This window comes from Phalacrocorax carbo, chromosome 3, assembly GCF_963921805.1.
Source record: "Phalacrocorax carbo chromosome 3, bPhaCar2.1, whole genome shotgun sequence".
NCBI lineage: Eukaryota > Metazoa > Chordata > Aves > Suliformes > Phalacrocoracidae > Phalacrocorax > Phalacrocorax carbo.
Genome location: NC_087515.1, coordinates 128631937 through 128749423, shown reverse-complemented (window position 1 = coordinate 128749423; position 117487 = coordinate 128631937). Strand labels below are relative to the sequence as shown.

At 55.9% G+C, this 117487-nt stretch overlaps 6 protein-coding genes across 10 annotated transcripts; 5 read left to right on the top strand and 1 right to left on the bottom strand.

Moving 5' to 3' along the window:
* Positions 1-2876: 2876 nt before the first annotated feature.
* Positions 2877-10252, top strand: GAREM2 (GRB2 associated regulator of MAPK1 subtype 2). Its single transcript, XM_064448398.1, has 6 exons — positions 2877-3083; positions 4992-5132; positions 6594-6724; positions 7071-8186; positions 8842-9005; positions 9146-10252. The coding sequence occupies exons 1-6, from the start codon at positions 2972-2974 to the stop codon at positions 9969-9971; spliced, it is 2490 nt and encodes an 829-aa protein (XP_064304468.1). The 5' UTR covers positions 2877-2971; the 3' UTR covers positions 9972-10252.
* Positions 10253-11256: 1004 nt separating this feature from the next.
* HADHA (hydroxyacyl-CoA dehydrogenase trifunctional multienzyme complex subunit alpha) lies at positions 11257-39687 on the bottom strand. Its single transcript, XM_064448397.1, has 20 exons — positions 39537-39687; positions 35226-35267; positions 35071-35141; positions 34160-34293; positions 32305-32443; positions 31147-31266; positions 30959-31061; positions 27464-27586; positions 26658-26776; positions 25759-25815; positions 22015-22124; positions 21061-21195; positions 20228-20399; positions 19447-19533; positions 16617-16757; positions 15331-15399; positions 14747-14942; positions 13728-13842; positions 13014-13159; positions 11257-11880 (listed from the first exon to the last, which is right to left on the bottom strand). The coding sequence occupies exons 1-20, from the start codon at positions 39622-39624 to the stop codon at positions 11735-11737; spliced, it is 2313 nt and encodes a 770-aa protein (XP_064304467.1). The 5' UTR covers positions 39625-39687; the 3' UTR covers positions 11257-11734.
* A 218-nt stretch (positions 39688-39905) lies between these two features.
* HADHB (hydroxyacyl-CoA dehydrogenase trifunctional multienzyme complex subunit beta) lies at positions 39906-55920 on the top strand. Of its 2 annotated transcripts, none has more exons than XM_064448396.1 (16): positions 39906-39991; positions 42177-42251; positions 42631-42672; positions 44185-44281; positions 44905-44949; positions 46576-46675; positions 47870-47957; positions 48546-48733; positions 50050-50230; positions 51110-51231; positions 52527-52606; positions 52695-52742; positions 53156-53243; positions 54128-54202; positions 54686-54850; positions 55673-55920. In XM_064448396.1, the coding sequence occupies exons 2-16, from the start codon at positions 42185-42187 to the stop codon at positions 55706-55708; spliced, it is 1422 nt and encodes a 473-aa protein (XP_064304466.1). In that variant the 5' UTR covers positions 39906-39991; positions 42177-42184; the 3' UTR covers positions 55709-55920. The 2 variants fall into 2 exon arrangements, with proteins under 2 accessions (XP_064304466.1, XP_064304465.1); XM_064448395.1 differs by having other exon boundaries at positions 39907-39991; positions 44182-44281.
* Positions 55921-57684: 1764 nt separating this feature from the next.
* LOC135312720 (sterile alpha motif domain-containing protein 12-like) lies at positions 57685-61945 on the top strand. Of its 2 annotated transcripts, XM_064448394.1 has the most exons (5): positions 57685-58084; positions 58559-58598; positions 59228-59319; positions 59711-59984; positions 60097-61945. In XM_064448394.1, exons 3-5 carry the CDS (start codon positions 59260-59262, stop codon positions 60099-60101), a joined length of 339 nt encoding a protein of 112 aa, XP_064304464.1. In that variant the 5' UTR covers positions 57685-58084; positions 58559-58598; positions 59228-59259; the 3' UTR covers positions 60102-61945. The 2 variants fall into 2 exon arrangements, with proteins under 2 accessions (XP_064304464.1, XP_064304463.1); XM_064448393.1 differs by lacking the exons at positions 57685-58084; positions 58559-58598; positions 59228-59319 and having other exon boundaries at positions 59533-59984.
* Positions 61946-66765: 4820 nt separating this feature from the next.
* Positions 66766-81178, top strand: LOC104052012 (interferon-induced very large GTPase 1-like). Of its 2 annotated transcripts, none has more exons than XM_064448391.1 (3): positions 66766-67148; positions 70515-70707; positions 72617-81178. In XM_064448391.1, the coding sequence occupies exon 3, from the start codon at positions 72619-72621 to the stop codon at positions 79933-79935; it is 7317 nt and encodes a 2438-aa protein (XP_064304461.1). In that variant the 5' UTR covers positions 66766-67148; positions 70515-70707; positions 72617-72618; the 3' UTR covers positions 79936-81178. The 2 variants fall into 2 exon arrangements, with proteins under 2 accessions (XP_064304461.1, XP_064304462.1); XM_064448392.1 differs by lacking the exon at positions 66766-67148 and adding an exon at positions 67753-69595.
* Positions 81179-84415: 3237 nt separating this feature from the next.
* SELENOI (selenoprotein I) lies at positions 84416-117274 on the top strand. Of its 2 annotated transcripts, none has more exons than XM_064448407.1 (10): positions 84416-84567; positions 102518-102586; positions 102904-103012; positions 106201-106275; positions 106735-106997; positions 108111-108219; positions 109950-109998; positions 110464-110644; positions 112265-112447; positions 114529-114594. In XM_064448407.1, exons 1-10 carry the CDS (start codon positions 84520-84522, stop codon positions 114592-114594), a joined length of 1152 nt encoding a protein of 383 aa, XP_064304477.1. In that variant the 5' UTR covers positions 84416-84519. The 2 variants fall into 2 exon arrangements, with proteins under 2 accessions (XP_064304477.1, XP_064304476.1); XM_064448406.1 differs by having other exon boundaries at positions 84418-84567; positions 114529-117274.
* Positions 117275-117487: the final 213 nt, after the last annotated feature.

Here is a 117487-nt window from a genome sequence, read left to right as displayed (position 1 = left end):
CTGCCCGCTTCCGCGGCCCCGCGAAGCCTGGAAGGCGCAAGCGGGTCTCTGCCCGTAAGCGGCTCTTTGGCTGCGGGTAGAGCTGGTGCTTTCTCTCTTCTCAGCATTTTCCAGGGCAGGACGTGGGGTGTCCGAGGCTGCCGGTGTCCGCCCGCCCCAAACGCGGACCGCCGTGGGTGGGGGTACACCCGGCCCTTGGGTGCGTGGCCGCAGCACCCCAGGAGTCCCCGGCTCCTTGGAGAGGACCTTTGCGAACACATTTAAGCGGCCGTTTCAGCCCTTTCTTGCTCTTCCCCGCTTCCCTTTCCGGCCGTCTGTATTTACAGCCGAGCCAAAGTCCTTCCCCACCGGGCAGGATCCATTCGCGCTTGCCAGCCCCCTCTCCGCAAGCTCTCACGGGGAGTGGGTGCCCCGGGGTCTCCCGCAGCGAGGGGTCTGTCCCCGTCCAGCGTGGCGTGGGACAGCGGAGCGGAGACGTGCTTCTCCTTCCCTCCCGCTGCCATGGTGCCGGGAGAGGGTGGCTTTGTGCTGTTGTTGGTAATAAAGCCGCCGCCGAGGCTGCGAGTGTGTGACGGCCGCGGCTGCAGCCCGGGGGTCCCCCTTGCTGGGCGACGAGGCCGAGGGGAGCAGCTCAGCGATCCCGGATCCTCCCCGTGCCTGGGGAGGGAAGCGTTCATCGCCGGCTGAGCCACCTTGGCTCAGAGCCGGGGCCTCGAGGACCACGGCAGGGCCCCGGGGGCTGGCGGCGAGGCATCTCTGCGCAGCCATCGCGGCCGTGTTTGTGCGAGGGGGTCCCGGGGGGGGGGCTCGGGGACCCAGCAGGGACCTTCCCCCACGGGCACTGTCCGGCAGCTCTCAGCATCCCACTTGTCGGTGTCATCCCCGTCAGAGCCTTGAGTCCTTCCTTGTCCTCCTGCTGTGTCGTCCCTGCCCATCCCCATCTCCCCATCCCTCCTCCTTCCCCGTCCCTGCCCCATCCCCATCCCCGCTGCTTCCAGCAAGGTTTTGTGTGTCCCAACACGTTTGGGCTTTGCCCCACAGGGCCCCGCTGCTGCCCCGATGGCACTTCGAGTCCCCCCCATCCCCTCAAACCCGCACCAGGACCCCACCCTGTACCGAGTCGGGCCCTGGAGGAGGGGTTGGGGTCTCCAGCACCCGCTGCCGGGGGACTCCGGTAGCAGCCCCCCCTGCCCCGCTTTCCCTGGGGGTGCTGCCGGGGGGGGTCCCTGCTCCGTGTGTCGGGGCCACTTGTGTCTCGGGGCTGCGCTGGGTCCGGGGCGGGGGGGCTCCTGGTCACCCCTCGGCCCCTTCCCGTGGTGGCCGAAGGAAGCTGAGCCCCCCGGTACCCCGGAGGGACCCGGGCCGGTTGGGGCTGAGCCCCCCGGTACCCCGGAGGGACCCGGGCCGGTTGGGGCTGAGCCCCCCGGTCTCCCCGGAGGGACCCGGGCCGGTTGGGGCTGAGCCCCCCGGTACCCCGGAGGGACCCGGGCCGGTTGGGGCTGAGCCCCCCGGTCTCCCCGGAGGGACCCGGGCCGGTTGGGGCTGAGCCCCCCGGTACCCCGGAGGGACCCGGGCCGGTTGGGGCTGAGCCCCCCGGTACCCCGGAGGGACCCGGGCCGGTTGGGGCTGAGCCCCCCGGTCTCCCCGGAGGGACCCGGGCCGGTTGGGGCTGAGCCCCCCGGTCCCACCGGAGGGACCCGGGCCGGTTGGGGCTGAGCCCCCCGGTCTCCCCGGAGGGACCCGGGCCGGTTGGGGCTGAGCCCCCCGGTACCCCGGAGGGACCCGGGCCGGTTGGGGCTGAGCCCCCCGGTACCCCGGAGGGACCCGGGCCGGTTGGGGCTGAGCCCCCCGGTACCCCGGAGGGACCCGGGCCGGTTGGGGCTGAGCCCCCCGCTCTCCCCGGAGGGACCCGGGCCGGTTGGGGCTGAGCCCCCCGGTACCCCGGAGGGACCCGGGCCGGTTGGGGCTGAGCCCCCCGCTCTCCCCGGAGGGACCCGGGCCGGTTGGGGCTGAGCCCCCCGGTACCCCGGAGGGACCCGGGCCGGTTGGGGCTGAGCCCCCCGGTACCCCGGAGGGACCCGGGCCGGTTGGGGCTGAGCCCCCCGCTCTCCCCGGAGGGACCCGGGCCGGTTGGGGCTGAGCCCCCCGGTACCCCGGAGGGACCCGGGCCGGTTGGGGCTGAGCCCCCCGCTCTCCCCGGAGGGACCCGGGCCGGTTGGGGCTGAGCCCCCCGGTCTCCCCGGAGGGACCCGGGCCGGTTGGGGCTGAGCCCCCCGGTACCCCGGAGGGACCCGGGCCGGTTGGGGCTGAGCCCCCCGGTACCCCGGAGGGACCCGGGCCGGTTGGGGCTGAGCCCCCCGGTACCCCGGAGGGACCCGGGCCGGTTGGGGCTGAGCCCCCCGGTCTCCCCGGAGGGACCCGGGCCGGTTGGGGCTGAGCCCCCCGGTACCCCGGAGGGACCCGGGCCGGTTGGGGCTGAGCCCCCCGGTCTCCCCGGAGGGACCCGGGCCGGTTGGGGCTGAGCCCCCCGGTCTCCCCGGAGGGACCCGGGCCGGTTGGGGCTGAGCCCCCCGGTCTCCCCGGAGGGACCCGGGCCGGTTGGGGCTGAGCCCCCCGGTCCCACCGGGCGCGCAGCAGTTCCCGCAGGCGGAGCCCCCCCTCACCCCCGGGGGCCGCCCCCCCTCCCCGGGGCACCCCCGGGAGCGCCCCCCCGCCTCGGGGGTCCCCGCGGGAGAGGGGGGTCCCCGCCCGCCGCCGCCTCCCCCCGCCCCCGCCGCAGAGGGGGGGGTCCCCCCGCCCGTCGGGGCGGGCGGGCAGGAGGGGCCGGGGGCGGGCGGGGGGCGGCTCCCGCTGCCCCGCTGCCCGCCGCCCCCCGCCCCCGGCCCCGCCGCTGCCCCGGCCCGGCGGCGGCGATGGAGGCGGCGGCGGCCGCCCCCCCCCGCGGCCCGGGGCCGGCCTGAGCCGCGATGCGATGGAGAAGCTGGCGGCGGGGCTGGCCCGGCTCCGCTGGAGCCCCGCGGCGCTGCCCCTCGACGCCATCGTCAGCCAGTGCCGGCTGCCCACCCTCGTCTGCCTGGGGCAGGGTGAGCGGGCGGGGGGAGGAGGGAGGGGTGGGGGGAGGAGGAGGAGGGAGGAAGGCCGGGGGGACCAGCGGGAGGGAGGGAGGGAGGCTGGAGTGATGGGGACGAGGAGGAGGAGGAGGGAGGAAGGATGGAGGGACGAGGAGGAGGGAGGAAGGCTGGGGGGACCAGCGGGAGGGAGGGAGGGAGGCTGGAGTAATAGGGAGGAGGAGGAGGGAGGTAGGAAGGCTATGGGGACGAGGAGGGAGGAACGGGTTAAGTACACAAGGGGAGCTGAAGGCTGGAGGGACGAGGAGGAGGAGGAGGGAGGAAGGCTGCGGGGTACCAGGAGGAGGAGGGAGGGAGGCTGGAGGGTCCAGGAGGGAGGGACAGGTTAAGTACTCAAGGGGAGATGAAGGCTGGAGGGACGAGGAGGAGGAGGGAGGAAGGCTGCAGGGACAAGCAGGAGGGAGGGAGGGAGGCTGGAGTGATGGGGAGGAGGAGGAGGGAGGGAAGAAGGATTGAGGGACGAGGAGGAGGAGGAGGGAGGAAGTCTGGAGTGATGGAGATGAGGAGGAAGAGGGAGGAAGACTGGGGGGACCAGCAGAGAGGGAGGAAGGCTGGAGAGGTGAGGAGGAGGAATGAAGGCTGAAGGGATGGAGAGGAGGGAGAAAGGGTAGAGGAAGGAAGGCTAGACAGATGAGGAAGAGGAAGGAAGAAGGCTAACGGGACAAGGAGGAGGGAGAGGGGAAGACTGGAGGAGTGAGGAGGAGGAATGAAGGCTGGAGGAGTGAAGAGGAGGAAGGAAGGCGTGATGGGTGAGGAGGAGGAAGGCTAGAGAGATCAGAAGGGAGGGAGCTGGAGTGATGAGGAGGACAGAGGAAGGAAGCTGGAGGGAGGGAGGAAGGCTGGAGGCGCAGGTGAGACAGGACCAAGCTGCTGTCCCAGGTCCAGGGCTCCTCTCCGGGGGGGGGGGGTCCTGGCTGTGACACACACCCCACACCCCACCCCACCCCCGCACAGGCTGGGTGGGGTGCAGGGGGTACAGAAGGGGGGTGGGGGGTGTGTGTGCAGGGGTGCAGGGGAGCAGGGAATCAGAGGGGTGCAGGGGGGTTGGAGGGGAGCAGGGGATCAGAGGGGTGCGGGGGGAGTGGAGGGGAGTGGGGGGCAATGTGGGGGGGTGCAGGGGATCGGGGGTGCAGGGGAGCAGGGGTTGTGGCGGGGTGCAAGGGTATCAAGGGTTGCAGGGGGCAAAGGGGATCAGTGGGTGCAGGGGATCGGGGGTGCAGGGGAGGGTGGGGGGGGTGCAAGGGGCACAGGGGTTGCTGGGGGTCAGGGGGTGTAAGGGATCAGAGGGTGCAGGGGAGCAGGTGGGTTCAGGGGGTGCAGGGGAGCCAGGGGCAGTGCAGGGGTTTGCAGGGGGTGCAGGGGATTGGGGGGGGTGCAGGGGTTGGGGGTGGGTGTGTGTGCAGGGGAGCGGGGTGCTCCGTGGGGTGCACAGGCCTCAGCACAGGGTGACCCCGGCGTGGCTGTGCAGGGTCCCTCCAGCGCAGCGAGCCCCCGCCCCAGGTCACGGCGCTCCCCTCCAGAGCAGGACCCAGCCCCTCCGCAGCCGGGTGCTCCTGGGGGTCGGGTGGGTGCCGGGGGAGGGGGGCCATGCTGGGGGTGGGTGCCGGGGCCATGGGGTGCAGTGGCAGCGGGGACCCCCGTGACGGCCCCGTCTCAATAAACTTGTTGTTTGTGGCGGCTGCAGCTTTTCAGGGGGGACAAAGAAATTGTTTCCTGGGCAACTGGCGGCTCTTGGCAGCGGGCACCTGCTCATCCCGCCGGCTGTCTGTCTGTCCGTCCATCCGTCTGTCCAGCGGCCGGCCGGCCACCCCCGGGGCGGGTGGGGGGTGTCCTGGGGATGGTGACAGCCCCGTCCCCCAGCAGGTGAGCGCGTGGAGGGGGTGAGCGCCCAGGACGTGCTGCTGGTCCACTCGTGCCGGCAGTGGACGACGGTGACGGCCCACAGCCTGGAGGAGGGACACTACGTCATCGGCCCCAAAATCGACATCCCGCTCCAGTACCCAGGTGGGGGCCATGGGGACAAGGGTGTCGGTGTCCCCTGGGGCGTGAGGGCTGGGACCCCACCCCCCACCCCGCCTCCGGCGGCCAAACTGGGGGTGCTCCAGTATGGCCCAGTCTGGGGGAGGAGGGAGATGTACTGGTTTGGGGGCTGCTCTCTGCCTCTCCCACCCTGCTGGCGCCCAGCCCGAAGGTGGGGTGCTGCGGGGGGGGGATGGCAGGGGTGGGGTGTGGTGGGGATGGGATGGGGACAGGGGTGGGCTGAGGAGGAAGATGAGGATGGGAGAGGGCTGGGGACAGGGATGGGATGGGGACAGGGATGGGCTGAGGAGGAAGATGAGGATGGGAGAGGGCTGGGGACAGGGATGGGATGGGGACAGGGATGGGATAAGGAGGAAGAGGGGGACAGGAGAGGGATGGTGCTGGGGCTGGGATAAGGAAGAAGATGAGGATGGAAGAGGAATGGGGCCAGGGAGGAGAGGGGATGGGGATGAGGAGAGGGCTGGGGACAGGGATGGGATGGGGATAGGGGTTGGGGCTGGCGATGCAGACGAAGGTGCTGAGCTGCCGCCGCCGTAGCAGGAGCCTTAATGGCCACTCTAAGTGCTCGTCATGTCGGTAATGAGTCCTGCTAATAAATAAATAATGGGAAGTGGAGCGGGGGAGGGGTTACTCGCCCGTCCCGAGGGGGGAGCCGAGGAGGGGAGGGCCAGGCAATGTGTTAACCGGCTTTGGGGGGGCTCGGCCGTGCCCCAGCCGGTGCGTGGGGCTGCCCCGGGCTCAGGCACCGTGGCTCCAGCCTCGACCGACTCCCGCGCCCCCCAGCACCGCTGGGCCCCGGGCTGGCAGCAGCAGAGCCGGCTGGCGCGGCTGCGCCGGGGGATTAATATTCCCCTCAGGTCTGTCCCCGCCAAGGCGATGCCAGTGGCGGCAGTTTTGCTGTCGGCTGCAGCTCGCCGTGGCCCCCCCGCTCCTGCCATAGCCCCTGCCGCTGGCTCTGCTGCTGAGCCCCCCGCCCCCTCCCCAGTGGCTCTCCTGGCCGAGGCGTGGGGCGAAGGTGGGGGGTCATGGCGAGGCAACGGGGCTTCCTGCGATTCTGGCTGCTCCCCTGGCCCTGCTCCAGGAGGGTTCCTCTATCCATGGGGCATCTCTGCGACCGCTTTGGGGTGTTCCTGCAGCTCCGGGGGGGTGCTGTGCCAGCACTCTGGGGCCTCACAAAAGCCCCCACCCTTGATGCTCTGTGTGTGTGGGTGCTCTGGTGCCCCCTTGCAGACCTTGGCCACACCACGTGAACCCCTCTACCCACAGAGGTGCCCCCCACCTCTCCCCCCAAAGAAAATTGTGATGGGGACCCCAGGCATCTGGGGTGGCTGCCCCCTCCCCTCCCCCCCGCCGAGGTGGGCGACAGCAGCCGGGTGCTGGAGGTGGGCTCACATCCCTGCCGCGGCTCTGGGCTGTCCCATGCAGGGAAGTTCAAGCTGCTGGACCAGGACCGGGACATCCGCGAGCCCGTGCAGTACTTCAACAGCGTGGAGGAGGTGGCCAGCATCTTCCCGGACCGCGTCTTCGTCATGGAGGCCATCACCTTCAGCGTGAAGGTTGGTATGGGGACAGTGGTGGGACAGCAGGTGAATGTCAGGGAGGGGTGGCGAGGCAGCAGGGGACGGTGGTGGGACACCAGGAGAGGACAGTGGGCCATCAAGGGATGGTGGCTGGACATCAGTCAAGGGTTGATGGGGGGACTTCGGGGGTAGGTGGTGGGACAGCAGGGTATGGTGGTGGCACATCAGAAGAGGACAGTGGGACATCAGGAGATAGTGGTGGGACACCAAGAGGTGGTGGTGGGACCTCAGGGGATGGTGGTGGGACCTCAGGGGATGGTGGTGGGACCTCAGGGGATGGTGACAGGGCAGCGGGTCCTATGGTGGGCCTGTCCCGGGGCAGGTGGTGTCGGGGGAGTTCAGCGAGGACAGCGAGGTGTACAACTTCACGCTGCACGCGGGGGACGAGCTGACGCTGATGGGCCAAGCGGAGATCCTCTGCGCCAAGACGGTGAAGGAGAAGTCGCGCTTCAACACCATCCTGCGGAAGCTGGGCAAGGCGGCGCCGGCGGCGGGGGCCAGGCAGGTGAAGGGCAAGATGCCGTGCCTGATCTGCATGAACCACCGCACCAACGAGAGCCTCAGCCTGCCCTTCCAGTGCAAGGGCCGCTTCAGCACCCGCAGCCCCCTCGAGCTGCGGCTGCAGGAGGGCGAGCACACCATCCGCAGCATCATCGAGAAGGTGCGGCTGCCCGTCAACGTGGCCGTGCCCAGCCGCCCCGCGCGCAACCCCTACGACCTGCACGCCATCCGCGAGGGTCACTGCTACAAGCTGGTCAGCATCATCTCCAAGACGGTGGTGCTCTGCTGCATCCTCCGCCGGGACGAGCTGGTCCCCTTCCACTTCCTCCTGCTCACCGACATGCCCCGCTTCCAGCTGCCCGAGGGGCTGCTCGCCGGGGACCCCCAGCTGGAGAAGCTGCTGCGGGACAGCGCCGCGTACTGCCACGACCGATTCAACCCCGACGAGTACTCGCGGGCGGTGCGGGAGGCCAAGCCGGACTTCTCGGAGGAGTGCGCCAGCCCCCGGCGCCTGCGGCTCTGCCTGCCTGCCTGCGCCCGTGAGGAGCTCAGCCAGCCCCTCCAGCGCCTCTCCCTCTGCGCCTGCGGCACGGGGGCCCCCCGGGAGCCTGCCGCCCGCTGCCAGGGACCGCGGGGTGTCGGGGGAGGTACCCCGCGCCCGCCGCTACCCGAATTCCCTGACCCCGACCGGGAATACATGACGCCCGACTGGGCCGAGCCCGAGTTCAGGACTCAGGAGCCGCTGGAGATCCCCTACGAGGAGCTCTGGAGCAACCCCAGCCCGGAGGGCTGCTGCGAGCCCGGCAGCGGCGCCGGCCGGCAGGACCTCGTCTCCTTCGGGGCTGTCACCCCGCTGGGCTCCCCGCACCGCCCCGGCGTGCCTGGGGACGAGCCCCGTGGGGACACCCCACCCCCTGTGCCACCCAAGTCGGAGGCGGTAAGAGCCGCGGTCCTGTCCCCAGGGATGGGGAGTGACACCCCTGGGGTCCCGCCTGCCGCTAGCTGCCCTGGCCAGGGGTGATGCGCCGGGGTAGCGGGGGCGACGAGCCCCGGCGTGGGCCTGCCGGACCCTGCACCCTGGGCAGGGGGTGCACAGACCCGGGCCGTGATGTCAGCCCCACGGCACGGCCAGCCCGACCCTCCCCGGTGCTCGGGAGCTCTGAGCTGGCAGCCCCTGTCCACCAGCTCCGGGGTCCCTCCCTGGCTATGTTCGGTCACCCAAATCCTCAGGACAGCCTTGTCTCATGGGTTACCCAGTTCCCCAGGGCTCTCTGCATCATGGGGTACCCAAATCTCTCAGGCTTCCCAGCACCATGGAGGTACCCAAATCCCCTGGGCTCCCCCACACTGTGGCTTGTGGGGTCCTTCAGGCTCTCCTTTACCACAGGGTACCTAAATCTTTGGAGCCTCCTGCACCATGGGGTACCCAGTTCTCCGGGGCCTCCCCGCCCCATTGGTACCCTGAGCCTTGTGGCTCGATGGGGGCTGCCTGCCCCCGAGCCCCCCCAGATGGCCCCCCTCCATCCGCGGGGGTCCTCGGGGGCAGATCCCTGCCGCAACCGGGGGCCTGACGGCGCTCGCCCCCCTTCCAGGTGAAGGAGGAGTGCCGGCTGCTGAACGCGCCCCCCGTGCCGCCCCGGGGCAGCCGCCCCCCGGCGCCCTGCAGCCCCCCAGCACCCCTGCACTGCCCGAAGCTGACACCCGCTCCCTCGCCCAGCCCCAGCCTCTCCTACTACTCCTCGGGGCTCCACGATGGGTGAGTGGCTCCGGTGCGGCCGCGGGCGTCGGGGTGCTGTGGTGGGGACAGGGTGGTGGGTTGGCACCCCAGGGTGGGATGGCCCCGGGGCTAAGCGGGGGGGACACAGCCCTGGGGTGATGCTCCCCTTCCTCCCGCAGGTCCGTCCCCCGGAGCGGCAGCGGCTCGCCCTCGCCCGACGCCTACTCCCTGTACTGCTACCCCTGCACCTGGGGTGACTGCAAAGCCGGGGAGGCCCCCGGGCGCCCGCTGCCCCCCACCGTGCTGCCCCCCGCCGCCCAGCCCACTCCCACCTCCTGGTCGGACCCCTGGGCCTATGCCGAGGCGGGCGCCGGGGTGGGCAGTGGCTGCTCGACCCCGCTGCCGGGGGCTGAGCCCCCCCTGAAGCCCTACCGCAGCTGCCCCCGCCTCAAGCCCCCGCATCCCCAAAAACGCTTTGCCCCCTTCGGGGCGCTCAACCCCTTTGCTGGCCCGGCCACCCCCTCCTCCTCTTCCTCGCCAGAGCCCTTCGCCCCCGTCGAGGAGCTGGCACCCCCTCCTCGCCCACCCAAGGGCTTCGAGGGGGACAGCATCGTCATCCGTGGGGCGGCCCCGCTCTCGCCCGCCGTCCTGCACGGGGCCGAGGGCGGCGTCACCCGCGTCTACCTGGCGCAGGGCGTCATCGAGGTGCCGCCGGCGGCGCGGGGCGATGGGGGGGCCCCGCCGGCCGCCCCCCGTCCCAGCAGGGACGGTTCGCCCTGGCTGCCCCCCGCCGACCTCTCGGCCCTCTCGCTGGAGGAGGTCTCCAAGTGCCTGCGCTTCATCGGCCTCTCCGAGGACGTGGTCAGCTTCTTCGCCCGCGAGCGCATCGACGGCAGCATCTTCGTGCAGCTCAGCGAGGAGATCCTGGCCGACGACTTCCGCCTCACCAAGCTCCAGGTGAAGAAGATCATGCAGTTCATCAAGGGCTGGCGCCCCAAGATCTAGCCGGGGACCCCCTGGACCATGGGGGGTCCCCCAACCATCTGCACCACAGACATGGCTCTCCCTGCTCCCGTCCCCCGCTCCGGAGCACCCCGAGGTGGCAGTGCCTCTGCCCCACCGGCCGTGGGGTTTCCTCCTCCCTGGCAGCTCACCCCTATTGCCCAGCCCTCCCTTCCTTTCCGTTTTAACACTGGACGGTAATTTTGGCCCAAAGGGGCTGGAAAATACTGGAGTTTGCGTTGACTGGTTTAACTTAATCCTTGTGGATTAGCGTAATAAATGTATGGGAGAAAAACGAGCCACTGGAGAAGCTCTGTGCTCAGGGAGGAGGGGGAAAGGGGCTCTCAGTGGGGAAGCAGGCTCTGGGGCTCGCGCCGCCCCTCGCACACCCTGCCTCGCCAGGGTGGTGGGTCACAGTGGTGCGGAGGTGCCCCATTGTGGGGCAGGAGCCCAGGGGCCTCCACACAAGGACCACCCTGCTCTCGGACCCACTCCCAGCACCCTAGGGTGATTTCGGGAGCCTGGAAGGAAGCTGCCCTGCCTGACAGATGTGGCCGACCCTGGGAAAAGGAGACCCCAAGGCTGCATCCACCACCCGGAGCACCCCACTCCCAGCCCCCCGACGCCACGGCCATGGGAGGCTCTGGGACCAGGCCTCCCCAGCCCCAGCTCCCAAGCTGGGGGGAAGCAGGGCTGCCCCATACAAGGCTCACATCCCGTGAGCACAGCCCCTGCACAGCCCTCCAGCACAGGGGGCAGGTCCTGGGGGCTGCTGCCTCCCCCCCGGGGAGGGCTGAAGGCTGGTTACCAGCTCCGCAGGGCGCAGGGGCAGGGTGAGATGATGCCTCAGCCTAATTGCGTACCGCTGGCTTTGAGAAACGAGCACAAAAATGAAACGAAAAGAGCAGCATCACACCAGCTCCCAGCCCGAGGCCTAGCAGAGGCAGGAGGCAGAGGCTAGGCCAGCTCTGAAATTAGTGACAGGTGCACAGATTTAAAGGCTTTTAGTTTAAACGGAGCTCTCCCCACAGGGGACCCTTCTGGCCTTTGGCTGCTTGATTTGCAATTAGAGGCGGGTCCATCTGCCAGGATAACCCCAGCGGCAGCACTCGGGGCCAGACAAAAGAGCCAGAGGCTCCTCACAGACCCTGATTGATGGCAGAGGTGACAGAGCTGGTCTTTGTTCTGCACTGCCGCCCTCCCCTGCCTTTTTCCCCCACCCTCCCGCAACTCCCAGCCCCCCGCTTTGTGGGTCTCTCAGCCAGCAAGCACGGAGAGGACCCCAGAGGATTGCCTGAACGCTTTATTTCCGACTCGAGCGGTTCCCTTCCTTGGTGGCGAGAGGCTGCTGCCCCAGGGAGACAGGAGGAGAAGCAGGCATGGAGTCCAACCCCAGGAGACAGGGATCGATTGTTGGAGGCTTACGGAACGGCAGGGCCTCGGCGCCAGATGGGTGCTGGATGGTGCCTGCCAGACTGGGAGCGCTGGAGGTCGTAGCATGGAGGCAAATGCAGAAGAAATTCTCTCCCCCAGCAAGGAGCCACCAGGCCCAGGCTGGCACGGGACGGACATGCCCACCACAGAGTAGCTGATAAGGCACTTGAAATGACTACAAGCCACGAGGCAATCCGCTGCCCCCCTCCTTCCTTCCCTGCCTCCCCTGGGTGCTTTGCAGATTAACCTACAGAGAATGGGGTGTTGCTGGAGAGCCGGCGGTCCCGGCTCGAGCTGTCGGCGCGTCACGGGCGGGTGGTGTCCTGCCACGCTCACTGGTGGAATTTCTTGCTTGGGCTGTTGGCGTAGTCCAGCAGCAGCTGGCACGGCGTGAACTGGCTGCCGTAGACGGCCTCGTACTTCCGCAGCTTGTCCACCAGCTGCTTGGCTCCGTAGGAGTCTGCGTACCTGAAGGGACCTGCCGAGGACAGGGGGACACATCTGGGCCAAGGAAGCGAGAAGCACCAAGGTGCCTGGAAGGGTGAGAGCGCTGGATTCGGCCGATCCGTCCTTCTCCAAAAGGAGAGTCTCGGAGCAGGGCCGCGCAGGACCCTGCTCTGAGCAGAGGCAGACTGGATTGCTGGGGACAAGCTGGGCACAGCTAACTGGGACTGCTCCCTTGGTCTGAGCTTGCCTCAAGGAGGGGATGTGCTAGGTACTCAGCAGAAACACCACCTCATGCCCAACAGCCGTTAGTATCCCTCAGCTGTGAGCCAAACCTCAGCTCATGCTTTGTCCACTGCTCAGGCCCCGGCCGAGCCACAACGCAGGCGGTTCCAGGAGACCCTTGCCCACGGCTCTTGGCGAGTACCTTGGCCTGAAAAGTGCTGTGCACCATGGCTGAGGTTGTTGGCTCAGCTTTATCTGTGCCACATGGGGGGAACGGTGCATCTTGGGCACCATTTCTCAGCTCTGCATGCAGCACAAGACCAGGTTTGCAGAAGTGCTGCCAGACTGCTGCCTGCCCGGCCAGGCACGTAGCAGTGGCAAGAGATGAGATGCCAGAGCCTTGTTTTTCACCAAGCACCACACAGCTGCACAACAGCAAGCCAGGGGTTTCTTAAAAATGTAGGGCCTTTGCAAGTCTCGCATCCCACCCGCATCCCCATGACTATCAGGCATGGTAAAAGCTCTTCCTCTGAAGTTCTGACAGAAAGCACTCATGAGGCGCGGGCCAGCATAGCTCTGCCTTCTTATTCAAGCCCAGAGACACAGCAAACGGCCTGGTTAGACTCCCTCTCCCTTGATCCTCACCAGCCACAGCTCTGTCAAACAGCTGTACCAGCAGAGGAACTCCACAGGGTCCTGGCAGAAACGTCTCACAGCAGCTCTCAGGCTCACTGCCACCTCTCGTGGGGTGGGAATGCTGGAGCAACCTCCCTGGCTCAGGCTTTACGTGGGAGAAGGACACTCAGGCTTGTCAGATTGCAGCTCAAACCTGGCCTTAACAGCTGACTTGCCTCTGGTGGCTAGAGCCCGCTAGGCAAGCCCACTACAAAGCTTTCAGCCAAGCCATGCAGCCTAGCCCAAACCCTGGCTGAAAACACCTACCTCCCAGGCACGGCGGGAAGCCCAGGCCAAACACAGCACCAATATCTCCCTCCACGGGGTTGCTGAGGATCCCTTCCTGCAGGCACATGGCTGCTTCATTCACAAACCTCGTCACCAAGCGCATCTGGATGTCCTCATCGGTACAGCTGCAAGGAAGGAGTCGGTAAGGGCTGTGCTGGTAACACGGCAGCTGGATGGGGGAGCACGTGAAGCCAGCACAGACTGCGGACAGAGCCAGGCCTGGGGTAGGCGACAGAACGGTTTCTCACTGAAACTGTCCCTATCCTCATGAGGATAGGGACTAGGTCCTGTGACGTGTCCCAAAGCAGGCATGTAAGAATGGCAAAGGCTCGATCGGGCCAGATGGGAACCGCTCCAGGAGCTGTTTCCGTGCCAGGCTGTACAACAGGTCTGATGCCAGGGTGGTCACGGCAGGGCCTGCACCAACCTGCCTGCCCGGGCAGAGCTCCACCGCAGAAAAGCTTTCTGCAAAGGTGCCTGAGCAAATGCTGGTGAATTTGAGGATGCCCCATTCCTGCTAGCAGGGGTTTTCCAGAACCAGGAGCCTGCCCCGCTACACTCCAGGTGGGAACAGCCAAATGCCATTGGAGTGGCTGCACGCTCAGCGCTGCCCGGTACAGCCCTCGTGCTGCTGTTCCGAGGCAGAAGGAGCTGGGGTGACACACCACCGCTCAGGCAGGCACAGCTACTTACACTTCAGGTTTGGCTGACACTTTGAACCGCGCCAAGATCTCATCCATGCCAGAATTCACGCTCCTGTTCTTCACCCCCTCCTGGTAAACGTAAAAGCCTTTCCCTGCCTTGCGACCTGCCGGGGATAAAAAGAGACAGTCACACCCTGCCACGTGTCCCGTTTGCTCATGACACCTTCATGACCTGATCCTCTTGTGACTCCTGCTTCTGTTAGCACGAGTACATCCTCCCAGCACAGGCAGCATCTCGGCACTTCAGAGCGAGCCTGTTCGCTGCCTCACCGAGGACAGAGCCAAGGGGGCCCGTGCCCAGCTGGCTCCTTGGCAAGACGTTGCCACTGTGCCAGACCCTAATGCCTCCACTAAGGCCAGAGGACAGTCAAATAACCCCACTGTTTCTGTGGCTACAGCAGAAAAATGACATGGTCCTTGTCTGCCCTTGGGAGCAAAGCACAGAGGTGACAAGATCTCCTGAGTAACCCTCAATACCAGGGGTCTGGTCACAGTAAGGGTCACTGGAAGGTGAGAGCTCTTACAGTCCACGTGCAGATCCCACTGATGGCCCCTGCTCTGCCCTGGTGTGCTCGGAGGCACAGCTGGCACCCAGGGCCGCCACAGCACAGCTTCTGCCCTGCGGAGCCATCAGCTTTCCTTGCACAGAGCTTCTAAACCTCAGCTCAGGGCTTGTTTCACTCGAGCACATTTATTTCCAGCCATTTGCTCCCCACGTCCCAGAGCACTTGTGCAGGTTTCACAAAGGGGCCAGACAGAGGTTCAGGAGATCTTGTCTGCTGCCTTTGCTCTGGGCAGCATCTTTGGCTGCAGCCAGACCTTCCTCTGCAGAAATGGTGGCAGCAGCAGGCAAAGGCCTACCCAGGGTACAGCTGGGAGGGCTTCCTGACCCATTCCCAGGGCTGTTCTCTGACTGCTCTCACCTGAGGCAGAAGAGGGTGATGGATACTAGTGCTTTTGTTAGAACAAGGGGGAAACGTGTTTGATTAAAACAGCCTAGAGTCTCACCTAAGAAGCCTTTTTCTACCATGAGCTTGAACAACTCCACGTTGCCTCCTCCAAAGCGCTCGCCAAAGGCCTTGCCAAGGTCCTCGGCCACGTGTGCGGCCACATCCACCCCCACCTCATCGATCAGCGTGGCAGCACCCACAGGGAAGCCGAAGGCCGTAGAGATGGCATCTATTTTCTTTGGGTCAGTGCCCTCCTGCAGGAATAGAAGGGGAAGCAATGGTATCTCTGGGTGAGGGTCCTGGAAAACCAGCGTGGGGGCAGAAAGCCCTCGCTCACCTGGGGCCACAGACCACAGCCAGCCCCATTAGCCATTTGATTACGGACAGGAGCAGTGTAATCATGCTTGCACCACTCTTGCCTCTCCCCTGGTGCCATGTGGGGGGGAAAAGAGCCTCATCACTGCCTGCCCCAGGCCTCATCAGACCACAGCCAAAAGCAGGCTGGGGACAACCACAGACACCAGAGCTGGTTACCCACCTCCCTTCTTGGCCAGGGCTGGGGTCGGCCTGATCGGGGGGCAAGGGAGAAGCAGAGTTTACAGGACTATTGGGCAGACACTTGGTAGCCAACAGGATACACACCTGGAGAACTCGGACCACTTCTGCCAGCATTGGCCCCAGGCACCTGGTGGTGTAGAAGCCAGGCCCATCCTAGGGAAGAGGAGTGGAGGATGAAGGCAGGAACACAGCCCCTCCCAGCAGCACAAGAACTGTGTTTCACAGCCCAGGCACTGACATGCAGGGCAGACACACTGAACTCCGTTTTTAACAGTATGTTATCGACTGCTAGAACAGTTTTTTCCTGTAGGGCTCAGCAGCATTTGAAGTTCCCCCTCTGAAGTTTTTATTTGCAATAGCGCCTGGAGGCCCCAAGCAGGCTGCAGAGGTCCCCTTGCTACACCAAGTCTGACCGGGGGAAAAGGGTGCTCAGCGCAAGTGAAACAGGCATAAACCAGTTGTTTCATCTCTGATACTGCTCACAAAGCCAGGAAGCAACAGATGAGCTGCAAACTGCCATTCAGGGAAGTATCTTATGTGGGATGAGGGTTAGAGAAGCAGCACTGTATCCCCACTGGCCTTTAGAGGTGCCTGGAGCACTTTTAGTCAAGCCAGTTTTCCCAGCACCACACGAGACCTGCTCAGCATCGCTGGCAACCTCACACATCAGCGAAAAGACCGATCCAAAAATAGACTCACCAAACAGCCCTGAGCCTTCTGCTGCACCTCCCACGCAGCTGAAACAGCACCACTGATGCTTTCTACCATGGAGCAGGAGACCAGCTCCATTTGGAGGGCCGCGTGTTCAACAGCAGCCTTCAGCCTAACAAGCCACGCAAAGCCCGTGGCTTTTCTGAGGCTCTGCTGCCTTTTCTTACAGATCACAGCAGTTTGTTCTAGACTCCAGTCTCCCTGTGCTGTGCTCAGTCTTCTCTCTCTGCTCGGTATAGCTCTTGCCCTACACTCACTCGGGTATTTGTGCCCCCTCTCACACAAGATTTAAATCCAGAAAGAGGAGGGTTACTGCTCACAGGCCCCTCTGCCCTTGCAGCTTGCCGGGGAGAAGAGGTGGCGAGAGTCCTGCCCAGACTCTGCTCCATCTCGGATGCCACTAGGGATTTCAGCCTCCTGGAAGCTGTGCGGATCAGGACTGCCAGCTCCTCGTGCTGGCCCATCAGACTGTAGCCTTCCACGGCCACTCCAAAGGCAGAGATCACCTGGGCACCTGCCGCCTTCTAACCTCCGTTTTTACTTCTCAGAGTGAGAAGTGTATTCGGTGTATTCGCAGCTACGTTTCAGCCTCCTAGCAGTGTACAAGCCTGCCCCTTTATTTATCATCCCGGCTCAGATTTTGTGCAGTGTTCCCTCACCTTTACCACGATGACAACTTTGCCCTGTTTGAGGCCAACAGCAACAGCTGAAGCAGCCGTGTCCTGGGATGTTTTGTCTGTGGTGATTATTTCCAGCAGCTGCATTTTGTCAACAGGGGAGAAGTAGTGCATCCCGATCACCTAGGGAGAAGGAAGAGCCCAGGGTTAAGCACGGTTAAGGCAGGCTTTGGCTCCCAGAGTCATCTGCTGGGCCAGCCAAGTGCCCAGCTGCAGAGGGAAGCAGGCCAGCACGGGCTGCAGGACCCACCAGCACCGTGTGCTATCCGTTCAGCCACACGCTGCGCCGTATCCCCCTCTGATGAAAGTGCTCTCCAACTCCCTTTCTCCCCTTGGCTTTCCCAAGGACGCAGCACGTGCGCCACAGCCCTCGCCTCAGTGAGGATAATGCTTACTGGGCCGAGTGTGCTGCTCCGCGCTCTCTGTGCTTGTTAATAGTCCGGCAGCAAAACCTGTCTGGGAATCTTAGTCGAGCTCAGTCCCCAGGCAAATTACAGGCGCTGTGTGATCTGCAGGTACGATCTGAGCTGGCAGAGGAGCCTCACGCCTGGGTGGTGCTTCTCCTGGACATTGAGAGGGGAACCACAGCCGCAGAGAGAGCAGAGTCCCTGTGTTCTGCTTGTGAAGGTTTTGCTTTGGGGTTTTGTTTTTTTCTTTTGGGTGATGAAGTGAATTTAAGGATGAGAAGGCAAGTTTCCAGACACTAATTACAGAGGTAAGTGCAGCCTTCCTCTGGGAAAGCATTCAAGTGGAGATTATTCGGCTGTGTGCCTCACTTTCTTAACACGACCATGTAATCAGCATGTCACCTTCATGCTTCCTGGAAGCTACACTTGGCACTAAGATATGTACAAGTCAGAGGCACCTCGCAGGAGAATTGCAGACTGCAAAACTAATTAAAGAAAATACCCTAATTAGTTAACCGATTTCCTATTAGTTTCCCCATAAAGAGCCATTACCCGGGCAATTTGTAGAGCAAGAGGATGTTATTTTCAAATATGAACAACTAAGACTCAGTTTGCATTTCCGATGCAACTAAGGTCCAACAGCAAACCAGGAAGAGGCTCACGAAGGTCACAGGAACCTCCAACAGAATCCCAGACTGGTGGGGGCTGGAAGGGCCCTCTGGAGCTCATCCCGTCCCACCCCTGCGTGAGCAGGCACCCCCAGAGCAGGGGCACAGGGCCGCGTCCAGGCGGGGGGTGAATGTCTCCAGGGAAGGGACCCCACAGCCTCTCTGGGCAGCCTGTGCCCCTGCTCTGGCACCCGCACAGGGAAGGGGTTTGGCCTCATGTTCAGGTGGAGCTTCCCGTGTTCCAGCTTGTGCCCGTGGCCCCTTGGCCTGGCGTTGGGCACCGCTGAAAAGAGCCCAGCCCCGTCCTCCTGACACCCACCCTTCAGATATTTATAGGCACTGATGAGATCCCCCTCAGCCTTCTCTTCCCCAGGCTTCTCCACTGTTCCCCAACAGTGCAGACACACGCTGTTACTCTACAACCTTTGCAGGTGTCCACAAAACTTCTGCAGGAAGACAAGCAGCAGAGGCAACGTACTGACCAATGCAGTACTTGAGACCCTTGTAGGAGTTCAGGGAACCAGTCAAGGGTACCTGTGCTTTAGCATTTGTGCAATACTTTCCAACTGAGCTCCAGAGCTTCTCCCTCCTTCTGGCCAAGCTGCTACTGCCTCCCCATCCCACTTGTTTTAGAGAGGGACATGGGATTATCTCACAGGAGAACTGCTTGCCCTTCCCTTCATTTTCTGCAGCCCCAGGTAGGCAAAGCAGATTCCTCAAAAGAGGGGAAAGTATTTCCCCTTTTTATACCAAGGCTGCCCCAGACTGGCGCTTAGCCCTCAGGAGGCGACACCACCTAGTCACGCAGTTCCCTCACTACTTCGGGCACTGCAGCATCATGTCTGGTCTCCTGAAGGGTGCGGGTCTCCTGCATCCCCGGTCAGGTCTGCCAGCCTCACGCTAGCAGGTATCACAGGTACGCTTACCAGTCGGATGGCAATGAAAACCAGCACGCGGCTGACTGCTCCCAATCCAGCACGTTCACACCCCTCAGGCAGTAACTCCACCAAGCACATCCCTCAGGGCAGGCTGCTCCACATGAAGCAGCGTTCCTACTCAGCTGGGCTTGCCTGGGCTAAGGGATGAGGGTGCAGCTATTTCATATGCATTTCAGACTTCAAGGAAAGGGATGAAGAAGTCCTACACTTCAAACCACTGCCACAAGCTGCAATGTTGCTCTTGGTATCCCACTCACATGGATTATTTGGAGGCAGAGAGAAAACCCTACCACCCTCTCAGGAGCTGATCCCATGGCTGACCAAGTCTTCAGTTTCGGCACCTCCAAATTCAGCTTCCAGCCACTGACTTTTCTTCCCTTTTTGCTGCTTTTTCTCCTTGAGAAGGCATTTTCCCATCGTGGCAAGTCACTCCTATGTCTAGGCAGTTTATCAAAATGACTGAAGTCTTCCTGGCTGAAATTCTCTCAGCTTGAGTCCATCCACAGCTTCTCTGCCCCCCATGTGCATCAACGCTTCCTGAAGCATCCTGACCTTCCTACTGCACCCTGCCTCGCCAACATCCCGCTGGGGGCGAGTCCACCTTCATCCCCTTCCTACCTGTCCAAGGACCACAAGCTCTTTGTTCAAAGCCTGCACTGGGGGTGAAGGATGAGCTGTTTCATGTTCTGAGGAGGAAGCAGAAGATCCCAGCGCTCATCTACAGCAGAGCCAGTTTGCTGCTAACAGGCAGCCGAGCGCAGAGCAGGCTCACAGCAGGCTCATGGCACGATGTACTCACCTTCTCTGGCCTCTTGCTAACAGCAGCAATTTGGCTGATTGGGAGGGCAGATGTGTTGCTGGCAAAGATACAGTGAGCAGGGATCACCTGTGGCAGGGGGTGGAAGAGACAGTGTAAATGCACAGGCTCCAGAGCACGACGTGCAGAGCCCCGAGAGAACAGTACTGGCACCTGGTAACCCTGACAGACAAGGCAAACTTGATTCTCTGTCTGGGCAGACAGCATTAGAAACTAATTCTAAAACAGCAGCCCAACTCAGCCAGACCCAACTTCCCCTGAACTCCCTGCTAGGTCTGCAATATTAGTCTGAGAGTCCCCATGTTTCTGCTGCACCATCACGACTACGTTAGACACTGCAGGAAGGGACTTCAGAAAGGTGCACGCACCAGCTCCTGCACCATACAGTTATTTCCCCCAAGTGGGCTCTTGAACGGAGACTAGCAGTGGCAGCAAGCTAGAGATAGTAAGTGAAGAACTGTAAGTTGTAGAGATACCAAAAGACATTACTGTCATATCAATGTTTCTTTGGAGCAGCTCCCAGAGTCAGGGAACGTCAGAACTGCCCCAATCAGCTCAGAACGAGCGACTCCTTATTGCACAGTGAATATCCTTAGCGAACACGAAGGCTGCCCTCGACAATCACCCAGGTACTGGCATAAACAGCTTGCACAGAGCACCAAACCGCAGCACAAAAGGAGATGTGACAAACCCAGCAGCACAGGACAAGACACCACCATACGGGGGCCGCATCTAGCACAAGCTGCTCAGAACTGATACTCACAGCCTCCACTTCCTTCAGCACCTTGTGCTTGATGTTAATGTCCTCGAACACAGCCTCGATCACCATGTCTGCCTTCTCAAAGCCCTTGTAGTCCAGCTGGCCCATCAGGTTGCTGAGAATGGAGTCCCTCTCAAACGATGTCAGACTCTTCTTCTTCACCTTGCTGTTCAGCCTAGGGAAGGACAGCTCTGTCACAGCTCCTGCGCAGGCCAGCCCAGACTGCTAGAGGTGCTCCACAACACCAAGGGCAACCCTCCTGGAGCTGGGACCCAAACCACCATCTCCAATCCAGCAGGGCTGTCACTCTGCCTACTGGCCCCTCCTTCCATCTGGGAAAAGGGGAGCCATGCTCACACAACTCAGCTGGTGCATTAGTCTGAAGGTCAGTCGCTGACATTCCTGACAATGCACAGCTGAGCACTGTAACTGCTCAGCTTACAGTGGAAGAGAGCCAAGAGGACAGGGGAGAGAAATCCAGCTTTTCAGAAGTCTGACCCAATGCCTCCCCTGACATGGGCTTCTAGGCAGCCAGGATTACTCCCTCCCCCCTTAGCTCTATAAGCTGCTGCTAAATCTAAAAGCTAAAGCAATCATCTGTTAGGTTGTCTACCTACCTAAGGGGCTAAGGCTGAATACACTGGGCCTATTTCGTAGCAATATCCCAGCACAGTGCATAGGGCAACCTTAAAAGAAAGCATTTCTGTGACATCTGATGGTAGAAGACTCCAGAGGAACAGAGGTGTCAGGAGGTGCTGACTGCTGGGAAGCAGAGGAGTATTTCAGCTAAAGGCAGCCCCACCCCATCCCAAGCAATTTCCTTTTAACTCACGCACCCCTTGAAGACCTGCTGCTGTCCTCTGTCCAAGCCTTGCTGTGCTGTGTCCTTCAGGATGGTCTTCAGTCCCTTATCCACTGAAACCTGTGCGATCCCAGCTCCCATGAGCCCTGCTCCCAGCACAGCCAGAGTCCTGCACAGAAAAGCACCAGGGGACACATTCAGAGCTAGAAATAGCTGAACTTCCATTGTACCATTGGATGTGCACGGAGGTGACAGTGCCCCTGTGCTCAGCACTGGTGAGGCTGCACCTCGAGTACCATGTTCAGGTTTGGGCCCCTCACTACAAGGAGAACATCGAGGTGCTGGAGCGAGTCCAGAGAAGGGTAACAAAGTTGATGAAGGGTCGAGAAAACAAGTCTTATGAGGAGCGGCTGAGGGAGCTGGGGTTGTTTAGTCTGGAAGAGGCTGAGAGGAGACTTTATCGCTCTCTACAACTGCCTGAAAGGAGGTTGTAGCAAGGTGGGGGTTGGTCTCTTCTCCCTAGTACAGGCGATAGGACGAGAGGAAATGGCCTCAAGCTGCGCCGGGGGAAGTTTAGGTTGGATATTAGGAAAAACTTCTTCACCGAAAGGGTTTTCAGGCACTGGAACAGGCTGCCCAGGGAGGTGGTGGAATCTCCAACCCTGGAGGTATTTAAAAGAAGGGTAGATGTGGTGCTTGAGGATATGGTTTAGTGGTGGGCTTGGCAGTGACAGGTTAGCGGTTGGACTCGATGATCTGAAGGGTCTTTTCCAACCTTAACAATTCTATGATTCTATTTTTAGAGAGGTCATGCAAGAAGATTTCACTCATGGGTGAGACCTCCAATCTGCAGATGATTAGCCATCTGGAGGCTGGAAATCCCTCTGCTCTGCTACACTGCTTTTCAGGACTCTAGGCCACTCAGTCCCGAGAGCCTTTTAGCAGAGGTCCTCCAACTGCTCCTCAGGCACCCCACGCTCGCACTTACTTGACCTCTCTTTGAGGTGTTCCAAACTTGTTCTTCTTGCAGCGCACCTGCCCATGGTAAAGCCCAATCAGTGCCTTGGACTCGTTAGTCACCGCAAGCTGGCCAAAGCTCTGGAAGAAAGGGAAGAGGGAAGCAAAGAGTTTGGCATTTAACAGCTGTCTCCCTTCCAGCACACACACACAATAACGTGGCAAGGGGAGAGCACAGCCACCTGTGCATCTGCATAACCAGGTGGGAGTGTTGTGGGCCTTCTGGGGAGTCAGTAACCTGGTAGAAAAGGAAGAACGGACAGGGCATACGTATCCGCTGCTGTATCTTCTGTGCTAAGCACAGCCTGCTTTGCACCACTCCCTCCCATACGGGCTGCCAGAAAGCAGGAGCAAAGTTCTTGTTCAGTGTCCTTTCCCATAAACAGTATAACTTAAGGCACCTGAAAGAGCACATACCTCTAACACTGGTGTCTGGGAGGGCAGGGGTTCTGCCAGGGAATGAGAGCAGCCGCAGTATTTCTATGTCCATCTCCTTCCTATCCACTGACTCACTCACAGCCCATTTCCACCCTCCCAGCACAGCTCTGGCAGGAGCATTCCCTGCTAGCTCACTGGTGTGATGGTACGCCAGCAGTGATCTGGCTGCCTGGGCCAGCCAGCAGCTGCGGAGTCCTACGGGATCCATACTTCCCCAGCGGCAGGGCTGTATTTCGCTGACATGGAACCCTTTCTCCCCCATGTGCATCCTGCTGGGGTCATTGCCCCAGTGGCTTGCAGATGAAAGGGCCCTGCCCTCCGGCTTTGAGAATAAATATTTAAACAGGCCAATTCTCACTGACAGCAGTAGCCTGATACTATTTTCAGAGGATCATGGACAGGCAACAAAAATCAAAGGCCTGCGTAACCTCCGAGCACTCAGCATGAAACGGGAAGACAAGAGACAGCATAAGGCAACAGAAAACTAAAGTTGCCCGAGCCAAGTCAGCCAGGGAAAGCCGCCAACGCAGCCTGGTTTAGAGCAGGCTGTATCCTCCTTCACCACTGTCCTGCGAGTTAGAGGCTTGCTAAAGTATCAGACACACAAAGCCTGGAAGAGAATCTGCAAGTCTCCTATCCCAGGGGAAGGAGGGAGGCATTAAAAAAGACATGACACTGACACTTATTATTCTTTAGAGGGTTCTGGGAAGATCTCCATCCTGCTGCTATTCTCTGGAAAAAAAAACATTCTTTTCTGTAGGAACAGAGTATCCCAGGCCTTTTATTGAGCACCAGAGCAAACGTGGGTAGAATGAGTAACCAGAACAGACGGGGTATGCCCAAGAGGTCACTGTTAAGGTAGGAGGCACACAGCTACGTCTCAGACCAGGACCTTGTCACCAGACAACAACAAAAAGAGCTACTAAGCACAGCAGGAAAGACTGCGGGGTGTGACAGATCGCAGCGTGAGAAGCCCGTGGAAGCTACAGACAGTACTGTGGGGGACGGATGGATTTCACCAGCAGTTAACGGGCAGCGACGTGAGAGATGACCCGCACACAGAGGTAACCAGATGGGAGTGTTGTGGGTCTTCTGGGGATGCAGGCCTCGGGTAACCACAGCAGTGACGCTGCAGGAGGCCAGCATCACCTCATCAGCATCAGAAATGGCAAATTTGGGTACAGACGTAGCAAAACGGGGACCAATGAGGAAAAACTAATTAGGGGCAGATAGTTTATCAAGGCAGTTTACAAGGTCAGAGAAAGGGAGGGATCAAGATGGCTGAGGATGAAAAAGCATGGGAAAACAAAGACACTGTGTGTATGTGGAATAAAAGGGTCACACAAAAGCAAGCCACCGGTGAATACATTTGCCTGCTCAAGCCCTGGACCTGCCCACCACAGCCCGTCCTCCCTTCATATTAAACTTTACTCCTGTTTTCCCAAGTGTGTCACTAGCAAACCTCAAGCAGGATGGGATGGCGTTTAGGACACGAGGCCCACTTGCCAGCAGCTAGTCAGACTGGGCCCTGTGGCCAACTATTGACAGACAAAACACCTACAGCCAGCTACTGAAGGGGTGTGCGTGTGCACATGTGCACTCAGTGCCGCACATGAACTTCAGTTCTGGTCAGCCAACCAAGAGGAACAGTGTCAATCCTCCACATCGGCCATGCCTGTGTCACCAGTAAAGGCACTGCACTGTCTGTGCAGCCAGCCGTGCCTGTACTCTGAACATACGTGTGCGTGTACCTACACCCCTGCAATAGGATGTATCTTCTGTGATTCTAATAGCTGCTCAGCCTCGCCACTGGCTGGACCTACGAAGGGGAAAAGCAGCAAGCAGAACAGGAGGTGAAGTCGTCTGGGCTTTAAAGTGCAAAAGACTCGACTTCCCTTAACAGTTATTGGTGTTAAAACCGATGGATCAGGGCACTACAGAACTGGAGGAAAAGGAGGAATGAAAATAGAGGCTCCTTTCACAGGATCACAGAACCACTGAACAGTTGAGGCTGGAAGGGACCTGTGGAAATTTTCTTGTCCTACCCCACCACTTAGAGCAGGCTGCTTCGGGCTGTCCCCACTTGGGTTTTGAGTATTGCCACAGACGGAGGCTCCACAGCCTCTCTGGGCAGCCTGTTCCAGTGTCCAATCACCTCCACAGCAAAACCGTTGTTTTGCATCCTTAAGTGGACTTTCCTGTTTCATTTGTGCACATTACCTCTTATTCTGCCACTGGATACCAATGAGAAGAGTGTAGCTACGCCTTCTTTACTGTTTACTGGAATTTATACACCTAAGATCCCCCCGAGCCTTCTCTTCTCCATGCTGAACAGCCTCCCAGCCTCCCCTTGTGTCCCAGCTGCTCCAGGCCTTTAATCATCCTTGCAGCCCTTCGCTGGACTCTCTCTGGTCAGCTGGCCCCCAGTCTGTACCAATGCACGGGGTTATTCCTCCCCAGGGGCAGCACTTGGCATTTCCCTTTGCTGCACTTCATGAGGTCCCTGCCTCCCCAGTTCTCCAGCCTGCTGAGGTGCCCCTGAACGGCCAGAACCAGCCAGCACAGTCATCAGAGCGGCTACTGAATAGGCAAGTTTGACCAAGGAATAAGGAGCGAGAAGTCCTGTTCTGGGTGAGAAATCCCTACTGAAAAAACCCACCTAATTGTCAAAAGTACCTGAAGTTATCAGTGGATGGAAAAGGACCAGCACAAAGTATCTGGGCTAGAAAACAGGACAAAGAGAAAAACAAGAGTAATGGAGAATCAACACCCTGAACAACGATGGTGGTGAAGAAAAGGTGACAGAGAAGAGAGAACATTGGTATGGAAAAAAATGGAAGCTAATTCTTGGAAGAATTTAGTTGTTTGCACCAAATTGCCAGGGAAAATTGATGCAACAGAGCGCGCTCTGCGCACACCTTGGGTTACCCGTCCCGTGTGACAATCGGGAAAAACAAAGTGCTCAGACACACAGAGAAATCAAAGTCCTGTTATGTGAAACCTCCATCGGTGAACTCCGTCTGGTTATTCCCCACTCGAAAAGACAACACAGGCAGGAGTGAGAAGAGGCACAAACTGTTTGCACAGATGAAGAACCTTGACAAAGAGTTCCGTTGTTCAAGACGGGCCTTTTTCACAGCCCCACTGCCAGAAGAGGGGGCAGGGAGCAGGACACCAGCCTGAGCAGCCTGGGACAAGCGTTACCCTTTGTGCGTGGTTAAACACAAATCCCCCCAACTACCCAACTTACCAATTACCACCAGGGATCTAATCTCACCTGGGATTCAGTGAGGTATCCAGCTTCACGCCCCTGATCAAGACCAGTCTTTACAACCTAGTCAAGGGAGAATAAAGATATACTGCTGTTAAGTCATGTCTGCCAACAGCTGCACTTCAGTGACGTTACTTGTTTAGCTGCACCTCCCGTTTTCACAAGTGACCCCTCCCCAATATTCAAGGCTCACTTCAGACTCCCTGGGTCCTGTCCATGCTGCTCAGAGCAGAGCTATGAAGCACCTTGCCCTTCTAGCACGGAAGAGCTACGATGGCAAGGAATTTATCAGGTTAATTTTTTTTTCCCCTCACACACCTTGCGGTTTCAGGAATTGTTTTCAGAAAGACCATGCTCCTGCAATGTCGCTGCTCTCGGAGTCAGAGGGGGGCACTCACAGGTTTTCGAGAAGTCTTGGCAATAACTTAATTAGTGAAAAGTAGTTTTAAAATAAGGATTCAACCATGGACAGTGTCTAAGTAACACAATGCCTGCCGAATTCAGGGGACTAGCTTTTAAGGTACTGTGTGGTTAGTGCTATGAAAAACAACAATTTGTATTTTCCTGGCTTCACACAGGTTAACCCATCTCTTTGGAGACAGTGTAGGAAACCTGGAAAAACTGCAGCTGAAAGCTTCATGGACAAAGTATTCCAGCTAAGCCTTTCCTCGATTGGGATTCTTGATCTTCCCCTTACTGGTACCAGTACCACATAAATCGGGGATCATACTCTGGGAAGCTAGTCTGAATTTTACCATGTGTGCCTGATATACCACACAGCTATCTCTCATCAAGATCAGGATGTGTGGCTTGACTCAGAGGAGGGAACCACCTTCCCTCTGTTGCTATGTTATCCCACAGATCCACCTTCACCATAGTTTCTCTGGCCTTGCAGTGGGAGTTACCTCAATGATCTTTAGTGGAGCGGGGTAGAGTCCTTTGGTTTGCTTCTGAACTTTGCTCTCCACCGTTTTGTAGACTTGCTGCCTCACAAATGGAAGAGCCATAGCATAGTCCGTTATCTCTGCAAGATGGGACAAAACACGTCTCAGCACAGCGCTATATGCACATCCAGCCCTTAAATGATTAGCCTGAAAGCTAACGGAGTACAGATGTGAATGCTGCACATCTGCAATACAAACATGCACCTGGAACTCTGCCACAGGTAGCACTGCCTGCTCAGAAGGGTTTCTATGGCTCGTTCCACAGACAAGTCTCACTGAGGGCTAAAGTATCCTCCTAACACAACTGGTGACAGACGGAGCTCTGCAGAGTAGAGCTCTCAGAGATGCCATCACTTCTGGGCTCTAACTGCATAAGGGTGCTGCTAAAGAGGATTAGTGCAGAGCAGACCCACGTGCTGCTTCCCACTTGATTACACAAGCTTGGGACAGAACTTGCTACTAGAACTTCGAAGATGGAGAGGCCTCTGGAGGTAGCTGCTGCTCTCTCCCCAAAGCCTGGCTCCCTTCTAGTACACTTCAGGAGCCACCGTGTGCAGCTCTGGCAACGCCACTTGATCACATCTGCAGGGGAACGTTTACTCTACTGACCCACCTGAGGGTCAGTCTTGTCAAGAGACAGTTACAAGACAAAACAACACTGTTTTGAAAATGGAATGAAGTAGGAGCACGACCACGTCCCTGAGAAGCAAAGCTGGATGACGCTCGCTACAGGCCCTTGGGTTTGGCTGTGATGCCCACAGACTTACTCTGCATTAGCCCTTTTGATCTTTTGGCAGACACAGTCCTGTTGGCCAGTCCTCGGGCAAAGCCAATTGCTACCTCCTCCAAGTACTCAATCGTCCGTGCTTCTGGCGCCTTCACACCTGGCCCTGTGAACAACAGGGAAGTCTTGAGGAAATGCAGCAAGTTATCAGTGACAGATACGATGCAGGAAAGAAAGGATGAGACAGCAATGTGATATTCCTTTGAATTGCTACCGCTCTATTACCACCTGCCCGTTTTGTCTTTTCTTGATTATGAACAATGATGGAAAGGCTCAACAGGCAACTATATGAAGGCCCCAAGGCATTTAATATCCACGGCATTACACAGGAATGCCAAAATGCCAGCTCCCAATGGGAGCAGACAGCAGTATGCCACTTAAACATCAACACTACTTTCACAGAGCCATGCAAAGGCTTTGGTTGGAAGGGGACATGGGAGGCGACCCGGTCTGACCCACTGCTCAAAGCAGGGTCAAGTTCAGAGTTAAATCCAACTCTGGAATTAGATTAGGTTGCTCTGGGCCCTGTTCTGCCAGTCTCTGAACACCTCCAAGGATGGAGGTCCCATCGCCTCCTTGGACCCCTGACCATCTTGTTGCAAATTGTGCCCTTTATTCCTCAACGTTTTACTTTGCATAAACCCTGAGGTACAGGGGTGCCTGCAGTTAAGTGTTCTGCCTCCCATCCCTCCTGTTGCACCTCTCCTTTCTTATGCAGTACAGTAAGTCTGCACAACTAAGTTGTAGCAACACTGCTGTTATTAAACATACAGACTGCATTTATTAAGCACTGTGTCCCTGAGAATGACCTGTGCTGGAACTGATGTCAAAGGTTGAGGTTTCATTGGACCTCAGGTGCAGCAAACCTCTCCCTCGCTTTAGCTCATGCCACAGACAGCAATATCTAGCCAGGCTCCAGGTGATGTGCCATCCACCTTGTGGCCCAGCTCTGCTAACTTAGAGCTGTCCCACAATGAAACAAGCTATCACAAAACGAGTTTTAGCGATCTTCGAGGGTGGGCGGCAAAATTTGCGAGCACAGGACTTGTATCATCAGTACGGGAGGATAGAGTGCAGGGCTGAAAAGGCAGTTGTGTGAAGTTGCTGGAGGCAAATACGACGAGTCATTAATGAAAGCAACGCCCAGCGATTCTGCACAGGGCCGGCAGCTAAACGTGCAGCCTTGGGCTGCCTCTGAACTAGCAGAACAAACCTGAGGAGGTTACAACTCTGTGTGATTACAGCTGGACAACTCATGAACTTTCACCAGAAGCTGCTCCAAACACACCCAGCTGCTGCACAGAGCCTTCAGATCTACGAAAACGCCACAGAAGAGAACTCCTCCCTGACACAAGAGACAGCTAAAGAACAAAAACAAAACAGAAAACCCCTCCTCTTTCACCTCCCACTACTCTTGCCCTCCACCAAAAGCCGAGGTCTTCAACTTTAAGGTTTCAGCCTCTCTGCTCAGGAAGACCTGAGAGAACACACTCCACAGAGCCTGGATGCTGCTGCTGCCTGCTGGAGGGTCCCTCAGCAAGAGGCACGTGAAGGAGCATGTACATTTAACCACATCATGAAAGCTCACAGTTAAGAAACCTCACTCATACCCTGGCAGTATGTCAGAGCCAGTCTAGAAGAAAGCAGTCCAAACAAAACACCATATTATACAAGCAGCTCAGAAAACTTGACCCAGAGCTGCTGCATAATCTACATTTCAGCAACATCCAGTGGATTTTAGAAAAATTACTGGAGGTTTGAGAGCATTTGGGAATTCTGAGCTCAAACCTTACCAGCTTCCAAATTCTCTTCCCACCACGTCAAGGCAACATGTCTGAGACCTTCAGCTTTAGTAACTTGATGCGCTACAAGGTGTGAATACCTGATTTCCCCTTTTCCACACCAACAAGTTCTGGACTTTGATACTACAGCTGAAGAAAAGAGCTGTTTATTTGTAAGCCTGGGCTATAAGAACTATTCAGGCAAGGTGGTCAAAGCCACGTACGTGGGTTTACTTTACTTGCAGTTACCTCTCAACATTTTGTAGTGTCCTAACCCAGGAGGAGCTCCAAGCTGTCGATTCACATCTGCTTTCTCATATAAAAGGCACACACCAGAATTAGATCTGGGCATAGTAGTAAATAGATCAAGAGAATGCTGTAGAGCTCCCTACTGAAGGAGGGCTGATTGCACCCCATGAAATTGTCTCCTGATTAATGCTGTCTCTCCCCTTCAAAGCTTTCTATAATCAGTTAAAACATCACCCCAGTTAAAGCTGCTTTTGCCCAGACATTGAGAACACTCAGCAGAAAGCCTTCTGGCACTGGCTGCTATTTGAATGAACAAGGAATGCCTCCAATGCTTGCATATAATTTGTGGTTTTTTGTGTTCCTCCTACGTGCTTATCTGGTCTGAGCTAGGATTCCAAGCAGCTCTTCAAAAAGTTCAGGTTTCCTTTAAGCGAGCCAGTGGAACCACTAGTGTGAAAAGCCACATTTCCTGGCTCTTAAAAGGCAATTCACATTTAAGCCAGTGTACAGTGGGAATGTTTACTCAGCCAATTTTAACTCGAGCCTGGGTACCAGTGGTTCATTTTGCAAGCAATAATACAGCTCAGGAGGTCTCATCCAGCTGAACACCGGCGTGCGAGACAACAGACACAGTGCCTTCCCTTGCATTTCTCAGGGTAGGCAGCAGCACCTTTTCTTTTTGTTTATTTTCTTCAGCCTCAGGAGCTAAGGGCCACTGGGGTACTCTGGCCATGCTCTGCCTGGGGAAACGAAGCTCAGCACAGTGCAACTGCGTAGCAGCACCAGCTGGTACAGCGGTTTCCCTTCTGACTCCTGGCTGCAGCTCCTCAGACCTCTCAGGGGCAGCTGCGGAGGGTTTGCTCCTCCATTTAGTCACCTTCCAAGAAAGCCCCCCTAGCGAAGGAACAGCAGAAGCAAGAAACTATTCCCTAGCCCACTCAGTGCTGGGAAGTGCAACTTGGTCTGCAGCTCGCAAGGAATTTCTGCATCCAGCTTAAAGTCAGTTGGCAATTCAGAGTGCCCAAGCCAAGCAGTTGGCTTCTTCTCAAGATCTTGTCACAGAGATTAACATCTGCAGGCTGCATAAATGTAGGCATCAGTCATCTATTCTCCTTTCGTTACGGGTTGCAATCTGTCCCTCCGACATGATAAATGAGGAATGCAGGTTCTTATCTGTATAATTAGCTTGCACAAGAGAGCCAGCAGGCCTGCCCTCTACGTTAACCTTTCCCCATTCACTCGGCTTTAGCAGGAGCCTGACATTTCAAGGTCCCCGTGCGCACGCCTCTGTGGAGGGGATGGCGACTGCACTGCAGAGCATGGCACGGACATTGCAGTCCCTATGCTTTGCCCCCACTAGACGGATGGCTGCACTGATGGCTTCTCCACCCATTTCAGTGAGGTGGAGAGGTTAACTGTCAGGCAGCAGATCAAGCACCGTGTCTGACCTAGTGGGTCCACCAGCTGGTCAACCAGACCCATCTTCTTTGCTCTGTCAGCACGGATGTTCCTGCCGGTCAGCATCATATCAAAGGCAGCAGGAAGTCCCACCTGGAAGGGCACAAAGGGGATTTCAGAATGGGAACACGCCGTGTGGCAGAAGGGGCTAGCGGGTAAAGATTTTCCTCCTACTCACCATCTTTGGCAGCCTCTGAGTAGCCCCTGCCCCTGGCAGGAGACCCAGTAACACTTCAGGTGTTCCCAAGATTGTTTTCTTGTCCTTTGTTGCTATTCTGTAGTGACAGGCAATGGCAACCTTAAGAAAGGAAGAGAAAACTAAAGGTTTCCCTGTGACAGACCACAGAAGAACTGGCCATCCATCACAAAGGTCTTGTCTACACACTGCCTCAACTTTCTCCTGACCCTACCCCAATTCCCCACTTCAGCTGCCCAAATTCCCTCTGTGCTCGCTGATTGCTTCGTCCAGGAAGAGAAGGGCACACAGGGCAGATGACAGTTTCATGCTCATCTCATAGCTGCTTGCTACCAAACTGAGCCAAGCTATTTTAAAATCTCATCTAGACTGTCAAGGGCTAAACCCCTTCACCACACTGAGTGCAGGGTCCCGCTTACACTTACATGGTCCCACGATCAGCCATGACACTTGGTTTATCACTGGATCACCAAGTCCAGGTTTGTCACCACAGTGCTTGTAAAAAGCTGCGACTGCCTGAGCAATCAGCACGCAGCTGAAGAGACTCCATTCCCACAAGGTTATTCTGTTTTAGTAACAACTTTGCTCTGGGAATTACTAAAGAGTCTTTCCGTTTACAAAATCCTAAAGGGAGATTACGAAGCAAATACTGCACCCAGCTGAAATGGCAAGTGATGATGCAAAGGACGCAGGCCAGGGTGGAGCCTGGCCAGGCTCCCCACACTCATCCCTCTCACCACAACCTTTAAAAGAACAGAAGTTGCTGGGATACAAGACTCAGTTCATCTGAAAAGCAGCAATTTCCAGCCTGGACTCTGCCAGCAGCATTTATGCAGATCCCACGCCTGCTGGAAACAGCCAGTTTTCCCCGGGACACTCATCTCAATATTAGCCTGGCCCACACAAATTCATATTTGATTAACTGTCTTCACCAGGAGCAGAAAAATGAGCACGGCAGAGCCCTGAAGCACAACCAAGCCATTAACTTGCCACAAACTCATTTGAATGGATGCAACGCACCCACGTTAGGTCTCAAATCCCTCTCACGCTAAGTAGTCCTGCAGGCATCGTTTGGATAGTTTAGAGAACCAGCGCTACCAACTCCCACTGCTGCTTGTCAGACGCGGAGTTGTTCAGTACCTCCAGTCCTCCTCCCAAGCAGGAGCCGCTGATGGCAGCAACTATGGGCTTTGGAGACTGCTCAATTTTTTCTAGCATCTTCTGTCCTTCCTGAGAGAGCTGAGTCACTTCCTGAGAAGTCTTGCAGGCTTCAATCATGCTGCAGTGAGGCAGAAAGGCTGATCAGAATTGGAAAAGCACTGAGAAAACAGCAGTAAAACGGAGACTGCTTCAAGCAGTTTGTTCCCCTTTTCCCACAAAGCTCCCATGACTGGCAGGCAGGCGGGCAAGAGCTATTTAGTTCCCCAGTCTTAGATTAACAGGCAACGCAGGAAGACTACTAAATTCAGTGGGTTAAGTCACGGCATGCTGACACTGGGCTGCGCCTGCAGGCGGTGAATGAGTTTCCTTGTTTCAGAGCTTTGAAAGCCTCTGGGGGAGAAGAGGAAGGGTCATAGGAAGCCTCAAAGCGCTTGCCAGGAAGGGCGGAGGGGAGAGCCCAGGATCACTTTTTAGAGGAGCAGATGGCCAGTGCTCTGATGTTGCACTCCGCCAATGAGAGACTCCCTGTGCCAATTACTCTCACGGAGGCTAGAGGCGTTTGCCAGGCCAGCGCAATTCAGGAGGCTCGTAGTCTTGAGACCAGCAGATACCTCTTAAACACAGCCTGTCCTTTTGCTCTGCTTACCAGCTCTAGCTACCACCTCCGTCCCACCACAACATACATCAAGTCTCTACCCCTGAATAAAGCCAGCCGAAAAGGTAATAAGGTTTGGAAGGGCCTATTTGTAATTCACCATCTTTCACCAGAGCTTTCTGGCTTTTGATGCCTTTAAACAGCTATCCTGTCCAGCCTGATGTCAGGACTAGGAGCCAACGGCACTCCATGTCCCAGTGAGAGCGTGCACACGGGTCGTCCCACACCCCGCAGACGTTACCCACGCTGAATCGCCTGGGAGGCTGCTCAGATGCTCCATGTGGCAGAGCACCAAGTCCTGCCTAATCAAGGGGCCACGATGGCAGACTGCCAGGCACTCAAACCCAGCTTAAATGAAGTCCTGCATGTAAATTATCTGCTCTTGTTGTGTCCCAAACCAAAGGACAATGCTCACCCCAGAGCCAGGAAGGGTTATTTGGCTGCACCCCAGCACGCAGGAAGGAGCGACCAAGTGTTACAGCCAAATGGGGTTTAATGACTGGCCATGTTCCTCTTCATCAAGGTCCTAATTTCACTTGAGCAAGTTAGGCATCCTGTTCTCCTGGATTTCATTCCCAGCCTCTGCCTCACCCCTGGGAAGATGTCAGTGACAAACTGCTTGGGCTTCACAGTACACCAGACGGCTGGCTCCTCAGGACAAGAAGGGCCTTGAGGGGCTGGAGTGTGTCCAGAGAAGGGCAGCGGGGCTGGGGCAGGGTCTGGAGCACAAGTGTGCTGGGGGGGTTTAGCCTGGAGAAGAGGGGGCTGAGGGGAGCCCTTCTCACTCTCTGCAGCTGCCTGAGAGGGGCTGGAGTGAGGGGGGGGCTGGTCTCTGCTCCCAAGGCACCAGTGATGGGACGAGAGGAACCGGCCCCAGGCTGCGTCAGGGGAGGTTTAGGTTGGGTGTGAGGGAAAATGCCTTCCCTGCCAGAGGGGTCAGGCCCTGGCACAGGCTGCCCAGAGAGGTGGGGGTGTCACCGTCCCTGGGGGGGTTCAAACACCGTGCAGCCGTGGCACCTGGGGCCATGGTTTGGGAGGCCTGGGGGTGTTGGGTTGGGGGTTGGACCTGATGATCCTGGAGCTCTTTTCTAACCTTAACGATTCCATGATTCTATAGCCCTGGATGCTGGACTTCAGAGAAAGTTCCAGCAGCACAACTTCTAAGGCCCCCATACTTACTCGATATCTGCTCCAGCAATGAAAGAGCCTGGCTTTGAAGAGATGAGGACGGCACTTTTGACAGCTTCATTGGCCCAGATCTCATTCATTACATCGGTAAACTCTGAGTTCAGCTGCCTGGATAGAGTATTCACCTGAAGGCAGCAAGTGAGCATTGTCAATAGGGAACCCAGCAGACAGCGAAGTTTAACCTCTGATTAAGCACTGGACTCAATCACCATATCATCAGAAAACTTGCACAGAAGACAGACTGACAACAAAAAGCCAAAACCAACAGCAGGTCTAAATAGATTTTCCAAGCAGCAGCTCTACGGCCTTTCACGATTTGCCTCCTGAAACGCAAAGGACTCGACCATTCAGGAATTTGCCTGACAGCCAGACCGTTGCTTGGCACAACTGTAACACTTCTGGGACGCTCAAATTGAGCCCAGATTTGCTACAAAAATTAGTTCGTCTTCTGTCATAATACAGCAAGACAAAAACCTCCAAGATAAAACCCTGCAGCAGGTCATCAAGTAATCTGTTATTAAGAAGTTCCTCCTTAATCTCAGCAACAGTGGGTTTGTGACTTCAAACAGAGGTTTTATGAGCTTCTACGCTGTTTTCTCCTGTATAACGGACACTCCCCTTAACCATCTTGGATCCAAGACTTCATAAGATTTAGTGGTATCTTGTGTCAGCAAGAGAAACAAGTTAACAAATACAAAATATTTCTACGAGGCATTTTCAGATGTCTCCTTAAACACCCAAATGCTTGTTCTCCTATTTCTACTTGGCCGGCAACTTCGAAAGGCTGCGGGTTAAGAAAGTTCTTAGTCTTAAATTAGACTTTTCAGTGCCTTCTCCATACAACTGCTATTGCTGCCATTTCCACTGCCACGCCTATTAACCACAGCCAGCTAAAACAGTACCTTTGAATTTGGTGTGTTGAAGCGTACAACAGCGACGTCTCCTTTGATATCATAGCTAACGTGGGTTCTGGCTGGAAGCAAACAGAAACGTGTTATCAGCTTATGCTCAGCGGATTTTAAGAAAATGAACTCGCATGGAAAAGCTTTACACTTACTCTGAAGAGCACTGGAGGTGGAGATGTTACGGCAAGCATAACCTAAAGAAAAGACATTGCAGATGTTAAAGGAATTCTCAGTAGTCTCGGCCTAACTCTCCTTTATTTACGCATCCTCCCACCTCGCCTCATCTGCCAAGGATGGCATTTCGGAAAATCCTGAGTATGAGCCAGTTCCTTCTCTTACTGCTTGACCTGTGCCGCCACCAGAGTTCAGCAGACTCCACGCTACTGAAGTGACCTTCACAGTGCAGATTCCAACACCAGCAATGCCAAACTGAGGGCAAAAAAACCCACCCCAAAAACGTCAAAGCCTCTTTCCCCAGGAGCTGACGAGAGACGAAGCGGGTGGCACACAGGATTGTTTTGCCTTTAGTATGCACAGTTCAACGCTTCTTCATATGCTAAACCAGAGACCTTGCTGTACTTTGGGGCATTTCAGACCTGCAAGTTAAACTTTCCTGCAAATCAAACATAACTTCCCTAGTATATTTCTGTAAAAACACACTCTTGTGCCAGTGAATGGTGCCACCCCAAGTATTACTTCACAGATATCAGGGTATATATCTGGTGAGCCACAAAAAGCGCACACAAAATACTTATTCTTGCCTCCATCTATCAACAAAATACTTGATCCATCTCTACTAATTACACGTGGAAGCACCTGGACAAACTTGTTATGATGCAAAGCACTCAGAAAACTCAGACCATGGTACGAACAAGTTCTGCCCACAAGTGAAATGCCACTTTTCTGACTCATACATCCCAGATCTCTTTTTCTGCTGAGAAATTGCATTTGGCCTGATGATCCCTCTACACCCACAAATCTCAGTCCTATTCAATTGTCCTTGATCTTGACCGAGAGTATCCTCTAACACAGATCTAGGCTGAGTCCCTGCCAAAGTTGCTTTAAGTCTGAAATCTAGCAGAAGCTTTACTTCTTAAGCACCATATGCACATCTATGCACTGGAACTCAGCCATGTAGCTAGGGGAGGTTCACTGCTCAACGCTGGTGAAGCATTCAGGAATGAAACATTCCCATTCCCATCAGAAAGAAGGCAGAAAATCCAGTACAGGGAGAACAAACTCAAAGCCTCAGCCTGCACCTCGCCGACAGGCGCTTCCCCCTCCCCACAGCCCCGTGACATGGGCTCAGGGCTGGAGCTCCGCTGCACTTTGTCCCTCTTCCCACTTCATCCCCTGTGCTGGCAGCAGGGACTGACCTTTGTGCTCCATTCCCCAAGCCCAGGATACACGGTGCGACACTGTGGGGATGGAAATTCAGTGTCAGAGTGTCCCGGCAGATGGGTTTGTGTCTGCGTGAGTGTGTCATGTGCCCACAACACTATTTTATAAATAAAGAGCAAACTGGTTTGTACTCCAAAGCTACTTTAAAGTATTTTTGGACTATGACAATGGCCAGATCATGACTGCTGCAGCCAACATTCATTTCTTTAAACTTTTTGTGCGCTGAAGTCAGGTACTCCTGAAACTAAGTGCCGATGCTCATTCCCCACAAATCTGAGCATGGTCTGAGAACAATTCTTCTGCTGACAGATGCTCCTCAGCTGAATATGATGCATTTTCGACAGCAGTATTTTAACTCAATATAGGCCACGCAGCCCTGAAGGCTGGGATGCGGGAAGGTAAGCAGCACCTCGCTCTCCAATGCCCACTGAGAGTGGAGTACATCACATGCAAAACACACAGTCTCAGTTAAAAATAAAAAGTGAAGGGATTCATTAACTTGTTTCTCCTTCTATGGTCTAACATGCTTTCCTCTTTTGTATCGGTTTCTGAACAGACTGCTTCCACGAAAACCTTAAGCCTTGAATTCCACTTTGCCTTTCAGTTCTAGCAAAACAAAAGATATGAAGCGGGGAAAAAAAATATCAAGGGCACGACTGAACACATCTCACTACATTTTAATACAAACTCTTTTGGGGAAGGTACTGTCATTAGAGTAACAGCTGCTTAATGCTTGAGTGAGGTTTCTTTAGCCTGACAATATTCTGTTTTAGAGCCCAGAACACTTGTGGAAAACGTGTCGAAAACTAGAAGCACATTTACTTGGTCACAGTCACAGCACGTCTGCTTGAGGCGTTGATTCATTCAGCAGTACAACAGTAACATGCCAAGATTGGAGCCAGAAAAATCCTCCTTCAGAGTACTGAAGGAAGCAGCAGCCGGCCAGATGTACGCTTCTGCCATTTCACTAACATTCACTCTAAAATTAAAAGCCTTGAATATTGATTCCATTTTCACTATTTCACTCTCACTAAAAGACCGCCTAGAGACGGGGACACCAACGCTTCAGACAGTCGCTCTCAGGACTTTGCTGAGAGCTCAGACGCAGCAGAGGAGGAAGAACACCCCTTTCACACAGCCTAGCCAGGACCTGTTTCTTCCCCACTTTCTCTTTTCTCTGCTGTTTCCTCGCCTGCTTCCCTGTCCAGCACTTCCCCGTCCCGCCCTTCCACTCACCCAGCCGTGGCATGCCCCTTGAAGTGGGAACAGCATCCATGGGTAGTTCAGGAGAAAAGCCTTCTTGCGCTCCTGGACCAAGCCGAGCACCAGCAGAGCGAAACAGCCAAAGCTCAGCACAACTGCCCACACTCTCAGCCTGCACCTGCGAGCTGCCAGCACAGAGAGCTGAACTGCGAGACGGGAAACTTTTGGGAAGCTGAGCTTTCCTTTCCCCTCTGGGAACCTGCTAGCACACGGCAGGTGGCTCAGCAGGTACGGCCAGCTCTCGAGCTCACACTGGTTGCCTTCTGCACGCTTCTTGGCCTGCCTCGGCGAGGCCTGCATCCAATTTAACACACGCTTTGTTAGGGCAGAGCAATGCTATTAATTATAGCAAGCGGCAGCATCCTCACAGCCGCTCCAGGACTGTTTGCGATGAAGAATATTGCCAGTTATAACAAGTCCAACCAACAATAGCCTGAGCACCCACTGGAGTTACCACAGTTCTGCTTGTCACGGATCGCAGCGCCCTGCTCCTGCAGCGACCAGCTCATGCACACACTCGCTCCAACGCTGCACATAAGACAGGTATTAGGTTTAAACGAAACATTGCTAGACTTCAGCTCAACCTTAATACCAGACCCTGAGGCCCCTCAACGCACAGGAATATGAACCTGTTTCCAACACCTCTGAGCCTTGCCCTCCGGTCTTCCAAGGGCACCTGGTGACTCCTTGATTTGGTGGCTCTGCAAGGAGCCACGACCCACCTCGCCACAGGCGCCACGGACACGCAGGAGCGCGCTGAGGCCCTGCCTGGGTTGGCAGATTGGAAGGGAGCATTAAGCGACAGCTGAAGCTGCTTGCATACCGAAGTAAAGACAGATGGCAGGCACCTGGAGACACAGACATGCCTGGGGGAGTTCTCCCCACCTACCCGGGGACACTGGGGTACCCCATCCCACAGACGCACCTGTGTGCCTGGAGGAGAGCTCCAGGATCCAGACATCCAAGGACATCAGGACACCCACCCCAGGCATACACACACAGACACTGGGGACAGACACACACACATAAGGACAGAAGGACACACTCTTCCTGCGGATCAGCTTATGTGCAGAGGGCAGGGTCAACCGGACGGTCCCCCCAGCCCACGCAGGGTCACAGAGACCCCTCCCCAATGACTCCCAAAACGTGTCCATGTGCAAGGACATGGGTGCCGTGGCCGGGCACACGAAGGCCAGCCTGCCTCGGGGACTAGTGCCGGAGCATCTCCCCCGTGGGGGCACAAACACCCCCACGCAGGATTCCCCCCCGTAGCCCCCCAGGACACGGAGACACAGCCCCCTGCTCTGGGGAAATCTTTTTTTTGGGGGGGCTGGAGGGTGTAGGGACATGCCAGGGATCCCCCACGCGGTTCACAGGCCGTGGGGACAACACTCTGGCACAGGACACAAAGACACGCGGGGACACTTCCACGGCAGCCCCCGCTGACAGACACACTGGGAACACCTCCCCGTCCCGTTCCTCACAGGCCTTTCCCCGGCAACACCCCATTTCCGCACAGTCCCCACGCTGACACGTACGCCTGAGCATATACCACCCGGTAACACCCCCCTCAACACCACCTTCACGCGTGGGCACACCGCCCCTCACAGCTCCACAGCAGCGCCACCCTCACAGGTGCCCCCCTCCCCACATCACCTCAGCGACACCCCGTCCCTCACCGCTCACGCGTGGGCACACCGCCCAGGACACGCTCACGAGTGGATCCCCCCACCCAACCCCGACCACTCCGCCACCGCTGAGCGGGAAGCAACAGCCGCCGCCCCGGGGCTCGGGCTCACCCGCGGGCGGCGGGCGGCGGGCCGGGCCGTACTTGGCGGCGGCCGTGAAGCGCCCCAGGCTGCCGATGGCGCGGACCGCAGCCGCCATCTTTGCTGCGCGGGAGGTCGAGTGAGGGAGAAGCAGCCTAGGGGGCTTAACCCCGCCATCTCCTCCTCCTGCCCCGCCCCGCCCGCGGCTGCCCGCAACACTGCCTGTCCGTTCCGCCACAGCTAGCTGCTACCTCTATCCCTTTTCTCCCCTCGTCGTGAGATGTCGGATATTTCTAGCCCTTGCCGAGCGGGAGAGGCGGGTGGGGGAGCGGGAGTACGCGGGTAGGGATGGCGGGACGGGCGGCGTCCCACAGGCTTAACGATGGGCAGCCCGGCGGGCGATAGCCGTAGCGGGGCCCTTCCTGAGGGGCGGCGCGGTGGGGCGGTGGCGGTGGCGGTGGTGGTGATCCGGGGTCCGAGCGGAGGTTCGCGGCTGGTCTGCGGGGGCGGCGGGGGCCGACGGGGAGGAGGGGGCTGCTGGGGTGGGTGGTCGGTCCGTCCCGGATGGCGGAGGGGCGGCGGGTTGTGTACATGAGGAGTGCGGGGGCTGCTTAATTTTGGGGGGGGTCTCATGGGGTTCGTGGGGAATACTGAGTAATTTTGGGGGCTCTGGTGGGGGACGTGCGGCCCCTGAGTGTGTGCGTGAAGAGAGGGGGAGGTTGTGTGCGGCTGAGTGCGTGCGTAGTGGGTCTGAGCTGTGTGTGGGGTTGGGGTGTGTGTGTGTGGAGTGTGGGTATGGGGCGGGGGGGCTGTAGCGTGGATCGGAAAGGTGGTGTGGTGTGCGCAAGAGTTACGGAATCATCGCAGACTGGTGGGGGCTGGAAGGGCCCTCTGGAGCTCACCCCGTCCCACCCCTGCTGGAGCAGGCACCCCCAGAGCAGGGGCACAGGGCCGCGTCCAGGTGGGGGGTGAATGTCTCCAGGGAAGGGACCCCACAGCCTCTCTGGGCAGCCTGTGCCCCTGCTCTGGCACCCGCACAGGGAAGGGGTTTGTCCTCATGTTCAGGGGGAGCTTCCCGTGTTCCAGCTTGTGCCCGTGGCCCCTTGGCCTGGCGTTGGGCACCGCTGAAAAGAGCCCGGCCCCATCCTCCTGACAGCCACCCTTCAGATATTTATAGGCACTGATGAGATCCCCCCTCAGCCTTCTCTTCTCCAGGGTGAACAGACCCAGGTCTCTCAGCCTTTCCTCACCAGGGAGATGCTCCAGTCCCGAGATTACCCTTGTAGCCTCTGCTGGACTCTCTCCAGTAGTTCCAGGGTCAGGGGTGTTGTGTGTGTGGGGTTGGGGCTGATGTGGAAGCAGGGCAGATGCTGCAGGCTCTGGAAGGAGCTTCACCCAGATTGATTTGCATGTGTAGGGGTGTTTTTGTGTGTAGGGGTGTCTTTCTGGGGTGCCGGGGGAGCAGCTGGGATAGCGCGTGTTGTGAGGGGCGAGGCCGGTTTGGTCTGTGGCTGCGCTGTGGGGAGAGCGGCTGTGCAGCGTGCCAGGCGTGGGGCTGGCGTGGGTACTTATTTTGTCAGTTGGGCAGGGAAGATTTGGAGCAAAGCTTCAGTCAGGCACAGGAAGGGAGCTCAGCACAGATGGAGGAAAAGCACTGTTTCAGAGAGGCGATACAGAGAAAGATGCTGGCGAGGAGGAGGTCTGTTTTCTGGACCTTTCCTGACATGAGGAGCCTAGGTTTGGTTTGTGGGGTGCTGGAATAGCCGGAGTGGGCTGGGGAACGAGGCACGCTGCGTGGCATGTTGGAGGTACGGAGCTGTAGGGCACGAGATGTAAACCTGGCAGGGGCTGGCTGGCAGCTTACGCTGGGTTTTGGGAAGCTGTAGGGAGCTGCAGTACCCAAGTGGGCTCAGCTTGGGTCTGCAAGTGTTTCTCTCACGCTCTAGGGAAAATTGTGTGTATTTGGGAGAGAGAGAGCTGTTAGCCTGAATGCTAAAATCATGGTAGGATAAGGTGAACGGTGCTGTGAAGAGCCAAAAAGCTGGAGCTGCAAGGACCATGTTTTTGCCCTAGGCAATAAAAAACTATAGATGAGGATTTATTTGTAGGGAAACCCTGTTTTGGAACAAGCTTTGGGGAAGCTACAGAGGAAGGTTTTGGGGAAGCTACAGAGGAAGGTTTTGGGGTAGCGGGTGCCATCTTGTTCTGCTACCCGTGGGGATAAGCCACGGAAGTTACTGTGGTTAGCATCGACAGTTAAAACGAGGAGTAGTGGCATGAAATTGTGCCAAGGAGAGTGCATCAGGAGAGTCACACTGGCAGCGAGATTGGCTGGGCGCTGGGACAATTTTCCAGTGGGGAAGCGGTGGAGCAGTTTTTGGAAGGGGAATCGAAAACTGCACTGGCTGGTGTTTGTACAGTGCTGGGTCACTGGGGAGATGGGTATTTATTTACAGGAACGTTTGCAGGCCACAGTCAGAAGCCAGGCTCCTCGTGTGTTAGATGCTGTTTGGAAAGTGTAATAGGAAGTGATTCTCTGTGCTGCTGCCCTCGGAGTGTCTTCTGTTTCTTTGCTTTCTTGGCTCTCTGTGAAGTAGGCAGATCGCTTACCTGGAAATTGTTCCGACTAGACCAGATTGGACTAATACCAGGCTTTCTCCACCTCTCTAGGTATCAAAATGAGTTCCATGCTGACCCATGCCATCAGAAACCTCCCTGCTTCCTCAGCATGGGCTACCAGGGTCTGTAAGTATCTTTACATTTATTAAAAGCTTGAATTGGTGGGTTGTAAAGTTCAGGTTTAAGTGCTGGGTTTGGAGTGAATGCTCGTATCTGAATCTCTGTTCGGTTGTCATTTAAAAAAGATGATATTTTTTTAAAAATAAACAATTCCACTGCTGCCGTATTTGTTTCTTCCCACATCAGATGTAGGAGGAATCTCAACGGGGAATAAGAACTGTGTCGTTTTTATGAAGAGAGTAAAGTAAAATATATCTCGCAGGTGTTCAGGTGCAGTTGTCTTACCATGGCATTATCTTACTTTTTAAACAGTTCTTACAGCAACTATAAATGTTTTCAACGTTTCAGGTTTCACAGACGCTATTTTTCCATTTCTTGTTTTCAGTTGCTCGATCGCTCAGCTGCTCTTCACACGTACAAGCTGCAGGTAAAGAGAAAACACCAGGAATCTCAGCGGGTCTGTGCTATTGACGACTGTTTTTGAAGCTGCCTCCCTTTTCCAGAGCCTCATTTGACACAAATCTCAGAAACGTGGTGCAGACAGCTTTAGAGTGCCCCGCAAAGGTTGCAGACCAGAGAAACTACAGGCAAACCACTGTCGGCAGCAGAGCCCTCCCCACCTCCGTGTGCCCCTCGCTCCCAGCAGCTGTGCCCAGTCCAGAGCTCACGCCCCATCGTCACCTGATAGATTGCTATTTCTAGAACCTAAACGGGGACGCTAAGCTCGGGGTTTATAAGCTGTCCGGGCATAACCAGGTCGCTTGCCCAGAGGGGAGGGGGTTGTCCCTGATAAGGAGAAGCTTGTGGAATTAGCTCTGAAGTCCAGTGAGACCAGTAAGAGGTTCAGGTCTCGGTAGAGCTGCTAAGCGCGCACGGTTACGTGGGTTTTTAGCTGTGGCCCTTAGTGAGTGGTCGGGGCAATCCAGTGTTCTGGGATTCATGTGGGGGGGTTGCTCGGGTGACTAATGCTTCGAGCTGCGTGGATTTTGGAAGCTGGCCTTGGCAGCAGCTCCCCCTCATCCCCTTGGCTTTGCACAGAGAGCCTTGTATAACTCAAGAACAGTGCTGGAGTTTCATACTGGTGCTCGTGCTTGCTTGAGCACGGTGTTTAGTTGGCCTTAATCTGCTTTTATGTGTCTTTGTCCTTTTCCTGCTTGTAAAAGGAGCTGCTCCATGCCACCATAAACGCTCATGAAGATTTGCAGGCCTGGTAGCATTAGGATATTCTCATTGAACTCTCTGTTAATCATCACTCTGGAAGAGCTCTGACAATGGCCTGTCGAACGATACTGTATTGTGACGTGCTTTGTCTTGAACCTGGGGTGCTCGGACACCTTACAGAGAAGCAGCGAGTTACCCACAGCAACCATACGTGCTCTTCTCACTACTGCTTTCCTGCGGGGGTGAAAGTTAGGTGACTTATTGAACTGTATTTTGATTTACCTTGAGTTATCTCGCCTTTTCTGTGCAGTGAGAGCACATACGCAGGCAGTTACTGTGGAAGGCAGGTTGCTGTTTGCAGTCCTTGCTGCTCCCCAAGTAAGAGACCATATGAGATCCTACTCAGGCTTTTGAGTTTGCTCCACCTTATCCCTATTCTAAGCTGCACAGCAGTTTTAGAGGTGTCTCTTCCTGTAACATTCTTGTCAGTGGTGACGGAGGCTGGGAATTATGTGCCTTTATTCTCAGCTGTGCTGTTGCCTCAGTGGAGCTGTAGATGAAGCTCTGCTGGTGGGGGAAGTACTGAGTTGTTAAAGCATTTTTCACAGGTCACATAATTAACCAGGCAGAGACAAGAATACAGCCCAGGTGTCCTGCCTACTCTGGTCTTCACTTCGGCACCAAAAGGGAACAATGTCCCTAGTTTTCTAGTAGTTTTAACAGAATCTTGCTTTATGCTTGCTGGTATTCTTGTTAATAGTCACTTCTCTCTTAGCAGTCCAGCCTAAGAGTAAGAAGACCTTAGCCAAAAGTGGTGTGAAGAATATCGTTGTGGTGGAGGGCGTCCGTATTCCATTTTTGCAGTCTGGCACCTCGTAAGTATAAAATAACAAGAAAATATATGCTGGCTTGGTTAATGGTAGAATCTTTCTGAGAAAAAAATTGGCTCGCTTGTTCGTTTTAATGTAGTTATTCTAATGCCTGAAAGTACTGGCATGGCAGTGAGCGAGTCTGCTGCAGTTATTCCAGCTTACCTCATGAAAAAATGTGGTTTGAAGAAGATGGCCCTCGTACACGAGTTCTGAGAAGAACGAGGATTTGTGCTGCACGTCTAGAGGAAGCTGTTGGTGAAACTATAGCAAATAAAGCAAAGAGCTTCACAAAACTAGCAGGACAGGTGCAGAGAATCTGCTGCAGACTCTTCTTGCTAGCAGCAAATTCATGGCTGAATTAGGACCAGACCTAACTCTTAGGATGGGTAGGGGATTTCTTTATTCTGTTACTGCTGCTTTTCAGCATTTTTAGTACAGTGATTGCGTGCTGACCGATGCACGGATGGTCTCCACACGCAGGGTTATGAAACGTTTGATTATAAACGCGGTGGAGCATTTGTGGTATGTCACCAGTTCTGTGCTGCTGACATGCACTTACAGAGTGAGGTAGACATCTGTATTGGGTTCTGACGCTCCTAAGTTTCTGCCTCTTCTTTAAATTCCAGGTATGCGGATCTTATGCCCCATGACTTAGCAAGAGCAGCGCTGCAGTAAGTAAATCGAATACTAGAAGGGCCAGAAAACTTTCTCTTGTTGAACTGTTGGGGTCCCAGTGTTGGGGTGTTGTGGCTTCAATGGGTTTGGAAGCCAAGGCTCTAGCTTTGTCTCTGAACGATACGATCCAGCTGCTTCATTTTTAATGGTCCGCCACTGCCTTAGGAGGTGGCTTAAGCAGTAGGGTTTATAATAGGCTTGTGTTAAAGTGCGTTGTTATACAGAGGTTGCGTCGTTGTCCTGCTTGACAAATTCTGAATGTAGTTGCCTAAATACAGAGATTGTAGCTAAAGCTGAGGTGTTCTTACAGTGCATGGGAAAAACGGTCTGGGCACTGAGGAGAGAACTAAGTGGCAACAAGAATAACAAGCTAATTCTGTCATCTTGCCTGTCCCTTCCATTCCCTTCCATTCCTTCCATTATCGCTCTCTGCAACTGCCTAAAAGGAGGCTGTAGTGACGGGGGTTTGTCTCTTCTCCCAAATAAATAGCGACAGGATGAGAGGAACCGGCCCCAGGCTGCGTCAGGGGAGGTTTAGGTTGGGTGTGAGGGAAAATGCCTTCCCTGCCAGAGGGGTCAGGCCCTGGCACAGGCTGCCCAGAGAGGTGGGGGAGTCACCGTCCCTGGGGGGGTTCAAACACCGTGCAGCCGTGGCACCTGGGGCCATGGTTTGGGAGGCCTGGGGGTGTTGGGTTGGGGGTTGGACTTGGTGATCCCGGAGGTCTTTTCTAACCTTCATGATTCTGTGATTGTGTGATCCTGCAGCAATTTGACAAAAGCCGTAGGTCATTGGCAGGGGGTTTGTTTTGTTGAGAAGCAGGGCAAAGTGCTGTTGAAAAGCGAGCGGGCTTTACCAGTGGGGAACGGAGCTTTCCAAGGCCCAAGGAAAGATTGCGAGGTTGGGTGCTGTCGCGCCAAATCTGAATGCCACGTTTAGCCAAGGCAGGCTCACTTGCTCGACAGGCAGTGTTAGTCATGTGTGAGGGCTGCGTCCTGGACATCGAGGGGGTTTTAGGGTGCTGCGGAAGAGAAGTTCGTGATAGAGGTGCCTTTAGTTTCATTTCTTTTGGTGCTTTGTAGTGTATGAAACTACATTTCAATCCCGGTGGCCTTAAACCAGTGCCTGGAATGGGATTTTCTGCGGTGGCCATTTGTCGAGGCTTTCTGGCAAATTGTGCAGTATGTTTTCTAATGAACTGTGAAAACGCACCGCTCGTGTTCTGCGTGTCTTTATTGAAGTTTTACATGTTCCTACACCGGAGGTGATTGGCTTTGTTATCTCTTAAGGCCCTCTTCCTTTAATTTTGATGTCCGAGTACTCCAGATTGGGGAAGACACCAACAGCCGTGTTGGGGGCGGGCGTGGTGCAGAGTAGTTGCTTTTGTGAAATTATGTAACCGTTTATAGTGATATTATCACCACAAATATTTGCAGTCCGTAGTCAGTTATGCTTTTTGTCAAGCACATATGCACACAAGAGGCGTTCTGAACCAGGGGCGGAAGATGTGGCTCTGTTGTTGCCTTGTTCTCCAGCCAAGCTGGTGCAAAGAGGATGTTTGAGGACTGTGACAAGGTTATTGCTTACATGGTGTAAATTCTGTTTGTTTTGATCTTCTCCTCAGGGGGTTGCTGAACCGGACCAGTGTCCCGAGGGACGTTGTCGATTACATTGTTTATGGCACAGTTATCCAGGAGGTGAAAACAAGTAATGTTGCCAGAGAGGTGGGTTACGTGCGGCATTTCCCCTGCGACTCTGATTTCTGCAGCTACTAGGAGGGTGACAAACACTTGCAAAAGAAGATATTTCCAGTATTATCGTGTATTGAAACATGATTTGAGAGTATGACCTAGTTGTGCAGTATTGCCTGTCAAATAACTGTATGAGAATCTGCTGTAGATCAAGTGCATTGTAATTCTGCAAAGCCTTTCCTTGATTCTTCCCTGAAAGGGAAGCTTTTGTTAACGATTGCTGATCACTCAGCTCTAACTACTGGTTGGATTCAAATGCTGGTTTCTCCAAAGTACTTGAGAGGACCAGAGCGTGCTGCGATAGACTGTGTTACTGTGGTATTTATTTATTTTAGTTGGCCGATCAGGTGCAGCTTTTGAATGGTTTGAAGCAGAGTAGCTTAGCGGCCCTTTTTTCTGGCAGTCAGAAAACACACTTGGTGTATTATACGCAGAAAGAAGCTGCCCCACCGAAGTAACGTTGCAGAGGCAGCATGTGATTTTCTGTAACCTGGAGCTTCTGCTGCTGTTCTCTGCAACTGGGCAAAGCCATGACATAACGTGGGCTGGAAGGACTTAGCAGGTTACGAGGCTCTCCAGTTTCATCGGCCGTTTTAGCCGTGTGTACGCAAATACTTGCTTTGGTCACCTGCCAGTCATATGAGGCTGCGGCATAATTTTAACTTGGGAACAACTGCTGAACTTTAAACTAGTTGGCCGCGTCTCAAGTAGGGAAGGTCTTGCTGTGAGCAATTCTCCCATGTCAGATGAGGCGCTGCATTCTGAACTGTGGGAAATGGTTTCTGTGTAAAGGAAGTCACTGTGCCTCCTACTGAGGGGTCTAAATAACTCCTTTCGCCTACTGCCTTTGCGAATAAGGTGAAGCAAAGGTGATGTCAAGCAGTTGGAAGCTCTTTTGAAATTGTGAGCTGTGTGGTTAGTTTGTCCCTTTATTAATGGGGGACCAGAGATAGTCAGCGTGATGTGACTGAGAGCCCTGGCAGCCGCCGTTTCCTCCTGTTCCCCGAGCCCGGGGAGGGGAAGAGCTGTTGCAGTAATCGGCCGAACGAAAACTCGATGTACTTGTTTTCAGCTTAGTCTGCAAAGGCGTGTTGCTGGGCAGAAGGTAGCTTTGACCCTGTGGAGCAAAAGGTGTAGGTTTTAACAGTCATTTGTTGTTGCTCATAGGCTGCCTTGGGAGCGGGTTTCTCTGACAAAACTCCAGCTCACACCGTCACCATGGCTTGCATTTCTTCAAACCAGGCTATGACCACAGGTATGTTGGCTGGAAGAACGAGCTGTGGGTTTGAGAAGGAGCTTAGCAATTCCTCTACATCCCTCATCTAACTCACGCTGCTTAGTGAATATAAGTAAGCATCTTAAGAAATTCTGGAGTGGAAGGAAAGTTTTCGAACCAATGAAATATAATATTAAACCAGTGTCCGCTGTAGATCTGCCAGCAGCTGGACACCCTTTGCATTCAGTAATAGTCTCTGCTCCATGTCCATGTTAGCTTGGGAGGTAAAGGCTGCATCTTGCTAAGGAAGTTGCTGCCTTTCAGGCTACTTTCATCTTTGACTTAGCCTAAACAGAGAGAAAAAAAAATTGAGACCCCGTTGCTGTCCTGAATCACTGGGGGTATTCTTCTCCCAACTGCTGTGGGTGACAGAAGTGGAAGCAAAGTTACAAAACTAGTATGATTCAGAAAATGTCTGTTCAGCCTGCTCCCTCCCTGTTAAGCGTGTGTTAACTCGGCCAAAGCCAGAGGCTGGAGAAGGAAATCAAATGTAGTCGTACCCAGGCACTGATGGGGTAAGTGGTGCTTCTCCCCACAGTTCTCATGGGAAACTCTTTCGTTCCACAGGCGTGGGGATGATCGCAGCTGGGCAGTGCGATGTTGTCGTAGCGGGAGGCGTGGAGTTGATGTCAGACGTTCCCATTCGTCACAGTAGGAAGATGAGGAAGACTATGCTCACTCTTAACCGAGCCAAGACCTTGGGCCAAAAGCTCTCCCTGATTTCCAAAATTCGCCCTGACTACTTTACTCCTGAGGTAATTTTTTTTTTTTCAGGTGTTTAGATGCTTAAGGTAGACTGTTGTATAAGAAGGTGTAAAACAAGTTGGCTTAGGTAATTTTTTTAGCCTCGATGGAGAGGATTTAAAAAGGGTAAGGTTGCTGCCTGCGGCTCACCTTTATCGGGTCTTTCTCCTGTGCTTTAGGTTAAAACTGCAGTTGACTCATGCACCTCACAGTGTTCTTGTCTCTCTGCTTTGTCTTCTTACGTGTTGGCCTTCGGTAAACCTAACTTATTTCAAAACTTCCCTCCCCTGCAACTCCTAGGCAAACTGTGCTGAAGACTACAAAAATAGAAGCTTTTTCCCATAAATGTAGAAATTATGCAAGAGTCCTAAAGGGCCAGAAGAATTTTTGTTTCCTTGATAATATAAGTAACATGCTTAATATCAGAAAGCAATATCCTCAGTTTATTAATATAATGGTTGTTTGATTACCCTGTCTTAAATTTGCCTCATGATGACTGCTCCGGCTGCATCCTGCCAGGCACCGAACATGTTCAGCTCCCACGTCTGGGCCCTGACAAGAATCAGCGCTCTGCTGGTTACTGTCAGGCGTCTGCTGTAGGGAGAGCCACTTTTTGCCTTGGAGGTCGTGAGAGAGGTGAATTATGGGTGGTGGAGGTGGGAAGGCAAAAGCACTTCCCTCCTTACCACCGCCGAGCTCTTCCCGAGAAAACTTGTGTGCGTCTGTCCCGCTGCTGGCCGCCTTCAGCGTGAGCGCAGCGAAGGACAGCGTACGTACAGCAGAGGTGAGACCCAAAGTCCAAATAAGGTGTGAAAATTGCAGGCTTAAATGCACGCAGGGATTTCCTGTGTGCTGCTGAAAGAATAAAAGCCGAGCTGAACTCACTTGCTGGCTCCGGTTTTGCTTGCGGAGGGGATTGACAAGGAGTTTTAAGGTCTCAGGATGTGCTGTTTCACCTTGGACCAAAAAGTCCGGTCCCCCTTCGTAGGAGAGTCCTTGTTAAATGGACAAGGCAGCCTCTCTCTATCTGCAGGTGCAAATCCAACACGGTTCTTGAGGCCCTGGCGTAAGCAGCAGTCTGGGTCTCATTTTTTGTATCCACTTTTTTTCCAAAATCTTTGAAAGTGATGGTTCCACTAATACATTTGATCAAGTCACTTCTGCTTTCGTTACCATGTGTTGGTTGTATAGCTCTAATATTAAGTGCTTTGCGTAACGGATGGAAGGGCCTCGCTGGCTGACTGCAGGGTTAATCAGCTTCTGGACTGCACGTGACTGCCCAGGGACAGGGGTTTATGTGCGCTGACTGTATTTTCCTGTTTTGTAGCTCCCAGCTGTGGCAGAGTTCTCCACCAGCGAGACTATGGGGCACTCAGCCGATCGTTTGGCTGCTGCCTTTGCCGTTTCCCGTTTGGAGCAAGATGAGTACGCCCTCCGTTCACACACGCTAGCCAAGAAAGCCCAGGACGGAGGCTTGCTACTTGATGTGGTACCCTTCAAAGTGCCAGGTAACAGCACATGTTTCATTGCTAGCGTGCACTGGTTCAATAAAATACTTTATTTAGAAAACCAGGGGAAGTCTGGGGTCAGATTCGTAATGTTCTGCCTATGTGATACGGATTTTAACTCTGATATGCTCTGTTTCTCCCTGGAAAACTACTCACGTAGGAGCGTGTTTCTGAACACACGTGTCTAAATACATAAACATATCCTTCCATATCTAAATGTTGTCATGCCCACCTCGTGTCCGTGCTAAGGTGGCGATAGAGCAAGGAAAATCGGAATGGTTGGACCAAGAATCCCACCTGCTCTTTGGTCAGGCGAGAGCGCCTGTTTTTATACCCCAAGCTATTAACAACAAATAGAAAGCCTAATAAAATCCCAGTCTGATAAATCAGGTGCAGGACAGGAAGGGTTGCATATAGTCTTTATACTAAAATTGGTACCTTTTGTTAACTGGCTTATTTAAGGAGCCAGAAGATAGATATATCTGGTTCTTCCCAGCGCTCTTACTTCCTCAGACTTGGCACACAAGCGTGTACTGATGTAGGCTCAGTTGTACAATTTAGGCTTTGTAATCAGAATTTAAATTCTTTTATCAACTGGGTTTTCCATGCGGTAGTTTTTTCTTACAATAAATAGATTGCAGCTCTTTGTTTTTGCAGTCTTCAGAGAGAAAGTAATGTAACTTCAATTAATAAGTGCTATTTTTTAGCCAAGTTAAATATCCTGGTACCATGAATGATTTTCCCTTTTCTTCTCCTCCCACTTGTCATAAAAAGCACAGTTTTCTCTTTTTTTTTTTTTTTCCCCTCTGGACATCTGAGGTGTAAATTCATGTATGTTGCTGACTTTCTTAGTTTAAACATGCTTTTTTTCATCAACAGGCAAAGACACTGTTACGAAAGATAACGGGATCCGTCCTTCCTCCATGGAGCAGATGGGCAAGCTGAAGCCGGCTTTTGTCAAGCCGTACGGGACGGTCACAGCTGCCAACTCCTCCTTCCTGGTAAGGTGTGCTCCCATGGCTCTGCGGGCCAGAGGGGAACGTCCCGTTTACCCTCTGCCTCCCTTCAGCACGTAGATCAAGCTGGTTAATCCATGGGAATCAGTTGTCTCCTTGGTAACATCACCCGCTTTCAGGTTTTTCAAGGGTGACTTTGAACCATGTTACAATTGGTGAACTTGGGTACCGGATTGTTTCGTTTTAAAATCACTAACTAAACCCCTGAAGTTTTGGTCTGTCTCCCCTGCTTGCTTTTCTGTAGCTGCCTCGTGAGGGCTGATCATTCAAAGGCATGTGTAGAAATTCTGTCCTAGGATGGGATTCATCACACTGTAGATGTTAGTAGTTTTAGTCTCAGCTTTTCACTTTAAGGCTTGCCCTGTAACGCGCAGAGGGGAAGGAGCGATTTCTCTAGCACATCTACGATGGCCTCTCTTCTGCATATGCTCCTTTGTCTCTCTCTAGTGCTTTTCAAGGAAGCTTTCATAGATGCTGAAGTCTAATGTAGTTGTGTAAATTAGGCGAGGTTTATCCGAGCCCCAGTTCCTGAGACTCGGTAGACGGTGATTTTCCCTGAAATTCTCCCGCGGAGGGCTCGAGGTGTCTGCCTTGTTCCTGCAGGCAGCCCTGGCAGAGTCTTGTCTGTTTAAAAGGCCGTTCCATGGGTTGTGAGGAGCACTTCAAAGGAAGCAAGTAACTACTGCTGGGGCTCTTTCAGCAGCGATGCTGTTTACTCCTTGGCATTCTTGGGGACTTACAAAAGCCCGGTAGTGCCACAGCCTCGGTGTTAGGACCAGCTGAAGCACTGTTGGTGTGCTCTAGGCCGCGGGTCTGTAGGCCAGCTTAGACTATTACCCCAGAAATGAGTGGTGATGTGCCAAAGCCATGATGTTCATTTTGGCAAGGTGGTGAACCTGTGCCTTGTGTCATCCCAGGATGATTCCCCCCAGGTTTTGGGATGGAGCTGAGCGGACAGGTGAGCGTTTGGGGAAACCAGCTTGTCCTCAGGACTGGCAGGACACTCGGGCACCCCTGCCCTGTTTGAAACCAGGGGGAGCTGTGGGTCTGGACCGTAAGGAAGCGCTTCGGCGGCATGTGTGCTAACATCGTTCAGAGATCATCCATCCCTTGGCTCAGTCGTGCAGGCTTGTTCTTTGTCCCATAGCACAGGGGGGTGTCGTGGAAGCTCTGGCTCTGTTGGGGTCCTCCTTGCCAGCTGCTCTGCAGAAGGGCTGTCAGGCTCGGTCTGTGCTCGCTCTTCAGGCAGCGACCTCACTGCGTGTGTCTGCCTGTTTCAGACAGATGGTGCTTCGGCAATTCTGCTCATGTCTGAGGAGAAGGCTCTGGCGATGGGGTACAAACCGAAGGCCTACCTAAGGTAAAAAGAGACCGCTCTACGTGGCCTCTGAAGTCTGCTCTCACTTCCTTCTCCTCTTCCTGGTACTAATAGCCTTTCTCCTGTGCAGGGACTTTGTGTATGTGTCGCAGGATCCGAAGGACCAGCTGCTACTGGGGTAGGTGGCGATGACCAAAAGCATCCCTGACCATCCGTACTGGCACAACAGCCCTGACTTGCCATTACATGTTTGTTTTTTTTGGGAAGTGTCTCATGAGATGTTACATCTCCTCAGGCCTTCTCGCGAAGGTGCGAGAGCCGGTGTGCGAGGTGTGACTCAGCAGGGGGCGGTGGCTGACGTGGGAGAGCAGCTGTGGCAGAAATACTCACCCCGATTTGCCGGGGGGGATCTCGGCGTGTTGGTACTAGCGGGAGTTACTTGGGGTTGTGTTTCAGTCGGAGTGGGACAGGCAGAGACCTGTGCCTTGAGCCCTAGAGAGGAGGACTGTAGCGTGGGTCGCTGTGGAAAAAGGGGATGATGATGGGAGGAAACATATTCATGCCAGACTCTGTTTCTTAACCCTTCCTCAGTCCAACATATGCTACTCCCAAAGTGCTAGAGAAGGCTGGTCTGACCATGGCTGATATCGATGTGTTTGAATTCCACGAAGCTTTTGCTGTAAGTACTCTGAACACCGAGGATGCCTCTGACTGTAAAAGACCATTCTGTAGGCATCTGGTGTTGGTGAAAGCTCTTAAGACCTTCACTACCTCCTCTCTACAACTACCTGAAAGGAGGCTGTACTGAGGAGGGGGGCTGGTCTCTTCTCCCAAATAAATAGTGACAGGACGAGAGGAACCGGCCCCAGGCTGCGTCAGGGGAGGGTTAGGTTGGGTGTGAGGGAAAATGCCTTCCCTGCCAGAGGGGTCAGGCCCTGGCACAGGCTGCCCAGAGAGGTGGGGGAGTCACCGTCCCTGGGGGGGTTCAAACACCGTGCAGCCGTGGCACCTGGGGCCATGGTTTGGGAGGCCTGGGGGTGTTGGGTTGGCGGTTGGCCTTGGTGATCCTGGAGGTCTTTTCCAACCTGAATGATTCGATATTTCTATAAATGTAGATAGCTGTAATTCTACATCTATGTCTAAATGTAAGTGCTGCGTCTATTTTAACCAGAAAACATCTTTATGTTGACACAGTCCATGCTAAGAGTGGCTTTTGTTGACTGAAGTCACCAAAGGAATGCAGATTCTTTTAAAATAATAATAATAATAATAAATCTTACTTTCCCAAGACCCTTGTATGAAAGAAGCCACTTCCGCACATCGCCTGCTAATACGTGTTACGGTGCAGAGGTCGCCTGTTATTTGGACAGCCTCTTTTTCTCGCTGGGGTCGAGCTAACGTGGATCAACAGGGCTGATCCCATAAAGTGCTTTTTCCGGTTGGCTGTGTTGGCGTTGTGGCTGTAGCCAGTCTCAGGGCATCTCCTGTTTGCTAGCGCTGTCCATAGGCTTGCATCGAAGTCTGCCGTCGTCCTCGCTGACATTGCCCTCCCCTCCTTTTCAGGGGCAGATACTGGCTAACCTGAAAGCGATGGATTCAGACTGGTTTGCGCAAAACTACATGGGCAGAAAGTCAAAGGTAAGGCGCGGTCAGGGTGCTTTTATCTTCAGTTTAACTTCGGGATTGACCGGATTCCACGTTGCAGCGGGGCATGCTAGTGCTGGAAAGCAGGGCTTTTGTTAGGTCCTGCGAGGAGAAGCAACGTTGAACTCTGGGTTAGCAAATGCCCATCTGAGCAGTTTCTTTGGGAGCAATGGCATTCCCGTTGTGAGCGGGAGGTGGAGAGCTAGAGCCATAGTTGTAACTGTTGGAGAGGAGGGAATTAAAAACAATGGGAGGGGCTCAGTCCTTCTGCATGCCTCCTGCCAGCACGGGGCGTACCTGGCTGGCTGCGGGGGAAGCAGCAGAGCCTTTGGCGCGGTTTTGTGCTGTCAGCAGGCACTCGTACGGCCCAGAGAGCTCCTCCAGCGGCCCCGGCTGGCTGTGTAGGTTTAGTGTTGTGGTGAGGCCACCCTCCTTCCAGACAGGTGACTGTGTGCGTCCCTCTGTGTGTTCTTGCAGGTCGGAGCCCCCCCTCTGGAGAAGTTCAATAACTGGGGCGGCTCCCTCTCGCTGGGACACCCTTTCGGTGCCACTGGCTGCCGACTAGTAATTACTGCTGCCCACAGATTGAAGAAGGAGGGAGGGCAGTACGGCCTGATTGCTGCCTGTGCTGCAGGAGGGCAGGTAACGATGCTGCATGGCTGGCGCTCTTCCCTCTGGAGGGGGAGAGAAATTGCATTTCTGCTCCTGTTGGCGCTACACAAAACCCTGTCCAGCGACACCAGGTGCGGGGGCACCTCCGCAGTCCCGTGGCACCGGGGGTTCCTGACGCCCGCCGGCTCGGCTGGCTGCCTCCTTAGCACAGCTCGGTTCAGCGAGCCCCCTCCGCCTCGACCGCTTTCGAGACTCTCCAGCCCGCCTCAGGATCGCCCCTGGGCAGTGGCGACGGCAGCCCGTCGCTGCCCGTGTGCCACGAAAGGGAAGGGGAGATTTCTGCCACGTTCTGAGGGTTTCGCTTGGTGGCTCTCAAAGACTTCCCGGGTTGTGGTTTGTGAGCATCGTTCTAATCTTGGGGAGAGCGACCTTGGCAGGGAAAGTGGGGGGGTGAGACTCTCCCTACAGCCCCTGCAGCTGCGGATGGGAGCCCTGGTTCGGGCTGCGGCGACTGGTGGCACTTCTGAGGGCACCTGGCATGGCTGGCCCTCCGTAACCTGGGGGAGCAGGTCCCGCCGCCGCCTCCTCCCTGAGTTCCTGGTTTGGCCCTCAGGAGAGCCTGATGCTCGGGTCAGGGTGGGCTCTGCTGCTTTGGCCAGCCTGAAGCCCATCTGTGCTCTCCTGAAGCCGTCAAAGCCCTGCCTGCAGAATCCTCTTAGTGAATCGCCTCTGGATTTTCATCTCCCCTTTTATTTTAAGACAGTCGGGAGATGGGCGCCCCCCGTTAGGTGCGTGTCTGCAACAATTAGTCCTTGCGGTGACCGTTTGCTCCCTCTTTCTCTCTCTTTTCAGGGGCACGCGATGATAGTGGAGCTTTACCCTCAGTAACGGGACAAGGGACTGCTGAGTGGGTATTCACATCTCCTGTGCCTGGCAACGCCATTTCAATGCACTAATAAAAGCGTATTTACAGTCCTTCTCGGAAAGGATTTTTGGTGGCCTTTGTAAATACCTTTTAGCTACTCAGCTGGTAATTTTCAACCAATGAACACGCTCTAGGAAATATTCCAGGAGACTAAAAGTTAACGTGGCTCTTGTTCTCTCCGGTGTCCTTGTAACCTATCTGATTTCTGTTGTAACTCTTCAGTAAGCAAGGTTTCTCCCCCTGGAGAAGAAGAATGATTCCAAAGCTGCGTACAAGAGAATTAAGTTTGGAGATGAGGAGAACGCGAGGTACTGGCAGTCGGTGGGCTGAGATGGGAGTTAATGAGTCCTTGTAGGGAGTAACAGCCGTTGTTGGAAGCGGGTTCAGGCTGAGTTGGCTGGTTTGTACGGAGGGAGTTTGCTGCACAATGTCCAAACAGCATTGGAAGTAGCAAATTGCTGCTGGCAAATGAGTGTCACCGTGGTAGCCACAATAAATCGGGAAAATAAAAAAATAGTCTGGCTTTTTCCTTTCCCTCCCCTCGCCTGAAATACGCTGGGGAGGGTTTCCACGGTGTTTGTCGTGGGGGCTGTGCGCTCCGGGGCGGTACTGGGTGTCTGCCCTCTGACAGGGGCGGCAGCTGCTCCGAAACTTGCCCGGAGCCCACCTTGAGCTCCAGAGCCCCAGTGCATCACCCAGAGCCACGCTTTTGCGGCTGTTTTGGTAACTCCTGCTTCTCTGTGGCTCCTTGGTTACGCACTTTCAGCATCCGGCATTTTGGAAATGCAGGAACAGGGGCAGCGTAGTGCTTACGCCGCATCAGGTCGTTGATGAACTTCAGGTGTGCAGACTCGCGATCTTTCTCCCAAGGTTTTGGGAAGATGAGATGGCTGTCCTTGCCCTTTGGGTTCGTGTTCTGGGTGATTTTCTTCACTCGGCTCTCTGGTTTTGTTACGCTGAGGACGGCTGGTGTTATTTGCCAGGGAACAGAGATTGTTCTGAAACGCCCTGCAAAAACCTTTGAGTCCTTTGTATAAAGCAACAGCTTCTGCGACCCAGTGGCTGCTGTACAGCCCCGCGACTCGGGAGACACACCTGAGGTAAGGGACGGGCGCGACAGTGGGTGGCTCTTGTTTATTCCTGGTTGGAAATGCTGTGGGTGGGAATGCGGCGCAGGGAGGCGGGTGCGGGTGGGAGCCGCCTGGGCGAGGGGAGAAGGGCCCTGCTTGACTTTGTGCAAACAACCCCTGTGTTCCCTGCTCAAACACGGTGCTTGGTGTCCCACTTCCCCAGAGCAGGACACCGAGGCTGCACAGGGGCGCTGGGCAGGCTGGATCGATGGGCTGAGGCCAGTTGTGTGAGGTTTAACAAGGCCCAGTGCCGGGCCCTGCCCTTGGGTCACCCCAACCCCAGGCAGCGCCCCAGGCCCGGGGCAGAGGGGCTGGGAAGTGCCCGGCGGAGAAGGCCCTGGGGGTGCTGGCTGACAGCCGGCTGGGCATGAGCCAGCAGTGCCCGGGTGGCCAAGGAGGCCACCAGTCCCCGGGCTTGTGTCAGCACTGGTGTGGCCAGCAGGAGCCGGGCAGGGATGGGGCCCCTGTGCTCGGCCCTGGGGAGGCCCCACCTCGAGTGCTGGGCTCAGGTTTGGGCCCCTCGGGACAAGAAGGGCCTGGAGGGGCTGGAGCGTGTCCAGAGAAGGGCAGCGGGGCTGGGGCAGGGTCTGGAGCACAAGTGTGCTGGGGGGCGGCTGAGGGGGCTGGGGGGGTTTAGCCTGGAGAAGAGGGGGCTGAGGGGAGCCCTTCTCGCTCTCTGCAGCTGCCTGAGAGGGGCTGGAGTGAGGGGGGGGCTGGTCTCTGCTCCCAAGTCACCAGTGACAGGACGGGAGGAACCGGCCCCAGGCTGCGTCAGGGGAGGGTTAGGTTGGGTGTGAGGGAAAATGCCTTCCCTGCCAGAGGGGTCAGGCCCTGGCACAGGCTGCCCAGAGAGGTGGGGGCGTCACCGTCCCTGGGGGGGTTCAAACACCGTGCAGCCGTGGCACCTGGGGCCATGGTTTGGGAGGCCTGGGGGTGTTGGGTTGGGGTTGGCCTTGTTGATCCTGGAGGTCTTTTCCAAGCTCAGTAATTCCATGTTTCTGTGATTGCTGGCAGAGGGAAGTCCTGGAGAGCTCATCCAACTTCTAAGTGGCACCGCTGCAATTCCCAGCGTTCCAACGTGTGCGAGAGCCCGTTCCCACGGCCCGGCCAGCCTGGAGGCTTGGTGCGATCCTCCTTTGCAGGACGTGTGGAGTTCAACAGTCTCTAATGTAGCACCACAACAAAAATGCGTAGCTGCTTGCTCTGTTGGTGAGGATCCTCATCCATACCCTCAGTGCAGGATGGTGGGGGCACAGGCACCCTGCTGCGAGCCCCCGGGCTGTTGGGGCTGTGCTGGGGCTTGCTGCCGGGACCGGAGGGAGCTGAAGCATGTACGCTGCTCGGGGCTGGCGTGCTTGCGGCTGGGAAGGTGCTGTTTGTGCCCTGGCCGGGAGGTGAGCTGTTCCACGGCTCAGGCGCAAGCGTGCTGCCGGTGTCCTGGGGCAGCCCTTGCAGCCCCGTGGCTCCGCTGGGCCGTTCTGGCCTGTCTGTTCCACGGTGGATGATTTTCAATGTTATTTGGGGGATTTAATCGCCCGCCAGGGTGTCGGGGGAGCCGAGCAGCGCCGTGGGCTGGTGCAGGCGGTGGCTGGGTCCCTACATGCTCAGTGGGGCTGGGCTGCAGCCCTTCAGGATGTGACTCATCCTTGAGGCTCATCCCGCTCCTCCCACCTGCTCTGCCAGTGCCTCTCTCTGCCGGGACCCTCGCCGGGACGTCGTCGTGGTGGGTGAAGCTGCTCCGGTGCCGGTCTGTGCGGGGAACGTGCTGGGGGCAACGGGGTGGGCTGGCCGCAGCGAACCGGGCGGGAAGACAGAGGAGGCTTTGCAGAGCTCCTTCGCCGGCTCTCGGTACGGACAGAGCCCGGCTCTGCTCTCCTCCGCCCCGGCCTGGCTCTGACCCTCGGCTCCCCGAGATGGCCGGGGTCCCCTCGCAGCCTGGTGGTGCCGTTTGCGGGGGCAAGGCGGGCTGTCGGGGCTGTGCCCGCGGTGGCGGGCCTGGGGCAAAGGTTTCTTCCGCGCTCCTGGCGTTGGGCGCTGAGCCGAGGTGGAGGGCGGGGAGGAAGAGGGGGTCACACAGGGAAGGGGTCCTGGCTGGGCTGGTGGAGCTGTGCCGTGCCGGTGTCTCCCTGTAGGCTCACGGGACCCCCTCCTACTGAGGGGCTTGGGGGGCACAGACCGGGTGGCACTGGGGAGGAGAGCCAACCCTGCCTGCGTCCCACGTGCAGGGACCACGGGATGGGGTGCTTTGCTGTGCGGGGGGGCTGGGGGGGTTATTTTGGCTGGCAGGATATGAGGGGGCTGGTCTGGGGGGGCAAGGCGTGGGACCCCCGGCTGACGAAGCCCCATTTGCAGGGCGCCTGAGCCACCGCCGTGCCTTGCCCCACATGGACACCCATGTGCAGGACGGGGCCGAGGTGCCGCCAGAGGGACGCCCGACGGCCGAGGTGAGCGCGGGCAGGGGCTCATGGGCTGGAGACACCCCACAGACAACCGGGGCTGGGGGATCTCCATCCCTGGAGGTATTTAAAAGACATGTAGACGTGGCACTTGGGGCCATGGTTTAGGAGGCCTGGGGGTGTTGGGTTGGCGGTTGGGCTTGGTGATCCTGGAGGTCTTTTCCAACCTTAATGATTCTGTGATCCCCACAGGTGGAGGATGGGGGTGCGGGTGCAAGCACCAGCATCAGTGCGGGGGTGGGACCGAGGGTCCCGTGGAGGCTGGGGAGGGGGGACTGTGGCCGGGAGGAGCCAGCCTGACCCTACAGCTTCCATGGAGCTGGAGGGACAGGCTGGGGCACGAGGGGACATCCCAGCTCGCCCTCTCCTCCCGGCGCAGGCGTCGGAGGGGTGCTGCCGGCGGGAGCGGCGCCCGGCGGGGCAGTGGACGGTGGCGGAGGTGGGCGCGTGGCTGGCCGCACGGAGCGGGAGCGCGGAGCTGGCGGAGCTGGCGCGTGAGCACGACGTCTCGGGCCGGGCCCTGCTGCGGCTGACGGAGGGGACCCTGCGCCGTATGGGGGTGGCCCCGCGGAACCGACGCCGGGAGCTGCTGCGGGAGCTGCTGCGCCTGCGGCTGCAGCAGGAGCTCGAGGAGCTGCTGAGCATCGTTGGGGGTGAGCGTTGCCCACGCTGGGGCCGTGGGTTGAGGGCGGGCACCGGCCATGATGATGCTGGGGGGTGCGTGGGCTGGTCCCCCAGGGTGGTCACCATCACCTCTCTCCCCAGAGTGACGATGACGTCCCTGCGGATGTCCCGGAGCCCGCTGACAGAGGACGAAGCAGCAGCTGGAATTGAGCACCTGAAGCAGGAGTGCTGCCGGGGGGATCCCCGAGGTCACGTGTGCCCCCCCAAAAAGCCCAGACCTGGCAGGGAGAAACGGTCACGGGGCCCGTGGCGGCACAAGCTGAGGGTGGCTGCCCCTGGCCCCACTGCCAGCTCCCACGGAGTCCCGCGGGCTCCGGCAAGCTGGGGGAGCCCCCCCTGGCCCCGCAGCCCCCCAGGATCCTGCTGGAATCCAGGGGCAGCCCAGCCCCAGGAGCGACCCTCCAGTGAGAAGGCACAGCAGTGTCTGTCTGTCTGTCCATCCACGGGGCAGGGGGGCTGGCGTGGGGAGGGGGCGCATTCCCCAATTGCTACGCTGGGGAAATCCATCGCCTCGGTGCGTGGGGCTGGCAGGAGGGGCACAGCACTGTGCAGAGCCGGCGCCCTCAATAAATACCTTCCTGGGAACGGCAGAGGGGTCCCCGCTCCCCAGTTTCAGTGAGGCTGAAGGCCCTCGCGCCGGTGCTGCCAGCACCCTGCAGCCTTCCCGGGCAGCTGAGCTGCAGGCGCCGGGTCCGTCCCCAGGACCCAGTTCCTCATGGAGAAAGGGAGGGGGGCGAGTGCTCCCTGCCCCTGCAATACCCTCCCGTGGCACCCCGAGTCTTGCGTGGTCTGAGGGGTGCAGGGGCTCTGGGCAGATCCTGTGCCCCCCCAAAAGAGGGAGGGGGTTCAGGAGGTGGGGGAGACCCTGGACAGGTGCCATCGGCTGGGCTGTGCAGAGGCAGGTTTGGGAGGCGCAGGTTCGGGGGGACCCTGGGTGCAGGGCTGTGGTTTGGGGGTGTGTGTGTGATGCCCCTGGGGTGTCTTTGGGATCCCCGTGAGGCAGCCCCAGATCGGCTCCCTGGGGTGACTCGCGGGGGTGTGGAATAATCGCCGGAGGTGACTTAGATTAAACATGTCTTTAGGAAAGGTAGAGCATGGAAGAAGCTGTCAGGGTGGGGTGCAGCTGGCATGTGAGGAACCCGTTCCACGGAAGGTCCCCTGTAACCACAGATGTCGGCAGTGCCAGGAGCCCTTGGCGCACTGACTCTGAGAGGAGTTGTCCGGAGGGTGGAGCGGTGCGGGGGCATCGCAGCCAGGCTCTGATAAATGGGGACTCACTGTACCCTGGAGCTGCACGTTTGCTACCCTGGGCCAACAGGCCCTCATGCTTTCGGCAAAATGATGTCCTTCTGGTGAGCTTTGCTCATTATAATATCATTATAATACCAAAGCACCCCTCCATCCCAAAAGCTACCCGCCTCTCAGGTGCGGCCACCCCTCACTGGGCACGCGTTTGGAATTCCTTCTAGTCTATGCTCTTAAAAGTAAAGCGAGGAAATTTTACACCCATCATAATAAAGGTACAAATGACCGGAGTCACTCAAGCTCCACCTGAAAGGTAAAAAATAGTACAAAATACGTGAAGAGGAGGAGGGTGTTGGGGAAGATCCCATCGCGTACCACTGTGACCTCTGGGAGCAGTCGACGGGCTGAGCCTCCCCCCCTCCCCCCACGCACTGGGACACCTTTGGGTAAGATTTAAACATTTGGTTACACCAAGTGTTTCCCTGGGAAAACTCAGAGATTTAAAGCTTCACTTTAAATCTTCACTTTAAATCTCCAATGCATTAGAGTCGCTTCATATTTGCGTAACGCACTTGTAGCCTCGCAGTGTTACTCGTTTCCTTAGTATTTGTGTGTGTCTTGTAACCAGCAGTTTTATCACCGGTAACGCACAGAACCTGTGCATCTGTTGCTTTAATAAATCACGTCCCGGGGCCGTTTGCATGGAGGCGTTTGTTATTCTGGGTGATTTGTGTGTTAGCTGTGGGCATACCTGGGTTGTGCTGATGTAGTTGAGGACAATGAGGGGGGAGTCGGGCTGAGACCTGGGCTGCAGCCTCATCTCGGCCTCCGGGGTGCTGGATGGAGACGGTGTTTTGGGAAGCAGAGGGTCAATAGCCCGTGTCGGTCCTGGGGCCAAAGGCTGGTGCTTTGGTGATGTGAAAGCACGACACGCTGTCCCCTTGGCAAGCGGGGGCCGGCGGAGAGGGAGGGACGTCGCAGAGGAGGCGCCTCGGTGGGCAGCCATGCTGTCCTGCCGCGCTGGCCTTCTGGGTGCCATCCGTCCCCCCGGAGAGCCCGAACCCCCCCAGGTCTGCCCATCCCCAGGGGAGATCAAAGGAGCACCTGTAAGGAGCAAACGAAGACCGCGGAGCTGGGAGACCGTAATTTACACATCTGCTTTTCTTGGGCTCCGTGCAGGACTCCATTAAAACCAGTCGCTTCTCTCCTGGCCCCGTCCCAGCCGCCCGGGGCAGGGGCAGGACGGGCCCGGCCGCGGGGTGCAGCGTCACGCGTGGCCGGGGGCACGGCGCGGCGCGGGGCTCCATCTCCCGGTGCGGGATGGCGGCGGGGAGGCGATCGGCCCCAGCTCAACGAGAGCCACCGTAACCAGGGGCTGGAAGCAACATCCTCTGGGCCACGAAATCCCTGAGGAGATTGGGGACAAGCGTCTGTGCCTTGTCCTGGCTCGCAGGAGCCTTCCCCCTTCTCCCCGGGCTGCAGACGGGACCCTCCCAGCAGCCGCCGTGACATTGTCAGCCCCGGACCCCCCTTGGCACCCCGTGGTCCCAGAAGGGAAGCAGCCCGTCCCCAGGCGCGGGGGGGAACCGCGCCCCGGTGCAGCCCCCTGCGCTGCTCATCTCACCTCCGGGCTGCCCCGAAAAGCTCCTGCCCTGGCGGTGTTTGGTCCCCAAGCCGGGGCTGGACCCCTGGCCCCCTGCTCTGGGGTGCTGCGGGGGGAGCTGCTGCGGTGCTGGGCAAGGTGGGGGGTGCAGCTCCCACCCCCCCCAAAAGCATCCGGGAGCAGAGCCCGGCTGCAGCCCACGCTGTGCTGGTGGGGGGCCCAGCCAGGGCTTTGCAGGGGTGCGTGCGTACACACGTGTGTGCCTCCGGGCGGGTGTGTATGCGTGCGCGTGCGTGTACGCGTGTGCCCGTGTACGTATGCACGTGTATGGGTATGCCTCTGTGTGTGTGTGCATGTATGCACGGGGGGGCGTGTACATGCGTGTGTGTGCCTGCGCGTGCATGTCGGTGGGCGTTCGCGTGCACGCAGGCGTGTGCGCGTGCATTTGTGTGTACGCACGCACCTGTGGGTGCATATACACGCCCGTGTGCGCGCGTGCGCATACGTGCATGCGCATCTGCGGGTCTGGGCACGCATGCGTGTGCGCTTGCAGGTGTGTGCCTGTGCACACGTGTGCGTACGTGTGCACGTCTGTGCGTGTGTGTGCACACATATGCAGGTGTTCGTGTGCGTGTGCGTGCTTGTGTGTGTGCACGTGTGTGCACTGCCCTGTTGTGGGCTCTGTGCTGGGCCCTCCAACCGCTCTGTGCGAGCACCCATTCCTGGGGGGATGTGAGGCACCCTCCGCCTTCCCCCTCTCTGCCCCCCTCCCCAGAACCCCTGGGGGTTTCCCTCCCGCCCCACAGCTCCCCATGGCAGGGTGGGTCCCACAGCCGTGTGGGTCCTGAGCAGAGCAGGACGGCCCCTTCCTCAGTGCACCACCCTCACTCTTCTAGCCCAAAACAAGAGGCAGCTTTTCGGGAGCAGCCTTGCACCGTGGCCTGGCACCCGTGATCTGGGGTGCCGGGACCGTCCGTGCCTGCTTCCCGTGCTGGAAAAGCTGCGGGAGCCGAGGCTGGCAGCCCCGCCGAGCCGAGGGACAGGACACCCACCGCCGCTTGCCCACCCACACGGCCCACGAACCTCTCGGGGAAAGAAGTGAGGTTGGCGTGACTGCATTTGGCCTTGGCCAAGCTCCCTGCCTGCTTTGTCTCACCTCATTAACCCCTGGGTGCTACAAATCGAGCAGTGGAGGTTGATATCAGTCGAGGATCATCGGACGATTTGGTCGGGTGCCTCTGGCTGTGGAAGCTGCACCGGGGGCACTGCGAGTCCCCAGTTCCCTTCTTCCTTCTTTTTGCCCTGCTGCAGCCCAGGGGCTTTCGCCGCCCTGCATGAGCTCTCGGGGGTGATGGCTAGTGGTTTTGGAGATGGCCTCCGATGCCCCTGCCTTGAGCACAGGCGATGAGCCGCCATCCCCATCCCTTCCCTCCCCGGCTCCATCCCCTATACCTGGGCTATAGGGCTGCCCTATACCCTTCCCCTCCAGACCCGGGAGGAGGCACCAAGACCTGCTGTCTGCTCCCTTCCCGCTCCTCGCTGCGGCCCCCAGCCCTCCTGCGTCCGCCGCCCGCCTCGGGGTGCTGACAGGGCTCCGCTCGTGCAATTGCTGCCAAATAACAAGGAGCTGGCCGGCCTCCCCCGGGCCAGAGAAAAGGGTGACGCACGTTTGCAGGCAGGCTTTGAGAGCCCCCGTCGTGATGTTAATGACCCCCCCTCGCCGCTATGTGCCCACGGGGGAGCCCATATATTTGCAGCTGCGACCCTGGGGGCAGGTAAACAGCAGTTTTCCCTCTGCTCTCCCCTGGCTGCCAGTCCTTGCGCAGACTCCGAGGAGGTTCAAAGCTCATATTGCTCTTCCCCCCTTGCTTGTGCTTGGCCCGGCTGCCTCTGTTTCTCAGCAATCACAGCCCTTTCTGGAGGGGACGCAGGCAGCCTGTGAAACTGAAACTGCTCTTCGGGCTCATGTGGTTTCAGGCAAACTCCCTCGTTTCTCTCTTCTCAGATCAGGAATTTAATCTGCAAACCTCTCTCGAGGATGGAGGATGCCAAGGGGTGCCCCCAGTGCTCTGGCAGCCCCCGGGGACCGGCGCCTGCGGGGCTGGAGCATCTCCCGCGGGGCAGCCAGAGGGGTGCGGCGGATCAGCGGCTGCCCCTGGGCATGACCCGTGCTTGGTAAGGCTGGAGCAGGCGCACCTTGCCGCGGGGCAGCCGGCCAGAGCCACTCTGCTGCAGGGGCACAGGGACCCCTTGCCGGGCGCCGCTCCCGGGTTGTTGCCCGCAGCGAGACAGATTCTGTCTGAACGCGCTTCCCTGACGGGGCGCCAGGAGGTTCACATATAGCACAAGGTTATTGTACTTTCCACTGTCCTTAAGCAAGTTATTTTAACCTATATAGTAAGCCCAATACATAATAAGACAGAAATTGGCGAAGCAAAATGCATGAAGTTGGGGGAGGGGGAGCATGCCCTGCTCGGTGGTCCTGCAGTCCGCGGCAAGGTCAAAGGCGATGGGGGTCTGAGGCCGGCTGAGAGGGAGCTCCACCGAGCTACTCCCACGCTCTGATTTTACAGCCGGCATGAAGCCCCCGGTCCCCACATGTCTTCGTGCAAGGCTTAATCTCCGCAGCACGCCCCGCTACGCCTCTCGGAGCCGAACAGGGGCTGTTGTGGTGGGTAAATGAGGGGCGAGGAGGGAGGAAGACCTTGTGGGTCAACAAAAGTGTTCATGTTTCTGTAATTTAAGGAGCCACACAACTAAACCCTCCAGCAGTTGTGCTGGCGATCAGTGTTTAGCTGCGAGAGGGTGGCAGCTGCTTGATTTGGTTTAAACACTTCCCCCAGGGGGGGTTGTTAGAAGCTGTCGACATAAGTTTAGGCCTAATTTTCGGGCAGCTGATGAGCGGTGCAGGGAGTGGCAGAGGCGCGGTATCGGGGTCTGCACAGCTGGGGCTGGGGGCTGAGCAAGGGGCGACCACCAAGTCTTCACCTAGTTCCGCCCCTCACCGCGGTGCCATCGTGGCATTCCCTCCTTCAGCGGACCCCCGGCATCAGCCCGGCCCCAGGGTCGGGACCCCACACCCGTCTCTGCTGCAGAGCCCTCGCCCTGCGGGAGCCGAGCCCCCCGGGCTGCCCCGAGCGGCTGCGGTGCAAAGCCGGCACAGGACGCGTGGGGTGGAGGGGACGTGGGCTGGGGGGGATGAGCATCAATAAATCCTGCAGGCGTCCGGAGCGGTGGATGCAAAGGGGGCCTCTGAGGAGAGGGATGAGGAAAGGAGGCTTCAGGGTGGATTTGATGGGTGGGCTGGTCGGTGGATGAGGAACTGGCTGGATGGTTGCATCCAGAGGGTCGTGGTCAATGGCTCGAGGTCTGGATGGAGACCGGTGATGAGTGGTGTCCCTCAGGGGTCTGTACTGGGACCAGTGCCCTTTGATATCTTCATCAATGACACAGACAGTGGGCTCGAGTGTACCGTCAGCAAGGTTGCAGGTGACATGGAGCTGAGCGGTGCAGGTGACACGCCAGAAGGACAGGATGTCATCCAGAGGGACCTGGACATGCTGGAGAGGTGGGCCTGGGAGAGCCTCCTGAGGCTCAAAAAGGCCAAGTGCAGGGTCCTGCACCTGGATCGGGGCAGCCCTTGGGATCAATCCAGGCTGGGGGATGGAGGGACGGAGAGAAACACCCAAGGCCAGGCTGGACGGGGCTCTGAGCAACCTGCTGTGGCTGAAGGTGTCCCTGCTCACGGCAGGGGGTTGGGCTGGGTGGCCTTTAGCGGTCCCTGCCAACCCAAACCCTTCTGTGATTCGATGATTCAGGGGTAAGAGGAGCAGGCTGGGGAGGTTTCCAGCCAAGAACTCCAAGCGCTGCCCCAGCGCCTGCTGCCTTTCGCCCAGATTTCAGGCAGCAGCTTCCCCAGCACTCCACAGGCGCTGGACGGGAGCACCGGGCATCCCTGCGCAGAGCCCAGGGCAGGATTTGGGAGCCTGGTGTGTGTGCCTACACCTGCTGCTGCCTTCTGACTTGCCAGGCTCAGCTGCAGCAGCTCCTGTGTTTCACTTTCATATTCTGCTACAGACAATGGCCTGATTTCCAGGAAGGCAGAAGTCCTCCCTGCCTCCACGAATGCAAAAGAGCACACCCCACTAAAGAACTGGGAGCTGTATAAAGAGAGGGCTTGCACTGGGCTGACACCAGCCTGCGAGCTGCCGAGCACCGGAGAGAGACGGCAGGACCTTGCTGACGAGCTCTGGGGCTGGGAGCCGGGGATCACCACAGAGCAGAGGTGGCGTTTGTCCTTTGCTTTGTATTTTGTGTGTTTTCTCATCGCTTGAGAGACGCCAGAGAATGAAAAAAAGGGGCTTTAGGGCAGCAGGTGAATGGTCTCTGCTCTGAGCGTGGGATGGAGGAAGCAGCCTTTGCTTGCCAGCCTGTTTGAGGAAGCTCAGAGGACCCGTGTGTGCTGCAAGGGTTGAATTGGGAGGGTAGGAAGGAGGCTGAGGCGTCAGAGCCGGAGGCGGCATCTGGGGGGGATTCAGGGGCAGACTGATGTCTGCAGAGGTGCAAAGCCTGGCTTCAGGAGCCGGCAGCAGGGCTGGATGGGGAGGGACCTGCTGTCTGCTCTAGGGACAGACCCCTTGCAGAGCCCCTTCCCGGCTGCGACCCCTTCCCTGGGCTGGGAAGCGCTCCCCCCACCTGGGGCTGATCCTGCCCGCCCTGGGCACGACCCAGCCCCTCGGTGGGTCAGGGTGGGTGCACTCGCCTGAAGCCCAGCTGTGCCGGGGGGCCGGGGGCCGGGGGCCAGGGTGGCGGCGGAGCTGTGCATGCTCCGGTACCCTGGTGCATTTGCTTTCCTGCTCTGGAGACACGGGGTGGGGCTGGGGTGGGTCGGAGCGAGACCGGAAGGCAAAGGGGAGGTGGGAAGGCAGCCATACGGGCACTCCCGTGGCCTCAGAAGCTAAAAAGGTGTTGTGGTTTAGCCCCAGCCAGCAACTAAGCCCCACGCTCACTGCCCCCACCCCGGTGGGATGGGGAGAGAAAAGGAAGGGCAAAAGCAAGAAAACTCGTGGGTTGAGATAAGAACAGTTTAATAATTAAAATAAAATAGTAATAGAACAAATAATAATAACAATAATATAATGAAAAGAAAAATAACAAGAGAGGTGAATCCCAGGGGAAAAAAAGGACCCCAAACAATAAGTGGTGTAACCTCTCACCACCCGCCAACCAGGGCTGCCGGTCCCCGAGCCGCAACCACTGCTTCCCCCGGCCAACTCCTCCCAGTTAATGTGCTGGGTGTGCTGTCATATGATATGGAATATCTCTTTGGCCAGTTTGGATCAGCTGCCTCAGCTGTGTCCCCTCCCTTCCCGGCTCCTTGTGCCCCTGACAGAGCACGAGAGGCTGTAAAAGTCCGTGACTAGTACACGCACTACGTAGCAACAACTAAAACGTCGGTGTTATCGACATTATTCTCATACCAAATCCAAAGTGCAGCACTGCACCAGCTACAGAGAAGAAAATTAACTCTATCCCAGCCAAAACCACGGCAGGCGGATAATTTGGGGAACCCCATGGCTAATAACGTTTTCTGTGGCGTGCTCTCCGTCAGCGTGAACGGGGGTGCGGAAGCGACGGGTGCTGGGGTGCGGTCCGCGGGCTGGCGGCGCGGGCAGCTTGGGTGGTGGTGCCTGCCTCCCGCACCGCACGTTGGGGCGTGTGGCAGCACTGGGGGTAACCAGCGGCATTCGTGGGACACCCTGCTCGGCCCCCAAGCCTACGGGGAGAGTTTTTCCTTTTCCTTTCGGTGGAACGATGGTGGGATTCACCTCTCCCAGCCTCTCCTACAGCCTGGACTTCACCACCCAACGTGCTCTGGGCCCTGGTGCAGCCCCTCAAAGGCACAAGCACCTCCAGAGCCGGGTTCCCCTGGGGCAGGGCTGGGGAAAACACTCTCAAGGAGCCTGTTCCCGTGAAACGGGAGTTAACGTCCTCCATCGCGGCCGAGCGGTGCTGATTTGGGCACCTGAGACTGAAATAGCGTTGGTACCGCTCCCACGGGTGAGAAGTTGGGAGGGGACAGAGCCGGGATGGGTGGCCCGAGAGGACCGCGCTGCACAGCGCCGTGCTCAGCAGTCAAAGGAGGGAAGGAGGCGGGAGGGGAGATGTTGGCAGCTGCGGCGTTTGCCTCCGCAGGCGGCTGTCACACGGGCTGAGGCTCTGCTTCCCAGGGAGCGGCTGGACGTCAGCCTGCCGATGGGGGGTAGTGAATAAAGAGCCGGCTTGGCTTTGCGAGCGCACGCAGCTTTCCTTCGCTTGCTAAGCTCTCCTTGTCTCGACCCAGGAGTTTTTCTTGCTTCTGCTTTTCCACTTCTCTCTCCCCTGTCCTGCTGGTGGGACTGCACGAGCTGCTGGTGGGTGCTTAGATCCCAGTGGAGGCCGACCCACCGTGGTGTTTCTCTCTGTCTCTTCAGGGGCTTGAGCTTCACCCACAGCAGCAGATGCATGATCTGGGCAGTGGTGGGAGAGGGCACGTGGTGCCACATCGTCAGTGCCGTTCCCCCAGGCTCTGCCACGTCCAGGCTTTGCTTTGAGGCTGGCTGAGCCTCACCGGAGAGCACAGCCTGTGTAGTTGGAGCTGGGACTTTTCTGCAAGTCTCCAGGCTTAGCTCTCACAGAGCATCCTCCAGCCTGCTGTTCATCCTCCCACATCTTCTCCCCTCGAGAAAGCAGGTGTGAACCCTCCACCCTCCCTTGCTGGGGGCTGCACGGTGGTGCTGGTAGGGCCAGTATCTGGGAGGTCAGCAGGTAGTAGGGCATTGGAGGAACCTTTTTAATCAGGTTGAGCTTTGACTTCATGGACAGGCTTGGCCTTCCTCCCCATGATGCTGCTGTGGCATTTGAGCATTCAGCCCTGTCATGAGTCACTCCTGGGCACCTTTTGCTGTGCACAGAAGAGACACTGAAAGCAGGAGATCTGTACTTTGCAAACTGTCCCTGGACTAAGGTACACAATCATAGAACCATAATATCATAGAATCATTAAGGTTAGGAAAGACCTCTAGGATCATCAAGTCCAACTGCCAACCCAACACCACCATGTCTCCTAAACCATGCCCTAAAGTGCCACGTCTACACGTCTTTTAAATACCTCCAGGGATGGTGACTCCCCCACCTCTCTGGGCAGCCTGTGCCATTGAGTATGTGGGTTGAGGTCCCAGGCAAAACCCTAGTCTGGTCATCACCCAAAAAGGCCCTGGTGGCTCTTTAGTGGCTGGGAAATCATAGAATTGTTTAGGTTGGCAGGGACCTTTAGAGGCCACCCAGCCCAAGCCCCTGCCGTGAGCAGGGGCACCTTCAGCCAGAGCAGGTTGCTCAGAGCCCCGTCCAGCCTGGCCTTGGGTGTTCCCAGGGATGGGGCATCGACCGCCTCTCGGGGCAGCCTGGGCCAGGCTTTCACCGCCCTCAGCGTGAACAATTCCTTCCTTCTCTCTAGTCTGAATCTCCCCTCCTTTAGTTTAAACCCATCACCCCTTGTCCTGTCACTGCAGGCCCATCACTGGTGGAGAAGGAATGGCCTCCAGCACTCACTGGAATGAATCCTCTGCATTGATGGGTTGCTGTCTCCTGACTGTCTGGTCTTCTCCTTTAGGATTTTGGGCCTTTTGTTCCCGGTGTTTCACCTCCTGAAGTGCTGACTCGATCCCCATCTTCTGCTGAACACCCCAGCCTTGTCTACCAGGCCTGCTGTGTGGTGGTGTGCTCTCTCAGTTGAGCTGGGGACCTTGGCTACCTGTGTCCTCTGGAAAGTCAAGTGTCCGACCAGAAGGAGTATCTGGTGTGAGGTGAGATGAATTAGAGCCCATATTGCCTAAATCTTCACTGACTTTAAAGGAAAATCTGACATTAAAGGCTCTGAAAGGGTCCAAGAGCCCAGTCACAAGCACCTCAGGTCAGTACATGTGTTGGTAAGAGTCTTGTGTCATTGGTAGGATGAAAGCTTTTGTGCACTGCCTAAACCCCTTCAGTATCCAGCTGAGACAATGATCAGGTTTGTATGATAGTGTTAGAAAAAAAAAAGGTGTAAAAGCACGTGTACAGTGAGAGCGTCACCTCTGTTAAAGTTAGCTGTCAAGGACCTTCCCAATGCACATGGGATAATAAGTGAAGGGGGAAATGGTAAACAAAGCCACACAGGGACACAAACTGGATAGATGGGGGGCATGGAAACAATGCCAGAGACCCAAAGTCTCCAGTCACTAATGACGGCCAACAAGATCATAGAATCACTGAGGTTGGAAAAGACCTCTAAGATCACCAAGTCCAACCCCCAACCCAACACCCCCAGGCCTCCTAAACCATGGCCCCAAGTGCCACGGCTGCACGGTGTTTGAACCCCCCCAGGGACGGTGACTCCCCCACCTCTCTGGGCAGCCTGTGCCAGGGCCTGACCCCTCTGGCAGGGAAGGCATTTTCCCTCACACCCAACCTAACCCTCCCCTGACGCAGCCTGGGGCCGGTTCCTCTCGCCCTGTCCCTGGTGCCTTGGGAGCAGAGACCAGCCCCCCCCTCACTCCAGCCCCTCTCAGGCAGCTGCAGAGAGCGAGAAGGGCTCCCCTCAGCCTCCCCTTCTCCAGGCTAAACCCCCCCAGCCCCCTCAGCCGCCCCCCAGCACACTTGTGCTCCAGACCCTGCCCCAGCCCCGCTGCCCTTCTCTGGACACGCTCCAGCCCCTCCAGGCCCTCCTTGTCCCCAGGGGCCCAAACCTGAGCCCAGCACTCGAGGTGGGGCCTCCCCAGGGCCGAGCACAGGGGCCCCATCCCTGCCCGGCTCCTGCTGGCCACCCCAGTGCTGACACAAGCCCGGGGGCTGGTGGCCTCCTTGGCCACCCGGGCACTGCTGGCTCATGCCCAGCCGGCTGTCAGCCAGCACCCCCAGGGCCTTCTCCGCCGGGCCCTTCCCAGCCCCTCTGCCCCGGGCCTGGGGCGCTGCCTGGGGTTGGTGTGACCCAAGGGCAGGACCCTGCATAGTCGGGGGATGCTCCAGGCACAGCCCTGGACAGGGACTACTCGGATTTTTCCCATCCACTGGCATAGGAAAGATGTGTGTCCCAAGAACCAACTCCTCGGGGGAGCAAGCGAGTGAGGGGCTCTGCACCGGCAGCTGGAGCAGGACCACAGGTCACAGCCTGTGTGCCTGGTTCTGGGTATTCAGGGTAAGGGTGTCTTGTGGCTGTGGGGCGCTCCTGAGATGAGTGTATGAGTACGTGCCTCTGCTTGCTGGTGAGCGCCAAGCTGGACCAGCCAGTGAGGAGGAGACCCGTGGGGCTGGCAAGGGGGTGCAGGATGCAGGGGGAACTGTTGGATGGGCAGCGGGGCTGTGCTGGTGCTCGAAGGCTCCAGAAATGCCCACAGTTGTGTGTACTTACGTATTTATGAGTCCTGTCGGGTAGATGTGGGCGCTGTTGAAGGCAGCACCTTGTCCATGGCAGGTTGTGTGGCCAAGTCAGAGAGTGTGTGTGTTGCCTCTGGGATACAAATGCAATCCTGCAAATGGGGAATCCTGCAAATGGGAAAGCAGCAGGCACATCCATTGTCCCGGGATGGAGACTCCCAGGACTTGGGGCATGCCAGGCTGGGCTCCAGCAGCTGGGTAGGAGGAATCCCCAGGGCTGGAGCTGCTGGAGACCCCTCTTTTAAAGGCCAGGGCCTCTTACAACATGCCTTAAAGAAAGTCTGTTTTCTCCTTCCACAGCCATGGGTTCACAGGAGGAGATAACAGAGGATGATGAAAAGGCGCTTCTTGCTAAAAAACTACTGGCAGAAGCTTGTGAGAAAGAAGGACTGGATGATGCATACTGGCTCCCCAAACTGTCAGAGATACTGGGAGTCAAGTCCAGAGAAGCCCTGAAACATCTGCAATATGAAGACTACCTTAAGCTGGAGTGCGAAGTACGGTACCCCTGGGAAACAAAGGCGCTGCGAAAACTCCTGGAACTAGCAACAAACAAATCAACTTCTGAGGAGCTGCAGAAGAATCGCTTGGAGATGACAAAGCAGAGACAAGAAGCGGCCAAGCTAGCCCTGCAGGAGCTGAAAGAAATGCACAACAGCCGCAGCCACAGCAGGGATGCTATGAGACAGAAAGAGGAGGCTCTGTGGCAAGCCCTAGAGATTCCGAAAGAGTACTGGACGCTACCGGAGAAGTCATCGGTGGATGTGCTGGAGAGCATCCAGAAGCAGCTGGAGCAGCAGGAGTTGTCAGTGGGCAGGAGTGAGAACGTTTCCGACACGGAGGTCCTGAGGCGGGCGTCAGGGGGACTGGCCCTGCAGGGCATTTACAGAACAAGCAGCCTTGAGGATGTGCTGGCCAAGCGAGACCAGCTCATCAGGGTTCCCGATGGGTTCAAGCTCACCGGTCCAGAGCAAGGGTCGCTGCTCGAGAGGAAGGAGTTCTCCTCCTCTGCAGCAGAAGCCACTTTCACCAAGTCCATGGAGCAGCTGGGGTTCAGCATCAGTGTTTCGGCCAAAGCTGGGTTCTGGGGGTTTAATGTTGAAGTCGGTACAGATTACAGCAGCTCCTCACAGTCGGAGGACACCCACAAATCCTGCTCTGGGCAGAGCTACGTTTGCACCACCAAGTACCAGTACATCCCTCTGGCCTCCTGCTACTTCCAAAAGCACCAGCTTCGCCTCTCAGATGCGGCCCTGCAGGAGCTGCAAGGAATCGAGCATCTTCTGAGCATCACTGAGGAAGCAGACAGGCCCAACATGCTGAAAAGCAGATGTGCGAGCTTCTTCAGCAGGTTTGGGTCCCATGTAAACCAGGGTCCCCTCCACTTTGGGGGAATATTCTGGTGGAAGGCATCTACGGAAGGATTCAGAGCTGAGCAGCGGGAAGAGATGAAGCGACAAGCCTCTGAAGCACTGAACTGCTGCGTTGGGGCCAGCTACAGCAGATTCGGTGTCAACGTGGCAGTGGACGTGGACGTTTCGAAATCCAGCTCACACGCTTCTTTTAAGGGAACTGACAGAAAGAGTGACTACACAGCAGTTCAGGTCTACGTGACCAACACAGGGGGCCCATCAGAGACGGATTCTCTTCCTCAGTGGAAATTGGGGCTTGTAGCTAATAACACAACATGGTGTGTTATCGACCGAGGCTTTCAGCTGATCCCAGTGTGGGATATAATCCTGTTGAATCACAGCAGTGATTTTAAATCCAGCTATCAAATGAGCAGCAGCCTCAGGTCTGCGTACAAAGCGCTAACGAATTACAGTGTCGACACCATGTTTGGAGAGGAACTGGTCAGTGCAGTGGAAGAGGCCAGAGCTTTCATGGAGTGCGTGAAGGCCTGGGACGTGACGGTGGATGAAAGGAAACTGCTCGCACTGATAGATTTCAAACAGGATCTGAATGAAAAAACCAAAAACCATAGTGTCTGGATCAATGTATGCCTGTCGGACAAAGCCCTGCAGGAGTACCTGCTGAATACTGTTCTGTTTTGCAAGAAGTCACCTCCAGAGAACACCACCTATATCAAGTTTCTGTTGAGGTGCCTCCTGGACCCTTATATCTATTCTGTTAAGGAATTCCCCACGTCTTCGTTCATTATGCAATGGATCTTCTATACTGAGAATGTGCTTCCTGAAACTCCCAATGTTTCTGAACTTGAAGATCTCACCAAGACACTGCTGCAAATGAAGGAGTACATCCAGGAAGTCACCTACGCACCAGAAACCTCTGCCTCTGCCATTCATGAAGCGAAGATAAAAGCCACCTTGACTGCAAGCCTAGCTGTTTATTCCTTACTCCAGTTTCTCCGGGAAATGGCACAGAAAGACATAGAACTGTTGGTGCTCTTAATTACGACCAACACGGGATATCAGGTGGAAAGCAGCATTTTTCAGTACCTCCTTGGATGCCCAGAAATTAACTTCATGATAAATGAAATGCAAACAGGACATAAGGACTATCTGAGTCTGAAGGAGCAAGATGTTTACAGAGCCCAGGCCTTCCTGCTGCTGCTGGGTCTAACTGTAACATCCAAACATAAAAAGGTGTCCCCTGAGGAGAAGAATAAGCGTTTAGCTTTCATGGAAGATCACATGAAAGACTTATGGTCCACAGAGATAAAAACTCTCCTCAAAAAGCACAGTGCATTCAAAGACTGGAAGGTGTTGGAAAACGACTTGAATTCCTTCATCAGTGGGTGTGTGGATGACACATGTGACGATGTCAAGAAACACAGTATAATCAAAGACATGGAAGATACTTTTCAAAGAACAGAGCCCGCCAGTCAACCCAAATCCGAATCAGACGGCAGCGAATCCAAAGCAAATCAAGCCATTGCAAACCAAGAGTTCCTCCAGTTACTTAAGCGTCTTGGACTAGAAAATCATTATCCAAGAAAAATGGGGACAGAAGATTTCCACATCATATACAAGACATCTTTACACGAAAGCCAGCCCAGCAAAGAAAACGAACTACCATTTTACTTCTTGCAAAAGCTATTAACCGTGGATTATCGGGTGAGGTACCTGACTTGCAACGTTGAGAGCGACCCAGGACTCGCACTCGTGCCGAAAACCACAGAGCAAGAGCATGAACCCTCGGATTCCTTTGATGACTTTTTCACAGATTTGGAGACAGAAGCTCCTGAATCTGCAGCCAGGGACAGTTGTGTGCACCCCATGGACCTCCAGATGGCAATTTTTCATTGCGCTGACCATTTCATGAGACAGTATATTTCAACAAAGCTTGCTTTCTGCCAATTTGCGCTACCTCTCCTGGTGCCAAACCCGTGCACTTCACAGATAGAGTTCCCACTCTGGTCCCTCAGCCAAATAAAGAAGAGCTGGAAAGGGGCTGAGAAGTCAGGAGAGCAGGCCAGAATTAACAGTTACAAAAACAAACTCATTTATCAGGCAGAGATACCCATCGTGTCCTTCATACGGATCGGCAGTTCTCCCTCCTCTTCCAAGTCTCAGATCCTGAATGCTCTGCTGAGCAAACAAAAGCACGACACTTTTTTCCACCGACATTGCAAAGGCAGCACCAAAGACTGTTTGCTGATGAAAGGTGTTGTGGAGATCTCCTGGTACTGTCCCCGGGGCAGTGACGATGACAGCTTTGAATGCTGCGTTGCCTTCTGTAACCTGCATGGAGATGCAAGGGATCACGGAGAACAGCTGCAGTTTTTACAGGAGATATCTGCTGTGAACGTGGCTCTCGTATCCGAGTCTGATCAGAGTGACACGAAAGGGATGAAGATTTTACGTGACCTGTGGCAGTCACAAAGGCCTTTGGTTTGTCTTTTCACCGAAAAAGAGAACGTTGCAGCTGGCCGTTCTCGCCAAAACGTAAAAATAGGTATCAAGAACAGAAATGAAGCAGAATTAATTGGTGAGCTGACAAAAACAATCAGGGATCTCCTGGAAGGGGCTAACACAATTTTCAGCCTTGATGCCTGCCTGGAGAAAGCTCGCAAGCATGGATTCTTAGTCGATGAAGATACAGATGCATGTGTGATAGCCAAAGAAAAGGCAAAGGCTCTGGTGAAGCTTCTGAAGAAAGAGAAGTTATCTGACATCAAATCCCAGCTACTTCCTCTTCAAGGAAAACTGTGGTACACGTGGTGCCAAAAGGACAAAGAACTCACTCGCTTGCAGGAAAAGAGGAACAAGAGCATAGAGCATCATCGGAGCCAAATTGAGTTAGAGAAGTCGGCAATAAGACGAAAGCAACTAGATAAAGCATTCCCCCTCAATCAGCTGATGAAATCAGTTCTTAGCTTTCTCCAGTCGCAGCCAGCAGATACCAAGAAATACTTCCTGCAGTGGATGAAGGTCTTTATGGATGAACTCTCTTCCGATTGCCTTGATGAACTGAAGAGACAGTATCACCAGTTATGGTCTCAAATCCTGGCAATGAAGAAAAGCAATGAAAAATCCAACCTGAAATCTCAGTTGCTGAGTAAGTTAAATGGCCTCTCCAATGAAATCAACGATTCATCCATTGGCCTTGAGCACATTTTGAGAGAGGTAGGGCAGATTTACGAAGCTCTGGAATCAATGAACTCAAAGGACAAATGTTTTGTCAAACTACCTGAAATTGCAGCTGATCTGATGGTTTCAGGGTATCCTGTCGAGCTGATGGATGGTGATGCTTCTTACGTACCATTACGATGGGTGGGAGCAATCTTTGACAGATTAATTGAGAAGCTAGGGGACAAACGAGTGTTTGTCCTTTCAGTGCTTGGCATCCAGAGCACAGGGAAGTCAACCCTGTTGAATGCCATGTTTGGCCTTCAGTTTAACGTCAGTGCAGGGAGATGCACCCGGGGAGCATTTATGCAGCTAATTAAAGTGGATGAGAAGCTACAACAGGATTTGGACTTTGAGTACATGCTAGTTGTTGACACAGAGGGACTTCGTGCCATAGAGATGGCCAATAAACAGTCCCTTAATCATGACAACGAGCTGGCCACCTTTGTCATTGGCATCGGCAACATGACTCTGATCAATATCTTTGGAGAAAACCCTTCAGAAATGCAAGATGTCCTTCAGATTGCTGTGCAGGCTTTTCTGAGGATGAAGCAAGTAAATCTTTCCCCCAGCTGCCTGTTTGTACACCAAAATGTGGGAGAAATAACTGCCAAGGAACAGAACATGGAAGGACAAAGACGTCTGCAGGAAAAACTGGACGAAATGACCGTGACAGCCGCCCAGCAGGAATTCTGTGACATCTCCTGCTTCAGCGACGTCATCCGCTTTGATGTGAACACCCACATTCATTACTTTGCTCACCTGTGGGAAGGAAACCCCCCAATGGCACCACCCAATCCCACCTACAGCCAGAACGTCCAGGAATTAAAGAGCAAAATTCTCCAAGCCACCAAGAAGGAGAGGCAGGGCAGCATTTTAAGGCTCTCGAGCTTGAAAGTTCGTATTAGCGACCTCTGGAATGCTTTGCTGAATGAAAACTTCATTTTCAGCTTCAAGAATTCAGTGGAGATTGCTGCATACAAGAAACTGGAAACTGCCTTTAGTCAGTGGACTTGGCAGCTGAGGAGTCACATCTTAGACCTGCAGATGAAACTGGACAATAAAATTCGGAATGGGGAGTTGCACAAGGTCACCACAGACCAACTTGAAAACCTAGTGCAAACGACGAGTGATGCCATCATGAAAGACATGGAAAAGTATTTCAGTGAAGACAGAGACTCTGAGATATTGGTCCAGTGGAAAGGCAACACGGAAATGAAGCTGAAAGAAATAAAAGACTCTCTTCTTCTTGAAACTAGAAAGAAGTGTGAGAATCTTATTGAACTAAAGAAGAACCAGTCTAAACTGGATGAAAGGAAGTCAGAATATGAAAACGAGCTCTTGAAGAAGAGTAGACAGTTGGCTCTGTCTCTAAAAGGCCAGAGACTAAGTGAAAGAGAACTGAGAGACAACTTTATTACTCTCTGGGCAGTGTGGATTAGTGAAGTCTCCTCTGCTGCTCCCCCTCCAGAACAGGTTGATATCGATGTGGAAATAGAAGATGTCCTTCTAGATCACTTTAAGGAGCCTAACTTACATGCACGAATCAGGACATTTCCCGAACAGAGAGAATTTTCTCTTGACTTGGAGAAACACGTCACTAAGAAAAAGCGATGTTGGAGCTTGTTTGGTACGAATTTTGATGATGCTGATGTGAACAACATGGACCACATTACAGATAACATCATAGCATGTGTGAAGGCAAACATTGATAAGAAGGAAAAGGAGAAAAGGGATTACTGTCGAGCTTTTATTCATGAAATACTGCATGAAGTACAGAAAGGTATGAAGTCTGTCTCTAGCAATGCAAAATACAGTTTTAATAAACATTATGGAATAGATCTATCACTGTATCTGTGCAGAATGGCAGCAGAAAGGTTTAAAGCCATGCAAGTAGCATTCAGAAAAGCCAATGATCCAACCATCTACCTGGAGAGCAAGAGAGAAGATTTCTTTAAATGCTTCCAGATTTCCTGTCAAGGAGCCACTTCTATCACGACATTTGCTGTTTTCCTGTGTGACAAGATTGCCCCGGCTCTTCGCCAGGCGATCTATAACAAGACGGCTCTTGCCATAGCTCAAGACATGAAGGGTAAAAGTCCAGATTTCAGTGGCAACAGATCCTCTCTGGAAGTCTGCATACTGAGGTACCTGGCAGAAGAAGAAAATTTTGAGAAGTTCAAGGAGTACCTTAGATACCCACGGGAATTTTTAGAGAGGTACATTGAGACATGCGTTGAGAAGTACTGTTTAGATAAGAACAGGAGGCTGGAGAAGTTTTTAGATTACTCCCTTAATCAGCACTATGAAAGCATTCAGTTAGCTGTTTTTGCATCAACCAACATTGTCAAAGACAGGAAAGACAGAAATGACAAAATCTCTCTTTGGCTGGATGAATTTTGCCGCGCGCTTGGAGAGGTGCTAAACTTGCCCAGAAGGGACCTGAAGAGCCTTGAGCATCAGGAGGTAACAGACATAGAGTTCCTGAACAATGCCATGACAGAAGCACTGGTTCCCATCAGAGATCATCTCAGGGAAGGGTTTGCTACTGCTGACATGAGCTCATTTGAAAGGCAACCTCATACAATCCTGGCTGAACAGTTCGCAGGGTGCTGGGCGCACTGTCCCTTTTGCGGAGCTGTTTGCACAAACACCATGATGGATCACGATGGAGACCATCAGGTTTTCTTCCATCGTCCGCAAGTTTTGACAGGATACAAGTGGCATAAAACAGACAACCTGGTCATTGATATTTGTTCTAGTAGCGTTACAAGTGACTGTTCATTCAGGATCGATGGAGACAGATGGATCCCTTACAAGAAATACCGGGAAGCAGGACTTCCCTACTCCACTTGGAACATTCTTCCTGATACATCCATGCAAGCATACTGGCAGTGGTTCGTGTCTCATTTCAGGACAGACATAGAAAAATGGTACAATGGGAAGTTTCACGGCAAAGGAGAAATCCCTGCTTCGTGGCAGATAATTACAAAGCAGCAAGCACTTGAAAAACTGCAGAACCTTTAGGCCAAGTGAATATGAAGGAAGAACCGCAACTGCTTTGCATTTTAGAAGAACATAGTACAAGTCTATCCACCAAATATTGTTGTAGAATCATAGAATCATAGAATAGAATCATAGGAATCATTAAGGTTGGAAAAGACCTCCAGGATCATCAAGGCCAAGGGCCAACCCAACACCCCCAGGCCTCCTAAACCATGGCCCCAAGTGCCACGGCTGCATGGTGTTTGAACCCCCCCAGGGACGGTGACTCCCCCACCTCTCTGGGCAGCCTGTTCCAAATGACTATGACCTCAAGCCACATGAAGAAAATGATATCTAATTGCTCACAAAGTGGGGTGAAATAAAGCGTGCTGCTCCTGCCATCGCTTAGAAATTCCCTTCCTTCACAATAAAATCAGAATCCTCTTCCCTTCTTGCCATGACCATTTACATCTGCTTTGTCTTAGAGCAAAAAAGAAAAATAATCCTGCAGCGAGCAGTCATAAGGGCCAAGATTAAGACCAAGTGCCAAACAAAGAGCAAAGACAGCATTAGAAAGTACCAGTTTTATCATCTGCTCTGAGAAAATAAGTGACACTGGCAAAAAATAGTTTTCCTGCAGCAAGTACTTGTCACATTTAAAGAAAAGGCTGCGGGATCTGAGAGCAGCCCAACATTGGCTGCAAGCTGTGCTGCTTTGCTTTTGGAGATTATCATTCCCTTATCGAGCCCTTATTGCTAAACTGAGCTAGTAGTCAGAGCAGCCGCGGTTCTGGCTCCGACGACATTAAAGCAGTTAACACAGTAGCCTACGTGGATTTCGATAGCAGTTTAACTCCGTGTTTATTAGGTATACTTTGTACGTTAAGGTGAGCCATTCCTGCACGGGTGCCTGGACCTGGTGCAATTTGCTCCAGCTCTCAGTTGTAATAGCAACTGCTCTTGCCATTTGCTCAGCTGTTGAGCAAAAGCCTTTGTATAACCAATGTGGAGAATGATGTATCTTTGCAGCTTCCTCAGCAGCCATCGGCAGCGTGCGACATTAGCGTTTGTGCTGTCGGGACAGGCTGGTAGCAATGGAGCCATGGTCTGGAGAACGTGTAACCAGCTGGGTCTGCACCCAGTGAGGCAGTCGGTGGTTTTTGCTGCGCAATTCCTGCAACGCTGCTGGAAACCCAAGGACTGAGGCGCCCTGGAGTGTTGGCCAAAGTGGCGATTCGCTTGTACAATCCCTTGTAGTCTTTGCTAATAAACTAATCCAGTTGGACTGGGCTGGTCTCTGTATCCTTTATTTTCACGTGAGCCAGAGCTGTGTGTGACTTCAGCGCCCGTGCGGTGAAGGCAGGCAGGTAGCAACTGGGCAACGGTCTGTGTCAGGGTGTGTGGAAGGAGGGTGTCTGCTCCTGCCAGGGTGTCTGGTCAAGGACCTTCTTCACTCTCCTAAGGGATAATAAGAAGGGGAGGAAGCCATAAACAAGAACATCCAGTTAAACAAATCTGACCAGCTAATGATAAGGGAGGCAGTGGTGGGAACCAAACCTGGTCAGTCACAATAACTGAGTAAGAGTAAGAGAGTGAGAGGTTCATTCCGGTGAGGTTATCTGATCGGGGAGCTGGTCAGGTGGGAAAATAAGGGAAAAAAGGGGAACCAAACCCAAAACACACCAAGGCACAGACTCAACAAAACAGACACAGAGACAATGACAGGAACCGAACCTTGCCAGCGTGAGCATGTGCCGCAAGGTCTAAGTGCCAGTTACTGGTGAGACCTGCCTGTGTGTGAGTGGATTTGGGGCCAGCTACTGGAGTCAGACTGGGGGTTTGGGTGCCCCTGGCCTGTGGCATTAGCTACTGGAGTGAGTGGGGTGCCAGTTCAGCTACTGGAGCTAGTCAGCGGTGGGTCTCATTGCCAGCTACCGGAGCAAGCGGGGCTCCTTAGCCTCCAGCCACTGGGGTGGGAATGGTGTGTGCCCTGAAAATGAAGTACCTGGGAGACCGGTGTGAATGAGGTGAGTGAAGGGCTGAGCACTGGCAGCTGCAGCCGGACTGTGGGTCACAGCCCACGTGCCTGGTGCGGCGAACAAGTGCCTGCACCCCCTAAACCAGGTGCGTGTGGGGGCATGGGTGTGAATTCACCAGCAAACATCAAGCTGGACCAGCTGGCGAGGAGGGTGGCCTTGGGTCCAGGCTGAGTTATCAGGTGGGTGGAGTGTCCTTGCTGGTTCCCTCACCCTGCCATGTGCCTGAAGCACTCTTTCAGGGCTTTTTTCTTCCGTGTGCACTGTGCATTGCTTGCAAGCTTTAGGTAATCATCTTTCAGATGACTCCAGGCCTGTGTGCCAGTAACTCCCAGCATCTTCTCCAGTACAGGGAGCCAGTGCTCTACGTGGAGACCCACGCCTTCCAGTGACTCTGCCACTCCACCCTGCCCCGCGTCTCCCTCGGTCTGGCGCGCCCTTCCTTGCAGGCATTGCTATGGGAAGGAACGCAAACATGCCTTCAAGTGACACAGGGATGTAGTAGGTTTGTAACTAAGGTTCTCAGTGACACTGACTCACTGAAAAGAAGTCGTTAGGAAACTCAAAAGGCCTGATGGTGGTGGGATGTGAATGTAAAGCTGATGAGGAGCTGCCTGGTGGGGCTCTGTCTGATGCGTAGGGTGCGAAAGATGGGGGCTGGAGAAGGCAGGTGACGGGGCTGGAGCTGGGGTGACAGGCTGGGAGGAGGTCAGGATGGTGCTGGAAGTGGAGGCAAGGAGATCTGACTACAGCAATTTTGCTTTCACTTTCTCTTCCCCCTTTCCTTGCTTTATCTTCTTCTCCCACTCCTTGCTCTGTCCTTCCCGTCCCTCCTCCTGGTGCATACACCCCCCATTCCCCCTTCCCAAGGGATCCCGAACACATATCACAGAATCCCAGACTGGTGGGGGTTGGAAGGGCCTCTGGAGACCACCCCGTCCCACCCCTGCTGGAGCAGGCACCCCCAGAGCAGGGGCACAGGGCCGCGTCCAGGCGGGGGGTGAATGTCTCCAGGGAAGGGACCCCACAGCCTCTCTGGGCAGCCTGTGCCCCTGCTCTGGCACCCGCACAGGGAAGGGGTTTGTCCTCATGTTCAGGGGGAGCTTCCCGTGTTCCAGCTTGTGCCCGTGGCCCCTTGGCCTGGCGTTGGGCACCGCTGAAAAGAGCCCGGCCCATCCCCCTGACACCCACCCTTCAGATATTTATAGGCACTGATGAGATCCCCCCTCAGCCTTCTCTTCTCCAGGGTGAACAGACCCAGGTCTCCCAGCCTTTCCTCACAAGGGAGATGCTCCAGCCCCTGATCCCCTTGGCAGCTCTGCCCTGGCCTTGCTCCAGCAGTTCCCTGCCCTTCTTGCACTGGGGGGCCCAGAACTGGCCGCAGCCCCCCAGATGTGGCCTCAGTGGGGCAGAGCAGAGGGGGAGGAGAACCTCCCTCGCCCTGCTGCCCACACGCCTTTCCATGCCCCCCAGGGCACCGCTGGCCCCCTTGGCCCCAAGGGCCCGGTGCTGGCTCAGGGTCACCTCGCTGCCCCCCAGCACCCCCAGGGCCTCTCAGCAGAGCCGCTCTCCAGCAGGTCCCCCCCAGCCTGTGCTGGTGCGGGGGGCTGTTCCTCCCCAGGGGCAGGACCCTGCACTGGCTCTGGTTGAATTCCCTGAGGTTCCCCTGGGCCCAGCTCTCTAACACCCCCCCCCCTCGCCCAGCTGCGATGCAGGGCTCGGTGCCCCCCAGGGCACGGCTGCCCCCTTGGCTGCCAGGGCACGCTGGTGGCTCGTGTTCAACCTGCCATCGGCCAGAGCCCCCCGGTCCCTCCCTGGGGAGCTGCTCCCCAGCCCCTCGCTCCCCAGGCGTCTGTACAGCCGGGGCTGCCCCGCCCCAGGGGCAAAACCCGGCGCTTGCCCTTGTTAAACTCCATAGGGCTGGTGACTGCCCAGCTCTGCGGTGGGTCCAGACCCCTCTGCAGGGCCTCGCCGCCCTCGGGAGCACCAACAGCTCCCCCCAGCTCTGCAGGACTCGTCCTGATTCCGTAAGAGCCGGTTAAAATGACTGTCTGGACTCAGTTTTGGAGTTTTAGGAAGCAGGCGGTCTTTCGTTACAGCGCCGGGTGCATGGGGGACGATTCCTGCTAGTGCGCGCCCTCGCTGGAGGTCATTTTGACATTGATCGCGACAGTTAACACATGGCGCCTATCTAACGGACAATCATCGACATGACTGAGCATCCTCTTCCTCCATTGGTCTGTATCTTCTTCGCTTAAATTTAAAGCTACAGTGTGATTTAATTCACTGTGCACACTCAAGAGGAGTGGGGGGGACACGTTCATTTTCCCCCGTAACAGTCATTTTTTAGGGGCGGTGCCCGCCAGAGGCAAAGCGGGCTCCCCTCGGGGCGCGGCGCCCTCCCGCCCTGCAGGCGGCGCCCTTCCGGTCCCCCGCCGGGCCGGGCGGCGCGCTGGGCGGGGCGCCGTGACGTCGCGGCCACGCCCGGTGGGCCGATGCGGCGGCGGGAGGCGGGCTACGGTGGCCGGCGGGGGCCTGACGGGGCGCGGAGCGGCGGGATCGGTACCGGTTACCGGTCGGTGCGGCCGCCATGGAGTACGTGACCGCCGAGCAGCTGGCCGGCTTCGGCAAGTACAAGGTACCGGTAGCACCGACCGGCGGGATGCGGGGGTCGAAGAGGGGGCCTGGCGCCGGGAGGGGGCCGCCGTCCCGAGTGGGGCCGCCGTGCCGTGGGCGGGAGGTCTCGGGGGACGGCGTATGGAACTGGGGGGGGCGGGGGGTTTGCGGTGGGGCCCTGTGCCGTTGGGGGGGGGGGGAGGGCTGCCGTGGGTCCTGGCCCCGTGGAGTGGGAGCCGCGGGGCGCGGTGCCGTGGGGCGGGGGCAGCCGCCGTGGGGCCCGGGGCCGTGGAAGGGCAGAGTGCTGGGTATGAAGTGTCCTCCCTCGCCCCGACCCGTGCCCCATCGTGGGGTGGGGTGCGGTGCGGTGGGCGCTCGGCTCCGTGCAGGGCTCCCACCCCACGCTTGGTTCCCCGGGTGGGACTTGCCGTGGGCAGCGCAGCGCGGCCAGTGCGATGCAGGCTAATAAACCGTTTTCTTTCTCCCCCCACCCCGAACTATTTCACGGTGGGGGGCGCTGGGCGCTATGAGGACCACCGTGGTGGAGGCGTGACCGTGGGAGGCTTGGGACACCCCCTCCTCTCTGGAGGGGACGTGGGGACCGTCGCGTGCCCCACAGCGAGCCGAGGTGTCTCCACCTGAACACTGGCTGCCCCCAGCCCACTTCCCAGCGGGGCCGAGGACGCCGTGTGCGATGCTGCGGGGGCACGTGGTCCGTGGGGCACCCCCTGGCTGTTTGTCGTTGTTTCCCCCCACCCGGGGCAGGACAGGCTGTGTGCCGTGGGGACGGCGGAGCGTGGCGTGATGGCAGCTGTGCTCCCCAGCCGTGCTCCTGGGGTGGGGATGCATCTTCGTGCACACCAGACAACGTTACTGAGTGGGGCGTGATCGCAGAATCCCAGACCGGTTGGGGTTGGAAGGGGCCTCTGGAGACCACCCCGGCCCACCCCCTGCTGGAGCAGGCACCCCCAGAGCAGGGGCACAGGGCCGCGTCCAGGCGGGGGGTGAATGTCTCCAGGGAAGGGACCCCACAGCCTCTCTGGGCAGCCTGTGCCCCTGCTCTGGCACCCGCACAGGGAAGGGGTTTGTCCTCATGTTCAGGTGGAGCTTCCCGTGTTCCAGCTTGTGCCCGTGGCCCCTTGGCCTGGCGTTGGGCACCACTGAAAAGAGCCCGGCCCCATCCCCCTGACACCCACCCTTCAGATATTTATAGGCATTGATGAGATCCCCCCTCAGCCTTCTCTTCTCCAGGCTGAACAAGCCCAGGTCTCTCAGCCTTTCCTCACGAGGGAGATGCTCCAGCCCCTGATCCCCTTGGCAGCTCTGCCCTGGCCTTGCTCCAGCAGTTCCCTGCCCTTCTTGAACTGGGATCACACTGGATATGCATGCCCCACTCCAGGCCATCCCTGGGAGCGGGGGGTGTTGCTGGGCACCGCCTGGGTGTGATCGGGAGCGGCACCGTGGCGTCTTCCCTGTCCCCCCCTCAACCCCTTCCCAGGCTGGCAGCGACGTGGCCAGGAGGGGCGGCTGTGGCACGTCACTGCACGCAGCGAGGTGGGCGCCCCGGCAGGTTGTGCTGTGGTTGCCCCACTCATGAAAAGGAGCTCTGGGTGTGTGGGGTCTGCATGGCGGTGGGAGCATGGCCAACCCAGGGACTCCCCCACGTTTAGCTCAGGACCATGTTGCTCCTGCCCTGTGGCTGCTCCCCACACAGTCACACCCACAGAAACATGGCAGAGATCGTCCGCATCTCCCTGTGCGAGCGTGGCAGTCTGTGTCTCGTTCAAAGCGCTGGAAACCTTTGAAGGAGGCCGCTGTAAGTGCTAACAGGCTCTGCTGTGGCAGTTTAAATCTCTAGGGGGTGATTTGGGGCCAAAGCATGTGGCATCCTTAACGCAGGGAAACACTGGATTGTGTGTTTATCGGGAGGGGAAGGTGGTTGCCGTATTTTTTCTTCTCCCACCCCAGCAGAGAGGCTAAAAGGGTTTATGTCACTTTCTCCTTTGCTTTGCTCTTGTTTTAGGCTCCATCGCATCGGACCATGTTGCAGTTGTCCTTGCAGGGTGGCTCATGGGGTGTCATTTAAGCATGCAGGACAGTTAGGACAGGTCTGGTTTGGACCCTGCTCCACAAAAAAAGACGTGGACAGGTGGGAGGGGGTCCAGAGAAGGGCCACAGATATGATCAAAGGACGGGGAAGCTGCCATATGAGGAAAGGCTGAGAGAATGGTTTGTTTAGCCTTGAGAAAAGAAGGCTTAGGGGAGACCTTATCACCATGTACCAGTATTTAAAGGGTGGCTACAGAGAAGAGACCCCCTTTTCACAAGGGGTCACATGGAGAAGACAAGGCGTAATGGGTCTGAGTTGCTCCTGGGGAGATTCTGGTTGGACACAGGTGGAAAATTTTTTCGCAAGGAGAACAATCTGCCGTTAGAATAATCTCCTCAGGGAAGTGGTGGATTCCCCAACGTTGGACACTTTTAAGATTCGGCTGGGCAGGGTGCTGGGCCATCTTGTCTAGCCCGTGCTTTTGCCAAGAAAGGCTGGGCCGGGTGATCCCTGAGCTCCCTTCCAAGCCGGTGTTCGGCGATGCGCTCGGGGAGCGAAGCAGGTGACGTGCTGTCCTGTCTAGCTGGGTGAGGCTGGCTGCGTGGGTCTGGTCTCCTCCTGGGGCGGTCAGGGCTGGCTCGTGGGCTCCTTTTGCACGCTCAGAGCTGATGAGCTGGAGATAAATCGACTCGGTAGGGCGGGTTTGGTCAATGTGACAGGTTGTGTGAGGTGTCCTGTCAAAGGTGAGTTGTATGGGGATTCATCAGTAAACTTTAACTGTGTTCAGGGAGAGCAGGATAGTGGGTTTGTGTGGATGCTGGATAAAGGGAAGCAAAACTCACTCAGCTTTGAGCCAGGCCTCCCAAAGCGGCTCATTTTGCTCCTGCGAAGACAACGCTTTTGCTTGAAGAGGGAGACCGTTGTGCGTTCAGCCTGTTTCCAGTAGCGCCTGGAGGGATTTGTGGTGTTGCCACCTTCCCTCCCAGCACCCCAGTGGTGATGAAGGGGTCTCCGCCCTCTACAGGTGGTGCTGCCAGTTGAACTTGGCAGGGTCCAGGCTACTGCAGCAACCTTCTCATTTGTGTAGCAGGCACCGAAGACCTGCTCCCAGGTCATGGTCTTTCTGGAGACGCCTCTGATGGAAACACCGCTGCAGTTAAGTCTGTGAACAGGACCCTGAATGCAGACTGGGGCGAGGAGGAAAGCCCCGCCTAGCATATAAAGCTCAGCATGGGCAGCACTGGCTGCTTACTGCCACCAGTTACACGCTAGCGTTGTGTTTTCTGGCCTTGGTTTCGGCTGGCAGAGGGCTGAAATGTGTAAGCCGGTCTCCAGTGGAGGTATCACTCCCAGCCTGGCACAGCTGAACCAACAGGCAGAGGCCAATAAAGCTGCGTATGCCCTAGGGGGAGGTGTGCGGTCTTACTGACAGAAGTAGCTTTGCTCAAGAGATTGTGGTTTTACTGAGTCAATAGGGGCTTTGATAAATAGTGGGCAGGTTCACACGTCTTGCTCGAAGAGCATCGTTTCTACCCTGCGCTGATCCTCAGCTTCGTGGGCTCGTCGGGGCTGTGCAACACTGTCAGTTTGAGTACCTGCAGGTGAAAGCGCTTTGCTGGAGATTGCAAGAAACTGGATTGAGAAGAGCAATCAGCGCTGACAGGCTGGGTTACCGTAGGAGCTAACGAGGCCCAGGTTGGTCTCTCTGCAGTGCTCCCTTCCTCCATGTCTTGTTTGCTTGGGGAGCTTTTTTTTCCTTTGCTATTTTAGACCTGAGAAAGCGGCTGATGCAGGCACAAACCTGATACTGGGTCACGTATTCCAGCCGTGCTTCAGGCATTGAGGCTTGTCCTGCTCTCCCCTTTCTTTGCCTGGAAGGTGTGACTCTGGATCCAGCGCCGCTCTGTTGATGAAAAGCTGGTTGACCTGGGTACGACTAACTGTTCTTGCCCAGAAAAAGGCGACAGCGTAAGCTGTCACCCCAAACGGGCAGAGCAAGGAAGCAGCAGTGTGGGATGTGTATGGATGGCAATGCAAAATAGCGGAGCAGTAACGTAGCTGTTGCTGAGCTGCTTTCCCTGCCTCGTCCCCAAAGTGGGGGGACATATCGGAAGAGGTTGGAGTGTGGCAGCAGCACAGCACGTCACCTGAGAAGGTGGCTCATGTTGTGTCACTTGAATATGAACCCAAAGCCAGTGTGGCGGGAAAGCAGCTCGGACGAGTGATTGCTTTTAGGTAGGACTGGGCAAAAAGGGGATGCGTGGTCGGAACCAAACCCTCTGCGCTCCACCAGTTCCTGCTGCAAACGGCTCTGCAGCCTTTGACTCTGCCTCAGCTTTTAAGCAGGAGCTTTCCAGCCCGCACGCGATACATTTGGAAAAGAGCAAGCGGATTTGGGGGGATGCGGAGGAGGCAACATGTGTCCAAGGGAAGGAACATGTCCGTGCTCTTGGCGAGGAGCTGGTGTCCCTGGAGCCGATACAGCAGGAGCAGAAGAGCTTCGTGCAAGATGATCCACATCTTTCTCCAGCCCTGGCTGGTTTACTCCTCCCGTTGCTGCCAGGAGCGCATATGGGAAGCGGCGAGTCAGAAGTCCAGATGGCTTTAGCTTTGCAGCGTGCACATTTCTCCTGGCTGGGGGAAAGGTAGGTGTAGGCTCCTTCTGTCACAGGCTGGCTCAGAGCCATGGGTGGTCGGGGGGGTAGAGGGAACCGTCCTTTATCTGCTCTTGAAGGGACACCAAAGAGCCTGAGGAAGCTGTGCAGTGCAGTTATCAGAGAGTTTTTACTTGTACCTCTAACACTTTTTCAGTAGGAGACTGTGGGGTTTGGGTGCAGCATGTGTACCTTTGGAGACAATTTAAGTTAAGCTAACCTAAAACGGGAAAGAAGGCTTTCTTTGCCGGAACAAATGCATCCTTTGTAGCTAACATGTTGCAGCCCTGCCTGGCAGCAGCGTGCCAGGGCTTCCCCCAAGGAGATGCTGTACGCAGCGGTCAGAGCTGGACAAATCCTACGTATGTCTCCTCCGGCTTGTCGGCCTAGTGCAGATGATTGATGCTTCTGGCAGGGCGGAGGTCTTGATATCAAAAATAAAGCTCTTGTTTTGAGGCTGTAAAGCAGGATGCATGTGTTGGCTTTCTGAAGAAAAGGAAATGAGATGCTCTGCTATTGTTGAGTATTGAACGTCCTCTGCCAAAACCAGATGCTCTGGTACTGTTAAGTATTGAATGTTGTCTGCCAAGAAAGATGCAGCCAGGCACTGCTGTTTCAGGGTGTAAACCTTGCAGTTGGATGCCAGAGGTCATGACCTAGTGCTTCTTAAACCTGTCTGCAAATTGCTTTCTAGCAGGCTTCTGGGCAACCTCCTTCTATAAAGTTATGGGGGGGGGGGGCAAAAGGGGACAGTCTGGAACATTCACAGAGGTGTCTGCTCCTACTTTGCTTTCTCTGGGAGAAAGACCTACCCCTTTCTTCCCTCCAGACTGCCTCTGAGTCTTGTTTTCACAGAGCAACCCAAACAACTCTCCCTTGTGCAAGTTGTCTCTGCCTTTCCCAAGCGTGGTGCCCGGAGCTGGATGCAGCGTGTGAGCTGGAGCCTTGTCAGCACAGCAGGAGGGGAAGGATGGCTTCGTGTGCTGCATACAGCGCTCGCGTCCCTTCTGCTCGTGCGTCTCGATGAGCTGCACGTCGCTTTCTGCGGCATCGTGACTCCTGTGGCTCGTTTCAGTGGGTCGGGAGGCTGCGCTCGCCGCTGCCACGGAGCCAAGAGCAGCTGCGGGAAGTGAGACTGACTGCAAGTGAGGGCAGTGTGCTGGAGTTTCACGTGTCCTGTTAGTTGCAGACTGCTTCAATGATTTGCCACTATCTTTTTGTGTTCCAGTTACGTGCCCTGCGTTTCCAGTAGCCTTTCTTGGCCCGGTGTTGTCTGAGCTGCTTGCGATTCTGCTTGATTCAGCCCTATGCTATGGGGTCCTGCACTGGTGACTTCTGGTGGGATGGAGTTGCTGGTGACTATTCCTGGGGCATGTCTTACAGCCAGGTGTGTGGTCGCTGTGTGGCTCTTTCATCCAGCTCACATAGGAGCAGGGAAAGTACTTGAGTGACGAGTGTTGTAAAGCTCTGGCCATGCGTGTAAGTGGTCTCTGCTTGTGTGCTTTCCTGACCTTGTGAGCTGGGTGGAACTGCAGGCACAAGCCTTGGTTGTGATGCCATCTGGACCTTGGGCCTTCCTTAAGGGTATGTGTTATCTTCAGGAGTTTGGGGGAAATGCCAGCGAAGGAGGATGTGGGAGTGCTGCTCCGTACGTGTGATGTGGGAGGAATGCGAGAGGGAAGGCAATGACATGTGTCCTGTTTGGGTCCAAAGGTGGGACAGGCTGGTATCTCACCCGGAGGCTTTCGGAGCACGTATGAGCTCAGCAAGAGGAAAGTGAATTGGGGCGTGGGAAGCGCCTTTTGTAGCAAAACTATCGCACCCTAAAATCCTTCCAGTTCTGTGTCCTTGCTTCAGAGCAGGAGCTGGCGATGCAGCCCGTGGGGAGCACGCAACCAGCAGCGGCACGGGGGAGGCCAGCTGCAGCCCGCTCGCCGGTGGCTGTTGTGAAGAGGCTCTTTGTCTCATCTGCGCGGGCAGCAAAATGAAGTCCTCTCGGTCTCTGCTGCCGCATGCCTGCTGGGCTGAGGGCTGGGAGCAGCCAGCAGTGCTCAAGGACTGAGAAAACATGTCCAGGCTCGCTGCTCATCCCACCTTCTCTCTGCAGTGACCCGTGCTTTGCTGCAGCAAATGCATCAAATGGGCCTCTGATCCATACGTAGCATGCTGGACAGACCCTGTGCTAGAAGATGTTTCCCTCATTTCAACCATTCTAGCTATGATAGGATTTTCTTACAGGAAAAGTGGCTTGTGTCAGCACTGGGGTGGCCAGCAGGAGCCGGGCAGGGATGGGGCCCCTGTGCTCGGCCCTGGGGAGGCCCCACCTCGAGTGCTGGGCTCAGGTTTGGGCCCCTCGGGACAAGAAGGGCCTGGAGGGGCTGGAGCGTGTCCAGAGAAGGGCAGCGGGGCTGGGGCAGGGTCTGGAGCACAAGTGTGCTGGGGGGCGGCTGAGGGGGCTGGGGGGGTTTAGCCTGGAGAAGGGGGGGCTGAGGGGAGCCCTTCTCGCTCTCTGCAGCTGCCTGAGAGGGGCTGGAGTGAGGGGGGGGCTGGTCTCTGCTCCCAAGTCACCAGTGACAGGACGAGAGGAACCGGCCCCAGGCTGCGTCAGGGGAGGTTTAGGTTGGATGTGAGGGAAAATGCCTTCCCTGCCAGAGGGGTCAGGCCCTGGCACAGGCTGCCCAGAGAGGTGGAGGCATCTAGCTTAAAGGATTTCTTTTTATCATGGAAGTACTCTCCTCCTGGATGCTCTTCCCCCTTTTCTGCACCCTTCTTCCAGGTGGGGACCCCTGATCTCCTGGGCTGTCACCAGCCCGAGGCAGCACCAGCAGCAGACCCGCCAGGCACTGCAGATCCACGAGTTGTGTATGTATCGTGCTTTGGCTGTTGATTCAACAGTTTCTATAGGCTCCTTAAGCAAACGGCATGAAGTGGGACTGCTGGTCCCACGTGGTGCCCTCCCTGCCCTGAAAAAGAGGGTGCTCTTCCCCTCAACCAGCCTCAAGAAATCCTCTTGTGTTCAGACTTCCAAGTGCCATGGAGAGCAGGGCCACAGCCGCTGCGCTGCGGGAAGCAGGTAGCTGGAAGCTGTCCCTGGCAGGCTTTTCTAGGCTGCTCTGGAAATACAAGCCCTAAAGAGATCCCTACAGGGTTTGCTCTGCCATGCAGAGACACCACTGTGTGCTGGGGCAGCTCAGACCAGTGGAACAGCAAAACTGGTAGTGAGAGCAGCAGAAAGGAAAGCTTTTTGATGCTAGTGATGTGAGTGTGAGGCTTGAGGCCACAGTGATTAAAAGGCCAGTCTCCCTCACCCCCAGGAAACAGCCTGCCTTCTCCTGCAGGGTCTGTAGCAGGAAGGGTGTGGTGGGGAAGCCTTTGAGCCCTGTTCTTGAATCACTTCACTCCTTCCCCAAGGGCTCTTTTAATTGCTCTGAGCAGTGTGTGTGCCTCTGCCTTTAAACAGTGCACAGCTTCCCAAGGAGCCGCTCGGCTGAGCTACGTGGCAGAGGATGCCATAAAGAAGTCCAGAAGTCCTCCCAGCCTTCATGGCTTTTAAGATGAGCAGCTGTAAAAGTTAGAGGTGTTCTTTCTTCTACCGTTCTGCAGTTCAGTTCAGGGCTTTGAACCTCTGCCCAGCTTAGTGTGTCTCTTGCAGCTCTCGTGGTCTGAAAACCACCCAGCTCCTGTGGTTGCAGGAGGCAGTAGCAGTGTTTATAGGTTAACTGGAAATGACTGGGCTCACAAGCCTTGGCTGAGCTTTTGCTCTGTGCTAAGCAGTGGGATGAGGGTAAGGGATTTATCTTGCTTTCTAGAGACACTTATGATGTGTGTCGTAAGGTTTTGATGAGTGATGAGCTAATTCCACTACCGGGACTTAGTCTGCGTGTGTTTGCATCTCTTCATCTTCAACAGTTGTGAAATTGCTGCCGGCAGCTCGGGGTGCTGTTTGCTGCTGCTACAGGTCTGGTTTGAGCCATGGCCTTTGCATTACGGGGTAGCGAAGATATCGAACCATATTTTGGTGGGGGATTCCCAAACTCTCCATTTTTAGCCACACAGGGGCAGTGATGAAGCTCTTTGTGGTCAGGGACCTACTGCTACTTCAGTACACAGTGGGCCTGGCAGGGTTTCCTGGGAGGAACTTCAAACCTCTGTGGGTTTTTATGTGAGAAGATGACTTGCCTGGGGACACGCAGCTCGACTGTATTGGCTGCATCAGGGGCATCAGCACGACTGTCGGGCCAGGGCTGCTCTTCTCTGGGTGGTTTGGTTGACGCTCATGCTGCTGCAAAGCACCTCTCTGCCCCTTCCTTCTGAGGAGGGAAGCTGTCTTTGCCTCCACGCTGCTGTTTGGGGTTTTTACTACAGTCCCTACCCTTAAAGGCGTGAATTCGGCAGCTTGTGTGTGCGATGGGCGCAGGTAGCGCTTTCCTTGTCCTGTCCCGCAGCGGGAGCCCTCACAGCTCTGCTCTTGCTGTGCAGGTGAAAAATTGACTGCTGCTCACATCCCTCTGCATCCTTTGCCCTGCCTGAAATGAAGATTGCTGTCCCCAGCTGGTGGCTGGGGACCAGGTTTGCTAAAACCAGGTGCTTTTCTCATGGTTGTGAGTGCAATGGAGGAGCAGGAAGCAGAGCTGCTCCTCAGCAGCCTTTTGGTCTTCAGATTTCCTTTAAAAAGAAAGAGTCTATTTACATTTTTTGCTTTGGATATCTGATAGATCTTTGCATGCACCTTCCTCCTTTGCTGTCCCACTTGTAGGCTGCTGTACATCTCCCACACCCTCTATAGGGAGCTGGCCGAGCGCACTGGCCCGTCGCTGTTGGTGGTGTCAGCACTGAGCCGGTCCTAAAATTAATGGCCACAGGGATGCGGGAAGGAAGGAGTAGCTGAGGTGGGCGACACTGATGAGCATGCTTGGCTGGTGTATTTGGCTGTTCGACCTCTTCCCACGTGCTGGAGGAGCCTCCGTAGCCCTGTTGGAGAGACAAGGCTGGTGGGTGGCTTGGGGAGGAGAGCTGGGTTGCAGCTCTTGCCTCGAGTCCTTGCCCAATGTTGTAAGACATGCAAAGCAGTCACTTAAAAATAGCGTAGGCTGCTTGTCAGTCTGTCTTGGGTCTCTTTAATTGCAGTGAGAGTCTACTGTGGTGTTTATTGGTGCGTGTTGAATCTCGCCAACAATGAACTCAATCATAAAAGTCACTCTCTGCTAATTAGCGGCAAGTATTTGGCTGTTGGGAATGTTTGGAAGAGAACCTGAATGCATTGTGGAAATGAGAGTATCACTTCCTGTAGCTGGCTCAGAAAATGGCTGCGTTATTAGGGCTTCTGTAGCCGACCTGACTTGTGCTTCACGTCTTGCACAAAGGATGTCAGGGCTAATGAAGTAACACGGCTTTTTTCTGTTAATTGTGAATTTTCTCTTTGCAGAGAGGCGGGATGAGGGATGTAGAGAGGCAGAGCGTTACGTGCTTTGGTGGAAGAGAAAAAAAGTTTTATTTCTGCCCTCACCTTCAAGTTTTAATAGAGCTTTTGTGAGTTGTCTTCCCCGCGCCACCTTGCTTCATCTGTAATTATCTCCTGATTGTGCGTGGGCTTGTGTTTTCCTTTGATAGGTATACTTAAAAGTTCAACTTGATTTCTTTTTCTAGGGATTGTAACGCATTCTCTTTTCTTGCACTGACTCGTTTATTCTCCTGGTTGGTGGGTTGGCATCAAACCCAGCTCTGTGCTGGATTCGGCCCAGTTCTGCCATGGCCTTGCTGTCCTCTGGAGAGGAGGCTGGGGCTGCGGTCTCGTGTGTGTCTGCAGCTCCCCGGTGGCTCACAGGCACCGGGAGAGGCTGACACACCTCGCTGGTCCAGCAGGAAACACGTTTTGGGGTGGTTTGTGGGACTGAATGCCCTTGGGAGGGCACGGGGTGGGTGTGGAAGAGCACTTTGGGATGGCGAGCGGCCGCTGCCTGCCCCCTTGCCGGGGTTGCCCTGGCCCTTCTGTTCTCCTTGGCACCAGGGGTGGGCTTGCAAAACTAGCCTGATCCCCCTCTCAGGAACCTCAGCCCTCTTTTTCAAAGTCCAAACCAGCTCTGGCAGCAGTAGGAAGGTCTGTTGGCTGTTGCAACGTTACCATAACAGGTTTCCTGTTTGTGCATTTTTGCTTCTGCCTTTTCTTCCTTCCCCCATTTTACCTCCCCAGAGTTGCTGCTCTGATCCCTCGATTCCCACCCCAAAGGCTCGTCGCTGGCTGGTCCTCCTCTAGCTGCATCCCTGCCTCAGGCCCCTGAAGGTTCATCTTTCCCGCTCCTACACTCACCATGTGTGCATCCTTTCTGCAGCCGATCACCTCGAACTGTAGCAGAAGCGGTGGTGACCCATATTCATGGATATTTAATGCTCCTAAAACAGAGAGTTCCTGGATGCGGTGGAAATTTGCAGGCTGTTTGCCAAAGCCTGCCATCAACATCAAGTGTTGCTCCATGTTACGTGTCCATGGGGATACGATTTCCCCCCCCCAGGCACGGTGATGGGATGGGGTCGGGACTCGGCGCTAGGGTGGTGGGGCTGCCTGGCCGCTCCATCCCACCACATAGTGACCCTGCTACAGAGCTGTGGCCCTGTGGACAAGCTGGCTGGAGCTCAGGTAGGCAAGGATTGACTCGAGCGTGGGCTCCCTATTGGGTTGATTTTTGTAAGGTGAGCTGTTGGGGTGACCACAGGCAGGTCCCTTCATGCTGCAGAGCAAGGCTGGCCCGTGGAGGGGCCGGGGCTGGGCTAGGCTGGGTGGAGATGTGCTGTGTATCAGCTCTGCCGGGGCTGCTTGCTGATGCCTTGCATCCAAGCGTGCTCATTTTATCCCTCTGCAGTACCTCTGCTCTGAGATAGAGCTGTTGTCCCCCTAAGCATTGCTTTTCCTGCAGCCGATTCCTCCTGCCGGAGCAGGGCCGATGCCGCACGCTTCCCAGCCTCCACGCCGGTGCTCCTGAACACCTCTTCTGCCCCTGAGCTGTGGGGCGGCTTCGCTGGAGGCGCGGTCCCACATCCATGTTTGCAGAAGGCAGGGACAATCTCCTGGCTGGTGCTGGCGAGAGCTGAGGGTCTGAATGTGAGAGGGTATCGGGAGGGGAGAAATCTCATTTTCTAAATGAATTTGCACACCTGTGGGGCTTGGGGAGCAGGAAGGAGGCTTCTGCTCGGTGCAGTAGTTCCTCTTGGAGAAAAGGAGCTCTGACCTTGCTGGGACCCCTGCATGCTACCAAAATGCTCCGAGGGCTGGAGCCCCCCTGCTGCGAGGCCGGGCTGGGAGAGCTGGGGTTGTGCAGCCGGGGAAGGGGAGGCTGCGGGGAGACCTTATTGCGGCCTCTCAGGGCTTGAAGGGGCTGATAAGAAAGGTGGGACAGACGTTTTAGCAGGGCCTGCAGCGACAGGACAAGGGGTGATGGGTTTAAACTAAAGGAGGGGAGATTCAGACTAGAGAGAAGGAAGGAATTGTTCACGCTGAGGGCGGTGAAAGCCTGGCCCAGGCTGCCCCGAGAGGTGGTCGATGCCCCATCCCTGGGAACACCCAAGGCCAGGCTGGACGGGGCTCTGAGCAACCTGCTCTGGCTGAAGGTGTCCCTGCTCACGGCAGGGGGTTGGGCTGGGTGGCCTCTAAAGGTCCCTTCCAGCCTAAACAATTCTACGATTCTATGAGTGCCCAGCTGCGAAAAAGCCACCAGGGCCTTTCTGGGTTTTACGTGGGACCTCAACCCACATACTCAATGGCACAGGCTGCCCAGAGAGGTGGGGGAGTCACCATCCCTGGGATTATTTAAAAGGCGTGTAGACGTGGCACTTTAGGGCCTGGTTTTGGAGACATGGTAGTGTTGGGTTGGCAGTTGGACTCGATGATCCTAGAGGTCGATGTCCCATCCCTGGAAACACTGGAGATCAGGCTGGATGGGGTTCTGTGATTCTGTGCTGTGTTTGGACGCATTTAATTGCTAGATGTCTAAAACCTGCATGGTGAAAGCAGGCAGGAGGAGGGAGGCGATGCTGGCGTTGAAGCTCGCGCTGCGGGCAGCGTCCGGCAGCACCTCGGGCAGTCCCTCCCTGCCGCGGCGCAGGCAGGCGGGGCGTCCTGCCTGCTGAGCTGCTCGTGGTGGGAGCCAAACCCATGGGGTGATTGTGAGGTTACCACCGCCAACATGCTCCATTCTTATGCCAGCTGAGAAATGACCTTAGAAAAGATAAACAGGACTCGAGTTAATAAGTACCATTAAAGCACGACGTGACTTCTCGTGCATCAGATGACCGTGGGCATAGTGCAAACGTGACTTGTTTGCCCTGGCACGGCTCTGCTCAGTTACGTTCGCCAGGGATTGTTGAGTTTGCTGCCTTCTGGCTTATCTTGAGCCCGATGGGGGAAGGTTCTTAGCCTTGTGCCCTCTTTGTACTTAAGGAGATTTATAGGAAATGGCCTTATGGACTTGCTGGAGCCGCTCTGCCGAGGCTCCCTCTGCTCTGCTCCTGGTGCAAGCAGCGATATGTGGGCTCGTGGCCGGCAGCGCGGGCTGCCCTGGGCCTTGGTGGAGCGCCTGCAAGTAAAACGGGGTGTACAAATCCATCTTTGCTCGCTGTCCCCAGCGCTGGGACCTGTGTCACCAGCGCTGTCCTCCCCCAGCCCACCCTGGATCCGTTCGGGTGTCTGGCACTGGTGGGCCCAGGGCAGCCGTGCGACAGCGTTTGGTCTGCGGCTGGCTCCTGGTAACCAGACTACTTAAAAGTGGCATTGTTTTTCTGGACAGGAAGGCTATTAGTAGAATCTGGGTTATAAATCTGTATTTTTTTCCTCCTTGGACACGTAATTGGATCTTCCAGAAATGCCCTGGTTGCATGATTAATGTTGTTTTTAAGCTGTATGAGCCATTTGCGTCTTTAAATCCCATAACAACGCAGTCAGCTCACCACAGCACCCGCGATGGCTCCGTGGCAGCCGGGACCGTCTGCCGGCTGTTGGGGTGCCCTGTGGCACCCTGCGGGGTGGCTGGATGGAGCAAGCGGGGGGCTGAGCGATCCCGTGGCCCTCCTGGCACGGACAGGGCGCAGGAGAGGCTGCCGCTGTATGGTGTGAGCGATGAGATTGGGGTTGCAAAGCTGGCTCTGCTCTTTCCTCAAGGAGTTTAAAACCAAATCCCGAGGGGGCTGTCTGGGCTGGGCTGCCTCCTTCCCGCAATTTAAGGAGAAGCGGATGCACGATGCTGTTTTAGAGCAGGGCCTGTTGCAAATGCCTGTCTGCTTTGAGGAGGCTCTGGGCTGTACAAAATTCCTTCCGTGCACTCGTGCTTTTTGTTGTACCTTCCCTCCCTGAAAATGAGGGAGAAATCAAGAGCCCTAGCTGGCGGTAGTCATCGGCCATGGTAGAAAAATGACTTTGAGAAGGGTAATAGTCACATGCATGAGTCACTGGAGCAATGCGTAGAGATCCAAAATGGAAAAGGTGATGCTAATTTGCAGTGAGGATGAGGTGGGTGAATGATGGAGCCGGTGCTGTGCGTGGTGAGCTAAAACACCTCTGCATTTGTAGCCTCGAGAGTGTTTCATCAGAGCAACCTCAGCAGCTGAGTGCGAGACGAGCTTTGGGGGAGTAGGAGTCCCACGCCTCAGCCCGGTGCTCGCGGGGGCGGTCGGGCACCTTGCTCGGCTTTGCTCCAAGGCACGGGCGTGTATGAACAGGCAGGCTCAGACAGATATCCTGAATGTCTGTCTCCAAAAACACCGGCCCTGGAGGGCTGACGCGGGACCGAGGAGCCTGGCGAAGGGCTTCCTCCACGGACAGGCCGCTGCCTCCGTCACCAGCGTGGCGTGACCTGCTCTCTTCCCGTGGCGTGGGCTGGAGGGTGAGCAGCCAGAGGAGCGAGCTGCAAGTGAAGCATCTCTGCAGCCTTCTTCGCCTCCAGCTCTGACCACCCTGAGGAGGTGGTGAGTGTCCCTGCCTTGCCTGTCCTTGCCCGTCCCCCCGCCTTCGCCTGCAGCCGGCGTCCCCAGCAGCGCTGCTGGCTCGCTGCCCCCTGCGGAGCAGAGAGGTCGGGAGCCCTTTCTTTGCTAGCACGGAAAGGTAAGGAGGTGGAACGGCTGTAGGAAGGAAACCAAATGACAAAAAGCAGTTGCACGGAGGCTGGGTACGGCGGATGGTTTGAGTTTGTAGCTGAAGGTGCCTGGCAGGCCACCGGTGTTCTGGGCAAGCAGCCTGGCGCTGGAGCCAGCCCCAGCTTGGGCCCTTTGGTCTGTTGGTGTCCTCTGAGCTGGCAGAGCACCTACCTGCCTTGCTCAGCAGGCAAAGGAGTGTCCCTCCAGGAGACCGGTTGAAGCTGGGGTGGTTGTATCAGCAAACCTCTGCAAAACACCTGCCCTGTCCCCTGAGATACGGGTCATTCCAGGTCTTTGAGTTCTGCAAGCAAGGTGGGAAAGGTGTGACCATGGGGAAAAGCTGCTTATTGACTATTATCCCCCATCCCCAAACATGGGGGGAGAAGGGAAAGCTTCCGGGGACAGGGGCCTGGGGAAGCTTCCCCGAGGTACCTTACAAACACAAGCAGAGAAACTCCAGAGTGCTTCCCCTGCCTCGCTCCAAGCGTTGCATCTGTTTTCTTGTTCCAGGCTGGTTTAGGGACAATGAGAATTAACCCGTCTCCAGCTCTCCTTCTCCCCTAACCAGTGGTTCAAATCCTATTATCTCGTAAAGCGTTTGGAATCCCGTCCCCTGAAATTGCATTAAGCCGGGATGGAAATTCCTTGCGGCTTAAACCTCGCCTCTGTACGGCATCGAGTTTGGGGTTTTGTTGCTGCTTGCTCTGCAGCTCCTACGGGTTTGCTGGCGTGGGGACGTAAGGGCTGGGGCTAACCCGCAGTGGGACGGACTGATCCGTCGCGGGGAGGGCAGGGAAGAGCTGGTGGGGTACAGAAATGCTTGCCAAGGGTGGGATTCACCCAGTGAGGAGCAAAGGCTGTAAGCTCTTAGCCTGTGTGCTCAGAGCCCGGCGAGATGTGGTGCCCCTTCCTCACGCAGGCATCTGTCTTGCAGGGTGTTGCTTTGCCTTTTCCCACCATTTTCTCCCCAGCTTTTGAAACGGGCAGATTGCTTCTAGGGAAACGGGCCTTCCAGCCGAGGAGAGGAGCACAGAGGGAGGAACAAGCTGTGGGTGCAGAGATGGTGGCAAGTTCAAGGCCATGGGGTGGGTGGGGACCCAGAGCTGCTCTCCTGGTTTCCTTTTACCAACCAACCCCCCCTTATCTCGGGGGGTGCATAGGTTATGTTGTGGTGGTGTAGGGAGGGGTGAGCCTTTGCTTTCCATAACGCTGCTCGTGAGCTTGGGTTTAGGCTCCCGCGGGGCGGCGGCAGGCACCGGTGCTGGGGACGTGCGGGAGTGTTGTCCCAGCCACAGGGACACAGGGTGGGCGCCGGGAGCTGCCCTGCTCGGCACCAAGCCTGTGAGCCGAGGCGTTTTGTAGCCTATGAAACTTTTCTTGGGGTTCTTATCAAAGCGTTACTTGGGAAGAGGGCTTTAGACAGGGTGATCTTTGCTAGGAAGGAGCTGTGAGCTGGAGAGCAGATGACAGCTCGTGGTGCTTTTGTAAGCCAAATGATGTCAAATTTTAACTTTCTAGCTGGAAACTCTTCCATGGCTTGTCTAGGTCTTTGATTTTTTAATTTTTTTTAAATCCCCCCCCCCGCAAATAATCTAAAAGCAGTGGGGTGAGGGGGAAGAGCTTTTTCTTCCTCCCCATTTCCCAAGGGCAGCGGCTGCCCCTGCAGAAATCTCAGCTCGTTCATGGGGAGGAGCCCTCTGAGACCCATCCTGTGTGGGGTACCCACGGGCCTCCTGGTGCTCACCCGCCAGTCCTCCCCCTTTGGAACTGCGGGCCCCTCTCTGAGCTGGGCGCAGGCAAGGAGCAAGGTGCGGGTCCTTCACCAGGTCAGCGGGAACCTGCTGCAAACTGCTCTGCCCTGAAAGAATAAGGAAGAATGACGTGGGTCCTACCTCCAAACAACCTGTCACCTGTGCTGCTGCCATCACTTTGCTCCTTTGGCCCCAGTCTCTGTCCACACCTCCTGCAGTGGGGCTGGGAGCTCAGGTGGGAGCCCACAGACCAGCCGAGGTCACCTGTGGGGCTGCACTGGGAAGCTGATGCCTCTGCACTTCTCGTTAGGGCCAAATAACCCTCTGTACCTGACACTGTGATGGGATGTGCCGGATTCGGAGATACTTGTGGATGCGTGGCGGTGTGCGCGGTGTTTTGGAGTATCTGCAGGGCAAGGGGGGGTGTTGAGACCTTGCTCATAAATATCTGTGTCTTTCTGGGAGGAGAAAGTCCCTCCTAAGTGACAGGAGATGAGTGAGGTGGTGATACCTGCCATCTCGACAGCTTCGACTGAAGTGTGCTCGTTCTTGTGCGGGACCTCTGGGCTCAGTCACTGGTGTCTGGGTCACGCAGAGCTGTCAGCACAGAAACGTGTCCCTTGAAGCTCCTGTTAGTCTCCAGTCCATCAGAGAACAGTCCCATTTTGGGGACCCCACCAAGGGGGTTCGTCGCTGTCCCCCTGCAGCCTTTGGCAAAAGGGGTGCCGGGGTGTGAGAGCTGAGGAGTTTGAAGGCCGGTGGGGCAGCAGGAGTGGCCCCAGCTCTCACGGCTGCTGGGGAAGTCTCCCCCTGCCCTTCTGCATGGCACCTCTGGGTGCTGAGCTGAGAAGGTCCTGCTCGTCTTGTGGGGCAGGACTCCACAGGGTTGCTTAAGCATGAGCACGCCGAGCTGTCCCCAGCGGGTTGGTCCCATGGTTAGGGTGCCTGGGGCCATGGGTCTGTCACTTCTCCTCCGGCTTGAGTGTCACCAGGCCCGCGGTGTGGCCGTGGGGGTGCGGGGCTCTGGCAGGAGCATTGGCTGCAAAGAAGGTTGCATGTCCTTGAGTCTCTTCCCGCCTTCCAAAACCCGTTGCGGTGGGGGTGCTTCCCGCTCTTCCCGTGGGGCTGCTCCCTGCGGAGGGGAGGCGTCGGGCGCAGGCGTGAGATGTGCGCCCAAGAGCTGCCTCTATGCATCCGCTGCTGGAGCTGGTGGGTGCTTTTTGGGTTGTTTAGCACCGTCCCTGGTGAGGCTTCATCCTTGACCCAAGTATTCTTGCAGTGCCAACACTTGGGTAGCGGGTGTCCTCGCGGAAATCTCAATATTCAGGATCTCTGGCTTTTTGCAGGTGCTGGTGGAGCCCTGACTATTGTTTTCTGTTTTTCCCTTGTCATTCCCAGTACAGTGCCGTGGACAGCAACCCCCTGTCTCTGTACGTCATGCATCCCTTCTGGAACACCATAGTGAAGGTGAGACCTTGTCCTGCCCTGAGTGGGGTGGCAAAACTCCAGTCACCACGAAGACTTCTCTGTAAAACTCTCAGCTGAAAAGCCCTGCTTCGTTTGTGGTGCAACTAATTACGAAGGGCGCTGCCTTGCAGCCTGCCCTGAGCTCACTGCATCGCGGCTAAAGCTTCCTGCTGCCCCGTGATATGCCACATGCGACTAAGCAGTGTTGTCTAACACCCAGACGATAGTAACCAGGTCTCTGCCACGGCTGGGAGCAGCGCGTGGTCCTTATTATATGTTTTATTGAGTTCATGTGTTCTTTTGCTGCTTTCCCCTAGATCTTCCCTACCTGGCTGGCCCCAAATTTGATAACGTTTTCTGGCTTCCTGCTGCTTGTCTTCAACTTCTTCCTCATGGCATACTTCGACCCTGACTTTTATGCTTCTGGTAAGGCTGCCTGTTCCTGTTTGGGTGTGAAGCATCGGAGCGGTGAAGTCTGTCACCTCCTCTGCCATGACTTCTGCTGCTCACTGATAGGCTGCTTAGTCTGGGCCTTCCCGGAGGCAGGTGGCTGTGCCAGGGGAGGGATGGATTTGAGGGGCTGAACTCGCTGGGCTTCAGATGAGGACTTGTCCAAATACGACACCGTCCCTCCGGCTCTGGGTGGATGCTGCCTGGCTGGCAGCGTGGGCACAAGGGAGGAGGAAACAGCTGAAATGTTGAGTGGGAATTGGCTCTGCCTACAGAGCAGGCAAGAACCCAGGGCCCTCATTTTAAAATCTAACAGAGGTATGTGGGAAACTCTGATTCCCTGAATTCAGCAAGTAGAGCCTTGTTCTTTGCATCCCAGCTAATTGCCCTCTTGCAAAAACATGCCACCACCACGGTCATACTAACAAAGGCAAAATCTTCTTTCTCAGTTTCACCATTCTGCATACGGCAAGGATGTGCACAGCTTTCAACTTTTTAACAGTACCCATCGAATCACAGAACGGTTTGGGTGGGAAGGGACCTTTAGAGGCCACCCAGCCCAACCCCCTGCCGTGAGCAGGGACACCTTCAGCCAGAGCAGGTTGCTCAGAGCCCCGTCCAGCCTGGCCTTGGGTGTTCCCAGGGATGGGGCATCGACCGCCTCTCGGGGCAGCCTGGGCCAGGCTTTCACCACCCTCAGCGTGAACAATTCCTTCCTTCTCTCTAGTCTGAATCTCCCCTCCTTTAGTTTAAACCCATCACCCCTTGTCCTGTCGCTGCAGGCCCTGCTAAAACGTCTGTCCCCACCCTGAGAGGCCGCAATAAGGTCTCCCCGCAGCCTCCCCTTCCCCGGCTGCACAACCCCAGCTCTCCCAGCCCGGCCTCGCAGCAGGGGGGCTCCAGCCCCTGGAGCATTTCTGTGCCCCCTCTGGCCCCGCTCCAACAGCCCCGTGTCTGTCCCGTGCTGAGGAGCCCCGAGCTGGAGGCGGCGCTGCAGGGGGGTCTCACAGAGTGGGGCAGAGGGGCAGAGCCCCCTCCCTTGCCCGGCTGCCCGCGCTGCTGGGGATGCAGCCCGGGGCACGGCTGGGGGTCTGGGCTGCGAGCGCACGTTGCCGGCTCGTGTCCATCTTTTCACCCCCCAGCACCCCCAAGTCCTTCTGGGCAGGGCTGCTCCCCACCCCTCCATCCCCCAGCCTGGATTGATCCCGGGGGCTGCCCCGACCCAGGTGCAGGAGCCTGCACTTGGCCTTGTTGAAGGTTAGGAGTTTCTCCCAGGCCCACTTCTCCAGCTTGGCCAGGTCCCTCTGGATGGCCTCCCATCCACTCAGCTTGGTATCATCTGCAGCCTTGCTGAGGGCACACTTGATCCCACTGTCCATGTCGTTGATGATGATATTAAACAGCACTGGTCCCAGTTACGGACTCTGAGGGACACCACTTGTCCACTCATCGCCGGTCTCCATCCAGACCTCGAGCCATTGAGCACTACCCTCTGGATGTGACCACCCAACCAATTCCTTATCTACTGAACAGCTCACCCATCAAATCTGTGTATCTCCCATTTAGAGAGAAGGATGCTGTGGGGGTCAGTGTTCAAAGGCCTTACAGAAGTCCCAACAGATGACATCTGTAGCTCTTCCCTTGTCCACTGATGTAGTCACTCCATCATAGAAGGCCACCAGGTTGCTCAGGCAGGACTTGACCTTGGTGAAGCCATGCTGTCTGCCTCGGATCACCTCCCTGTCCTCTGTGTGCCTTAGCATAGCTTCTAGGAGGATCTGTTCATGATCTTCCCAGCACAGGGAGGGTGAGGCTGAGAGGTCAGTAGTTCCCAGTGTCCTACCCATGTTAATCTCTTTGTGAATCTGAAGGTTTAGTTGTGTCCTCCTCCTCACGGAGTTGTTCCAGGAAAAAGATTACTCTGAGTCACTTATCAATAGCTTCCTCTCTGTTCTCTCCCTTTGCCCCTGCCAGGTTTGGGTTAGGTTGCTCAGAAGAGTTCACTTAGTTCTTCTAAAGCTGGGCCAATCATCAAAATACAGTTAAGTAGCAAAAATACTGGTTTCTTGGGATTGTCTTTATTGGTAGGTAGATCCTTTTGTACATAGAATCATAGAATCATTCAGGTTGGAAAAGACCTCCAGGATCACCAAGGCCAACCCCCAACCCAACACCCCCAGGCCTCCCAAACCATGGCCCCAAGTGCCACGGCTGCACGGTGTTTGAACCCCCCCAGGGACGGTGACTCCCCCACCTCTCTGGGCAGCCTGTGCCAGGGCCTGACCCCTCTGGCAGGGAAGGCATTTTCCCTCACACCCAACCTAAACCTCCCCTGACGCAGCCTGGGGCCGGTTCCTCTCGTCCTGCTTGCAAAGACAACTTCTCATGTTGCTGGCGAGGCCTCCAGAAGCTTGTGCGTTCCCTCCTCGTTGGATGGTTCTGTAGATGCGATGCCCTCCATTTACTGCTGGAATGACACCATCGTACAGCTCTAAGGAAACAGGAGGTGACGTTTCAGGGAATCATCGTTCCCCCTCGGAGGCCTCTGCGTGTCCTCCTGGGAGGCCACTGTCAAGAAGCCGTGCCTCTTCCTGCTTTTTTTTCAGACGCACCTTTGGGCTCCCTGTGTTGCGGGCAGCTAAGCTGGCCGTCTGCCAGAACAATATTGGAGGACAGGGAGATGTTACCAAGGGGGAATTCTTCTTTCCATTGGCAGGATGCAGACTGGAGGCTTGGGAGGGGAATCCTCGCGCGCGTCTGCAGAGGCAGGGTGTTACCACATCTCAAAGTGGCTCTACTTGATGCTCTGTGAGCAAGTGGTGCAGGAGAGTCTGACCTGCGCACGCTTCCTTGTCATCCGTGTGGGCTACAGTTGCTAGCTGCCAGCACCAGTTCTTGGATCCCGGGACTTTGGGAAGCCGGGGACAGAGGACAAGCATGTCTTGGGAAGCGAAGTCCTCGGTGACCCGGTTTCACGTGCTGCTGCGGAGCAGCTCTGCCATCCCGTCCTGGAAAGCGAACATTTCGGTGTCACTGTTTGAGTTGTGTAGGTGCTTTGTTTTGGTGAGCTGCCGGTCCTTGCTGCTGTGCCTCTCGTGCCAAAATAAACCCTTTGAGAGTACATAGCGAGCTGTCCTGACTTTGGGTCTTTCTGATCTCTGCAGCTCCTGATCACCAGCATGTTCCGAACGGAGTGTGGGTCATCGTGGGTCTCCTCAACTTCATTGCATATACGTTAGGTAAGACTTTATCTAGTTGATTGTGGGGGTTGGTGTCTGTTGTCTGTTCGTGCTGCGGCTGCCTGTTGTCTTATCTCCGAGCCTGCTGAGAAATCTTTGATTCTGGGCTTCTGCCATGCGCTAATCCAAATGCTGCTCGGGCTGCTAGAGCAGCTTCTGGGAGCTGCTTTGCAAAGTGGATAGAAGGAGGTTGTGCCAGAGCAGCTGATGTGAAAGGGGGATGTTGGAACTGACTCTGTTATGAATTGTGAAGTTCTGTCTTCAGTCTGCTTTACGTAAATGTAACCTCATCAGACTTCATTATATTTTTCAGTGTTGAGTAGAGCAGGGGGGTGGGAAGCGCACTCCCTGTTAGAACATGGAGGTAGGGAAAGCTGCTGTTTGCTGGCTGTGTCAGCTGCAAACAGGCCCATTGCTTTGTGGGGTGGTGTCCAGCAACACTCCTTGTTCTCTTCCCAGATGGAGTTGATGGGAAACAGGCTCGCCGGACCAACTCCAGCACGCCCCTGGGAGAGCTCTTTGATCACGGCCTGGACAGCTGGGCATGTGTGTACTTCGTCGTGACAGTCTACTCCACCTTTGGACGGGGCTCCACGGGTGTCAGTGTCTTCGTTCTCTACCTCCTCTTATGGGTGGTCTTGTTTTCATTCATCCTCTCCCACTGGGAGAAGTATAACACAGGGATCCTCTTCCTGCCCTGGGGATATGACATCAGCCAGGTGGTAAGTACGGGCCGCAGCTGCTGCTCGGCTTCAGCAGAAGCTCAATAAACTGCTAGCGTGCCTGGTGTGCAGGAGTGCCCGCGGAGGTGTGCGAGGGATCCGCGCAGCTCTGCTACGTGTCCAGAGCCTTGTAAATCAGTCACTGCAATGCTCTCTGGAGGTGGGATGTCTTCAGCTTGTCTCCAGGCTTTGTGGAGGAGGAGAGCTTTCCAAGACTGCTTGCGTGACTTTGAGCTGTAACTGAATCACAGAATCACTGAGGTTGGAAGAGACCTCCAGGATCACCAAGTCCAACCCCAGCCCAACACCCCCAGGCCTCCTAAACCATGGCCCCAAGTGCCACGGCTGCACGGTGTTTGAACCCCCCCAGGGACGGTGACTCCCCCACCTCTCTGGGCAGCCTGTCCCTGGCCAGGGTGCAGCCCCGTGGCACTGTGCAGCACGCAGTACTCCTTCAGCTTCTGGCCTGTCAGATGCTGGGTGGGAAATGCAACAAGTTGGGGAGAGAGTGCCATTAATGCAGCTGCACTAATTGCCGTCATCCTCTCTGCTAGGAAAAGGGGACTGGAGCTGGTCTCCTCTGACTATACTCTGACCCCTTTCTCCAAAACCATTGCTCAACCCTAATGCTTTTGGGTGGCTGCCTGTTGCAGGAAGGCAGGGGGTGGAGGGCGAAGATGCCCTGCAGCCTGCTTCACCCAGCTTCTGGGTTGCTATTAAAACTGAAAAAGCCCTAGCTAGCGCTTTCCCTGTAACTGCTTCAGCAGAAGGATAAGAAGGAGTCCCTGAACAAACCCTCCAGGGCCGCTGCAACTTGTGGTATAAAACCTCTCTCTTGTGCTTCAGGCATCCCGTGAGTTCAAGCTGTGCAAGGGCATTTTTGCTCCCGCTGCGAGGAGCAGCTCCTGGTTGTATCCTGCTCCGCTACTACGCTTACTCGACCTGGTCTCCTAACGCAGGATGTTTCTGCATTTTTATGTTTTTATTTTCCCCCTTCCCGCCGCTGGGGAGGACGGAACGTGCCGTAGCTCAGAGCGTGCTTCTCGCGCTGCCTTTCCCTGAAGCTGCCCGGCCGCGTGCTCACGCCTGTCCTTGTCCTGTGCTCTCTTTCAGACCATTTCAATTGTCTACATAGTGACAGCCGTTGTGGGAGTTGAGGCCTGGTATGCACCTTTCCTGTTTAATTTCTTATATAGAGACCTATTCACTGCAATGATTATTGGTAAGAAACTCCATGTTGAAGCCTGTCTTTTAAACTCCACCTTTTTAACAAAACCCAATGTCTTAATTATATGATAATGCTGTTCCGTTTGCTGTAACGAAAGCTCTCGTAGGCTGTTATTGAAGTGACTAATTAAGGGCGTTCTCGCAGCCTTCCCTTTCCCAGGATTTCAAATTATTGTTGTCTTCTGCATAGTTACTTTGGAGGAGTTAACTCCAGTCTGCCTGGGTCTGAGCTGACCAAAAAAGGGTTTGTGCGGACAGACACACGATGGCTCCGGGCCTGGAGCGGCGTAGTGAGCAGACGAGGGTGGCTGAGGGTTGTGGCTGCTGCCTGGGGCCGGGCGTGCCAGGGTGCTGGGAGGCAGCTGGAGCCGAGCACCGGTCCCTGGATGCTAAATAGGAGATTCCCTCGTGCCAGGGACCCGCGAGCGTGGGGAAACGCGTCTCCTCCGAATAGCTGTGTTGCCCGAGAGCTGGGGCTGCCGGGCATCGCGTTACCCCGGGGAAGCAGGGTTTGTTTTCAGCAGGAGCCGTGGGGTTTGTAGGTGATAAAATACAGCCCAGTGTGCTGGCGGGTGCTGGGAGCAGCGGCCAGCGGGGACCCCCCGGCGCTCGGGCTGTGCAGCACGGACCCCAAGCCCAGCCAGGGCAGGACCTGGAGCCCGGGGCTGCTGCAGGAGGGAGGTTACAGCCACCGAGGTGGGGAAAAGCACCCTGCTCTTTGGGGATCCTGCCCTCCATCCACCCATCTAAAAATTAAATTTACAAAAAGCCCCTAAAGACAAGCCCAGCCTTTCTCTCCAGTGGTCGACGTAACCCAGGTGAAGCTTAGCAGGGGAAAGCTGTCTTTGCTCTGGTTTATCCAGAAGTTCTTTCTTAGTTTAATTTTTCTTAGCCTACATCCCTTTCTTTAGGGGTTCATTGTAGCTACTTAATTTCAAGTCGATATGTCTTGAGTTGTGTTAAACCTAATGCTTGCACTTTTCTTAACCAGGTGGATATTCTGAGCTTTCCTTTGGCGGTCGTATAACTTAACATATGAATGATAAATGCCGTTTTCCTCTATGAAAAAATAAGAGCACAATCCAATGGCCGGATTTGTGCACTTTACAGGAGTGGGGTTATTAAAAGCAGGAATATTTACAGCTTTCTTAAAATACCTACTGCTAGATAAACACGGAAGGAGCAGTGATAGACTCCCACGGGTTTGAGTGTAGTGGATGATGTTCCCTACCGAGGTCGAGAATTTCAAAGCTGTTTAGACTCTTTGTATCATTTGTCAAGTTAAATGACAAGACCTTTTTTTGCACGACGGGGACTGAAAATGCTTGTGGTGGGAGAAAGAGCAAATCAGCTTTACTGTGAAGACTGAAATCTCCGCTGTGCGCAGCCGTGTCGCTTGCGGAGTTTGACCTCGCCTCGCGTCCCGTTGAAGAAGCATTGTAGTTAAACTTGGTAGCTCTTTGAAGCGTAACACTGCGCTCATTAATGCAACTTTTGAAACTGGAAATGTCTTTCATTTATAGCAGACCTTAACTTGTAATTACAGCTCTTAGATCAGAATTATGAGCACCTACTTTTTAAACGTGCCGAGCTATTCTCGGTGCACCTCCGAGCTATTTTTGTTGCAAGCAGCTCAAACCAGGGCACAACCGCCTGCCTGTTCGTGGGGTGCACGTGGTGGTTTCCCTCTATCGTGGGGCAGTAACGCAGCTCTTTCTCTTCCAGCATGTGCCCTCACTGTGACGCTGCCGATGAGCCTGTATAACTTCTACAAGTAAGTTTCTCCATCCTCAAGCATCCCTCCCTGGTTTAGCACCTTTGAAAGACCCCCCCAAACCCTTTATAACTTGGTTTCCGTGGTACTTTTCAGACAACTGTCTCCAGCGTGGCAGGGCGGCTCTGATGCACCGGAAGGTCCCAGTTTGCAGGGTGCGCTGGGAGGGATGGGCTGGCAGCTTACCCAGCAGGGTCTTGCAGAAGGGCCCCCAGCTTTTGTAGGCTTGTCCCGGCGGTCACAACCCAGAGAGCCGGACAATCAGATGCCTCTGTAATTCAGGAGTGTTTTTTGAGTTAACAATGAAAGCGTGCATCTTCCTCGCCTGACCGTGGTAACGGCCGATATCAGCAGTTTCGCGTAGCAGAGTGGCCAAGGAGATTTTGCAGCCCTCTCCTGGAGGCAGCGACCAGGTATTTCTCAGCTGTGCTTCCACATATTTTCATTTCTTTGCTTGTGTTTCAGGGCCTATAAAAATAACACCTTGAAGCACCACTCTGTGTACGAAATCATGCTGCCACTGGTATCCCCAGTGTTGCTGTTCGTGCTCTGCACCACGTGGATCTTCGTGTCCCCGACAGACATCCTGGAGGTCCATCCCAGGCTCTTCTACTTCATGGTCGGAACAGCCTTCGCTAACATTTCTGTAAGCAGCTTTTGCTTTATGCTCTAGTTTATCCCCTGGCGAGTGTGAAGCCTGCCAGGACGCTTTTGGGAGGCAGGAAGAAAAAGACCAGCTCAAATGTGAGGAGGGAAGGGAGATGCGAAGATTAACTTAACAGCTTTTCTGTTTTGCTGTGATTGAAAGAACAAACAGGAAAGTAGACAGGGTTTGGGGTCCGTGAATTTTGTGCTGCAGCTCTCACTCTTGAGAAACAAGAGAATTAGTTAAATTGAGTGTGTTTACCCACGTGTGCATCCTGTGTTGCGAACGGTGAGCTGCTAATACAAAAGGAGTTCTGTGTCCTTTTTTGGGATAACTTTAAAATGTGGGGGGCTAAAGATTTTGTCAAAATCCGATTTAGTAGTGTATCACATCTGTGCTTGCTTGAGACCTTAAAGGCACCTGTGCTCGCCACCCCCGACACGTGGCTGAGCAGCTCTGTGTGTCCGTGCCCTGGGTCCAGCAGCTCACGCTGCTGCTTGGCAGCATTTTCTGCTGATTGTGCACATAATGCTGGTAAGGCTCAGTCACAGAGTCACAGAAGGGTTTGGGTGGGAAGGGACCACTAAAGGCCACCCAGCCCAACCCCCTGCCGTGAGCAGGGACACCTTCAGCCAGAGCAGGTTGCTCAGAGCCCCGTCCAGCCTGGCCTTGGGTGTTCCCAGGGATGGGGCATCGACCGCCTCTCGGGGCAGCCTGGGCCAGGCTTTCACTGCCCTCAGCGTGAACAATTCCTTCCTTCTCTCTAGTCTGAATCTCCCCTCCTTTAGTTTAAACCCATCACCCCTTGTCCTGTCGCTGCAGGCCCTGCTAAAGTCTGTCCCACCTTTCTTATCAGCCCCTTCAAGCCCCGAAAGGCCGCAATAAGGTCTCCCCGCAGCCTCCCCTTCCCCGGCTGCACAACCCCAGCTCTCCCAGCCCGGCCTCGCAGCAGGGGGGCTCCAGCCCTCGGAGCATTTCTGTGCCCCCTCTGGCCCCGCTCCCACAGCCCCGTCTCTGTCCCGTGCCGAGGAGCCCCGAGCTGGAGGCGGCGCTGCAGGGGGGTCTCACAGAGCGGGGCAGAGGGGCAGAGCCCTCTCCCTGGCCCGGCTGCCCGCGCTGCTGGGGATGCAGCCCCGGGGCACGGCTGGGGGTCTGGGCTGCGAGCGCACGTTGCCGGCTCGTGTCCAGCTTTTCACCCCCAGCACCCCCAAGTCCTTCTGGGCAGGGCTGCTCCCCACCCCTCCATCCCCCAGCCTGGGCTGATCCCAGGGCCTGCCCTGACCCACGTGGAGGACCTTGTACTTGGTTGTTGAACCTCAGGAGGTTCTCCCAGGCCCACCTCTCCTGCTTGGCCAGGTCAGCTCAAGGGAACTCCTTTTTCTTTTGGAGATGTCCATGGTGCCTGTTCCCCTGTGACCTTCCTGCCCCATGAGGCTTTGCTGTGTCCCACAAGAATTCTAATGCAAAGAAAGATCCTGAGTGAGAAACCTGGGGAAGCTGCGCGACGGTAGCTGTAAGCGCAGGCGACTGGTACATGTACGTGCGTGACCGTCCTCTCTGCTCCGTGGGCTGGCAGAGCCGACGCTGGGCGCAAGCCCTGACAGCTTTCTCTTCCTGCAGTGCCAGCTGATCGTCTGTCAGATGAGCAGCACGCGCTGCCAGCCGCTGAACTGGATGCTGCTCCCCATAGCGGCGGTGCTCTTCGTGGTGGTGTCCGGGTTGGCGCCGAGCAGCGAAACGCTTCTCCTCTACTTGTTAACTGCTTTCCTCACCCTGGCGCACATCCACTACGGGGTGGTCGTGGTAGGTGAACTCGGGACGTGGGCTTCGGGCTCGGCTGCCGTGCTCCGACGGCAGGCTTTGCCTGCGTGCTGCTGCTGTTTGGGGCGGAGAATCCTCCCCTGAAAAACAGGAGCGTCGGTGGCAGTGGCTCTCTGTGCCGTGCTCTCTGTGGCCGTATGAAACTTGAGCTGACTTCCTCGCGAGAGGCTTGTGCGGGCTGTCGCGTGGGTTTGAAGCAAGCTTCGCGCGATGTGACGTGACGGGGAGGGGTTGTTGTACCGGAGATTAGTTTGAAACAAATACTCGCGTCTCTGCTGCTGTGTTTAACTCATCTCGGCTGCGGCTTAGAGACCAGCCTGGATGTAAGCCAGCAAGGGTGACCCGCACCCTTGGGCACGGCAGGGGCGGCTCCAGGAGGTACCCAGAGAGATATTGTGTCTGCGTGTTGGGCAGGAGTGCTTCATCTGGGAGTCTCGGTATAAAAAGCTAAACTGCTGTTGGTGTTACTCTGGCGGCTGAGCTCGATCCGCGACCTTGCTGACGCGGCCTGCGCTGGAGTCGCTGGGACAGCCAGGATGGGGGTGGGATGTCCCTGCTGGGGGGAACGTGGGGACACTGCAGCCACTCTACCTTCTCCCCTGCTGCCAGGGCTGGGTAGAGACCCAGGGACCAATATCCTCCCCTCGCTCTGTGCCAGCTCTGCCTGACTCCCTGAGTTTTGACCAGGAGAGAAAACAAACTCAGAGGAGACAGAGTCCCGTTAGAAATGCCCCGGGAAGCGGCTGAGGAACTAGGGACCCATGTCCCCTCGGAGCTGGCCCCTGCCACGTGCGCACACCCTCCTTGGGAAGCCCTGTCCCCCGGGAACCCCAGCTCTTAATGAGGAGCCTCCGGAGTCGTTTGAACTGTAATTACAGCAAAGAAGTAATAGCCAGGTTGTCTTGTCTTTCCAATTAGTGTAATGAGGCTTCTATGCAAGAAGGATTTGAATAGCTAAGAAGCTTAAATAAATTTGGTCTTGGAATCATAGCTGGGGATGGGGGACTGACCAGATGGTGTAATCCTCCTGTCTGCCCAGGCCTGCTCAGTCCCTCCCGTGAGCTTCCCAGTGCTCTGCTCCCCCGAGTTTGTGCTCCCCTCACTTTCCCCCAACTCCAGCTTTCCAGGGGCCCATCTGTGCTGTTTTCTCTTCCGGGATAAAAGAGCCTTTATGGAGCTGAAGAGCCTTTTAAGGCTCTGTGACTGGGACATAATCCCAAACTGCTCTGACTTTGGGTGCAGCAACTGGGGATAAACCCTCTGCCCTGACTCTGTGCCCAGCTCAGCCTCTGATGCTGCTCAGCACTGCTCGGTTTGGGTCTGCAGTGGGTCACCAGACACCATCTGTTTTACCCTCCTGTCTGCGGTTCTCTGAACTGTGCCTAAAAGCTCATTTCGTGGTGCAGCTCCCAGTCCTTTCTGGTCTTCTCATGTCCTCAAAAGAGGTGGTAAAAGCTTCTTCCAAAGGCTGATGTAAAAGGTGCCGGATTACCCAAACCCTGGTGTTGGGTTCCCCTCCTGTGAGTGTCTTCGTGGTCAATGCAAAGTCCTCGACCCCCCGGTCTGAACTCCAAATGGATTCAGGGGGCAGTTTTTCACTTAGGTATCTGAGATTATCAAATTAATTTAAGCAAAATAAGAAAAATATTGCTGGGAGGGGCAGAGAGGGAGCGGTACCGCAGGGTAAGATCCCGTGTGCCCGGGCTCAGGGCAGGCGTTCCTGACCCCTGCCCCTGCGGACGGCGGGCTGGAGGTGAGCCTGCTCCCGGACAGACCAGGCTGTCACTTGGGAAGGTGTGGGAAGGGAGCAAGGCTGTGCCGTGCAGGGCCCCAGCGTCGGGGTGGCAGGGATGGGGCTCAGGGATGGGGCAGGGCAGGCCTGGCTGGCCCCGCAGCGCAAGGCAGAGGCTGTGGTCCAGATCTGCTGTGCCCCTGGGATGGGGGGTGGGGAAGGCGGTGCGGGAAGGTGGCAGGGCTTTGTCGGCCATACAGGGAAGCTCTGCCCGCTTTCCTCCTCGTCCCTCCGAGCCTCGCTAACCTGGTCTCGTCTGCCTTGTCCCCAGGTGAGCCAGCTGAGCCGGCACTTCAATATACGGCCCTTCTCGCTAAAGAAGCCCACTCCGGATTGACTAGGAGTGGAGGAAGAGAAAATCGGCTTGCGGTCTGCAGAAGTACTGTAAATAACTGCTGCAAATACCTGTAAATACTTCAACCATCACCACGGATCTAAACCTATCCTCTGGACAGACATCAGGGCAAAGTACGCACGGTATCCGGTGCAGCCAGGGCAGGACTGGTACGGGGCAGCCCCCGCTGCTGTCCCACGAATGCAAGCTTTCGGTTTTGGGTGAAACTGGACGAGGAGGGTAGCCTTTCAGGTCGCTATTACTGTATATTAGACCAGCTGAATGTTCCCAGTGAAACCTCAGACTCCAGCTCTTCCTCAGGTAAAGCCGGTTGGGGCTGCAAGTGGCTTTACCTGAGCAAAGCATCATGACCTGTCACCAAAAGCAACATAACGGCCGATTTCCACAAGGTCAGGGGAACATATCCCGGTGGGTGGGGGGGTTCCTGTCTGTCCCTAATCCTGCTAGACAGCCCTTCTCCTGGGCTGGTGCTTAGGGAACAGATGGTGATGGTTCTCCCACCTTCTGTCCTGCCTTCCTGCATTCACCTATTTGGACAAATACTTGCACCTTTTTTTTAAAAAAAAAAAAAAAAGTAAAAAAAGAGCAACACACTTCTAGTAATGTTCTACTTGAGGGGGGCTTAGAAAATCAGGGCTCAATTTCCCATAGAAGCGGGAAGGCGGCTTCTGCCTCCCCCGGTCGAGCTGCGGGTACCTGGGACCACACCTCGACCGTGTTCCTGTCTGTCCTCGTGCATTCCCCGCCCGGGAGCAGCGGGGTCTGGGCTCCGATCGGCAGCAGAAAGTGGCTTCCACCAGCCTAACGCAGAGCCAAACTGCCCCCGCTCCTTCCTGCCAGTATGAATTTGCTGTTTCAGGTCGGCTCTGCTGGGTCATCGCCCGCTGCCTGAGCCGCCGCGTCCGTAGCAGCGCAGCCAGGCTCAGCCCGCCCGTCGCCCACCCCGCCGGGCCATCGGCGGCAGCACACCCACCGCTCAGAGAAGCACCTTAATAAGTGTTGCGTTGGCGTGCGCGCGCGCTTTCGGAAGGCTCCCGGGCGCGGCCGTGTGGTGGGGTCCTTTCCAAATATCACTTTGGTTTCAAAACCGTTGTCCCCAGCGGCCGCGTGTCTCATCCAGGGATGTATTTGTTTACTGTCCATTTGTAAAAGACATGTTTGCGTTGATTTTCTTTTTTTTTAAACTTGTTTCTTTGTAATTGAGGTAGAGTGGGGTGGTGAAGACTGAATGCGGATTTTTCTTTTCTGTTCACTTTATTTAATGAAGACCTGTGCTTGAATGAAGAGTGTAGCTTAAACCCAGGCTCTGGAAAGGCTGCATCCGGAAGCGAACAAGCACAGCCGGTTGTGCATATGTAATCTACCATGGGAACAAAGCCGCTCACACACTGATTGTTGCGCTGCGTGGTTCGTAGAAGCTTGGCCGCAGCGTTTTCCTTCTGCAGGTGGAGGCTCCTCCTGCTCTAGGAAACCTTCAGACTCTTTAACTACTATTTAATGCCTTTTTTTTTTTTTTTTCTTTTGTAAATTAGAATCATTGTCATGCAGACTGAGAGAGGTGGGAGGGCTCAACGTCTGTGTGCTCACGTCTGTATGGCTGCGGCCGGCTGATCTGGGAGAGGGCAAATGGTTTTCAGAGTTTATTGAATAAAGTAGCTTACTCCTATATATTTTACTCACGTTGTACAGAAAAATAACCCAAAGTGTACGAAAGAATTGGGCTGCACTTGAATTTTTGACTCTTGCTCTTTAATGAAATATACTTACGAAGGGAGATGCATTTAAGTCACTCTCACAAGAATTACAGGGGGTCTTAAAATGGGACACAGCGCTTGCCTATGGGACGTGCTCAGTTAGCGAAACGGTGCCAGCAGCACTGAGAAAAAGCGGAGGTTGGATGATTTACTTCCTACTTAGGCGTTTGCAGGATCCAGGGAATAACTGAGCTGTTCCCTCAGGCTTTCAGCTGAGGTCTGGGGTCCCAAGTCTGGAGCTTGCCTTGTCCTGTCTCTTCCCACTGGCATTACTGGGCCAGTGCTAATGCTGTGAGAAGTTGTCTGATCTTAAATCTTTAGGGTGTCACTTCGTCTCCATAATACACCGTTTGTCTCTTGTCTCACCTGGTGTGCTTTTGCAGCACGTCCTATACCCTGAAAAACCCCTTTGTGAATGTGTGGAAGCAGAGCTTCCTCTAAAATCCTGCGAATCCTCATTGTGCTGTAGGAGAAAGATCTCTTAAAAACTGGAACCACTTCCCGTCTGCACGGGCTTTATCTTTGGAGAGTCCTGGATTTTTGGTGCCTTAATTTATTGCACCTTGAAATTAGAAAAAAACATCTACAATCGGCGCTGGAAAACAGGCTCGCGTGTCTCTAGTGCCACCAGGCTTGTGGCAGAGCGAGGCGAGAGCAGACCTGGTCTCTGCGCGTGTGCGACTGTTCCCGCCTCGTGCTGCTGCGAAGCTGGGGGGGGTGGGGGTGGGTTCTCTTTGGGCTGTTAGAAATTACCTGATTTCTGCTCCCGGGTTCTGGGAGGGGAAGGGAAACAAACAGAAAGACCAAACCGTCTCGCCGTGGCGGCGTGTGGCATGCTGAGAAACAAACTATTTATTAATAAGAATGGTGTTAAGTCTTAAGAATAAACGTATTCCTCGCTAACAGCATCCGAGGGTGATTGTGTGGTGGTGGTTGCTTGCCTCGCCGGCTGGACCCCGTCCTTGCGGCGGGATGTGCTCCTTGGGACGGGACAGAGCCCTGCGTAGGACGTGTGCCCGCTCCCCAGCGCCTGGCTGGCGTTCGAGAGCTGATCTGTGTTGTCTCCTCTTCCACGGTTAGCGTTAATCGCATTTGCTTAATTACCGATGCACCTGCTGAAT

Coding starts and splice junctions, on each gene's coding strand:
- HADHA (XM_064448397.1), bottom strand. CDS start 39,624: ATGGCGGCTGCGGTCCGCGCCATCGGCAGCCTGGGGCGCTTCACGGCC. Junction 34,294..35,070: donor TCAACACACCAAATTCAAAG/GTACTGTTTTAG, acceptor TGCTGCCTTCAG/GTGAATACTCTATCCAGGCA. Junction 11,881..13,013: donor CTTCCCGCCGTGCCTGGGAG/GTAGGTGTTTTC, acceptor TGTCCTCGGCAG/GTCCCTTCAGGTACGCAGAC.
- LOC104052012 (XM_064448391.1), top strand. CDS start 72,619: ATGGGTTCACAGGAGGAGATAACAGAGGATGATGAAAAGGCGCTTCTT.
- HADHB (XM_064448395.1), top strand. CDS start 42,185: ATGAGTTCCATGCTGACCCATGCCATCAGAAACCTCCCTGCTTCCTCA. Junction 42,252..42,630: donor AGCATGGGCTACCAGGGTCT/GTAAGTATCTTT, acceptor TCTTGTTTTCAG/TTGCTCGATCGCTCAGCTGC. Junction 44,950..46,575: donor TTAGCAAGAGCAGCGCTGCA/GTAAGTAAATCG, acceptor TCTTCTCCTCAG/GGGGTTGCTGAACCGGACCA.
- LOC135312720 (XM_064448393.1), top strand. CDS start 59,645: ATGGAGCTGGAGGGACAGGCTGGGGCACGAGGGGACATCCCAGCTCGC.
- GAREM2 (XM_064448398.1), top strand. CDS start 2,972: ATGGAGAAGCTGGCGGCGGGGCTGGCCCGGCTCCGCTGGAGCCCCGCG. Junction 8,187..8,841: donor TGCCACCCAAGTCGGAGGCG/GTAAGAGCCGCG, acceptor CCCCCCTTCCAG/GTGAAGGAGGAGTGCCGGCT. Junction 9,006..9,145: donor TCCTCGGGGCTCCACGATGG/GTGAGTGGCTCC, acceptor TTCCTCCCGCAG/GTCCGTCCCCCGGAGCGGCA.
- SELENOI (XM_064448407.1), top strand. CDS start 84,520: ATGGAGTACGTGACCGCCGAGCAGCTGGCCGGCTTCGGCAAGTACAAG. Junction 103,013..106,200: donor CCCTGACTTTTATGCTTCTG/GTAAGGCTGCCT, acceptor TGATCTCTGCAG/CTCCTGATCACCAGCATGTT. Junction 106,998..108,110: donor GATATGACATCAGCCAGGTG/GTAAGTACGGGC, acceptor GCTCTCTTTCAG/ACCATTTCAATTGTCTACAT.